Source organism: Papio anubis, chromosome 2 (assembly GCF_008728515.1).
Source record: "Papio anubis isolate 15944 chromosome 2, Panubis1.0, whole genome shotgun sequence".
Taxonomy (NCBI): Eukaryota; Metazoa; Chordata; class Mammalia; order Primates; family Cercopithecidae; genus Papio; species Papio anubis.
In genome coordinates this window covers 107,937,891-108,066,748 of record NC_044977.1, presented here as the reverse complement: position 1 = coordinate 108,066,748, position 128,858 = coordinate 107,937,891, and the positions used below count along the sequence as shown (strand labels likewise).

General features: G+C 36.6%; 1 protein-coding gene and 1 pseudogene across 3 annotated transcripts; both read left to right on the top strand.

The window, feature by feature from the left end:
* The first annotated feature begins 8,880 nt into the window (after positions 1 to 8,880).
* Positions 8,881 to 114,120, top strand: ATP11B (ATPase phospholipid transporting 11B (putative)). 3 transcript variants are annotated; one of them, XM_031663545.1, is made up of 28 exons: positions 10,450 to 10,530; positions 10,695 to 10,774; positions 15,223 to 15,330; positions 15,530 to 15,658; positions 16,251 to 16,354; positions 21,627 to 21,674; positions 24,991 to 25,055; positions 30,121 to 30,202; positions 39,541 to 39,691; positions 40,813 to 41,010; positions 53,788 to 54,030; positions 54,540 to 54,715; positions 55,645 to 55,713; positions 57,328 to 57,401; positions 57,488 to 57,591; positions 60,620 to 60,801; positions 62,063 to 62,266; positions 67,725 to 67,878; positions 69,105 to 69,207; positions 72,230 to 72,375; positions 73,434 to 73,493; positions 75,069 to 75,196; positions 76,873 to 77,011; positions 87,321 to 87,386; positions 87,925 to 88,028; positions 89,237 to 89,402; positions 104,993 to 105,126; positions 109,179 to 114,120. In XM_031663545.1, exons 6-28 carry the CDS (start codon positions 21,631 to 21,633, stop codon positions 109,258 to 109,260), a joined length of 2,874 nt encoding a protein of 957 aa, XP_031519405.1. In that variant the 5' UTR covers positions 10,450 to 10,530; positions 10,695 to 10,774; positions 15,223 to 15,330; positions 15,530 to 15,658; positions 16,251 to 16,354; positions 21,627 to 21,630; the 3' UTR covers positions 109,261 to 114,120. The 3 variants fall into 3 exon arrangements, with proteins under 3 accessions (XP_031519403.1, XP_031519405.1, XP_031519404.1); XM_031663543.1 differs by lacking the exon at positions 10,695 to 10,774 and adding an exon at positions 8,881 to 8,970 and having other exon boundaries at positions 104,993 to 114,120; XM_031663544.1 differs by lacking the exon at positions 10,450 to 10,530 and having other exon boundaries at positions 10,537 to 10,774.
* Positions 96,114 to 96,790, top strand: LOC103882155 (annotated as a pseudogene).
* Positions 114,121 to 128,858: the final 14,738 nt, after the last annotated feature.

Below are 128,858 nucleotides of genomic sequence, written 5' to 3'. Positions count from 1 at the left end.
CTCTGCCAGGCTTTGGTATCAGGATGATGTTGCCCTCGTAAAATGAGTTAGGGAGGATTCCCTCTTTTTCTATTGATTGGAATAGTTTCAGAAGGAATGGTACCAGCTCCTCCTTGTACCTCTGACAGAATTCGGCTGTGAATCCTTCTGGTCCTGGACTTTTTTTGGTTGGTAAGCTATTAATTATTGCCTCAATTTCAGAGCCTGCTATTGGTCTATTCAGGGATTCAACTTCTTCCTGGTTTAGTCTTGGGAGAGTGTAAGTGTCCAGGAAATTATCCATTTCTTCTAGGTTATCTAGTTTATTTGCATAGAGGTGTTTATAGTATTCTCTGATGGTAGTTTATATTTCTGTGGGGTCGGTGGTGATATCCCCTTTATCATTTTTTATTATGTCTATTTGATTCTTCTCTCTTTTCTTCTTTGTTAGTCTTGCTAGCGGTGTATCAATTTTGTTGATCTTTTCAGAAAACCAGCTCCTGGATTCATTGATTTTTTGGAGGGTTTTTTGTGTCTCTATCTCCTTCAGTTCTGCTCTGATCTTAGTTATTTCTTGCCTTCTGCTAGCTTTTGAATGTGTTTACTCTTGCTTCTCTAGTTCTTTTAATTGTGATGTTAGGGTGTCAATTTTAGATCTTTCCTGCTTTCTCTTGTGGGCATTTAGTGCTATAAATTTCCCTCTACACACTGCTTTAAATGTGTCCTAGAGATTCTGGTATGTTGTATCTTTGTTCTCATTGGTTTCAAAGAACATCTTTATTTCTGCCTTCATTTCGTTATGTACCCAGTAGTCATTCAGGAGCAGGTTATTCAGTTTCCATGTAGTTGAGCGGTTTTGATTGAGTTTCTTAGTCCTGAGTTCTAATTTGATTGCACTGTGGTCTGAGAGACAGTTTGTTATTTCTGTTCTTTTACATTTGCTGAGGAGTGCTTTACTTCCAACTATGTGGTCAATTTTGGAGTAAGTGTAATGTGGTGCTGAGAAGAATGTATATTCTGTTGATTTGGGGTGGAGAGTTCTGTAGATGTCCTTTAGGTCTGCTTGTTGCAGAGTTGAGTTCAATTCCTGGATATCCTTGTTAACTTTCTGTCTCGTTGATCTGTCTAATGTTGACAGTGGGGTGTTGAAGTCTCCTATTATTATTGTATGGGAGTCTAAGTCTTAAGTCTCTTTGTAAGTCTCTAAGGACATGCTTTAGGAATCTGGGTGCTTCTGTATTGGGTGCATATATATTTAGGATAGTTAGCTCTTCCTGATGAATTGATCCCTTTACCATTATGTAATGGCCTTCTTTGTCTCTTTTGATCTTTGATGGTTTAAAGTCTGTTTTATCAGAGACTAGGATTGCAACCCCTGCTTTTTTTTGTTCTCCATTTGCTTGGTAGATCTTCGTCCCTTTATTTTGAGCCTATGTGTGTCTCTGCATGTGAGATCGGTCTCCTAAATACGGCAAACTGATGGGTCTTGACTCTTTATCCAATTTGCCAGTCTGTGTCTTTTAATTGGACCATTTAATCCATTTACATTTAAGGTTAATATTATGTGTGAACTTGATCCTGTCATTATAATATTAGCTGGTTATTTTGCTCGTTAGTTGATGCAGTTTCTTCCTAGCATCGATGGACTTCACATTTTGGCATGTTTTTGCAATGGCTGGTACCTGTTGTTCCTTTCCATGTTTAGTGCTTCTTTCAGGATCTCTCATAGGGCAGGACTGGTGGTGACAAAATCTCTAAGCATTTTGCTTATCTGTAAAGGATTTTATTTATCCTTCACTTATGAAACTTAGTTTGGCTGGATATGAAATTCTGGGTTGAAAATTCTTTTCTTTAAGAATGTTGAATACTGGTCCCCACTCTCTTCTGGCCTGTAGAGTTTCTGCCCAGAGATGTGCTGTTAGTCTGATGGGCTTCTCTTTGTGGGTAACCCGACCTTTCTCTCTGGCTGCCCTTAAGATTTTTTCCTTCATTTCAATTTTGGTGAATCTGACAATTTTGTGTCTTGGAGTTGCTCTTCTCGAGGAGTATCTTTGTGGCGTTCTCTGTATTTCCTGAATTTGAATGTTGGCCTGCCTTACTAGGTTGGGGAAGTTCTCCTGGATAATATCCTGCAGAGTGTTTTCCAACTTGGTTCCATTTTCCCCGTCACTTTCAGGCACACCAATCAGATGTAGATTTTGTCTTTTCACATAATCCCATATTTCTTGGAGGCTTTGTTAATTTCTTTTTACTCTTTTTTCTCTACACTTCTCTTCTCGCTTCATTTCATTCATTTGATCTTCAGTCACTGATACTCTTTCTTCCAGTTGATCGAGTCGGTTACTGAAGCTTGTGCATTTGACACATAGTTCTCGTGTTACGGTTTTCATCTCTATCAGTTCTTTTAAGGACTTCTCTACATTGGTTATTCTAGTTAGCCATTCATCAAATCTTTTTTCAAGGTTTTTAGTTTCTTCACGCTGGTTATGTAGTTCCTCCTTTAGCTCTGAGAAGTCTGATCGACTGAAGCCTTCTTCTCTCAGCTCGTCAAAGTCATTCTCCATCCAGCTTTGTTCCGTTGCTGGCGGTGAGCTGCTTTCCTTTGGACAGGGAGATGCGCTCTGATTTTTTGAATTTCCAGCTTTTCTGCACTGCTTTTTCCCCATCTTTGTGGTTTTATCTGTCTTTGGTCTTTGATGATGGTGATGTACTGATGGGGTTTTGGTGTGGGTGTCCTTTCTGTTTGTTAGTTTTCCTTCTAACAGTCAGGACCCCCAGCTGCAGGTCTGTTGGAGTTTGCTTAAGGTCCACTCCAGACCCTGTTTGCCTGGGTATCAGCAGCGGAGGCTGCAGAAGGTAGAATATTGCTGAACAGCGAGTGTTGCTGTCTGATTTTTGCTCTGGAAGCTTCGTCTCAGGGGTGTACCCAGCCGTGTGAGGTGTGAGGTGTCAGTCTGCACCCAGTGGGGGATGTCTCCCAGTTAGGCTACTCAGGGGTCAGGAACCCATTTGAGCAGGCAGTCTGTCCATTCTCAGATCTCAACCTCCGTGCTGGGAGATCCACTGCTCTCTTCAAAACTGTCAGACAGGGACATTTATCTCAGATCTCAACCTCCATACTGGGAGATCCACTGCTCTCTTCAAAACTGTCAGGGACATTTATCTCAGATCTCAACCTCCATGCTGGGAGGATCCACTGCTCTCTTCAAAACTGTCAGACAGGGACATTTACCTCTGCTGAGGTTTCTGCTGCTTTTCGTTTAGCTATGCCCTGTCCCCAGAGGTGGAGTCTACACAGGCAGGCAGGCCTCCTTGAGCTGTGGTGGGCTCCACTCAATTCGAGCTTTCCGGTGGCTTTGTTTACCTACTTAAGCCTCAGCAATGGCGGGCACCCCTCCCCCAGCCTCGCTGCCGCCTTGCAGTTAGATCTCAGACTGCTGTGCTAGCAGTGAGGGAGGCTCCATGGGCGTGGGACCCTCCAGGCCAGGTGTGGGATATAATCTCCTGGTGTGCCGTTTGCTAAGACCCTTGGTAAAGTGCAGTATTAGGGTGGGAGTGACCCGATTTTCCAGGTGTTGTGTGTCTCAGTTTCCTTTGGCTAGGAAAAGGAATTCTCTTCCCCCTTGCACTTCCCAGGTGAGGCGATTCCTCGCCCTGCTTCAGCTCTCGCTGGTCGGGCTGCACCCACGGACCAGCACCAACTGTCCGACATGCCGCAGTGAGATGAACCCAGTACCTCAGTTGAAAATGCAGAATTCACCCATCTTCTTTGTTGCTCATGCTGGGAGTTGGAGGCTGGAGCTGTTCCTATTCGGCCCTCTTGGGTGCGTGCCCATCCCCCCCCTTTATTTTTGAGACAGAGTCTCACTGTGTCACCCAGACAGCAGTGCAGTGGTGCAATCTCAGCTCATTGCAACCTCCACCTCCCAGGTTCAAGCCATTCTCTGCCTCAGCCTCCCGAGTAGCTGGGATTACAGTTGCCCACCACCACATCTGGCTAATTTTTGTATTATTAGTAGAGACCAGATTTCACCACCTTGGCCAGGCTGGTCTTGAACTCCTGACCTCATGATCCACCTGCTTCAGCCTCCCAAAGTGCTGGGATTACAGGCGTGAGCCACCACACCCAGCCATAGATTGGAATTTAAACTCAGTTCTGTGTTGCTTTAAAGCCAGCTTCCTCCAATTTTATCACCCATTTGTACACATTTTATGGTACCAAAGTACAGCTTCACTCTTGTATATTCTTCCTTGTTTCATTTTTCCCTGTGGCGTTTTTAAGATGTCTTAGGTTATTCTGAAGCTAAAGATTGTAGAATAGTACTTTGCAGTAGACTTTTCTCTCATGATGCAATTGTCCAAGATGATGGCCAATAACTATACAAGGTTATCAAGGCCTTGAAATATGGCTAGTGCAACTCAGGAACTGAAGTTTAATTTTTATTTAAATGTCAGTGGCTACATGTGTATTTAAATGTATTTAAATGTCAGTGGCTACCTTATTGGATGGTACAGTTATAGAGGATATGAGTCAAAGAGACTGAGGGTAAAGTTTTCCTTATAACTATTGCCTGAAAGGGCACCTTAAGAAGCATCTTTGCATTGCTCCTTCCCTCTCTTCCAAAGCAACTAACATCTTTCCTCTAATCCTAACCTCGTCTTTCCCAAGGATGTTGTCTTAGGTCAGCAGTTCTTTGCCCTGTCCTGTGTTTCTGCCTTCACATTCTTTATGTGTGTAACATACCCTTAGTGCCATCTCTCATTTTGGATGATGATTCTAAAGCAGAAAGTAGAGAGAGGAAATGTCAGAATCCAGGATAATTGATGAGCATTAGATTAGTGACACAGTTTGGTGAGTTTTGACAAATCTGACCACCGCTTTAATCAAGATGTAGACTATATCCATTGCTCCAAAAAATTCTTTCATGGCTTTTGCAGCCGATCCCCCTCCTCCTCACCCCTAGCACTAGCAACCACTGACCTGCTTTCTGTAACTATAGTTTTGTCTTTTCCAGAATTTCATCTAAAGTCTTTTGTGCCTGACTGTTTTTTCCTAACATAGTGCTTTTGAGGTTCATTTTTATTGTTGCAAGTGTTAGTATCAGTAGTTCATTCCTTTCTAGTGCATAGTTTAGCTGTCGGCCTGAATTTGGATGGTTTATGTTTTGAATGTAAGCCATTTTCTTTGTGTGGTTCTCTCACAATCAGTATTTTCCCCCTTACATTTCCAGCTTCTTTTCCAGCCCTGAACTCTAATCTCTGTCACATTTTGTTGATGAGGCTGTAGTTTTTCCCCGGCTGTTTTGCAGCCATTGCCGTGTGTGGTAGTTGGATACTGTCTCCAAGCTAAGAAGCCAAAATTTCACAATTTATACTTCTTCCATTTGCAATTTTTTGAAATTAAACTCTCTTACTGTTTCCATCTATATTTTAGACACTTTCCAGGATTTGACAGTTTTTAAAATGTGATCTTTATAATTCTTATCTGCTGGGAGTTCACAGGACCACTTCTCTGCCGATAGTGGAAACTGAGCGTCCTCCTGGAAAGCTTTTGGGATTAAATAAGTATCTTTATATGACTATCTTTGTACACAGAAGTATTTGGTTTAATGTTTTTGACCATATTTTTTTAAATGTGGATGTTTAAAGAAATATTGCCTTTTTAAATTTTTACCATAAATGAGGACTGTCTCTCTCATTACTACCTATTGCTTCTTTTATTATGCCACTATTGCTTTCTTAAACTCCTTCCAAAGCAGATTACCTGTTATTCCACAAACTCATATTGAACTTTCCTATCACTGTGCCTTTGCTTTGATTTCATGTTGTTAGCCACAATTTTTAAAATGTAAATTTTATGTATTTGTGGACATTGTAGATTTTATGTTTTTGTAGAAAGGTAGAATTCATGTCTTTGACCATAATTTCAAGAATGTAAATATTTACACAGATACTGTCACTTTTTTTCCTAAGCATAAATGAAGCCTGCTTCTCATTACTCTCATTTTACTACCTTTTCACTCCCCTATTATTGGTCTCCTTCCAGACTGCATTGTTTTCTATCTCACAAAGCCATGATGAACTTTTCTCCTGTCCCTTTGCTCATGCTGTCCTAGCTTCCTGAAATGCTCTCCCTTATTTGCCCTGGATTTTCAGCCTGTTGAATGTTCTTTTTTTAAAGCACATGTCAAATATGACCGTCTTCATTATTTTTTTTTCATATACTTTACCTTTGAATACAGCTATTAATATTTTGTTTTTAATCTCCTCTACTTAATATGAAACATCTTATTTCTATAAGTGTTTTGCATGTTGTGGTTGCATGGTATGTCTTTAATTGGCCATAGTAACTACATTGTCTTAAATTTAAACTTTCTTTGGCCGTGCGCAGTGGCACACGCCTGTAATCCTAGTACTTTGGGAGGCCAAGGTGGGCGGATCACTTGAGGCCAGAAGTTTGAGAACAGCCTGGCCAACAAGGTGAAACCCCATCTCTACTAAAAATACAAAAAAATTAGCCAGGTATGGTGGTCCATACCAGTAGTCCCAGCTACTCAGGAGTCTGAGACATGAGAATCACTTAAACTCAGGAGGTGGAGGTTGGAGTGAGCCAAAATTGCACCACTGCACTCCAGCCTGGGCAGACAGAGTGAGACTGTCTCAAAAAAATAAAATAAAATAACCTTCTTGCAAAATATTTAATTTTATAGCCATGTTTTAGTTTTCTTAGGTGGAAAATAAGGTCAATTGTAAAGTCATATATGACAATAGAGAAGTTACACTTCTAATTCATTTATCTTAACCATTATTACATAACAAAGAGAACTTTAAAGCATAATGAATTCTTTTCTTAGCAGTATTTTCATAATGTTTGATATTATGCTACTAGAGTTCCCCCTCTCTATACAATAGGACAAGCACAGAATCTAGACTCATTCACAATCTATTAATATGTTTGTATTTTGGAAAAACTGGAAACAATTTCTACCATTTATGTGCTAGTCTTCATAAGAAATTTGTGTTTGTTCTGAGTTGTTCCTTGTATTATTGAGCTAGCCAAAGAAAACACCCTGAAACCAGTTACTTTACTGCTAATTTATATAGCTCTTCTCCTCAGGATTCTGGAATACAAAATATGTTGTTGCTGTTATGTTTCAAATAGATTGCTGTAAACTTAGGAGATTTCAAACCTTCCTTATAAAGTATTACACATTCGATTTGGTGACTGAAGAAGTTATAAGGAGATATTCTGACAACTGATTTTTAATTCCATTTATGATCACCTGGAGGTGACTTGACACAATTACCATCTCATGTGTATACGTTAAACATTCACTTCCTTTGGCTCCAGGAAGTGTCTACCTCTCTTCTCTCTAGAGCCCTAAACATACTTCCCATCCTCAGATTCTGGAACCCTTGGTGCTGCCACTGCTCAGAGAAAATATGTTTCACATATTCCAGATTCAAACTGAAAATATAATTTCACCAAAGAAAGTTTATTGGGTATTGGACTAGTCTTTCCATATCCCTGGGTCAGATAGGCTTTTGTGGGCTTTTCTGGGAACCTAACTCTATTTGTAAGGTTGTTCATGTGGGAAACAGTGATTTAGGTCTCAAACAGCTAATTAAGAAGTGAACTTTTGACAATGAAAATCCAAAAATTAGAGACATCTGACATGACACCAGAGAAAATTGGGTAAGGTAAAGTACCTCTTTGGAAATCTTGAATTGGTCAATAACCATTGAGGCTTCATTGCCTGAGATCAGGATATTATCTGAGAAAAAACCCATTGTCAACCATATTTATTTATTCATTAATCTATTCTGCAAAATATTTGATCTCCACCTATGTGCCAAGGAGTAGTATATGTGCTAGAGGTGGAGCAGTAAATAAAATGATATCCCTGGCCTCAGGGATCTTATATTCTTCTGGGAGAATGTACATAAAGTAAAAATTCTATAAATCATTTCCCTGTTTCATATATGAATTATGTTGTGAGTTGTAATACAAATAAAATTTGCAGCATATTATTCTGCCCTTGTAATACAGCATTATAGGTTTTTGGGCTGAGTAATAATAAGCACTTTGATAGCAATTAGTATGAGCCAGATTCTGTCCTAAGTGTTTCGTCAGTATGTTAGCTCATTTAATGTTTATAGGAACCCTATAAGATATGATTAATATTATCCTCATTTTATAGAGGAGCAAAGTGGGACACAGAGAGATTAAGTCCAGGGTCATTTAGTGAGTATTAAAGTTAAGATTTGGGCCACCACAGCTTAACCCCAAAGCATCTATGTTTTTAACCATTGTACTCTACTATCTTACCTTTATTGATGTTGTGACAGATTTTCATATCCTTCATGAAATTTTCTTGGTGGTTATTGCAGTGATCACTTATCTAAAGCATTTTTATTTCTTTAACATTCTAGGTTATTTTGTCATGTTTCATACTAAACAAACTACTTCCTCTGTTTCTGATGCTAAACTAAATAAAATACAAATTGTATCTAGTATCATCCTTTCTATCAATTCATATTTATCTTTAGCATTAGGTTTAGTTTTGTATACCAGAATCCAAAATAAGTTGTTAAAATGTTGTTTTAGATCTGCTTTCTCTAACTTCTAAAAAAGACAGAATTTAGTAGCAAAATTGTTGGGTTTCAGCTTATTTCATTTTTCAAAATAAAATTGCCAATAAATAGTAAAAGGAAGAAAAAAGGGAAGTAGAATAAAAGTCCTGAACTCTAAAAGCCAGATCGTTTCTGTAGCATATAGACTTGCAGAATTTTGTCTAAGGGGTTAGTAATAGTAAATCTGATTTTACTTTACTTATTATGTCTATATGCTTGATATTATTTTTAAATATTGATTTATTGATCTCTCCTCTTTCTTTTTAGTATACTGTGTGGAATTTTGTTCCAAAAAATTTATTTGAACAGTTCAGAAGAGTGGCAAACTTTTATTTTCTTATTATATTTTTGGTTCAGGTAAGCTTTATTACTCAATATTAAGTTTGTAAACATAGTTCCTAAAAATATGTCTTAGAACAAAGAAAAATTATGTTTTGTTAATCATTTGACCATGTGACCATTTTTTCTGCAGTGCTTCTGCATTGTATTCGGTGAATACAAGTCATATCTAGATTTCTAAAAGAAATAGCCTATAAACTTTAAGATCAGTTGTATATTGTTTCATCAATAATGTACTGTAGTACTTAGATTAACCATAATCTTAGCTAAGAATGTAGTCTAACGTCTTTCAGATATTCTGCCTTAGAACATAAATATTTAGGCTTTTAATATATAGTGCATGTTTTTGGTACGTTTCTGCCTATGGAATCATCTTTGTACAAAGTAAACTTTTCTTTGGCTTTTAATTTTTTAATTTAAATTTAACTTAAATGTAAGTTATTTAAAAGAATTGTAAGTTTTAAGTATCCCTGTGGGTATAGATTTTTTTTCCAGGAGACAATTTTCTTTGCTTAAATCTGTGTCTATTATAGGCTGTTAGACAGTTTCTTAATTTTCACCCTGTGCTTAAAAAATTATATATATATACACATACACACACACACACATATATAAAATCAAGAGAACAGCCCATGAAACATGAGTATAAATCATTTTAAAATAGTGATTGCCATTTTCCTTTAAAGAAGTTATTCTTTTCTGATAAAACTTTGCAATTCCAGTGTAGCATTGAATGTGTAGAACTCTGAACTCTTCTCTCAGTAGAACCTGGGATTTCAAATGAAAAATTGAAACTTGTCAAATATTCATGTTAATACTTTAGGAAACATTTGCTTTAAAAAAAAAAATTGCTCTCCTTCATGAACAGAGAAGGAACTTCTGATTTTCTGCCCATAGACTGTTAGCTTCGTTTTCTTGGAAAAGCAAGAAATATGTACTAACCATATCCACGTAACATCCATACGTTTGTGAAATCACTAGCTAAGATGAATTCAGCTTGTCTGGGGAATAGAACAAATTTAATTGGCCTATCTGGAGTAAAGGAACATCATTTTCCTAGTTATCTCCCTCTGGCTCTGTTGGATGTAACAAAATCACTTATAGAAAAAAATTCTTTCCATAGTCCCATTCCTAGTTTTCTTTCCCTAGTGTAGATATCATTCTGAATCCAAGGGTAAAAATTGCTGACAGACTTTTCAGCATTTATCAGGATGTACAAAGAAATGTGAAATGAGATCTGAGTAGCTGTAGTTCCACTCCTTGGCGAATATTGAAGAACTTAAGGACTCTTTGTGTTTAAGTTACCGAGTCCAGTCTAGCCATGTATGTGGAAAGGCAATAGATTTAAATAATCTTCCAACCCCACATAATAGCCAACAAAGTGAAGTTGTAAAATTGTCAACTAAAGTATACTCGCTGTGTAATGTGAAATTTTACATGTTAATAGTATGATGTGCACAATATAAAAATATTCTCTATTCTTTTTTATAAATCTAGCTTATGATTGATACACCTACCAGTCCAATTACCAGTGGACTTCCATTATTCTTTGTGATAACAGTAACAGCCATAAAGCAGGTATGAGATACTTTCTCTTTTTATTTTCCTCCAAGTCATTTAGAAATTGCTAAATATTTCCACTCCAAAGAACATTTATTGTTGTGAAAATAATTTCCATGAGAAAGCAGCAAATTTGGTATGTAGTAAAATTAAACTGAATTAGCCACTCTGTTATATTTCAGGTACCTGGTGACTCATGGGATGATTAACATCATTAAAATATGTTGTTCCCTTGACAGAGCTAGAAAGCATCCAAAAACAAGTATTGTATATGTAGAAATCAATTTATATATGAAATAGATTTCTTAATTATTATCTTTGTAGAGTTTGGTGATATTTAAAGGAAATACAATTCAAAAAAGATGTGTTTATAGAGAGCAGGGTATATACTTCTGGTGTGAACATTTGTGAGTAAAAATTATGTAGTTCAAAAATTAGGGTGTGGTGGCACAAACCTGTGGTCCCAGCTACTCGGTGGGCTGAGGCGGGAGAAACGCTTGAGCCCAGGAGGTGGAGGCTGCAGTGAGCCATGATTATGTCACTGCACTCCCACCTGGTTGACAGAGTAACACCCTGTCTCAAAAAAAAAAAAAAAAAAAAAAGAATCCAGAAGATGCTTTTGCTGTAAGCCAGAAGATGCTTTGCTGGTCATACAGTTTTCAAAGAGAAAATTTGATCCACAAAGATTTTCTCCTTAACTTAAAACAAAATTTTGAGACTCAGGGTTTTCTCTTTTGCAACATCTATTCCTAACTTTTTCTCATTTAATAAATACACAGAATACTTCCATACATTGTTCAGATTTATGTATCTATTTAATGCTATAGATCAATAGAACAAATTTTGGAAAAATTGTAAAAGTGAAAGTTACCATGTTCCAACCTTTCTTTCTTGTCTTCTCCCCTTTTAGTCTACCTTTTCCCTTTGTACTTCTATCAAAATAGGAAAAGGCTTCATTATCAATTACTTACACTATAATATGAATGAGGTTGTCAGTTGTTTGCTTGCTTTTAGGTTCTCCCAACTGTATTTACATATTAAGTCTTCTCTCCAGTTGTGTAATGCAAGATATAGTGCTCTAGGAAATAAGTCTTTGCCCTCCATGATTCTAAAACCCATGAAATAGGAAGGTAAGACCAAATATAAAAATAATAAACCTGCACGTTATGCACATGTACCCTAGAACTTAAAGTCTAATAATAATAAAAAATAAATTTAAAAAAAAAAATTATGGTTCCGTAGAGTAGTAGTAAAATCCAGGGAGCTGAGGCTAGCTATTTAGAGGAGGAAGGGAACACTTCATTTTCATCTGGATGATCAGAGATGATTTTGTGGAGGAAATTTTTTTTTACATAAATTTAAGAATTTATTCATGTTAAGGGTCATACTTCAAATCTGGGTAAAATATCAGACAATAAATTGTGATGTGATAATCATTTGAATATTTAGAAAAAATAGTTGGATTCATACTTCATACCCATATAGCAAAATAAAATACATTTGGATTATTAATGTAACTACAGAAGTAGTAGAAGTAAATACAGATGAAATGTTATCTCATTTTCAATTTGGGAATTAATCAGTTAATCTACTGTTGTAAGCAAGGAAAGAAATCATATGGGAAAAATAAAATGTGAGTGTTTAAAAAAAGTCTGAATAATATTAAAAGGAAACTGAAACATTTGTGTTATGTATAACAAAGGGCCTGTGCCCTTAATTTTATTTATTTATTTATTTTTTTGGAGACAGAGTCTCATTCTGTTGTCCAGGCTGGAGAACAGTAGTGCAATCACAGCTCATTGCAGCCTTGATCTCCCAGGCTCAGGTGATCCTTTCACCTCAGTCAGCTAATTTTTGTATTTTTTTGTAGAGACGAGGTTTCACCATGTTGCTTGGTCTGGCCTCCAACTTTTGGGCTCAGGCAGTTCTCTCGCTTCAGCTTCCCAAAGTGTTGTAATAATAGGCGTGAGTCACCATGCCTAGCTGATCTTAATTTTAAAAGATATTTTACCAAGAGCACATACCTTTCTCTTCAACATAAATAAGTGAAAAGGCATAGATCATCTCCAAGAAAATAAATGCAAATTGCTGACAAATAGATGAAAATATGAATTCTCATGGAGGAAATATTATTAAGATGAGTTTAGGAATATGGATAAAATGACAGTTGATGAAGAAGATGAGGTAGAAATGAACGACCTGGGCAAAGGCCCAAGTGCAAGAAGAGGCAAGACCTATTTTGGGGAATTGTAAGTCGAACTAATGTTTGATTGTATTTAGGAAAGTACTACAAGATAATAGAAGTGTAGTTTGGTTCTAAATTAAGGAAGCCAGAAGATGCTTTGCTGTAAGCATTGAGAATCACTGAAGGGGTTTTGAGCAGGATAGTGAATCAAGACAATGCTTTGGGAAGATTAATCTGGCAGTAATGTGTAGGATGGATTAGAATTTATGAGCTTGTATTAAAAAAAGATAATGTTTGAATTATTGCTCTGCTATTAATGTCATCTGACTGTAAAGGAAAGTGTGCTTTTGACAGTTTCAGAAAAAATATTTTGACTCTCAATTAAATTTCTCTAAAATGACATACTTGCAACTTAAATAAGGCCAACATAATTTAGGTGTCTTAAGAGTACTTTCCCACAAGGTTTCCACCTGAAAACAGTATACCTTCAAAATAGTCTTTCATATTTTGCTTTTTATTTTATAATTTCTTAATATTTTAAAAATAATAGATGCACATTTTTTTAAGGGAAACAGCACAAAATAGCATATAGTAAATCTTAGACTCCTAATCCCCAGTCTTCTAGTTCTCCTACCCAGGGAACAATTATTTGTAAGTTAGTCCAGATTACCTATACAAAGTGTTCACATAGGCAAGCATATCTTTTCACAAATGGTAACGGAGAACAAAACCTGTTCTGTACCTTATCTTTTTATTCACTTATTACTCTCTCTTAGATATCATTCCATTATCTATACTTGTCCTGTATCTCTTGAGTTCTTGAATTTTCGTAAAATGGCACAAGAAGTCTTTTCCATTTGAAAAACATCACCATTCCTTAATATTTAATCAAAGTGTTCTTTGTGAAATGCCTGTGTCTGTTTCCTTCCTAATGATGATCCATACAGGCTAACGTATTTTTGTTAAGCACAGTTGACCCTTGAACAGTGCAGGGGTTAGGGGAACCCCTTGTGCAATTGAAGATTCATGTATAACTTTTGACTCTCCCAAAACTTAACTACTGATAGTCTGTTGTTCGTCGGAAGCCTTACCAATATCATAACAGTAGTTTATCACATATTTTGTATGTTATATGTATTATATACTGTATTCTTAAAGTCAACTAGAGAAAAGAACATGTTATTAAGAGGATCATAAAAAAGACAATATATTTACTATTCATGAAGTGGAAATGGATCATCTTTGAGGTCTTCATCCTTGTCTTCACATTGAGTTGACTGAGGAGGAAGAGGAGAGGTGGGTCTTTCTGTCTCTGGGTGGCAGAGGCACAAGAGGTGGAGGAGGTGGATAGGGAGGAAGATAATTTAGGAACACTCAGTATAACTTTTAGTGAAAGCAGTCCATGTATGAGTGGACCTGTGCAGTTCAAACCTGTGTTATTCAAGGGTCAACTGTACTTATTATAATTCTGTCAGTCTACTGTTTAAGAAAGTAAAAGAACACAATCTTGGTTCCAAAAATCTGCTCATTTTTTTCTACTTATTGTCTGTAACGCTCTGTGAATTTATGCTTTATGATTAAAATGTCATTTATACATAGAAACAATAGAATTTAGTGATTGAGTAGATGTTAGGAAAAGGGTAGGAGTCAAGAATGACTCCCCAGATTTCTGGCAAGAACAGCTTGGTAGATGGTGATGTCATTTGTCAAGATGGGAAACACTGGACATGCAGCACATTTTCAGGACATCATCTGTTTGGTTCTGAATATGTTTAAGACATTTATGAGACAATAAAATTGAGATATATTAATAAAGCAATTAGATATTCAAGTTTGGAGTTCAGAAGAGATATATGGCTGGAGATACACATTTCAGAATTACCAGCATATTTATACTATTTGAAGACACAGGGATAGAAGAAATCTCTTAGTGCGAAAGAGAAATGTGAGAAAAGGATCCATAAAGGTGACATAGAAGGAGCCTTCATAAGGACATTTAGAAGAAATAGGCCAGGCGTGGTGGCTCACGCCTATAATCCCAGTACTTTGGGAGGCCGAGGCAGGCGGATCACGAGGTCAGGAGATCGAGACCATCCTGGCTAACACAGTGAAACCCCGTCTGTCCTAAAAATACAAAAAATTAGCTGGGCATGGTGGCCGGTTGTTGTAGTCCCAGCTACTCGGGAGGCTGAGGTAGGAGAATAGCATGAACCTGGGACGCGGAGCTTGCAGTGAGCTGAGATCGCACCACTCCACACTCCAGCCTGGGCAACAGAGCGAGACTCCGTCTCAAAAAAAAAATGAAGAAATAACTAGAGGTCCTTTGAAAGCCAGGAAAATGTATATAACAAAAAAGAACCAAGTGTTTCCAGTAGGAACAAATGTCAAATACCTATGAGCGTATGCAGCCAAATAGCCTAATATGATTCTGGAATGTAGTGTTTTAGGGAAGGTTTTTTCTTATTTGATAAAAGTATCTTCAAATTATACTGAAAAATTATTTTTTACCCTTTGGATATTTACAGGGATATGAAGATTGGTTACGGCATAACTCAGATAATGAAGTAAATGGAGCTCCTGTTTATGTTGTTCGAAGTGGTGGCCTTGTAAAAACTAGATCCAAAAACATTCGGGTATGCATCTGGTAAATAATGGAAATCAGTTTTATCTTGATATCACAGGACATAATTCTAATCTTGATATTACATTTTAATTAAAAGCCTACTTTCCTATGCTAAAATACTGTGATAGGCTGCTTATTTAGAGCCCAATAAAAGTAAGTCCTTGCCTTTTAAAATTTATAAATTCACTCTTCCCCAAAATTCTTTATAGGTGGGTGATATTGTTCGAATAGCCAAAGATGAAATTTTTCCTGCAGACTTGGTGCTTCTGTCCTCAGATCGACTTGATGGTTCCTGTCACGTTACAACTGCTAGTTTGGATGGAGAAACTAACCTGAAGGTTTGCTTGCATATGTTTGAGTATTGCTCTTGGTGAACATAATGTCTTTGAATTATAATTATACTTTCCTTTGGTTAAAGTAGTAAAGTTTGACTAGATTAAGGGGAAGTTTTTAAAATTACTATTTCAAAAATTAAAAGGTTTTAAGAAAGAATTGATGTTATATCTTTATTTCAAGGGTAGCCTCACATGGGTTTAATCCAAGTTAAAAACAAAGTGTTTTTAGGAAAAATACAATCTTTTACTATTTGTGGTACTTTTAAAAAATAAGGGGCAAATTTTTATTTTCTGTTTTCAGAGTGTAATCAAAGGTGAAAATTCACAATTTTTCCTATTAAATTACTTATGATAAAGTAATAGTGACTATGCACACAGACTTAATTTCCTTATGTGCAGATGGCCTCTGTAGACAGAGAATGATAGCTGCCTTTGCCCCTTGTTTATTTTACATGTTTCTTTCTCTTCTGTTGTCTAGCTGAGTGATCTCAAGTACAGTGTGCCATTACTTTACCTACAAAAGAGATTTGAAATAACTGATATCAAAGGTCCCATTTGGATCTGAAAACTCTACAATTTTATTCATTTTTTTCAGACACATCTGGCAGTTCCAGAAACAGCATTATTACAAACAGTTGCTAATTTGGACACTCTAGTAGCTGTAATAGAATGCCAGCAACCAGAAGCAGACTTATACAGGTATGGTGTGATGTTCAGTATACTTATTTTAAGTCCTACTTACAGACCTCATTTTTAAATAACCATAAACATAAAATGAAATCTTTAGCTAATTGGAGACAATATTTGTGGGGTGGGTTGGTGGGGGTTGCAATTAATGGTGAAAAAAAACTAAGAGCAGAAATTGCTAGAATTCTAAGCAAAGGATAATAGTTCAAAGCCAGAGTTTTTATTCACAAGTTTCTTCACATTACCTTCTATTTTGCTTTGAACTGTCATGCTCACTTTGTAGCTATAACAGTAGTTATAGTAGACATGAGATTATTTTCTTAGAAGAAAATAATGATTTTTTTGGTAAGCTCCATGAAGCCAGGGACTATGTCTTTGTTTTTACTATTATAGAGGATACTACTTTTAAATTAGAGGACACTACTTTTAAATTAGAACCTTATAAAGTTTTCAATATTTTACTTATATGTAGCACATAATGAAGTAAAAAATAATTTTCTATAAATATTATATTTAACAGCTATGAGTTTCTCAAAGACAGAAGGTACTATTCGTCTTATCTATCATAATGAACACAAAATAAAAAATCTGTTTTTCTAGTTTGTTAGATTTTTAAAGATCTTGTTTCTGAAAGGAGAGAAAGGAACAGAGCAACTAACTTCTTTTAACATTACGGTTTGCTAAATACAGTGTTGTATACCTTCAGTGATCATCTTCAGTAATCCTGCCAGTTATATGTGGGCTGTGGAATGGAAACAACTTTTTATTACTAAAAAATTAAATAATAAACTAAGTTCATTTTTACTCAATAAATGGTGGTAGACTATAAATTACAACCACTTCGTAAAAATCACCCTCAGCTTCTTGTCATATTATATATCGCCCCCTGTTGGTTGAAATGTTTCAAAAGTCTTTAGCCGTTGGCTTTTCCAAACTTCTTAGGTATCTTTTTTTTGGATCCATCTTTATAATGGAGGTTTTCTCTATGTGATGTTATAAAAATTATATACTTTCATCAAAGTCAAATGCAGTGTAGAATTTGCCAATTAACTAAAAACTTTGGAATCATATGCTTAAAAAGCACTTGATAGACTGTAAGACATATTTAACTGTGAAGGATGAAGAATTTTAAAATTTCTATATTGCTGCTATATCCTGGTCTGAGGCAATGGCAAATTATTTATTTTTTTTTTTTTTGAGACGGAGTCTCGCGCTGTGTCACCCAGGCTGGAGTGCAGTGGCGCGATCTCGGCTCACTGCAAGCTCCGCCTCCCAGGTTCAGGCCATTCTCCTGCCTCAGCCTCCGAGTAGCTGGGACTACAGGCGCCCGCCACCACGCTCGGCTAGTTTTTTGTATTTTTAGTAGAGACGGGGTTTCACCATGTTAGCCAGGATGGTCTCGATCTCCTGACCTCGTGATCCGCCCGCCTCAGCCTCCCAAAGTGCTGGGATTACAGGCTTGAGCCACCGCGCCCGGCCTGAGCCACCGCGCCCGGCCTGAGCCACCGCGCCCGGCCGGCAATGGCAAATTATTTAAAAATTATTAAAAACCAGAAAATGGACAACTAAGAACTAAGCAAGCATAAGATCAATATGAGATTAAGTGTAACTAATGCTTTGGTATATGGTTTTTACATTATCTTGGAATATGGGGAGAAAGTTTGAAAAAAAATTTTTAAATAAACAGTTTCTCTTATTGGAAGTATATGTTTTGTTTTAAATATAAGTAAAATGTAATCATTGCAACAGGCTTTTATAATAGAAAACTCGTAATTATATCACTATTTAAAATCTTTGATTGCCATTTTTATTCATTCATTCATTTAACAAATTACTGTTTAGCTAAATCTGTGTGCTCATTGTGATAGGTGAATAAGATGAATAGGAATAGTTTCCCTCCTTGAGGAACTCATAGGAGTTAGAGACTATTTATATAAAATTATATCTTTCATTTTATTATGTACTTGTAACACATATATGTGCTATATGTTATATATATATTCATATATATTACATGTGAAATACTGCAAACATTTTAAATGTCCAAGTAGGAAAATGCTTAGATAGGTATATATATAGATATTTAAAATCTTTTTCAAGAATTGAATGATATAGGTACATACTGAAATATAATATTAAATGAAATAAGATACAAAGTTGGGCCTCTCATATGATCCCAGTTATGTAAAAATAATGTGTGTGCAATTGCAAAGACATGGAATCAACCTAAATGCCTGTCAGTGGCAGATTGGATAAGGAAAATGCGGTAAATATACACCACAGAATACTATGTAGGCACAAAAAAGAAAGAGATCACATCTTTTGCAGGAACATGGATAGAGCTGGAGGCCATTATCCTTAGCAAACTAACGCAGGAACAGAAAACCAAATACTGCATGTCCTCACTTATAAGTGGGAGCTAACCGATGAGAACACATGGACACAAGGGAACAACACATACTGGGGCCTACTGGAGGATGGAGGATATGAGGAGGGAGAAGAGCAGAAAAAATAACTGTTGGGTACTAGGCTTAGTACCTGAGTGACAAAATAATCTGTACAACAAACCTCTGTGACACAAGTTTACCTGTATAACAAACCTGCACATGTACCACTGAACCTAAATGTTTAAAAATAAATAAATGTGTGTGTATATATATACTAAATAGGTAATTAGGTGACAAGATAGAATAATTGATAGCTACAGAAAGAAAAACCTGGAGGAATTGTAGATGAAAATTTAGCAATATTCTCGTGGTAGGATTTCTGCTGATTTTTAATCATCTTTTTCTTTTCCATATTTTTAAATACTTCTTTATTTTATTTATTTTTGAAACAGAGTCTCGCTCTGTTGCCCAGGCTGAAGTACAGTGGCACGGTCTCAGCTCACTGCAACCCCCATCTCCCGGGCTCAAGCAATTCTCCTGCCTTAGCCTCCCAAGTAGCTGGGATTATAGGCGTGTGCCACCACACCCTGTTAATTTTTTTTGTATTTTTAGTAGAGATGGGTTTCACCATGTTGGCCAGGCTGTTATCAAACTCCTGACCTCAAATGATCCGCCCACTTCGGTCTCCCAAAGTGCTGGGATTACAGTTGTGAGCCACCCCACCCAGCCTAATATTTCCTTTAAGAATGTGGATTGGTTTTGTGATTTTAAAAAGTATTTTCCATTGTACTGAATGGTATTCTTGACTTTTTAAAAAATATTGCAGGAAGCTTAATTAATGATCATTTTAAATGGCTATGAATAGTCCAAGTGCATGTACTAGATAGAACCTAACCATTCCCCAACCTTTCCATACTTGACTCTTTTCATTGTTTTGCTATTACAAATACTGTATGGTACCTTATTACAAATAAAATTCACCAATTCAAAATCTAGTGGTTGAATAGTTCATTACTTTCTCTTCTTTGATGCAATTTGCTAACTTGTCTTCCAGGACACTCCCGTCTCTTGGTTTACCTCCTACCTCACTATTCCCTCTGTCTCAGTCTCCTTTGCTAGTTTTTCCTCTTGTCCCAGACTTCTTTCTTTTAGAGTGCCCCAGGACTTGCACTGTTTCCTTCCCTACCTATACCTTTCACTATCTACCCTCACTCCCTTGGTGATCTCACCCAACCTCCTGGCTTTAAAGACTAGCTACGTGCTGCTGACTGTCGGATTTATTTCTCTATCCCAGACTTCTTTCCCAAACTTCAGCTGCCTGTTCCACAGTTCCACCTGGATATTTAGTAGAAATCTCAAATTAATACGCTGAAAACGAAACTGCTAATCTTCCTGAAAGGAAGCTTTTCTACCAGTGGTCTTTCTCATCTCAGTTGATACAGTCCATCCTTCCAATAGCTCAGGCCAGAAACCTTGGAATCAGCCATGACTTCTCACATCTCCTCTCCCTTCACCTTTCTTCACCTCCTTACTCACATCTCACCCCAACCCATCAGAACATTCTGAAGGCTTACCTTCAAAATACATCCAAAATCTGACCATCTTTTCCTAGTTTTGTCTGAACCAGTACCATCTCCTGCCTGGATTACTGCTATTTTATAGTTCGTTCTCACAAAAGCAGTCATAGTGTTCCTTTTTTAATATAAGTCAGATCATGTGACTCTTCTGCTCAAACCCTGTACTGGCTCACTGTGTCACTTAGAGTCAAAGCCCATATCTCTATAACCATCTCTAAGATCTGCCCCCATCCCCCATCCTCGACCTTTCTTCTCTGCCCTGTTTGCTATCCTTCACCCTCTAGCTCATCCTCCACATACACTGACCTCCTTACTTTTCCTTGAACATACCATGTCTACTCCCACCTGGTCACTAGACCTAGCCCTTGTCTGATGCTTGAGTAACACCTTCAAGTCTGCTTAAATCACCTCCTCAGTGAGGCCTACCTTAACTACTTAGTACTGCTCCCTGATCCTTCTTACTCTGTTCTGCTTTTCTGTTTTCATAATACATAATATTTTCTAGTACACTATGTAATTTACTTTTTTATTATGTTCCTTGCTTACCATCTCTCCCACTAGAATGTAAACTGTAGAGCAGGCATCTTTGTGTATTTGTTCACTGATGGATCTCAAGCACCTAGAACAATATCTGTCATCTTGCAGGCCTTACTGTTTATTTGTTGACAGTTGATAGAGTAAACATTCTTGTATACCCTTTGATTGAATTACAGGTTGAATATCCCTAATCCACAAACTCAAAATCCAAAGTGCTCCAGATTCTTGCCATTTTGAAAACATTTTTTATTCATTACCTCATCATAGCTGGAGTAGAGATAGCAAGAATTCTAAATTTTTTAAAGCTTAAGGACCGATAAGTATTTTAAAATAATTTATAGCAAGAATATTGGACCATTAATATGTACAAATGGTTGATTTTTGTTTCATATATAAGAATGGTTCAGGCCGGGTGCAGTGGCTCATGCCTGTAATCCCACCACTTTGGGAGACCGAGGTGGGCAGATCACGAGGTCAGGAGATTGAGACCATCCTGGCTAACATGGTGAAACTCCGTTTCTACTAAAAATACAAAAAATTAGCCGGGCATGGTGGTGGGCGCCTGTAGTCCCAGCTACTCAGGAGACTGAGGCAGGAGAATGGCGTGAACCCGCAAGGCAGAGCTTGCAGTGAGCCGAGATCGCGCCACTGCACTCCAGCCTGGGCGACAGAGCGAGACTCCGTCTCAAAAAAAAAAAGAAAAAAAAGAATGGTGCAAAAAACCAGCCATTGATATCATAAGTGATATTATATAATTTTGTAATATGGTGAATTTTTTGGTAGATTCATGGGACGAATGATCATAACCCAACAAATGGAAGAAATTGTAAGGTAAGAATTTTTGTTATCTAATTACCTTTAAGTGGGAACTGTTTGGGGGAGGGACTAGAAGTTCCAAAGGGAGAGTATGTAAATAAGCAGCCCATCATGGGAAAGGGTTAATTTTGTTGTTTTTTGTTTGTTTTGTTTTGTTTACATTTAGTGGTTTATTATATCACTTCAGAATCATTCAGTGTAAGCTAGAGTGTTTAGTGGTCAACCCAGCACTGCTTACTTTTTCTTCTGATTGGTTTATCATATCCTTTATAATAAACCACTAAATGTAAACAAAGCATACAGATGAAGAGTTGCTCAGGGCCAGGTATTGGGGAAGGGTTGTGGAGCTTCCCTGCTCTTCCTGGGTATGCAACTCTCCAGAAACCTCTGGAAGCCCTCCCAACCCACTTCTCTTAGTTTTTTATGGAAGCTTCATGACATCAGCTTTCTTTACCCCAGTAGGACCCTCTCTGGGGAGGGCCTTAAGACTTACAATTAGAAAGGTGGGGGAAGAGTAGAGTCCTATCTTGGGGTGAAACGGGGACAGGAGAAGGTCAAAAACCTGCCCCTGAGGCCGAGCACACCCAACATTATAACAAAAGACTGTAACAAGGGCTGTGGGAGTTATGAGCCAGGGACCATGGATGAAAACTAATGTATATATCATAATGTCACAGGCCATCCCCTGGTTTTCAAACACAAATCCCTTACATCAAAAGAATAATATAATTCAGAAGATACTGCCACATTACTAGAATCCCATTCAGTTGTTAATAATTAGTCCAGTCCGTCATAGTGGATAAGTATCTCCCAGAGTAAGGTCACTCAGGTTTGCAGGCTTCTTATCAATCTTCTCAGATTCCAAAAGCAGCAATGGTCTCAGCAAATATACAGCTTCACTCTTTCAGGCATCTGGTATTATTGAGCTAAGAGACAATGTAATCTTTTGCTCTGAGCCTCCTTCAAGGTGTTAATGTAATGTGAGATTTCCCTCAACTTGTAACCCATTTATTCATTCATTTACCCTCATCTGTTATTTCTCCTTTTCTCCATTAATACCCAAACTTTTCCAGGAAAGAGTTAATTTAAAACACTTCGCATTTCATCTGCTAGTAATTTGTGGCAGTAGCAAGTGAGGATGAAACAAATCCCATGAAATGATATCAAAATAGTTTAGTAAAATTATTTGTGTTTTTGTATTTCTTTTTCTAATAATACTAAGTAGTAATATTAAAAGGAAACATAGCTGCTTTTATTCACTCCTCATGCATTTAAACCCACGATGCTTAGTAAGTCTAGAATATGAAAAATGTTTTATATAATGTTTAACAAGTATAAATGCTATGCTCTTCTTCACTTCAGAATCATTCAGTGCAAGCTGGAGTGTTTACTGGTCAATCCAGAACGGCTTACTTACTTTTCTGATTTTTTTTTTTCCCTTGGTTGGTTGTTTCAGATTGTTTTCCCTCAGTATTTGGGTTAATTTCTGGCTCCTAAATGAAAAGCTTTGTGTCAGTTCAAAGATATGCTGATGGGATATGATTACATTGTTACTTATGAGCATAAACCTAATTTGGAATCAGTCTTGGAATCAGCTCTTGAGTTTCTAATCATATTTGACATTCTACCTCTTTTCTGGGGACATGTTCAGTTTGTACTGACTGCATGAAATAAGTCACTAACAGAAAGAGATGAGCATTTTTAAATGAAATCCTCAAGACAAGTCAGCAAAAATACCATACATTCACATTGATTCATATTTTTAATAAGCATTAACATAGGAGCATGTTCAGTAAACTCTGCAGCAAGACCTTTGTATGTGTGGGATCCCTGCTGAATAACTATGACTAGGTTTATTTTGATTTTTTTAGGGAAATAGTGAGAAATGTTTGGATACATAGTCTGAATTGCATTAATATGTGAAGGAAAATAGCAGTTACATTACTTCAGCCCCTAGAATGGTTGAAAAAAATGAACGATGTTCTCTACTAAAACAACCTGACCGAACTGATGAGTTATATTTTAATCTGAAGTTGTCATTATATCCCAATTTTACATGCCAATGTGAGCTAAAAGTATTTCTGTTTATTGTTAGAGGCACCACTGAGTGAAAAAGAACTATTTTAATAGCCCCTAAAATAGTTTTCACATTGATTTTGGACTATCCATGGAGTATACTCCAAATATGACTGTATTGGTTCTCCTTGCTTCATTGCAGTTTTTTACAGTGTTTGGGTTTGCAGGTATCTTCATAAATGGTTCAGATTCTGTTTGGTTTGTATAGCTGTGTATGGATATTTCAGAAAAGTATAAGGAATAGCAACAAAATAATGGCTTTTTAACTTATCCATAGAAGATTCTTATTTTGCTATCACTAAGAAGATCAATTTCCTTTCTAGTTATTCCTTGTCGTTTTATATCTCCTTTATGGAGAGAAATTCAAACAGCAAGAAGACCTGGGCTTCAAGAAGTATGCAATGCAAGTAGTCAAGTTATACTGTGCAATCTTGCCTAGAAAAAGTACTAACATACCTTGTACATTGTGTTTTATAATTCAGTATAATTTCAATTGTGCAGAACTCATGCATTTATATGCAAATCATACTACAATTTATGTTTACATTGTGTTCTAATTATTTTCCCTTTCAAAGCTGTTTATTAACTTTGCTTTAAAATTTTAAAATTTCATCTTCTGCCACACATTTTTAAATCACTGCTTACTCTTTGATTTTGCTGAATTTTATGTTTAAAAATTTTGAAACTAGTGGCTTTGTGACTGTATTTACATGCATAATCATTTTTCTGAGCCACTAATCTTAAAGCAGGTTGTTACAGTAACTAACATCAGATTGGCCTAGGCAGCTTTTTTTCTTTTTCTTTTTCTTTTTTTTGTAGAGATGGAATCTCGCTCTCTCGCCAAGGCTGGAGTTCAGTGGCGCAATCTCGGCTCACTGCAACCTCTGTCTCCAGGGTTCAAAAAATTCCCCTGCCTTAGCCTCCTGAGTAACTGGGACTACAGGCGCACGCCGCCACGCCTGGCTAATTTCTTTTGTATTCTAGTAAAGACAGGGTTTCTCCATGTTGCCCAGGCTGGTTTCGAACTCCTGAGCTCAGGCAATCCGACCACCTCAGCCTCCCAAAGTGCTAGCATTACAGGCTTGAGCCACCATGCCCGGCCCCTAGGAAGCTTTATAGTAGCTGGGATTTCGTTTTTTTATGAAAGCAGTATTATAGCTATAGCTTAAGTACCTTCTGCTGAAGACACCATTTTAGAATCGAATTGAATTTTTAATATATTCAGTGCTTTATGGTTATTTTCTTTTTTTCCTAGACCTCTGGGTCCAGAGAGTCTCCTGCTTCGTGGAGCCAGATTAAAAAACACAAAAGAAATTTTTGGTTTGTACATATTTAAACATTTTAAATGATTGATTTGTGTTAATGCTTTATATGAAGTACTTCTAAAAGTACAACGTTTGTGGTCTTTTGGTTAGATAATTTATTAATTATCATTTATGACAATTTTCTTATAAAGTTTGTATTAAAGTAGTCGTGTATTATACTTTTGTTCTGTTGATGATCCCTGTTTTTTAATAGTATACTAGAACCATGCTCTTACGTTATCTTTATGGATACTTGTGAAACTGAGGGCAGATAATTTATATAACACTTCTAGTAATGGTGAGTGAGAACCAATATAATCTGGCATCATGGTACAGTAAACCACTTCTATAATTTCATTATGATTATTAGATTGGATTAATAACTGCAGATTTATTCATTCATATATTCATTCAAATTTCTTACTGATATCTGAATATATACTAGGTACTATTCGAACATACACTGACTGGATCAAAAGGATGAATAAGTACTGCTCTTGCCTTGGAGATCTAAATTAATATAGTACACTCTGAGTCAACTATAAGCAAATTGTGAAGTTGATGATAACCTTTAGCTGTTAGCTAACTCCTCACATTTCAGGAATGGCCCTTAGTATCTTGGCCTACTGTGTTACCCACTGACTGACTGCAGCTTGTGAGATCTTCTTTCTCATTTGCTCTTTTTCTGTTACCTGTACTATATCTTACCTCTCAGTGTTAGACTCTCTGATAAAGAAGTCCATATATCGAGAAAAAAAGACCAAGCAGAAAATAGCAAGTGTTGGTGAGGACGTGGAGAAATTGGAACCCTTGTACATTGCTGATGGGAATGTAAAACGTTGCAGCTGCCTTGAAAAATAGTTTTGGCAGTTCTTCAATAAGTTAAACATAGAATTATATGACTCAGTGATCCCACACTACATGTATACCCAAAGTAACTGAAAATGAGTGTTCAAACAAAAACTCGTACAAGAATGTTCATAGCAGCACTAATGATGATAGCCAAAGGTTGGAAACAGCCCAATGTTCATTAGATAATGAATGAATAAGCAAAATATAGTATATCCATATAATGGAATATTATTCAGCTATAAAAAGGAATGAAGTATTAATGCATGCTACAATATGGATGAACCTTGAAAATATTATGTTAAATGAAAGAAGCCAGACATAAAAGGCCACATGTTGTGTGATTCCATTTATTTGAAATACCCAGAATAGGCAAATTCATAGAGACTGAAAACAGATTAGTGGTTTCCAGGGGCTGGGGAGTGGAGGAGAATGGGGAATGTTTGCTTAATGGGTACAGGGTTTTCTTTGGGGGTGATGAAAATATTCTCAAAATTATAAATGTACTAAGTGCCACTGAATTATACACTTTAAACTGGTAAATATGTATATTTTTCCACAATTAAAAAGAAATCCATAAGAATGTTCTAATAGCAGAAACTAGAGTAAACCTTCAGGGCTTTTAGATCCTCTAATATAACACTGTACTTTAAAACTTTTTTTTTTTTTTTTTGAGACAAGGTCTTACTCTGTTGCCCAGGCTGGAGTATAGTTACATGGTGTCGGCTCATTGCAACCTCTGCCTCCCGGGTTCAAGCGTTCCTCCTGCCTCAGCCTCTCAAGTAGCTGAGATACAGGCGTGTGCCACCATGCCCGGCTGATTTTTGTATTTTTAGTAGACCATGTTGGCCAGGTTGGTCTTGAACTCCTGACCTCAAGTGATCCTCCCGCCGTGGCCTCCCAGAGTGGTGGGATTACAGGCATGAGCCACTGCACCCGGCCTGAACCATTCTTATATATGAAACAAAAATCAACCATTGTACATATTAATGGTCCAATATTCTTGCTATAAATTATTTTTAAAATACTTATCGGTCCTGTTTTAAAAATTTAGAATTCTTTGCTAATTTCAATTCAGCTACGATGAGGTAATGAATAAAAAAATGCTTTCAAAATGGCAAGAATCTGGAGCACTTTGGATTTGAGTTTGTGGATTAGGGATATCTAACCTGTATTCAATCAAAGGGCATACAAGAATGTTTACTCTATCAACTGTCAACAACAAACAGCAAGGCCCGCAAGATGACAAGATATTGTTCTAGGTGCTTGAGATCCATCAGTGAACAAATACAATAAAGATGCCTGTCCACAGTTACATTCTAGTGGGAGAGAGATGGTAAGCAAGGAACATAATAAAAGTAAATTAACATAGTGTACCAGAAAATCATTATGCAATATGAAAACAGAAAAAGCAGAACAGAGTAAGAAGGACTGGGGAGCAGTAACAAGTAGTAAGGTAGGCTCACTGAGGAGGAGATTAAGAGACTTGAAGGTGTTACCAAGAATGACACAAGGGCTAGGTCTAGTGACCAGGTGGGAGTAGTGACACAGGCTGCTCAAGGAAAAGTAAGGGAGGTCGGGGTGTATGTGGGATGGAGCTAGAGGGTGGAAGGGATAGCAAACAGGGCAGAGAAGAAAGGTCGAGGATGGGGGATGGGGTGATCTTAGAGATGAAGAGATATATGGACAAGCATCACTGTAGTGAGCCAGTACAGGGTTTGAGCAGAAGAGTCACACGATCTGACTTATAATAAAAGGAACACTATGATCAAGTTTTGTGAGAACTAACTATAAAATAAGCAGTAATCCAGGGCAGGAGATGGTACTGGTTCAGACAAAACTAGAAAAGATGGTCAGATTTTGATGTATTTTGAAGGCAAGCTTCCTCAGAATGTTCTGATGGGTTGGGGTGAGATGTGGAGTAAGGAGGTGAAGAAAGGTGAAGGGAGAGATGTGGAGAAGTCATGGCTGATTCCAAGGTTTCTGGCCCGAGCTCTCATTGGAAGGATGGACTGTATCAACTGAGATGAGAAAACACTACTGAGAAAAGCCCTTCAGGAAGACTAGTGCTCGCTTTCACACATTAATTTGGAGATTTCTACCAACATCCAGGTGGAACTGTGGAACAGGCAGCTGAAGTTTGGGAAAGAAGTCTGGGACAGAGAAATAAACTGACAGTCAGCAGCACGAAGGTCTCTAAAGTCAGGAGGTTGGGTGAGATCACCAAGGGAGTGAGGGTAGATAGTGAAAGTGTATAGGTAGGGAAGGAAACAGCAAGTCCTGGGCACTCTAAAGAAAGAAGTCTGGGACAAGAGGAAAACTAGCAAAGGAGACTGAGACAGAGGAATAGTGAGGTAGGAGGTAAACCAAGAGACGGAGATCCCAAGACAAGTTAGCAAATTGCATCAAGAAGAGAAAGTAATGAAACTATTCAACCACTAGATTTTGAATTGGTGACCTTATTTGTAATAAGGTACCATACAGTATTTGTAATATAAAACAATGAAAAGAGTCAAGTATGGGAAAGGTTGGGGAATGGTTAGGCTCCCATCTAGTACATGCACTTGGACTACTTCATAGCCATTTAAAATGATCATTAATTAAGCTTCCTACTTTTTAAAAAGTCAAGAATACCATTCAAAGTGCTTTTAAAATCACAAACCAAATCCACTACCTCAAAGCAGCCATTAAATGCAAGTGGGTGGCTCACAACTGTAATCCCAGTACTTGGGGAGACCCGGCATACATCTCGGAGGTCAGGAGTTTGATAACAGCTCAGCTGTAACATGGTGAAAGTCCACTTACTGCAAATATGCAAAAATAGCTTAGGGTAGGCACACGCCTTTATAATCCCAGCTACTTGGGAGGCTAAGGCAGGAGAATTGCTTTGAGCCCGGGAGTATTGGGGTTGCAGTGAGCTGAGACCGCTGTAATTCTCCAAGCCTCAGCAGCTGAGATTACAGGCGCAGCTACCATGCCCGCTGATTTTAGTATTTTGTAGACCATGTTGGCCAGGTTGGTGTTGAACTCCTGACCTCAAGTGATCCTCCCGCCGTGGCCTCCCAAAGTGGTGGGATTACAGGCATGAGCCACCGCACCTGGCCAACACATCTTTCTAGTAGTAACTTCGTCACTCCTGTTTACTTTAAAGTAAACCATAATGAATGGGGTCCAAATTTTGTACACTCTTAAAAGAAAATGTGGATTTGAATGCCTTTAGATGGGTCTGTCTTCTGTTGTTTTATCTCAGTACCACCTCTCCCTATTGGATCATTCTGGCTATTTTACCACATTTCTATAATCTATTTGAGTTGTAATAGCCTGCCTTTAAGGAATAAGTCAAGATAAAACTTCCAGGACAAGTATTTAGGAAGACGGCATGAAAGGTTCTATATTGCTTTTCAAATTGTACTATTTAGGGGTGGGAATGAACATTTATTGATCATCTCTCAGTTGTTAGGCATTTTGTTAATTTGTCATACAGACCTCACAATTCTATGAGGTATTTTTTCCCATTTAAAGATGGGAAGATTGAGACACAGAAATTACTTACCCGAGGATGTAGAACTAATAAGTGGCAGAGCTAGAATTCAAACCAAGGTCTAGCTGCAAAGTTTTTTTATCAGCTGGTCTCACCTAATTCTATTTGTTGTCCTGTTTTAGTCCCATTACTACCATCATCTTTGCTCATCTCAAAGTCATTCAGTAGGCACACATTTTTTAAATAGCACTTTCCGTGTGCTTACTTGATTTACTCTGATAGACCTCCATATTATCTTGCCGATGCTTATGGAATAATGTCTAGACCCCCGATTCCAGCTTTCAGGGCTTTTCACACTGTGGCCACAATCCATTGATCCAACCTAACAGGAAGTGAGGTTTTCCATATCTGTCTTTGTTAACACTGCTCCATTTGTAATGGCCTTCCCTGACACTTTTATCTTTCCAGATTCTTTTCCTCTATCAATTCCAATTCAAGTAATACATTTTTCATTCAGATGTCTGTTATAACTCAGGAACACGATCCATGCCCTCCCCCATTTAGCCAGTTGACTGGAGCTTCCCAAAATTGGTCTCAGAAAGCCTTTTAAAACTCTGAAAACACTTAAAGAAAAGCAAAATTATAACAACTGTCAGGCAGTACACTAAAAGCTTTCATGCTGGTAAATATATTTATTTCTTGTGAAACATGCTAGAGGATTATTTTGAGACAATTTTGTTTTATTTTACAGGTGTTGCTATATACACTGGAATGGAAACTAAGATGGCATTAAATTACAAGAGCAAATCACAGAAACGATCTGCAGTAGAAAAGTAAGAAAACTGTTTTCATTTATTTATATGTAATTATAACTATACATTTTTTATTCATTTGGTATAAAATATTTATATAAAAATATATATATTAAGTAAACAGGATGATAACCTTGGGGACAGTGATCGTTTCTTATATTTTTACATACAAGTAACATTTTGCACAGTATTGAGCATATAGTAGATGCTCTATAGTATGACTTTTAAAATAAATACTATTGAATAAATGGTGGAAACACTTAATCAGACTAACGCTTCTGCAGATTACAGTTCTAAAACTGAAAAAAAAAATTTTAAATAAACAACTATTTGAAAACATTGGAGACAAACCTGAATCAAATAGAAATGGGCAGGGAGTGTAATCCTGAAAGATGATAGCAGCAAGGGGGAAAATTTTAGAGTGTAGCTTTTTGCCTGAGGACACTCCCCAGTTTATGTGCTGCTTGGAACATCAAAAAGTCTGAACTTTACTGTATAGAAGTATCAGAGGACAAGGTTAATAGCTGGAAGAGCAGCTGGAAAGTTGGGGGAAAATAATGTAAGGGGATTAGCATTAATTCCCTTCTGTAAGCAGTGAGAGGTAAGCTACAGAAGGGAATTAACTCTAAAAACTGCACATAAATTCTGCCCAAGTCCTTGGCTGACTGCTAGAACTATGCATGTGCAAGGGAGACAAAGAACTCAACAGAGAATTTTACTGCTGCTCATTGCATTGGAGATACAGTTTGTTGAACCAGGTGAAATTAACTGCCTACTGGAATAAAAATTAGCACTCTTCTGAGGAACATAAAAGAATACAGACTGTCTAGAATGTATTATTTATAAAGTCCAGTCTGCAATAAAAAATAAGCAGAAGGTGAAGAAAATGTATTTCATCCATAAGAGAAAAAGCACTCAGTAGAAACTCTCCAAAATGATCCAGATCTTGCGTTTAGCAGACAAGAACTTTAAAGCAGATACTATAAACTTATTATAAATATGTTCAAGGGCCTAAAGGAAAATTTGAATGAACATATGGGAAAACTCAGCAGATAAATGAAAACTCTTGACTTGAAAAACATAATTACTAAAATGGAAACATCATTAGGTGGGCTCAACACCAGACTGAATCAGTCAGACCAGTGAACTTGAAGAAAACACAAATTATTCAGTCGAAAAATGGAGAGGAAAAAAGAGTACGAAAAATGAACAGAGCTTCAGAGCTATGTGGGATAATATTAAGCTGTTTGGCATATGTGTAATTGATTCCCAAATAAAGAGAAAAAAGGACAGAATAAAAATATTTGAAACAATAATGTCTGAAAATTTCTAAAATTTGAGGAAAAAGTTTCAGCCTACACTACAAAGATCAGTAAACTCTAAGCAGGAAAAATGCAAAGAAAACCACCCCAAAGCACATGATAGTCAAAATGCCAGAATCCAGAGAAAAAGAAAATGTTTCAAGGAGCCAAAGAGAAATGCCTCACATGTAAGTGAATAACAATATGAGTGATAACCGGTTCTTATCAGAAACAACAGAGGACACTGGGGAAAGGACATCCTCTTCAGTAAGTGGTGCTAGGAAAATTGGATAGCTACATGCAGAAGAATGAAACTGGATCCCTGTCTTTCACCAAAGAAATAATCAACTCAGGGCTCAGTGCAGTGGCTCATACCTGTAATCCCAGCACTTTGGGAAACCAAGACAGGAGGATCACTTGAGGTCAGGAGTTCAAGACCAGCCTGGCCAACATGGTGAAACTTTGTCTCTACTAAAAATACAAAAATCAGCCAGGTATGGTGGCGTGTGCCTGTAGTCCCAACTACTCAGGAGGCTGAGGCAGGAGAATTGCTTGAACCCAGGAGGCAGAGGTTGCAGTGAGCTGAGATCATGCCATGCACTCCAGCCTGGGCAACAGAGCGCGAGACTCCATCTCAAAAACAAAACAAAAAACAAAAGTGTATCAAAACCACGATGAGATGTCATCTTGCCAGCCAGAATGGCTATTATTAAAAAGACAAAAATAAAAAAATAAACAATAGATGCTGGCAAGGATATGGAGAAAAGGAAACTCTTATATGTGTTGGTGGGCATGTAAGTTAGGCTAGCCACTGTGGAAAACAGTCTGGAGATGTCTCCGAAAACTAAAAACATAATTACCATATGGTCCAACAATCCCACTACTGGGTTTTATCCACAGGAAGAGAAATCAGTATATCAAAGGAATATCTGCACTTGCATGTTTATTGCAGCACTATTCATAATAACAAAGGATTCAATCTAACAGTTCATCAGCAGATGGATGGATAAAAAAATGTATACATACCTACACAATGGAATACTGTTTGGCCATAAGAAGAATGAAATCGTGTCATTAGCAGCAACATGGATGTAACTGAAGATCATTATGTTAAGTGATGCAAGCAAGCACAGAAAGACACTTCATTCATGGCACACACCTGTAATCCCAGCACCTTGGGAGGCCGAGGTGGGCAGATCACTTGAGGTCAGGAGTTCAAGACCAACCTGGCCAACATGGCAAAACCCTGTCTCTACTAAATATGCAAAATTAGCTGGGTGTGGTGGTGTGCGCCTGTAGTTCCAGCTGCTTGGGAGGCTGAGGCAGGAGAATTGCTTGAACCCAGGAGGCTGAGGTTACAGTGAGGCGAGATCGCACCACTGAACTCCAGCCTGGGTGACAGAGCGAGACTCCATCTCAAAAAATAAAAAAAGACACTTTATTCATGTTTTCCAAAGAACCAACTTTTGGCTTTAATTTTGTGTATTTTTTTTCTCTTTTCCATTGGCTTCAGCTCACATCTTCTTAATTTCCTCTGTTTCTTCTCAGATTGGGTCTCATTGTTCCTCTTTAACTTCTTATGGTGCCAGATGAACTCAAATGATTAATTTTAAGCTTTCTTTTTCTCTTATATAAACAGAGCACAAAAGATGATGAGGGACTGTAAATGAACTGTTACAAAGGTCCTACATTTTACATGAAGTAATACAGTAGCATCTATAAATAAATTACAATAAGGTGAAGATGCATATTCTCATCTCTGGAGCTTCCATTAAAAACAATAAGGCAAGGATTTATAGGTAGTAAGTTAGAGCAACTGAATATTAAAATGTTTGATAAACACTGTAAACAGCTAGAAAGGAAGAACAGCGAAACAGAAAACCAAATGACACAAATAGAAAACAAATAGCAAAATGGTGGTCCTAAATTTGACCAAAAATTACATGAAATGTAAATGCATCAAACAGTCTAATGAAGTCAGAGATTGTCAGATTGGATAAAAGAGCCAGACCCAACTACATGCTGCCTAGAAGAAATATAGTTTACATATAAAGATATAAATAGGTTGACATCAAAAGATACACTGTGTATATTGTAAGCCTATGAAAACTGAAAACCAGAATAGTTCCATAATTATACGTGGAAAGTTCATCTAGAGAGATCATATGATGTGCCATAAAACAAATCCCAAAAGATTGAAATCATACAAAGTGTGTTCTTTGACAATGAGGGAATTGGATTAAAAATCAATAACAAAGTCTGCAAATATTTTGAAATTAAAAAACAACTCTCTTAACTGACTCATGGGTCAAAGGAGAAATCACAAAGGAAATTTAAATTTCTTCAAATAGAATGGTAATTTAAACCCAACATATCTACATTTGCAGACTCAAGGCAAAGCCCAGCAGCTTAGAGGGAAATTTCTAGCTATAAAGTTGATAAATTCCTGCTGAGATTAACTGATTAAGCAAAAGAGAAGTGGTATAAGAGAAGAAAAGTAAAAAATTACCAATGTCAGGGATGAAAGAGGGGATAGCTCCATAGAGCCTACACATATCCAAGGATAATAAGGAACTATTATGAACAACTTTATGTCACTGACTTTTACAACTTAGATGAAATGGGCAGATTCTTTGAAAACACAGGTAACTTACCAAATTGGCACAGGATGAAATAAAATCTAAATAACCATAAGTCTGTCAAATAGCTTTAAGTTATTATTTTAAAAAGTCTGCACACTAAAGCTCTGCCTTTTCAACACATGGTGCTAGAACAGCTGGATGTCTGTATGTCAAAAATTGAATCTTCACCCTTACCCGTCTCCCACATACGCAAAAACTAACCCAAAGTGTAAGGTCTAAGCATAATAACTAAATATGTAAAACATGGGAGAAAATCTTTGTGACCTTGGGTTAAGTAAAGATTTCTTAGATGGGAAATGTATGAAAAAGGAACCACGAAAATTGACAGCTTAAACTTCATCGAAATGCACTTAAAAAGGCACTGTTTATGTTATGAAGATGCCAGAAACTAAAATAAAAAATTTAAAAAGACAAGCCATAGATCAGAGAAAATGTCTGCAAAGCACCTATCTTGTAAAGGACTTGTACCTAGAGTATCCAGTCTCACTACTTTTTAACATTATTCTGGAAGCCTTATGCAGTGCAACAAGTTAAAGAATTTAAAAACCATAAGCACTAGAAAGCAAAAAGTAAAGTTTTCCTACTGGAAGACACATGATTTTTCATATAAACAGGCATAAGTATTCAACAAGAAAACTATAATAAGCAAGTTGGTCTCAGAATACAAGGTAAATAAAGAGAAATTTTTTTTTTTTTTTGAGACAGAGTCTCGGTCTGTCACTAGGCTGGAGTGCAGTGGCGTGATCTCGGCTCACTGCAACCTCCGCCTCCTGGGTTCAAGCAGTTCTCTTGCCTCAGCCTCCCGAGTAGCTGGAACTACAGGTGCGTGCCACAACACCCAGCTAATTTTTGTATTTTTTAGTAGAGATGGGGTTTCACCATGTTCGCCAGGATAGTCTTGATATCTTGACCTCGTGGTCTGCCTGCCTCGGCCTCCCAAAGTGCTGGGTTTACAGGCATGAGCCCGTGTGCCCGGCTGATAAATCATTTTTATATCTATATAATAGTAAGAAACAGAAAATGAAATTTTAAAAAGTTATTTTTATAGTAGTGTCAAAAAGCATAATATATTTAGGAATAAGTTTTTTTTTTTTAAACTTGTGCAAGATTTCTATAATGAAAATTACAAAATGTGGCAAGAGAAATTAAGACCTAAATAAATGGAGAAATCACATTAATAGATTGTCAAGCTCAGTATTGTTAAGCTATCAATTACTGTATAGATTCCCTTAGTCTCAAAATCACAGCAATCTTTTTGTAGTAATTGACAAGGTAATACTAAAGTGTATATTGAAATGCAATAGCCAAAATGCATATTCAGATGCACAGCAAAAACAGTCTTTTTAAGAAAGCGAAAAGATTTACCTTACCTGATTTAATACTTAATATAAAGCTACAGTAATTACAGTGTGGTATTAACATAGAATAAAATAGAGAGTTGAGAAGTAGACCATTCATGTGTGGGTTTGTTGATTTTCAACCAAGCAACAAGTCAATTCAATAAAAAAGTTAGTATTTTCTACAAATGATGCAGCAGTTGGATATTCAAATGAGAAAAACATGAAACTTAGCTTCTACCTTATGCTGTACTCCAAAAAGTTTTGAAAATGAGTCATAGACCTAAATATAAAAGCTAAAATTATAAAACTTTTAGAAGAGCCGGGCATGGTGGCTCAGGCCAGTAATCCCAGCACTTTGGGAGGCCGAGACAGGCAGATCACCTGAGGTCGGGAGTTCGAGACCATCCTGACCAACATGGAGAAACCCTGTCTGTACTAAAAATGCAAAAATTAGCTGGGCATGGTGGCGAATGCTTGTAATCCCAATACTTGGTAGGCTGAGGCAGGAGAATCACTTGAACCCTGGAGTCAGAGGTTATGGTGAGCCGAGATCATGCCATTGCACTCCAGCCTGGGCAACAAGAGCAAAACTCCGTCTAAAACAACAAAACAAAACAAAAAACACTTTTAGAAGAAAACTTAGAAAGATATCTTTATGACTTAGAGTAGGTAAAGATTTCTTAGGGTACAACAAATATAATAAAAAATTGATAAATTAGACTTTCTCAAAATTAAAAACTTCTGCTCATCAGGCTAAACATTTAAAGAAATGAACCTGCACATTACGAACTGGGAGACAATATTTGAAAACATATCTGACCAAAGACTTGTATCCTGAGTATATAATGATACATACGTCATTTGTGTACACACACACACAAACACACATACACAAAAAGCTGCCTACAAATCGACAATGAAAAGAGAAACAAGCCAATTTTAAAAATGGGGAAAAGGTGGAAGGTAGACACTTAAAGGGCCAATAAGCACATAAAGAAGTATACAGCATCATTGCTCATGAGAGAAGTGCAAATCAAAACTACAAGGAGATACAAATGCATGACTTACTAGAATGGTAAAAATTGAAAAGACTAAATGTTCCCAGTACTGGTAAAGATTTGAAACAACTGGAACTCTTCTAAATAATCCAAGGGTCAAAGAAGAAATCTTAAAGAAAATTTTAAAAAATACTTGGATATCAGTGAAAATACAGTATATCAAAATTTGTGGGATACAGCTGAAGCAGTATAGGCATTTCTAGCACTAAATACTTACATTAGAACAGAAACATCAGTGGCAAAGGGAAATTAACATTTAAACCACAATGCCATTTACAGTTGCTCCCCAAAGAAAGAACAACCTAGGTACACATCTAACAAAATACATACAAATCTTTATGCTGAAAATCACAAAACACTGAGGAAAGAAATCAAAGATCTAAATAAATGGAACAATATATCATGTTCATGGGTTGAAAGACTCAGTAAAGATGCCAGTTATCCCAAATTGATTAATAGGTATAATGCAATTTCTATAAAAATCTCAGCAAGTTTTTTTGTAGAAGTAGAAAATTTATTCAGAAATTTAGATAGAAAAGCAAAGGAACAGTTTTGAAAATGAAAAAGTGGGAAGAGTTGCTATTGATGTTAAGTCTTACTATATAAGCGACAGTAATCAAGACAATTTGGTGTTGGTGAAAGAATAGGTACATAGATCAGTGTTACACAATAGAGAACCCCAGAAACAGACCAACACAAATAGGCCCAGTTGATTTTTGGCAACAACACAAAAGCAATACAATAGAGGAAGGATAATCTTTTTCAACAAATGGTGCTAGAACAATTGGATATCCATAGCAAAACAAACCCAAACCCCCACTGTGTGTAAAAATTAATTCAACTGAAGCATAGATTTAATGTAAAACATTAAGCTATAAAACTTTTAGAAGAAAACAGAATCTTCAGGACCTAGTGTTAGACAAAGAGCTAGAAGACATGACACTGAAAGTGTAATTCCTCAGTCAAAAAAATTAATAAGTTGTAGTTAATCAAAGTTAAACACTTTGGTGCTGTGAAAAACCCTCTTAAAAGGATGAAAAGACAAGCTACAGACTGGGGAAAAATATTTGCAAACCACAAATCTTTCAGAGGCTTTATGTTTGGAAACATAAAGAGCTCTGAAACTCAACAGTAATTCAGTGATCCAATTAGAAAATGAGCAAAAGACATATTTCATATTTCACCAAATGCATAATACATATTTCACCAGAGAAAAGCTGCAGATGACAAGCACATGAAAAGATACTCAGCATCATTACCTATTTGAGAAAAGCAAATTAGAACCACATTGGGATATCACCACCCATTAGAATAGTTAAAATAAAAATAGTGATAATACTAAATGGCTAGGAGGTGGAGAGACTGAATCTCTTATATGTTGTTGGTGGGAATTAAAAATAGTAAACCCACTCTGGAAGATAGTTTGGAAGTTTCTTATAAAACTAAATGTGTTGACCATATGACCCAGCTGTTGCACTCTTGGGCATTTAACTCAGATAAATGAATTTTATGCTGTCACAAAAACTCAAGCAGAAATGTTCATAGCCACTTTATTTGTTACAGCAAAAAACTGGCAACAGCCCAATGTCCTAGAAATCTTTATTCAGCTTTTTTGCGTATCTGTTGCTGTAGTAGGTTTTCTGAGATATAATTCAATCTCTTTTTGGGGATTTCAATCAAGTTGAAAGTTTAATACACAGTAAAAAAATTAGGTAATAGGGTCTGTGGTACTAGTTTTAAATTTAAATAAGGGGAAGTTGAATGTAAACCAATGTAATTAGGATAGACTTTAGGAAGGAGATGGATTTTGAGTTAAATTTTGAAAAATAGGTTAATAATGTCAGGAAAAAGGAGAATATGTCTGATGAGGATAGACATGAGCAAAGAAAGATGGAAATAAACCAGGCATTTTGTTGCCACAAGGAGACATGACTAGTTTAGTGAAAAGAGGTCAAAATTTAGAGTCATACAGATGTAGATTTGAATGGCATATCCTTTCCTTACTAGCTCTGTGGGGCTTTGGACCAGTTTTTTTCTTCTCTTGATCCGAGTGTTCTCATGTATAAAAGTGCTAGCAGTACTGTAGGTGAAGTGCTGAATACTATGCCTGACACATAATAACCAAACAAAAGCCAGTTCCTTTCTTATGTTCCTTATTTACTGTCACTGCAGAATATATAGAGTTTACATTGGAACATGGTGGAATCGACTTATTCCATAGGTAAGATTAGGTTAAATTATGGAAGGCCTAGGGAGAAAAATCAGAATTCAGGCATTTTTCAATCTTTTAAGGGTTTTTACAAAGCTTGTGATTTGCATTTTCCCTCAATATCTGTTGGATGTGAGAGTTCATTATAACATCGCTTGTTGTGTATACACTTGCATTTACAATGATGAGTTCCTTTAATTGTATTAATAATATATGTTTTTAAACTTAAAATCAAAGACATGTGACATTAGGCTTACCTAGTAAAGAGAAGAGGGATTCTGAAGTCAATTCCTGACTTGTGTGATTTGGGGAAATTTACAGAATTATTTTTGGGCTTTGGTCTTTGTCAGTTAAAAGTGTGTAATAATTTCCCCTTTAAGGGTTTTCATGTAGATTAGGTAAGGTAGTAGATGTGACAAACATTTTATAAAATTTTAATGCTATACAAATGTTATTTTTAGCTATTACACTTAAGATGGGTGCTGAAAATGTGAAAAAAAAAAAAAACTTAGAATAATTACTTATGGCAAAAATAACTGACTTAAAACCGTCACTTACTATAAGCATTCTGAATGGTAACATGGCTATATTAAATAGGCTTGTAACCTGTGTGTATTGGTTCTTTTATTGCTAATAAATAAATTCTATTTAATGGTTATTTCTTGAAAATAAAAACTGTGTGTTTTAAAATAGCTACAGTAGTACCTTCTGTGTTTTAATATCCTCTCTAATACAAGTACTAATTTTCAAGCAAATGAATGTAGTAATAAATGATTTGTATGTTTTATATTCTCTTTTTCTTCCTTTAGGTCAATGAATACATTTTTGATAATTTATCTAGTAATTCTTATATCTGAAGCTGTCATCAGCACTATCTTGAAGTATACATGGCAAACTGAAGAAAAATGGGATGAACCTTGGTATAACCAAAAAACAGAACATCAAAGAAATAGCAGTAAGGTATTTTATGGTGTTATTGACTGTGTCATAAAGGAAACTATTATTTGGCACAGTTAGTGCTTTGGTAGCGACTTCTGATAGGAGAGACCACTATAATCCTAAAATCGCTGGTACTGAAGGGTGGCAAAAATGGCATTGCAGATGCAGAGAAGCCAGCGTGTTTGTACTGATAGCTTTTTGTAGTTTACGGCATAAAAAGTTGTATTCCCTATGGCTTGACTTGAATAGTTCAAAGAGGTCACAAAATTTTAAATCCGTCTATCTTTGCATTTCACATTAATAATACTACAAACTCAGTTTTCTCTTCCATTTACTATGTCTTATAAATGAATCAAAGAGTAAATGGATGTATTTTTCATTTTGTCTTAATAATTCAAGGATGCTTATTATCAGTCTTAATATGAACTAATATACAAATTATGTCGTATGTTTTAAATTGATTAAACATGGACTACCAAGAGAATTTAACCTATAATTTTGGTAAATAATTGTTCTCCAAATTTCACTTTAGATTAAAATCTATGTATTGGAAGACAAATTTGGATCTCAAGAGACTATAAAGCAAATAATCACAGGGTCATATTTTTAATATTCACAATTAGGTACATTTCCTTTCACAAATGCATGTTGAAATATGAAACCACTAAAGCCATTAAAATAGGCTATTCCTATGTAATCTGTACTTAAGAGTTTTAATTTCTAGCACTTTTAGCCTCACAATTATTTTATAACTTTGTAAAGTTACACTCAACTTTTAGTAGTTATCTGATTTTGAAGGGTAATAGTAGAATGGGATAAGTACACTCCAGATATTATAATTTTGCCAAAGGTAGTTTCAGTCATACCAGGCTTTTTGTTAGCTTCTGAAAGTAACAAATTAACTTATTTGAATTTAACCTTTTCATCATTTACTTCATCAAGATTCTAATGAGCAATACAATAACCAGAGGAAATGTAATGTTAGACAATTCAATAAATGGATTTCAATTCATGAGACTATTTACCTCAGAATATAGTTGATAGTCTATGTAGACATGAAACTTTCTGGTAATTTTCATCAATAATACTGAAGAAATTCTAGTGTATTTTTTCTTATCAAACAATTATTTCCTTTTTTCTAGATTCTGAGATTTATTTCAGACTTCCTTGCTTTTTTGGTTCTCTACAATTTCATCATTCCAATTTCATTATATGTGACAGTTGAAATGCAGAAATTTCTTGGATCATTTTTTATTGGCTGGGATCTTGATCTGTATCATGAAGAATCAGATCAGAAAGCTCAAGTCAATACTTCCGATCTGAACGAAGAGCTTGGACAGGTGAAAATGATCCTAATATTTTGTTTCTCTAATTTGTTATTGTTATCAAAGTAATACATGTGCAAAGATTAATTTAACAAGATATTATGACGCTTATACCTAAAACAACACTCCTTTGCTCCACTCCTAGCTGTTCCCAGTTTTTAAACCCTAAGTTGTTTCTTTTGTTATTTACCACTATATTTCTATTTGATATTCTTTCTTATTCTTGAGTTTTAGACATTATCTACTATGGAATATAAAGACATAGCTCTTACACTACTCTTCACACACACATACCCAGACACATAACCACTTTGCTTCTCCATAGCCCCCTAATATTATCATATCACAATTTGGGATTTAATAAATTTTTTTTTTTTTTTTGAGACGGAGTCTCGCTCTGCTGCCCAGGCTGGAGTGCAGTGGCCGGATCTCAGCTCACTGCAAGCTCTGCCTCCCGGGTCCACGCCATTCTCCTGCCTCAGCCTCCCGAGTAGCTGGGACTACAGGTGCCCGCCACCTCGCCCGGCTATTTTTTTGTATTTTTTAGTAGAGACGGGGTTTCACCGTGTTAGCCAGGATGGTCTCGATCTCCTGACCTCGTGATCCGCCCGTCTCGGCCTCCCAAAGTGCTGGGATTACAGGCTTGAGCCACCGCGCCCGGCCAATGAATATTTTTATTAACATTATTATGATTGTTTTAATGTTGTTCACTAATTCTCAGTTCTATAGGTGTGTTCTATAATACCATAATTACATTTCCCTTCTTATATATTTTGTTTTCCCAAGAGTTAATTGCTCTGTTTTTTCATTTCCTTAATTTCCATATGCTACAAACAAGTCTCTGATAATATGTGCAGCATCTGTCTACATATTCAAACATATCAGGTAATCTAGGAGTTCCTTTCTTCCTCCCTGCCTTCCTTTTTTTTCTTTTTTTTTTTTTTTTTTTTTTTTTTGGTGACCGTGTTTTTGGAGGCTTCCACCTTTCTGCTTCAATTGGATTATTCTTTTATTCTTTCTGGGCTTGCTTCTCAGCTGTCACTCTGGACTTCCCTTTACCATCACCCTGAAAATTCCTTTACCTCTCTCCTGTTTTGGATCTCCTCTTTCTTGCATCCCATGTGCTTCCTACCTGTGGCAATTGTCTTTTGGTGCTGTATATCTTCTAACAACTTCCTGAGAAAGGATGTATGAGAGGAAAATGTTTTTAAACTTGACATATCTGAAAATATCTTTATTCTCTTTTCACACTTGATTAATAATTTAGCTGGTATTGCATTCCAGATTGAAATCTTCAGAAATTGTAAGGGATTTTATTGTTTTCTAGCCTCCAGTATTGCTGTTAGAGAAATGCAGTTCCATTCTGATTCCCAATTATTTATGTATGATCTGTTGTTTTATCTCTGGAAGCTTTAGGATCTCCTTATGCAATAGTTGTGAAATTCATGATGGTGTACCTTGGTGTTGGTTTTTCCTTTTTTATGTTTTGTTTCATTGGCAGTTAACTCTGTGAGTCTTTTCAGCCTAGAAACACATGTCCTTCAATTCTAGGAAATTTTCTTTTTTTTTTTTTTTTTTTTTTTTTTTGATAACATGTCTTTCTGTGTTTCCCTTGTTTTGAAACTTAACTATTTGCATGTCATACCACTTATATTGACCCTTTAATTCTCTTCAATTTTCAGTTTTTATTTGTTTTTATAATTCTACTTTCTGGTAGAATGCCTCTGGTTTATCTTTTCAGTATCTTTAAATTTATTTCTGCTATAGTATTTTTAATTTCTAATATTTTGGTATTCTCTGGATAGTTTTTTAAAATTGCCTCTTATCCCATTCCTTGAACACAATCTATTCTTGTACCTCCCCTAGTATATTAATGACAGTCAATTGAAGTCTTCTTCTGCCCCCTGTATTATCTTTGCTTGTAGTGCATTTTCCAGAACAGTGAGTTCTGCTATAATGTGATATATGCATTCCTAAAATTCACTGCATAATGCAAAATTGATTAGTTAAAGCCACAGGGTTTATGAGAGAATGGGATTGGGGTAGAACACAAAAACATTAATAATACTTTTTTTTTTTTTTTTTTGAGATGGAGTTTCACTCTTGTGGCCCAGGCTGGAGTGCAGTGGCATAATCTCGGCTCACCACAACCTCCACCTCCCAGGTTCAAGCGATTCTCCTGCCTCAGCCTCCCGAGTAGCTAGGATTACTGGCATGCGCCACCACACCCGGCTAATTTTGTATTTTTAGTAGAGACGTGGTTTCTCCATATTGGTCAGGCTGGTCTCGAACTCCCAACCTCAGGTGATCCTCCCACCTCAGCCTCCCAAAGTGCTGGGATTACAGGCGTGAGCCACTGCACCCAGCCTAATAATACATTTTTTAAAAGATAGGAACCTAATAAAAGCAGCACTTGCCAAATTGTTCATGAATACGCAAATACTGCAATAAATATGGCACTTATCTGGAAAAGACCTGAAGTTTGCCTGTGGAAGATAGGCATCAGAAGGGTTGCAGCTTATGTGTTACTGTGAAGTGTTAGAAGGAAGGTTATCTGAAATCAGAGGGAAGGTTGTAATACCAGACGTGGATGAGTGTGACTCATAACACATGGTGAACTGACATAGCTAGTAACTGAGGTTTGGGCAAAATTTGAGCAAAGTTTTGATTACGCTTAAATTGTCCCTCATTTTATCAGTTGCATCGGGATAAATTTGTGTTTTTCAAGACAGTGTTACAGCAGAACTGATTATAATTTGTTTCAGATTCTACCTTTTATGTAAGGAGTGATCCTCAAATGGATGCTAATCTTTGGCTATCATTTCAAGTGTAAAAGTGCTCTGTCCAGGAGGCTGAGGTGAGAGGATGACTTGAGCCCAGGAAGTCGAGGCTGCAGTGAGCCGTGATCACACCACTGCACTCCAGCCTGGGCAACAGAATGAGACCCTGTCCGGGAGGCTGAGGTGAGAGGATGACTTGAGCCCAGGAAGTCGAGGCTGCAGTGAGCCGTGATCACACCACTGCATTCCAGCCTGGGCAACAGAATGAGACCCTGTCTCAAAAATAAATAAATAAACAAACAAACAAACAAAAACGAAAGGCTGGGATCCCAGCACTTTGGGAGGCCAAGGGGGGTGGATTAGTTGAGCCCAGGAGTTCAAGACCAGCTTGGAGAACATGGCAAAACCCCATCTCTACAAAAAATAAAAAATTAGCTGGAATACAAAAATTAGCCGGGTGCAGTGGTGTGTGCCTATGGTTCCAGCTACCTGGGAGGGTAAGGTAGGAGAATCACTTGAGCCCAGGAGATGGAGGTTGCAATGAGCCAAGATTGTGCCACTGCGCTCCAGCCTGGGCAACAAGAGTGAAACCCTGTCTATTAAAAAAAAAAAAACCACTAATATGCTTATCAGAAGCTATTGATTCAGTGGGCCACACCTTAAGGTAATGGGCTGACAGGCCCAGCAGGTAATATTTCTGCTGCTTATGACTGCTGGAATTGGCCATTGGAAATCTGTTTTTAGTGTGCTGCCTTACTTCTGTGTTCAGCTGTCTGCGGAGACCAGATTCTGTCTGGTTCAGCCTACTAGCCTTCCAACTGTTACTCCAATAAATGAGGGGCATTTTGAAGTTTGCAACTTTTAAAGAGATTTCAGAATTAAACTACTCATGATAGCCTGTATTTTCAGCCTCATCCTGTACTCCCACATTCAGGGTTAGCTGGTAGGTCTACTTCCTGAGAGTTTCTGAGAATGGGTTTCCTCATCGCTTGGGTTTCAGATTCTTAATTCTGGTAAATCAGTTACCACTCATTCATCTCCTTTTCCATCTTCCAGACTTGTGTCAATCTTCCCTCTCATGTTGACTTTTTTACCATTTTTTTGTTCTTTTTCTATTTTTTTATCCTCATGGTGAAGTTTTAAGAGAACCAGAGGTAATTAAATGTGCTCAACCTATCATATTTAACCACAAGTTGATGCATTTATTTTTAGTAACATTTAGGAGGCCTTAATAGTTTATGTTAAATATTAATTAATGTCACATTTCTTTAATTATGTATTATATATTTAAGGCCTAAAGGCCCATTTTTACTTTTCTGAATAAATTTTTTCCAATCTACCTTTGACCTTTCTTTCTCAACTCTCTTCACCTCCTTTTTCCTTCATGATAGAATTTTTGTTTTTCTGGAACTCCACATTGTGTAGGCATACTCATGTCTGCTTTGTCTTTTTTGTTTGTTTGTTTGTTTTTGTTTTTGTTTTTGAGACAGAGTCTTCCTCTGTCACCCAGAATCTCGGCTCACTGCAACCACGACCTTCCAGGTTCAAGCGATTCTCTCGCCTTAGCCTCCCAACTAGCTGGGATTATAGGCGCTTGCCACCATGCCTGGCTAATTTTTGTATTTTTAGTAGAGACAGGGTTTTGCCATTTGGCCAGGCTGGTCTCAAACTCCTGACCTCAGGTGATCCGCCTGCCTCGACCTCCCAAAGTGCTGGGATTACAGGTTTGAGCCACCGCACCCGGCCTGCTTTGTCTTTAAGAAGCTTCTGGTGATTATTTCTTTAATTACTGATTTTCTCAGCCTCTCTTTTTGCTTTTGAAACTACAAGTATTTCATGTATGTGTATTGCCTCTATTCGTATTTTGTCTTTATACCAATGAAATCTACTTTATTTCATACTCATCTATGCTCTTTCATTTCCATATTATCCAAAAAACAATGCTTAGGAAGGTTTACAGTGGTGACCTATTTATCACCAAAGTTAAAAGATTAAACTTCTTGATTTTTTTTATATATATATATATTTTTTTTTAAGGGTTATTTTTATTTTTATTTTTTATTTATTTATTTTTTAATTAATTTATTATTATTATACTTTAAGTTGTAGGGTACATGTGCATAACGTGCAGGTTTGTTACATATGTATACTTGTGCCATGTTGGTCTGCTGCACCCATCAACTCGTCATTTACATCAGGTATAACTCCCAATGCAATCCCTCCCCCCTCCCCCCTCCCCATGATAGGCCCCGGTGTGTGATGTTCCCCTTCCTGAGTCCAAGTGATCTCATTGTTCAGTTCCCACCTATGAGTGAGAACATGCGGTGTTTGGTTTTCTGTTCTTGTGATAGTTTGCTAAGAATGATGGTTTCCAGCTGCATCCATGTCCCTACAAAGGACGCAAACTCATCCTTTTTTATGGCTGCATAGTATTCCATGGTGTATATGTGCCACATTTTCTTAATCCAGTCTGTCACTGATGGACATTTGGGTTGATTCCAAGTCTTTGCTATGTGAATAGTGCTGCAATAAACATACGTGTGCATGTGTCTTTATAGCAGCATAATTTATAATCCTTTGGGTATATCCCCAGTAATGGGATGGCTGGGTCATATGGTACATCTAGTTCTAGATCCTTGAGGAATCGCCATACTGTTTTCCATAATGGTTGAACTAGTTTACAATCCCACCAACAGTGTAAAAGTGTTCCTATTTCTCCACATCCTCTCCAGCACCTGTTGTTTCCTGACTTTTTAATGATTGCCATTCTAACTGGTGTGAGATGGTATCTCATTGTGGTTTTGATTTGCATTTCTCTGATGGCCAGTGATGATGAGCATTTTTTCATGTGTCTGTTGGCTGTATGAATGTCTTCTTTTGAGAAATGTCTGTTCATATCCTTTGCCCACTTTTTGATGGGGTTGTTTGTTTTTTTCTTGTAAATTTGTTTGAGTTCTTTGTAGGTTCTGGATATTAGCCCTTTGTCAGATGAGTAGATTGCAAAAATATTCTCCCATTCTGTAGGTTGCCTGTTCACTCTGATGGTAGTTTCTTTTGCTGTGCAGAAGCTCTTTAGTTTAATTAAATCCCATTTGTCAATTTTAGCTTTTGCTGCCGTTGCTTTTGGTGTTTTAGACATGAAGTCTTTGCCCATGCCTATGTCCTGAATGGTACTACCTAGGTTTTCCTCTAGGATTTTTATGGTATTAGGTCTAACATTTAAGTCTCTAATCCATCTTGAATTAATTTTCGTATAAGGAGTAAGGAAAGGATCCAGTTTCAGCTTTCTACTTATGGCTAGCCAATTTTCCCAGCACCATTTATTAAATAGGGAATCCTTTCCCCATTTCTTGTTTTTCTCAGGTTTGTCAAAGATCAGATGGCTGTAGATGTGTGATATTATTTCTGAGGGCTCTGTTCTGTTTCATTGGTCTATAACTCTGTTTTGGTACCAGTACCATGCTGTTTTGGTTACTGTAGCCTTGTAGTATAGTTTGAAGTCAGGTAGCGTGATGCCTCCAGCTTTGTTCTTTTGACTTAGGATTGTCTTGGAGATGCGGGCTCTTTTTTGGTTCCATATGAACTTTAAAGCAGTTTTTTCCAATTCTGTGAAGAAACTCATTGGTAGCTTGATGGGGATGGCATTGAATCTATAAATTACCTTGGGCAGTATGGCCATTTTCACGATATTGATTCTTCCTATCCATGAGCATGGTATGTTCTTCCATTTGTTTGTGTCCTCTTTTATTTCACTGAGCAGTGGTTTGTAGTTCTCCTTGAAGAGGTCCTTTACATCCCTTGTAAGTTGGATTCCTAGGTATTTTATTCTCTTTGAAGCAATTGTGAATGGAAGTTCATTCATGATTTGGCTCTGTGTTTGTCTGTTATTGGTGTATAAGAATGTTTGTGATTTTTGTACATTAATTTTGTATCCTGAGACTTTGCTGAAGTTGCTTATCAGCTTAAGGAGATTTTGGGCTGAGACAATGGGGTTTTCTAAATATACAATCATGTCATCTGCAAACAGGGACAATTTGACTTCTTCTTTTCCTAACTGAATACCCCTGATTTCTTTCTCTTGCCTAATTGCCCTAGCCAGAACTTCCAACACTATGTTGAATAGGAGCGGTGAGAGAGGGCATCCCTGTCTTGTGCCAGTTTTCAAAGGGAATTTTTCCAGTTTTTGCCCATTCAGTATGATATTGGCTGTGGGTTTGTCATAAATAGCTCTTATTATTTTGAGGTACGTTCCATCAATACCGAATTTATTGAGCGTTTTTAGCATGAAGGGCTGTTGAATTTTGTCAAAAGCCTTTTCTGCATCTATTGTGATAATCATGTGGTTCTTGTCTTTGGTTCTGTTTATATGCTGGATTATGTTTATTGATTTGCGAATGTTGAACCAGCCTTGCATCGCAGGGATGAAGCCCACTTGATCATGGTGGATAAGCTTTTTGATGTGTTGTTGAATCCGGTTTGCCAGTATTTTATTGAGGATTTTTGCATCGATGTTCATCAGGGATATTGGTCTAAAATTCTCTTTTTTTGTTGTATCTCTGCCAGGCTTTGGTATCAGGATGATGTTGGCCTCATAAAATGAGTTAGGGAGGATTCCCTCTTTTTCTATTGATTGGAATAGTTTCAGAAGGAATGGTACCAACTCCTCCTTGTACCTCTGGTAGAATTCAGCTGTGAATCCATCTGGTCCTGGACTTTTTTTTGGTTGGTAGGCTATTAATTATTGCCTCAATTTCAGAGCCTACTATTGGTCTATTCAGGGATTCAACTTCTTCCTGGTTTAGTCTTGGAAGACTGTAAGTGTCCAGGAAATTATCCATTTCTTCTAGGTTTTCCAGTTTATTTGCATAGAGGTGTTTATAGTATTCTCTGATGGTAGTTTGTATTTCTGTGGGGTCGGTGGTGATATCCCCTTTATCATTTTTAATTGCGTCGATTTGATTCTTCTCTCTTTTCTTCTTTATTAGTCTTGCTAGTGGTCTGTCAATTTTGTTGATCTTTTCAAAAAACCAACTCCTGGATTCATTGATTTTTTGGAGGGTTTTTTGTGTCTCTATCTCCTTCAGTTCTGCTCTGATCTTAGTTATTTCTTGCCTTCTGCTAGCTTTCGAATGTGTTTGCTCTTGCTTCTCTAGTTCTTTTAATTGCGATGTTAGAGTGTCAATTTTAGATCTTTCCTGCTTTCTCTTGTGGGCATTTAGTGCTATAAATTTCCCTCTACACACTGCTTTAAATGTGTCCCAGAGATTCTGGTATGTTGTATCTTTGTTCTCATTGGTTTCAAAGAACATCTTTATTTCTGCCTTCATTTCGTTATGTACCCAGTAGTCATTCAGGAGCAGGTTGTTCAGTTTCCATGTAGTTGAGCGGTTTTGATTGAGTTTCTTAGTCCTGAGTTCTAGTTTGATTGCACTGTGGTCTGAGAGACAGTTTGTTATAATTTCTGTTCTTGTACATTTGCTGAGGAGTGCTTTACTTCCAATTACGTGGTCAATTTTGGAGTAAGTACGATGTGGTGCTGAGAAGAATGTATATTCTGTTGATTTGGGGTGGAGAGTTCTATAGATGTCTATTAGGTCTGCTTGCTGCAGAGATGAGTTCAATTCCTGGATATCCTTGTTAACTTTCTGTCTCGTTGATCTGTCTAATGTTGACAGTGGAGTGTTGAAGTCTCCCATTATTATTGTATGGGAGTCTAAGTCTCTTTGTAAGTCTCTAAGGACTTGCTTTATGAATCTGGGTGCTCCTGTATTGGGTGCATATATATTTAGGATAGTTAGCTCTTCCTGTTGAATTGATCCCTTTACCATTATGTAATGGCCTTCTTTGTCTCTTTTGATTTTTGATGGTTTAAAGTCTGTTTTATCAGAGACTAGTATTGCAACCCCCGCTTTTTTTTGTTCTCCATTTGCTTGGTAAATCTTCCTCCATCCCTTTATTTTGAGCCTATGTATGTCTCTGCGTGTGAGATGGGTCTCCTGAATACAGCAGACTGATGGGTCTTGACTCTTTATCCAGTTTGCCAGTCTGTGTCTTTTAATTGGAGCATTTAGTCCATTTACATTTAAGGTTAAGATTGTTATGTGTGAACTTGATCCTGCCATTATGATATTAACTGGTTATTTTGCTCGTTAGTTGATGCAGTTTCTTCCTAGCCTCGATGGTCTTTACATTTTGGCATGGTTTTGCAATGGCTGGTACCGGTTGTTCCTTTCCATGTTGAGTGCTTCCTTCAGGGTCTCTTGTAAGGCAGGCCTAGTGGTGACAAAATCTCTAAGCATTTGCTTATCTGTAAAGGATTTTATTTCTCCTTCACTTATGAAACTTAGTTTGGCTGGATATGAAATTCTTGGTTTAAAATTCTTTTCTTTAAGAATGTTGAATATTGGCCCCCACTCTCTTCTGGCTTGTAGAGTTTCTGCCGAGAGATCTACTGTGAGTCTGATGGGCTTCCCTTTGTGGGTAACCCGACCTTTCTCTCTGGCTGCCCTTAAGATTTTTTCCTTCATTTCAACTTTGGTGAATCTGGCAATTATGTGTCTTGGAGTTGCTCTTCTCGAGGAGTATCTTTGTGGCGTTCTCTGTATTTCCTGAATTTGAATGTTGGCCTGCCCTACTAGGTTGGGGAAGTTCTCCTGGATGATATCCTGAAGAGTGTTTTCCAACTTGGTTCCATTTTCCCCCTCACTTTCAGGCACCCCAATCAGACGTAGATTTGGTCTTTTTACATAATCCCATACTTCTTGCAGGCTTTGTTCATTTCTTTTTCTTCTTTTTTCTTTTGGTTTGTCTTCTCGCTTCATTTCATTCATTTGATCCTCAATCGCTGATACTCTTTCTTCCAGTTGATCGAGTCGGTTACTGAAGCTTGTGCATTTGTCACGTATTTCTCGTGTCATGGTTTTCATCTCTTTCATTTCGTTTATGACCTTCTCTGCATTAATTACTCTAGCCGTGAATTCTTCCACTTTTTTTTCAAGATTTTTAGTTTCTTTGCGCTGGGTACGTAATTCCTCCTTTAGCTCTGAGAAATTTGATGGACTGAAGCCTTCTTCTCTCATCTCGTCAAAGTCATTCTCCGTCCAGCTTTGATCCGTTGCTGGCGATGAGCTGCGCTCCTTTGCCAGGGGAGATGTGCTCTTATTTTTTGAATTTCCAGCTTTTCTGCCCTGCTTTTTCCCCATCTTTGTGGTTTTATCTGCCTCTGGTCTTTGATGATGGTGATGTACTGATGGGGTTTTGGTGTAGGTGTCCTTCCTGTTTGATAGTTTTCCTTCTAACAGTCAGGACCCTCAGCTGTAGGTCTGTTGGAGATTGCTTGAGGTCCACTCCAGACCCTGTTTGCCTGGGTATCAGCAGCAGAGGCTGCAGAAGATAGAATATTTCTGAACAGCGAGTGTACCTGTCTGATTCTTGCTTTGGAAGCTTCCTCTCAGGGGTGTACTCCACCCTGTGAGGTGTGGGGTGTCAGACTGCCCCTAGTGGGGGATGTCTCCCAGTTAGGCTACTCAGGGGTCAGGGACCCACTTGAGCAGGCAGTCTGTCCCTTCTCAGATCTCAACCTCCGTGTTGGGAGATCCACTGCTCTCTTCAAAGCTGTCAGACAGAGTCGTTTGCGTCTGCAGAGTTTTCTGCTGCTTTGTTGTTGTTGTTGTTGTTGTTGTGTAGCTGTGCCCTGTCCCCAGAGGTGGAGTCTACAGAGACAGGCAGGTTTCCTTGAGCTGCTGTGAGCTCCACCCAGTTGGAGCTTCCCAGCAGCTTTGTTTACCTACTTAAGCCTCAGCAATGGCGGGCGCCCCTCCCCCAGCCTCGCTGCTGCCTTGCCGGTAGATCACAGACTGCTGTGCTAGCAATGAGGGAGGCTCCGTGGGCGTGGGACCCTCCCGGCCAGGTGTGGGATATGATCTCCTGGTGTGCCTGTTTGCTTAAAGCGCAATATTGGGGTGGGAGTTACCTGATTTTCCAGGTGTTGTGTGTCTCAGTTCCCCTGGCTGGGAAAAGGGATTCCCTTCCCCCTTGCGCTTCCCAGGTGAGGCGATGCCTCGCCCTGCTTCAGCTCTCGCTGGTCGGGCTGCAGCAGCTGACCAGCACCGATCGTCCGGCACTCCCCAGTGAGATGAACCCAGTACCTCAGTTGAAAATGCAGAAATCACCGGTCTTCTGTGTCGCTCGCGCTGGGAGTTGGAGACTGGAGCTGTTCCTATTCGGCCATCTTGCTCCGCCCGCTATATATATATATATATTTTTTTTAATCAAAATTAATTTATTTTATCCATCCCTACCATCTAATCTTTTTTCTAAGGAATCTTCCATGACTGATAGGTCAGTCTGTATTCTAGTATCTAGTAACCTGTGGAGTATTATTTCTGTTTGCTAATGTATCTTATATATTTTCTTTATAACTCATCCCTCATTCTTTCTAATCTACACTTGTGGGTGTTTTTTAATTAATTTGCATGGGGTCTTTATATCTACCTTTAACTTCCAACTCAACATTGCTATAGATACTGGGCAACATTTAATATCAAATAGTAAAGATAAGGTATTCTAGCTCTTATTTCCAGTTTCACCATTTATTTGCTTTTTGACTTTAGGTAAGTTATTTAACTTACCTAAAGTAATTTTCTGCCAAATTTATCTCTGCCTTTCTTTTTGGATATCGATCTTTTTATCCTGAAATTTTGCTGAACTTATGTATTCTATTTTTTTTAGTGGATATTTTAGAATTTTCTATATACAAATTCATATGTGCAAATGGAGATAGTTTTCCAATCATGTTAACTTTTATTTCCCTTTTCTTGCCTAATTGTCATGGCTAAAACCTTAAGTACAATGTTGAGTAAAAGTGACAAAAGCAGTCTTATTCCTGATCTTAGGAAGACAGCATGCAGTCTCTCTCCATAAAGTATGATGTTAGCTGTGAGTTTTTTATAGATACCCTTTATCAGGCTGAGGAAGTTCCTTTTTATTCCAGTTTGTTGAATGCCTTTATCATGAAGGGTATTGGATTTTTATCAAATGCTTTTTTCTGCACCTATTTTGGTGGTTATTTTATTAATAAAATGAAGGCCAGGTACCATTTTATTAATATGATGGATTACGTTAATTTTTTAAAATGTTGAATCAATCTTGCAATTCTGGGATAAATCCCACATATTTGTAGTATATAACCCTTTTTATATGTTTCTGGATTTGATTTGCATCTCTTTATAAGGGATGTTGGTCTGTAGCTTGTTTCTTTTCTTGTGATTTCTACATCCCTTTTTAAAGGACTTCTTTCTCAAGTCATTATTGCAATAATCAAATTTTCATGATGATCCTAGTTGGATCAAGACTTGACTATTACATCCTTCTTTTGTCATGGACGTACCTTCTTTTAAAGTAATTTTTCTGGAATTAGCCTCCAAAAGTAATGAAATAATTTGTCTTACTTGCTTTTAAAAATATTTTTTTCTTTTACACATTCATTTTTTTCACTAAATTTGTTTTCTGTCCTCAGTTTCAACTTCTCTCTGTTTTAGACAATTCACACCTCTACCTTCTTGTATTGCAGTCACTATCATTGTGTATTCCTATTCCCAGCCCTGCACTATTTCTCCTCACCCAGATACCCTTTCACATTCTTTGTTATTAAGCATCCTTTCTGCCTTGCTTTAGAGATAATTCTTGAGTCCTACTACTTAAAATACCTTAGCCAAGAAACAGAAAAGAAGCATTAATACCAAATTCTCATCAATTCTAGAGATAAACATGTACATAAAAATGCCACAAACTTCAAAATCTATGTAGCTTTAAACTATTTTGTGTTACCCTGTTTTCTTTCCTTGTCATCTTTTTTTTTAAATTGTGCTTGGATTATAAGAATCTCAGCATCCATATATCAATATTAATAGATAAACTTGACTTCAGGAGAGCAAGGACAGAGATTTTTTTCTTGCTTAACATAGGTCCGTGAACACAAAGGTTTATTTTCTTTTGTTTGCTGTCTCTATAGGTAGAGTACGTGTTTACAGATAAAACTGGTACACTGACAGAAAATGAGATGCAGTTTCGGGAATGTTCAATTAATGGCATGAAATACCAAGAAATCAATGGTAGACTTGTACCCGAAGGACCAACCCCAGACTCTTCAGAAGGAAACTTATCTTATCTTAGTAGTTTATCCCATCTTAACAACTTATCCCATCTTACAACCAGTTCCTCTTTCAGAACCAGTCCTGAAAATGAAACTGAACTGGTAAGTAATTTTTAAATTAATAAATAAGGGTTTCATATGAAATAATTCTCTGCAGTAGTTGATGAGTTGCAGGGAAAAAAGTTTGTGTCAGTAAAGCAAAGAATATATATTTGAAATTCATATCAGACAGTTTAACTTGTCTGCCTTAGCTCTTTGAGTATTTAAATGGAACATAGTTAAGAAAAGTCCTTACTGCCTTGAAGTGAAGAAGACTTTCTTTGAAAAATAGAGCTTAAACTTATTTAATACTTTTTGAGACCTCACTTCTTCTATAAAAAAGTGTTCCCCTCTACTTGCAATTTGGTTGTACCTCCTAAAAAGATGCTCACATGTCGAAGGGTCCTAAGCAAATGTGACATTTTACTTTTTGAAGGCAGAAACAACCAACTATTATTCAGGCAATCAAGGTTGTAGCACTCTTGTTCTAGATCTTAGAATTTTGCCTCTGGTTTCCTAAATGGTATGTGGAAATGATATTTTTATCATGAATATGAATTACATTTTTACAGATTAAAGAACATGATCTCTTCTTTAAAGCAGTCAGTCTCTGTCACACTGTACAGATTAGCAGTGTTCAGACTGACTGTATTGGTGATGGTCCCTGGCAATCCAACCTGGCACCCTCGCAGTTGGAGTACTATGCATCTTCACCAGATGAAAAGGCACTAGTAGAAGCTGCTGCAAGGTAATTTAGTCTGATTTCCAGATCTTCGGAAAAACACCATTCAAATAAATGCAACAATATTAGAATCATAATTTAAATTTTTCAAACATAAATTCATTTTAAGTTGTCAGAATTCATATAAATACATAAAAATAGAAGTACAATTTAAATTTTAAATGACAATTTGAAGTCATTTTATTATCAAGCTTGCATTCTTTTTTTTAAGATCTCTTTGAAAGTCTGATTACTATAAAAATCTGTGTAATAGAATTTACGAAAAATGCTTGTGTATATGTTGTACTACATCTACTCTGATCCTTCTAATCCTTCTAGTCCTTAAAAGTATATATGTGTGTATGTGTATATATATTCTTTTATATATATAAAAGAATATAAGAATATATAATACATATAAATGTGAATATATAATATATAAATGTGAATATATATAATATATAAATGTATATATAATATATATAAATGTGTGTGTGTCTGTGTGTGTGTGTATATATATATATTTTTTTTTTGAGATGGAATCTCACTCTGTCACCCAGGCTGGAGTGCAGTGGCGTGATCTCAGCTCAGTGCAGCCTCTGGGATTCAAGCCATTCTCCTGACTCAGACTCCTGAGTAGCTGGGACTACAGTCACAGGGCACCACACCTGGCTAATTTTTGTATTTTTAGTAGAGATTGGGTTTCACCATGTTAGCCAGACTGGTCTTGAATTCCTAAACTCAGGTGATCAACCCGCTTTGGCCTCCCAAAGTACTGGGATAACAGGCATGAGCCACCACTCCTGGCACCAAAGTAGTGATATTAAAAGGAAATATTTTTAAATGCATTTTAAACTTTGATTTTAAACGTTTTTATTCAAGTTAAGCTATAGTGACATTGTGAAATGTGCAGTATTATTTCTTAAGTCTCACTTTTTTATCCTTATAATGTCCAGGATTGGTATTGTGTTTATCGGCAATTCTGAAGAAACTATGGAAGTTAAAACACTTGGAAAACTGGAACGGTAATTTTTTTAATATATTAGAATGTTCTCTGTGTTAAGTGTATATAGTATAGAATAGGGATCAGTAAACTGTGGCTCACAGGGCAAATCTGGCCTATTTTCTGTTTTTCTACAGCCCACAAATCACATTGCTTTGTTTGTTTGTTTGTTTGTTTGTTTTTGTGACAGAATCTTGCTCTGTCACCCAGGCTGGAGTGCAGTGGCACGATCTTGGCTCACTGCAGCCTCCATCTCCCAGGTTCAAGTGTTGCTTGTGCCTCAGCCTTCCAAGTAGCTGGGATTACAGGCATGCACCACTATGCCTGGCTAATTTTTGTATTTTTAGTGGAAATGTTGACCAGTATGGTCTGGAACTCCTAGCCTCAAGAGATCCACCTACCTTGGCCACCGAAAGTGCTGCGATTACAGGCATGATCCACCGCGCCTGGCCCACATTACATTTTTAAAGGGTTGTTTTAAAAAGAGGTAAAATATGCAACAGAGACCATATATGGCCGCAAAGCCTGAAATATTTACTCTCTGGCCCTTTACAGAAAAAGTTACTGAACTCTGCTCTAGAATGATGTTAACATTATATTGTATCTCATCATAGTTATAACAATAGTCTGCTTTGAATATTTCATCTATATTTTAGCTTAATGATTCTTGAATTTACTTGTATGTTTATTTTTAGATGCTCCTGGGTAATGAGTTTTGTAGGTTTCTACTCAGTGAATAAAGAAAACTTTCCTGTGATTTTTATCTTTCAAACATGAAGGAACAGCTGTCTATATCTAGTTTTTCCATTCTTTGATAAATTAGTTCATGCTTAATATACTTACTCCTTTCATGGTTTTAGCAATTCTGATCATATGTCAATTCCAGCTGTGCTTTTCCAAACTATGCTTTTCCATACTAAATAGGGCCAATTCTTTGGCTTCTTTTATGTGAGAGTCTGTCTAGCTTATTTCATCAACTTATAAACCATATTCAATCATTGTTTTTCTTCGAGATGTGTGAAGATATCATATGTAAATCACTGTGTAAGATTCATCTGGAATACTTTAAGCCACACCTCATGTAGCCACACAAATTCTTTTACAGCTCCCTAGAGAGGCACGAGGGAATGGACCCCTGCACACACACACCCAGGTTCACAGTCACTGCTATAATGAGCCTTTGATATTAATGTGTGTTGTGTTCGTCAGGTGTATTAGGACAGAAAAAAGCACTGAGAATCAGTTACCTTTTTCAGTCAGAAAAACATGGAGCTGGGCAGATGTGGATTCCAGTCTTTGCTCTGCCACTCACAAGCTTACGTGACTTTAGGCAAATTACTTAATCTTTCTGAGGTTAATAGTCTTCATCTATAAAAATGAAAGACCTACTTTCTTGGCTTCTCTTGGTTGTTAAACGACATAAGGTATGTAAAATACATGGCATTTGGTAATTACTCAGTGTCAGTCTCTTCTATTTCTTCCCTGTTTTGTTATTAATGTCATGTAACCTATCATGAAAATGTGATTAATTCTTGTTCTAAATTAGCCATTTTATCTTATATATGGATTATTTCCATATAGTCACTTCATATTATTTTTAAAAAGTAAAGTTTTTGTCTTTCTTACTTTTCTTTAGGTACAAACTGCTTCATATTCTGGAATTTGATTCAGATCGTAGGAGAATGAGTGTAATTGTTCAGGCACCTTCAGGTAACCAATCTAAACTTTCATGAATTTTTATTTATGTAATATTAAGAGTTTGATAACTCTTTTTTTTTTTTTTTTTTTGTCTGTAGGTGAGAAGTTATTATTTGCTAAAGGAGCTGAGTCATCAATTCTCCCTAAATGTATAGGCGGAGAAATAGAAAAAACCAGAATTCATGTAGATGAATTTGCTTTGGTGAGTGCAAATTTCTATGATTTAAAAAACTCTAAAAGATATATTTATGAAAGATTTCAGACTTTATTTCTTATAACTTATCAAAAATTATGGAAATTCTGCAGTTGTGTTACACTGTATGTTGGCTCCACATTCCTTTTATGAAAACTGACTTTTAATGCTTTTAACGCAAGCTAAAATATATCTTCTCTTCAAACCTATTCTACAGTCAGGGCATTTCTGGTTGCAAAGTCTACTCAAACTACACTATTTTAAAAGAGTGTTTATTAAACAAACATAGGGGAATCCTAATGATGTGGAGAAACTGGAACCCTTATACACATATTGCTGGTAGAATTATAAATGGTACAGCCACGTTGAAAAATAATTTGGCTAAGTTCCTCAAAAGGTAAACATCGAGTTACTATGTGACACAGCAGTTCTACTCCTGGGTGTACACCCAAGACAGCTGAAAACATGTCCACAAAAAAACTTATACACGAATGTTCATAAGCAGCATTATTTCCAATAGCCACAAAAATGGAAAACCCAAATGTCCAACTAATGAGTGGATAGGCAAAATGTGGTATATCCATATAATGGAATATCGGTTGGCTGTTAAGAGGAATGAAGTACCGATGTATGCTACAACATGGATGAATCTTGAAAAGATTATGCTGAGTGAAAGAGGCCATAAAAAAGGCTATATATTAATAATACATTTATATGAAATATCCAGAATAGGCAAATTCACAGAGAAAGCTGATTACTGATTGCCAGGGGCTGGAGGAAGGAGAAAAAGGAGAGTACTCGTGGGAGCAATGAGATATTGTGGATTTAGATAGTGGTGATAATTGCACAACTCTGTGAATATGCGATAAAACACTGATTTGTACTATTTGAGAGGTGAATTTTATGGTATGTGAATTATATCTCTCTTATTTACAAAATTTAAAAATATAGGGGAATCTTATTAAAACAAAGAGCCATCATTCATGTAAATAACAAAATTATTTTGCAGTTCTCTCTCAGTCTTAGAAGTTCATGGTCTCTCATTTTTGCATTTCTGTAAATGTATACTCCACACTCACCTCTGCTCATCTGCCTTCTTTAACAGTTTATGATTTTTTTCCCATTATTTGTTTCCTAATTGTTTATGTTCCAGTTTATCCACCACATTGTAACATCTGTGAGAACAAAGACATGGTTCTGCCTTATCACCATTTTAATATTTAAAATAATGATGGCACATAGTTCGTGCTTAGTATTTGTTATAGAATGAATTCGTGTATTAATAACAGATGGTTCTTTATCACCTAAAAGAAGCACATTTATAGGTATGGGTCATTTATAAGTCAGGGAATGACAATGTTTAGAAATCTGCTAAATAGGGCTGGGCGCAGTGGCTCACGCCTATAATCCCAGCACTTTGGGAGGCCAAGGCCGGCAGATCACGAGGTCAGGAGATTGAGACCATCCTGGCTAACAGAGTGAAACCCCACCTGTAGTCCCAGCTACTTGGGAGGCTGAGGCAGGAGAATCGCTTGAACACAGGAGGCAGAAGTTGCAGTGAGCCAAGATCGCACCACTGCACTCCAGCCTGGGCAACAGAGCAAGACTCCGTCTCAAAAAAAAAAAGGGGAAATCTGCTAAATAGTGTCATATAGTATTTTTAAGTCTATGCTTTCCAGGTTGTTGTTAGAATATTTATTATGGGGCTCAGCACAGTGGCTCACGCCTGTAATCCCAGCACTTTGGGATGCTGAGGCAGTATCACTTGTGGCCAGGAGTTTGAGACCAGCCTGGGCAATGTAGCGAGACCCCATCTCTACAAAAAAATAAAACATAGCCAGGCATGGTGGCACGTGTCTATAGACCTAGCTACTCAGGAGGCTGAGGCAGCAGGATCACTTGAGCCCAAGAGTTCAAGGCTATAGTAAGCCAAGATCATACCACTGCACCCCAGCCTAAGCAGCAGAGCAAGACCCTGTCTCTAAAAATAAAAAAGAATATTTATTATTGGTTTTCTTGAGGAAAATGCATGTAACAAGAAAAGGAACTTTTATAAGTCTTTAGATTTAGATATCAATTTTCAGAGATGAATACTATAAGAAAACTTTGAGCCTGGTAGAACCAGATAATCAATTCTGATTCCAATTCACTGGTAAAGATATATTCCTTAAAATCATTTATTTGATAAATCTAAAAAGTATTTTTTATAATGGCCATTTTATTGACTTGTTTATTTGAAAGGCAAATTTTGTCATACAGTGAACCTTTAGGAGATTATGGTCTCCTTTGCTTTAGAAATTTTATGAAGTAGGTAAAAATGGAATTGTAAGTTAAAACAGGAAGGTAGAACCTGCAGCTGTCTCTCTCTCAACAGCCTTGAAGATATTAAGAACTTTCTGGCTTTCCATGTAACACAGTTTAAAAACCACTAATAGGATAGTCTTTATGATCTATTCTAGGCTCTAATATTCTACAATTCAGTGACCTTAATTATTTTCAGCAACTTTTTATTTTTTATTTTTTATTTTTTTGAGACAGAGTCTCACTCTTTCGCCCAGGCTGGAGTGCAGTGGTGCTCTCTCGGCTCACCTCCTGGGTTCGCGCCATTCTCCTGCCTCAGCCTCCTGAGTAGCTGGGACTACAGGCACCCACCACCATGCCCGGCTAATTTTTTGTATTTTTAGTAGAGATGGGGTTTCACCATGTTAGCCAGGATGGTCTCGATCTCCTGACCTCGTGATCCACCCACCTTGGCCTCCCAAAGTGCTGGCATTATAGGCGTGAGCCACTGTGCCTGGTCTATTTTGAGCAACTTTTTACAAAAACATCAGAAGTTGAAAGATGTATATGTGTCCCATGACTCAGATCAGTAGGGCTTTGTGACACTATTTATTTCCTGTCACTAGGTGATGGTACTTTTTAAATGATTTGTGGTTGACTTTTGGTACTTGGTCCTCAGTGTATTTTGATAGTGACTTCTTGATTTTCTGTTAGTTGTTTGTGTTCAATTTTTGTCTTTAATTTTTGTTTGTTTCAGAAAGGGCTAAGAACTCTGTGTATAGCATATAGAAAATTTACATCAAAAGAGTATGAGGAAATAGATAAACGCATATTTGAAGCCAGGACTGCCTTGCAGCAGCGGGAAGAGAAATTAGCAGATGTTTTTCAGTTCATAGAGAAAGACCTGATATTACTTGGAGCCACAGCAGTAGAAGACAGGTAAGTATCAGATAAGTAAACAATATTATTTTTCTCTCGTAAGAATTTTTGTAACCAAGTGTTCTAATATGTGGCATAAATTCTCTTTACTAACATCCTATGATAAATTAATATATTTAAGATCAAAATAGAGAACTAAATTCTTAATTTTTCCCAGTCAGTATGTACAATTTTTGTTCTAGCCAGATATCTGAAATAGATGAAAGAAACCAGCTCTCTATAGTTTTTTCTTATAGGCTTGAATCTTTAGAATACTCCTCAGTGTGTCATGCAAACACTTGAACCACCTGCTTAATTCTCCAGCCTTCCTTCCTACCACTGTCTCCTTCTGCTTTATGTTTCAACAATACCAAACTGTCTCTGCATGCCATCTGTAGCTAAAACTATTCTGTTTTGTGCCTGTGTTGGCCTTCTGCCTGGGTGATTCTTCCCTTCACCATCCCTCTGTGACTACCTATTCATAAAGTATAGCTTAGATATTAGGTCCACTCCAGTAAGACCTTTCCTGACACCTAAGAGGATTAAAAATTCTCTTCTTTGTGAAGTCTCATTGTAGGTAGTTCTGTTGTTGTCTTTGTGGCACTATATTTTAATTATTTGTTTAAAGACTTCTCCTCTGTTAACCTGTGAAATCCTTGAAGTCCATTTATTCTTTGTCATTGTTCCCAGCACCTATCTCAATGTCTGTTTCACAGTTTCTTAAATTTAGCTGAATTCTGAGATTGAATCCTGCAGATTAAGACTGTTGTTATGTTTACCTCCACCACCTAGACCTAAGGGTGTTTGCATATTTTTAAAATCTAGGTTTTCATTTACTTTTTGGTTGTCCTTACGAGATTTCTGAGACTCACCTAAAGTTAGCTAGACCTTTATTTTCTACAGTCTGATTTTTGAACTATATGAGTGGTTTGAGTTTTTTTTAATCAAAATAAAAAGAGAAAAATCTTCTTTTTTGAAATGTAAGACTTCCTAATAAAACAGGAGTTTATGAAGAGCACATAGTTTCATCCTATAAATAGCAACTTTGAAGATACATTCTTAATATATGAAATTGTAGATTTGAATTGGTTGATTTTGTGTTAACCAATCACCAATCTGTTTATTCATGTTTCTTAATGAGAGGAAATTCCAGTTATATTGCTATGTTATGTAATAACATGCATAGGTCAAGGAGTTTAGAATTATCCTTAAATATACTATGTAGTTTAACTTAAAATACAGTCATAAAAGTATTCTCTACTACTAATTTGTTTCTTTTCAGACTACAAGATAAAGTTCGAGAAACTATTGAAGCATTGAGAATGGCTGGTATCAAAGTATGGGTACTTACTGGAGATAAACATGAAACAGCTGTTAGTGTGAGTTTATCATGTGGCCATTTTCATAGAACCATGAACATCCTTGAACTTATAAACCAGAAATCAGACAGCGAATGTGCTGAACAGTTGAGGCAGCTTGCCAGAAGGTAAGAATATAGGTAACTGTATCGTACCTTTCAGGGGTTAGCAAACTGTGGTTCCCTGGGCCCGATGATATAGCCCACTGTCTCTGCCTGTTTTTTACAGCCTGTCAGCTAAAAGTAGTTTTTACATTTTTTGATAGTTGAATAGAAATCCAAAGAATAATAATATTTCATGAAGTGAAAAGTATATGAAATTCAAATTCCAGTGTCTATAAAGTTTGATTGGAACACACTTTCATTTGTTTACATATTATCAACGAGTGCTTTTACATTACAGCACCAGAACTGAGTAGTTGCAGCAGAGACTTTACAAAATACTTTTCTTCAACTTCACACTGCTGTTTGATACGCTGCAAATCACAGTGAGATACATATAATGTGATAGTGTTTGGAGTACCATGCATAGCACCATATCGTGACATTTTACCATTTTTTATTGTCAGTATATGGCCATCATGTCAAAACAAGAAAAGAAAAGTGGACTTTTAACATTACACTTTTTTAAAAAATCACTGTGGATAGGGGATTATTTTATTTTTGAATTAGATGGCAAAGCATTATTTATTATGCATTGATATGTTAGCTGTGCTACCTGTTTGAAAAGACATTTTCAAAGATGAATTATAAATCTCATTACATGCAGTTCTATCGTATTGAAATGCAAAAATCTCGTTACAGATAGGCATTAACAGATGAACATTTGCAATGTTAACTTTGAACCCCAGTTAAACAAAATATTATCCCTTGCCCAAAAGAAATATTTTCATTCTTCTCATTAGTAAACCTCTCTTATTTAAAAAATTATACTCAATGATCGCTACATCCTTAACTTAGTGAAAATTTTGTTGAGATTTTTTTCCTCTCATTTGATAACTACCTATATCCTCAATTTTGCCTCTTGGCCCACAAAACCTAAAATTGAGATATTTACTCTCTGGCCCATAACAGGAAACATTTGCCAACCCCTGATCTAGTTTACATGACCAAACTGGGAAATTAAGCTACATTTTACTGTTCAAGATTATTTCATAAGAATTTATACTCTAAATTCTGTCTTTTTTGTAAATCCATGCTTTATGGGCATATCAAAGTTTTGCCGCATATGGGGGCAAATGATGCCCCATTGAACACAGTCTAATTTTTCACAGTAAACTAGGGAGGGCTTCATTCGAGTCTCAGGGCTGCTTGCATGTAAGCGTGTTAGGTCTCCTGCGGGTTTCTGTTGTTTGCTGTCTTGTGATACTAATCCAGAAAAATAAACACAGACAATACCGTAGTTGTTAATATACATTCAGTGTTTTATATTTCTATTTTTTATGCAGGCATTTATGTGATACCAAAGTCTGGATTTCATCTTTTTAAAACCTATTTAAGAGACATTTTTAAAAGACCATACAGGGTTATTTTGTTGTTGTTGTTTGTTTGTTTGTTCGTTTGTTTTCTGAGACAGAGTTTCACTCTTGTTGCCCAAGCTGGAGTGCAGTGGCGCACTGGGTTCACCACAACCTCCGCCTTCAGGGTTCAAGTGATTCTCCTGCCTCAGCCTCCTGAGTAGCTGGGATTACAGGCATGCATCACCATGCCTGGCTAATTTTCTATTTTTAGTAGAGACGGAGTTTCTCCGTGTTGGTCAGGCTGGTCTCGAACACCCGACCTCAGGTGATCTGCCTGCCTCAGTCTCCCAGAGTGCTAGAATTATAGGTTATATTATATACAGGCCGCACCCGGCCTGTATAGGGCCTATTTAAAATATCTCTTAAATAGGGTCACACTGGATCTTTGAGTGCAAAAAGACAATTGATTTAGCTAATTATACTACAATTGGGGGACAATGTCAACAACATTGTGGCTCTTTAAACATTTAAATACTGCAATATCATGAACTCCCTAAAACACAGAAATTAATTGCTTAGAATCATTTACTTTATATATGCCTTTTTAAATACTTTTTCTGGCTGAGCACGGTGGCTCGTGCCTGTAATCCTAATACCCTGGGAGGCTGAGGTGGATCGCTTGAGCCCAGGAGTTTGAGATCAGCCTGGTCAATATAACAAGACCCTGTCCCCACAAAAAATTTAAAAATTATCCAGGTGTGTGGCGTGTACCTGTAGTCCCAGTTACTCTGGAAGCTGAGGCAAGAGGATCACTTGAGTCTAGAAGTTCAAGGCTACAGTGAACCGTGCTCTCACCTAAAAAATAAAAATTATTTTTAAAAAATTTTTCTGATTATAAAAATAATAAATATCTACTTTAAAAATGCTGAAAATTGTAAAGCTTATGCAGTGGTTAGTAACATAATAAAGTCATCAGAAGATTATTATTTGTAATTTAGGCTATTTAAGTCTTCTGTGTATAGGTGGTTTTAACGAATATGCTAATCATTAGTATTTGTTTTCTTTTTTGTACAAAAGCTGTATTATAAAATGAAGACTATACTCTTAAAGTGAATTTTAGGCTTGCCATCTTAGTCTGTTTGTGCTGCTGTAACAAAATACCTGAGACTAGGTAATTTATAAAGAACAGAAATTTATTTCTCACAATTCTGGAGGCTGGGAAGTTGAAGATCAAGGCACCAGCAAGTTGTATAGTGAGGGCTGCTCCCTGTTCCAAAATAGCGCCTTATTGCTGCATCCTTCTGAAGGGAGGATTGCTGTGTCCCCACATGGTGGAAGGGATGAAGGGCAAGAGAGGGCAAATCTCTGAAACCTCTTTTATCAGGGCATTAATCCCTTCATGAAGGCAAAGCCACTATGAGTTAATCACTTCCCGAAAGGCCCCGCTTCATAACAATGGGGGTTAACTCTCCGCGTTAATTTTGGAAGGGATACGACATTCAAACCATAGCACTTGCTATCTGAAGTTTATGTTATATTTTAAAGATACCTTTTGATGGAATACATTTTATGAGATAACCATAAAAGTCAATAGACCTATTCATTCAGACTTTCAGGAAGTATGTATTCTAAAAATCTTGATAAAAATCTTCTGTCGCACAAAGAATTTCGTACCTTTGAAAACTTTAGTATATATTTCCATTCTTTCACAAAGATATATTGTCACCTGTCTAGGCATTTGGAACAGAGACATAAGGTGTGTTGTTTACGCCCTGGATACTTACAGTGTGTGGGGAAAACAGAAAAGTAAATACACTGTCATAGTCCTATCCCTACAGAACTGTATCTGAGGCAAGAACAGAAGCTCTGGGAGGACAGAGGAGAGAAGCCTAGCCTAGACTAGGGGTACCAGGGAGAGCTCTGAACAACCGATGACTGTGTTGCCTCCTGTGGGGCCAAATGTTCACTGGACAGAGAGTGACACAAAGAAGCAAAGGGGAGGCTGGACACAGTGGCTCATAATCCTGATTTACAGGCACAGTGGCCAATAATCCCAGCACTTTGGGAGGCCAAGCCAGGCAGATCACTTGAGTCTAGAAGTTCAAGACCAGCCTGGGCAACATAGTGAAACCCCATCTCTACAAACAGTACAGAAATTAGACGTGTGTGGTGACACATACTTGTAGTCCCAGCTTCTTGGGAGGCTGAGGTGGGAGAATGGATTGAATCAGGGAGGTTAAGGCTATAGTGAGTTTTGATCACACCACTGCGCTCCGACCTGGGTGACTGAGTTGCTGTGTCAGAAAAAGAAAGGCAGCAAAGGGGGCAGTGCATGCAGATTCCCAGAGCTGAGAGAGAGGAGGGCATACTCAAGGAAATAATTAGAAAGTATGGCCAGGGAGTGGTATAGATGGGACAGGGTATGAAGAGTAGTGATGCATGAGGGCTACAGAGATGAGTAAATGCTACCTATGTGCCAGAGATGTAGGTGCTTTTCCATATTTCTTAAATATTACTCCATGGATTGTAAGATCATAATGTGATTCATGAAGCCTGTCCAGAGGAAAACCTAATTGCATGTGCCTTGGGAACTTTTCCTAGGAAAACTAATCTCTGTCCCACTCTTGACTGCTAGCATTTCTGAGGACTGTTGCTCAGGTAGTGCTTTGGACAGGCTGAAGACATTGGAGGCAGCACAAGTTGCCAAATAAAGTTTGGCCAATAGGGAAGAAAAGTAGTCTATATAGGTGTTGATTTCAGATATTGGAGAATTAGTAATAATGAGAAAAATACATTTTATAAAACTTTATGGTGTAAAGTGAATTGCTTTATAGCTATAGTACAACACAACAGTGATTAGGCATACTATGAAAGACATTGCTTTAACTTATGAAAGTTTCTTATTATAAGACAAATCTATCAATGTATGTTTAGCTTTTATACCTTGTGCTCATTTAATAGTCTTCTCACTTCTTATTTTTAATTGGAGGGATAGTTCTCAGCAGAGTCTGCTATTCTGTGAACCTTTGGTGCTTTTCTGTGGTGTATATAGCACAGTGCTGCACTGAGTACTGGTTTTCAACAACATAAAGGAGCTTACATCAAAATGTAAATCTGCGTATACTTCCTTCATCAAGAAAGTGTTATTACCAAAGAATTGCAGGGGGAAGCAGTTTAATAAAATAGTGTGCTTAGTGATTTTGTTGATTTACATTCTGGTGTAGGCTCCTTATCTCTTCCTGGCAACAAATAGTTTGCCCACCTTCCAGCAGTGAGACTGTACTTGAAGTAGCATATGCCCACATGTGAGGTGTTATCCTCTTCTACCACAGTAATATCTGGCATTACAATCCATCATCGGTTTCCTATTGCAAGACAGTACTCTTCCTTCATTCTTTTCTTTGCTTGTTATGCGTGTGGTGAATCTTGCTCATGGGTTTTCCTGAACATCCTTGATTTCATATAGTTTTTTAAATTTTAATTAGGATTTGCTGAATGTTAAAACAATGTTTTGATTTTTGTAAGACTTTTCATACAATTTGGGAGAATATCCTCAGATTATGTATTACAATTCACATTTTAGAAAATATAATTACTGTACCTATATCAGTTCGTTGTAAAATTGAATATTAGGCAGGGCACAGTGGCTCACACGTGTAATCCCAGCACTTTGAGAGGCTGAGACAGGCGGATCGCTTGAGGTCAGGAGTTTGAGACCAGCCTGGGCAACATGGTGAAACCTCATCTCTACTAAAATAACAAAATTTAGCCAATCATGGTGGTTCATGCATATAGTCCCAGATAGGAAGCTGAAGTGAGAGAATCACTTAAGCCCAGGAGCTCAGGGCTGCGGTTAGCTGCTATACTCCAGCCTGGGTGACAGAGCAAGACCCTGTTTCAAAAAAAAAGAAAAATTGAATATTATCTGTTTTACTCATTAGTGACTCAATTCTGCTTAATTTTAAACTTAAGATAATAAAACAGTTTGTTTCCTGACATAACAGTCTTATAACAGTAAAGGCTGTGGGTAAAAGATCCATCTTTCAGTAAGAATGTGTTGTTCTATATGAGTGTAAATAATACGGCTTCAAAGTATCTTACAGAGAATATAATTTTTTCTCTTTTAGAATTACAGAGGATCATGTGATTCAGCATGGGCTGGTAGTGGATGGGACCAGCCTATCTCTTGCACTCAGGGAGCATGAAAAATTATTTATGGAAGTTTGCAGAAATTGTTCAGCTGTATTATGCTGTCGTATGGCTCCACTGCAGAAAGCAAAAGTATGTATATGTGTTATAAAAAGTCCCTTAAAGCTATTTAGATATAAACATATTATTTAAAGTTAATGCCTTACATAGTTCCGTTTGGTGGTGTGCAATATATAAATTTTGCCAAGAGTCAGTCACATATTGTAAATTTCAACCATGCACATCAGACTTCTAGAATTCTTAGAGTGAGTTTCAACTATTCATAGTGACCCAGAAAACCTGTGATGAGTAGCAGTTTGTGATCTTGCAGAAATTAAACTGTGATAACTAATGTTTCCCAAGTTAGCTACTTAGCAAGTGAAGGAGGCTAGGAGACATCAGTTACTTGCACCTTTAGATGGTTCTGTTGATCTCCGTTTATTCTTGCATTCTCATGAAGTGATAATTCTCTGTTACTTTTGGCCGTAAAGTGATAAATAGAGCTTTAGTGTAAAAAGTTGAAAAGCCAATTAACTTGTAATATAAAGCTTATATATAGGAAATATTTAAATTTTAACTACCTATGTGATTCAAGTGAAAGCCTATATAAACATTTTTTATAATTCTAAATTTGGAATTTGTGGTCTTACACTATTTTTCACAAATATCCTTTGCAATGCACATCTGAATACTGATTATTTCCCATATAGGTCTAATAAATTAGACATCCAATTTTTTGGGCTTCACAGAATTTTGTTACAGTACCGATATTATGACAATTCATGTACCCCAGTCTGTGGAGACTAAAACTGGAGACCAAACAGAGCAAATACCCAGGTTCTTTATAAAAGTACATTTAAGAATGCCAAAGAAACATTTCTTTTGAGTTCATTGAATTTAATCTTGATTGATTTTTTAAAATTCTTAAAATTGTATTGCAAGAGGAAACAATTGTCCTTTCATATCAAATGAAAAAATAATTTCTTAAAAACATTTGCCTAACAGTTCAATTAAGTGCAGTCTTTTTTTACACTATTATTAAGCCTTCTAAATATTTAAGCTATATTTAAAAGATTCTTGTTTCTCATCATAAAATCCAAAGATAATTCTGTTTTTGTTATAACATTTCTGAAAGACATTTCTAAAATCTTAGTGGAGACGCCCTCAAAAAAATGAACCTCAGTGCATATTATTGTCTAATAGAAAATTAAATATTTATTTCATTAGTGTTCTTACTAGAGTCATTTCAGATAAATGATTATATAAATGCAAGAAAATTGAAATTGTGTCATAAATAACTAATTCATTATGTCTTTCAGGTAATAAGACTAATAAAAATATCACCTGAGAAACCTATAACATTGGCTGTTGGTGATGGTGCTAATGACGTAAGCATGATACAAGAAGCCCATGTTGGCATAGGTGATTGATTTTTCCTGAAAAGTTTTTCCTGAATTTTTAAAGTTGGTGGTATTACTTGGTGGTTTTGAATTTTCTTTTTGTAGATTAAAGTGCGGTATCAAATTTGTGAATGAAAACTAAATGCAACATGGTAATAATATAGCACAGTGTGCCCCATCAGAAACTTACTATAATTAAGCCCACTGGTTAGTATATTTTCATTCCAAATTTTAGTTTCAGATTTTAAAGGAAATAAATACCACATTAGTGAATTTTATCTTTGCCAATTCTTTTTCATAATAAAAGTAGCTTTATTTTTACATGCCATTTTGTACCTTTTAAAGTACTTTCACATGTTATTTTATCCTTTTTAAATTCTAAATTTGTGATTTACATAGTTGCACTTATAGTTCTTGTTTTAGAATCTTACTGTTAACTCCGTTTATTTGTGAATCTAAAGATCCTACAGTCCTTTTTAAAGATAATTATAAAGACAGGAAATTGCACCAAACTGCAATAAAAATATAAAATCTCAAGTAGTTTTCTCATTTTAATAACCTTTATCCTTATTCTTTTCTATTTTTGCCTAAAACTTTTATTAGATTCAGACTGCTAGTATCATTTCATTATATTTAATGTATTAATCCTTTCCTTTTTAGCCATAGAATCTTATTGTAGAAATACAGAGCAAAATGAAAAGTATGGGCATGGTATTTTTTATGAAAGGATAAAATTTGAGAGTTAAGCTAATTCCTGTTCTGGAATAGTCTCTATAATGTGCTGAATGGGTAGTTATCAGGTCTGATATTTTCTGTGTGCCTCTCAAATCAACTCCTTCCTCTTTCAGATAATTAACTCTTCATTTTGAAAACTTAATTGTCCTTCTAGTTTGTATACCGTTATTTTCTGTAAAGGTTCATAGCAATTTGATGATAACTTCCTATACCATACATTTAAAGCCATAAAAAAACTACAGTATTTATAACAGTTTGATTCTGTAATGATAACAGGCACACCAGTGACTAGAATACATTCAAGCATCTGGAAGTTTAGAATATAACAAAGGAGATATTTCATATAAGTAGGAAACCAAATTATTTAGTAAAAAAATAAATGGATAAAACTGATTAGTGATTGGAAAAAAAAGAAAAGTTGAGTCTCTTTCTATTACTTATAACAAAACAAATTCAAGATGGATTAGGATTTAAATCACTTACAAAGACCCTAAAAAGTAATAGAAGAAAATTTAATGAATAATTCTGTTATTTGAGGTGTGGAAGAATCTTTTGAGGACAGCACCAAAGCAAGGAACTATAGTTAACTATAGGGAAAAGATCATGCAGAGGTAAAAGCTCCCAAAACAAATTTTAAAAACAAAGGACAAACTAGTAAAGAATATTTGTAAAATAGATGACAAAGTTTTAATAATCCTGGTCTACAAAGTATTAACAAATTAATGAGAATAAGAAAAACATTCCAGTAGAAATAATGCGGAAGGATGTGAGCAATCAATTGTCACAAAAGGAGAAATCTAAAAAGAATACTAAATGTATGAAAAAAAAGTTTAGTCTCTCTAACATTCCGAGGAATGGAAGTTAAAATTTCCTATCAGATTGACATCCATTATAAACATTGATAAACCTGAAGTTGGTAAAGGTATAGATTAACAAACGGTCTTATACAATGTTAGTGGGAACATAAATTGGTAAGCCCTGAATTATTATTCAAAACAAAATTTTAAATGTATGCCTATTGACATTGCAATTATGCATGCAGGAATTTCTTGTAGGAAAAAAAATTGAGCATGTTCATAAAGATATACATTACAAGTATACATTTTAAGCAGTGTCCGTAGTCTGTTAAGCAACAAAAACAAGTTGTAAAACAATCCTTTTTTTTTTTTTTTTTTTTTTTTGGTATAGAGCTTCGCTCTTATTTCCCAAGCTGGAGTGCAATAGCCCTATCTTGGCTCATGGCACCTCCATCTCCTGGATTCAAGCGATTCTCTGGCCTCAGCCTCCTAAGTAGCTGGGATTACAGGTGCCCACCACCATGCCCAACTAATTTTTGTATTTTTGTAGAGATGGGGTTTCACCATTTTGGCCAGTCTTGTCTTGAACTCCTGACCTCAGGTGATCCACCTGCCTTGGCCTCCCAAAGTGCTGGGATCCTACAGACTTGAGCCACCGCACCCAGCCTGAGCCACATTTTATTGTATGTATGAAATACATACACACACAGACATGAAATAAGCAGAAAGAAAATTTCTAAAAGAATGCAGACTAAAAACGGGTTTTCTCTAGGGATTATGAATACAGTTTTGTTTTTTTTTTCGTTGCTTATACATTTTGGAACACTTTCATCCTTTTGTGACAAAAGTTTTAGTTTTGAAAAATAGTTTTTAAAAGTTGCTTCTAGATTGAAAAATACAAACTTGGCAATGACTCTTCTTCTCTTTTGAAACCTTAAGGAATATTGTAACCATTAAAAAAGTATTCATATTTGTCAGATGAAATGATGCACTGATTTCAGATGATACTGTACCTTTTAAAAAATTTATTTTAAATTCACATTTTCCTTTTAAAAAGCACACTTTGACTTATTCATGAAAGTGTTAAGCATGCTTATTTTGCTAATCTCAAATGACTCAATTTGAATATTTTTTATATTCATTGAAAATAGTGAAGTATTTAAGTATTTTACAGCATTCTGTCCGTCAGAAGTCTGTTACCCAGTACTTGTGCTAATTAGTGTAATATTGATGTTCCTGCTAAATCCTTAACTTTCACTAATACTTTTTATGTTGTATTTTATCTTTTTATATTCTAATTCTTTGGAAATTGGTGTTATGTGTCTGATAAATATCGTAGCTTTATATTAATTACATATTCAAGTAGAACAACCTTTTGGACATCTGTTGTATATAGAATTTAAAGTTCCTAAGTGCATGTTCAACTAATATAAATAAGATATTTGCAGATTTATCATGAAAATTACACTTACCAGTTACCAGTGAACACATCTTTTGTCCCTTTTATTATAGGAATCATGGGTAAAGAAGGAAGACAGGCTGCAAGAAACAGTGACTATGCAATAGCCAGATTTAAATTCCTCTCCAAATTGCTTTTTGTTCATGGTCATTTCTATTATATTAGAATAGCTACCCTTGTACAGTATTTTTTTTATAAGGTGAGTTTCATGTATTTAGAACCAATTATTGATACAGTAATATGAAGTTTCAATTTAAGGAATGTTGTAACTGTATACATTTTTCTTTAAAATAGTTTCAATAAGTAAAAATAACAGTATTTTGTCATGAATCTATTCTATACTGACGGAAAGCAAATCAGTGGTTGCCTGTGGCCCACGGGTTCCGTGCAAATTGGAACACAGTACATTTGGTATCTTTAAAGTTATTTTGTCCTGAACCAGCAATAAGTTTTAACACCAATATAATGGTTTCAAGTAGAGGTTTTTAGCCTTTTTTATGCCATGAATGACCCTTTAGTAGTCTAGTGAAATGTGTGAGCTCCTCAATATAGAGATTTTATGTGCATAAGGTAAAATACATAGGGTTACAAAGAAACAAATTATGTTGAAATACTGTCCTATCTTTGGGTCCTTTTGTATAAGGTGGGAGTCTGTAGAACCCACATTAAGAGTCCCTGTTACCGATATATTTAATAACACCAGAGTGTACTATGTTGCATATATTTCTATAATTGATAGCTACAATCCAGTGATAGAACATATGTAGATTGCATATTGCTCTAAGATGATGATGGCAGTTTTTTTCTAACTTATTTTTCTAGCTTTTACTTGTAATATGAGTATATTGAGATGGGAAGAAGTTTTGATAGTTTGATTTATTGTGTGTTTTAAACATTTTTGTGTTGTAAAGATATCATAGCCCTAAAGTTTAAGTAAGTCTTACTTATTGTACTATTATGAAAAGTATTGAGTAATAGTTTGAAGGTTGTAAATTCAAAATTATAGTATTGCTTGGCAATGAGAGGAGTCAAGGGTTTTTTCATTCTGATATCTGCACTGTTGCTTAGAATGTTTTTAGACATTTTTTGATAAAATGGGAATCCTGCATTCGTGTTATATATAGACAAGTCCTTATCCTTTACTTACCATACCAACTGAGATTGTTTTTGGATACTTTAAAGCCATTATTTTTATTTTTTATTTTGTCTTTTAGACCTAAATATTTTAATTATTTTCCATTTAATCTTATTTTTCAGAATGTGTGCTTTATCACACCCCAGTTTTTGTATCAGTTCTACTGTTTGTTTTCTCAACAAGTAAGTAAATAGAAACTTGTGTTTTGTGTTTTGTCCTTTTAGAGTAAGGTATTTATGTTCAGACTTTGATAGATGTTTGAAGGGACTTTTTTCATTTTTCTTAGTCCTGCAGGGAACCAGACAAAACTGTTTAGTATATTTAACCAGCATAATATTCATAATATTTATTTATTCTGGTTTTCAGTTTGAGGTGAGTGTTAATACCAAAATATAATTCTGGATGCTTTTAAAAATAGATAATAACCCTTAACAGCTTATGAGAGAATTTTGATAACTTATTTGTGATATTCCTGTAAAATCCAAATCAAGCCAGGCCAGATAACTTGGAGGTTCACCTCATTTTTATTTTGGTTTGAAATGTCTTGGATTTGGAAGGAGCAATAGTGATTTAGTCCAGGGATGACATACAGGTTTTATCTCAGAAACTCCCTTTAAATAATTGATGGGGCACCTAGAGTATATTGAAAAGGCTTCTAAAGCCGCAGGCTCAGAGGGAAAATGTAATTCGTTAGCAGTAGTTGTAATGGGCACAGGGTAGGTCTTTGTTTGCATGCATGTCACATACTTACCAGTCCTGATCTACTTTGTTTTAATTTCTAGAAAAGAAAAATGAAATCCACAGAAATTAAGTAACTTGCCTTGCTAACTTAATGACTAAACTATGACTTTGACCTACTGCTTCTGACTAATGTGGCAGGCACCCTTTTCACATACCATACTATACATCTCAAATTGATCAAGACATTAGTTCTAATTTATTGAAAAAAAAAAAGAGCTTTATTATCTTAGGTTTTTCATGAGTTTTTCCTATTCTTAATTGCTGTTTTATCCTGTTTACAACCTGTAACTCTAAATTCCAAATATTTGCTTGGGCATTGATTACCAGTAAAAGTTTGTTTACCTGAATGAACTAAAGAATGTGTTAAGACAATATGACAGGGAAAACTGACCTGTTTTGATTAGGTTTTCTGGAGAGTTTATAGTGTAATTTGGGAGGCAGTATTAATAACAATAAAAACAATATGTAAAGCATAGGCAGAGTGCTAAGTGATTAGTACCAACAGTGGTACCTGTGACTGTTTAGAGGAGCAGGATATTGTTAAGGACTTAAGCCATCGTGCAGAGTTTCATGGAAGAAGATAGTCTTGTTCAGTGCCTTAAAGGAAGGGTAGGATGTAGAAAGGGAGACAAAGCCATGAAAGGTAAACTATATGTGTTGCATGTGGAACAAGTAGTAAGATGCCTGGAATACATGGAGAAGAATTATATAAAATTACTTCACAGTGATCAAATTGTGGAGAATCTTGAAATGTTTATCTAACTCACTGTAATTCCAGAAGCACCTGACATAGCAAAATATTCCAGTTCGCACAAAGAGTATCAACCTGGGAACATTATATGTTTATGTCAATATTAAAAACAAATTAGAATTATTTAATTGGAGTTACTAAAATGGATTTTAGTATAAATTTTTAAAACTGTTTAATTTTGTTTTTAATATGCATAGTTGTGATATATGCATAATAGTAATGCATAATTCAGAATCTCAACATTCCTACCAATTTCTCTTTCTAGACGTTGTATGATAGCGTGTACCTGACTTTATACAATATTTGTTTTACTTCCCTACCTATTCTGATATATAGTCTTTTGGAACAGCATGTAGACCCTCATGTGTTACAAAATAAGCCTACTCTCTATCGGTAAGTATTTTCTGGTATTAAATGGCCTTCTCAGTTTTTTTAAGTAAAAAATAAGCAGATTTATTTATGTCTTGGTGATTAATGCTTTCCTAAGGAAAGTTCTTCAGTTGTGGTATGATTTACAGTTGTTGAATATCAGAGAAAAAAGGTTTCTTTCAAAGACAAAATTTGAATTAATTTTTCCAGTGTTTTTTAAGAATGAGCACTTTCATCCTGGGAAAGCACTGGGCAGTTGTGTAATTTGCACTTACTGTTGCAACCAGTAACATTCTATTTCATGTGCACAAAAGAAGTTATTCATAATTGATAATCTCTAGAATTCCTAAAAGTTAGTGTTTTTTCTACTGTTAGCAAAATTTATGTAATAATTAGTGCAAAATCCAGAGGTGAGGACATTAATTCCCACCCCAGATTCTCTGCTTTATTCCTGCTTCCCCAGAACCAAGTAATCACAGAGATGTGACTGGGACCTGTTCCTCAGTACCAGCTATGGTATTCGCCATAAGCTATTACAGAGGTAGCTATTGAAGTATCACTTATAGAGGCATCTCATTATCTAGATTTGGATTCATTGACTTTGATTCCTCAGGTTATCTAGGACAGGGCTTGACCTAAGATTGGCATAGATTGTTCTTCCCATAATAGCTATTATTAGAAGGGAAGTTAGGAGCTTCAGTGCTGAACCTAACTCAGATAACCTCACTAAAAAGAGACCGTTATGGCAGAATGACTGAATGTTAACAGAAGAATATAATAACAGATAAATCAACTTTTCAAAATTAAAGTGAAGTGTTATGCCTATATCATAATTCTTTTTTTCTTTTTTGAGACAGGATCTTGCTATGTCACCCAGGCTGGAGTGCAGTAGCAAGATCGTAGCTAACTGCAGCCTCAGTCTCCCAGGCTCAGGCAATCCTCCTGTCTTAACCTCTGGAGTAACTGGGATTACAGGCACACATCACCATGCCTGGCTAATTTTTAAAAATTTTTATTTATTAATTTTAGTAGAGACAAGGTTTTGCTGTGTTGCCCAGGCTGGTCTCAAACTCCTAGTCTCAGGTGACCCTCCTGCCTTGGCCTCCCAAAGTGTTGGGATTACAGGCATGAGCCACCGTGCCCAGCCTATCATATTTCTTTTTCTTTTTTTCCTTTTGAGACAGAGTCTCGCTCTGTCGCTAGGCTGAGTGCAGTGGCGTGATCTGGGCTCACTGCAACCTCTGCCTCCCGGGTTGAAGCGAGTCTCCTGCCTCAGCCTCCCAAGTAGTTGAGACTACAGGTGTGTGCCGCCCAACTAATTTTTGTATTTTTAGTAAAGATGGGATTTCACCATGTTGGCCAGGATGGTCTTGATCTCTTAACCTCGTGGTCCACCTGCCTTAACCTCCCAAAGTGCTGGGATTACAGGCATGAGCCATTGTGCCAAGTCTTCATATCTCTTTATCAAATGAAGAAATGTATTTGAATATATTATGTGAACTATAAGCTATTAAACAGATTTATGGTATTATAAGTAGTGGTTTGTAAATTTGGATTTACTTATTCTTTGTGCTAATATTTTCAAACAATTTTAAATTTAAAATACCTTGTTTTTTAATTATCAAATTATAGTAATTGTTTAGTAGGCAAATAATAAATGATCCCTAATGTGTTTCTTTTTCTCTTCTTCTTTTTAACAGAGACATTAGTAAAAACCGCCTCTTAAGTATTAAAACATTTCTTTATTGGACCATCCTGGGTTTCAGTCATGCCTTTATTTTCTTTTTTGGCTCCTATTTACTAATAAGGAAAGATACATCTCTGCTTGGAAATGGCCAGGTAAAGTATATAGTTTTTTTAAAGAATGGTTGTTAATATTTCATGGTTTTTTATAACTTTTGTCATAAAGTAAAATTTAAATTATAGAACTTCAAGTATTAAAATGCAAATATAAAAAGATTTAAATTTTTGGGGTTAAATAATAAAGTTTCATACAAATGAAAATTGACAGGCAATACAGTGTAATCTCAAAATGAAACTGAAGTTACTAGACAATTTTACTATTCAAAAATTAGCTCACACGGGGTATGTTATTGCCCCTGCATGCTGTTCACCTTAGTATTGTGTTTTATTGATAGCTGCCATTTATTTGGTACTTACTTTTGTGCTAAATACTTTATATGCTCTATCTCCATTAGTCCTCCCAATATTCTTATTAGACTGGTATTATTACTCCCATTTTTCAGATGAGAAATGAAGACTTAGTGTTTGTTTGCTTTTAATTGCATTGTTTTTTGCCTAGGAAATGCTACCATACTCTTCATTGCACACTCACAATTCTCAATAGATGTCATAACTTACTGTTTAATTTGGCCACTTTTCTGAAGTATGAAATTAGGGAAGAGTGCATTTTCGACAGTACACTGTTACACTGTGTTCTCATTGGAGTGCTCATGTTGGGAGACTCTTGGCAGAGCTAGACCTCTCTTCCAAGGCTTAGCTAAATGGATTAGGAAGAAAAGAAATGACAGCAGTTGTAGGGACTCTGGTGGACTGGAAATGGTTGTCACTTTTAGTTTCCCTTTTCCATTCCCACCACTTAAGTGTTGCAAAATACGTTTGGAGATACAGACATACAGAATTTGAAATTGGAACACTATAAAGTTTTACCTGCTCAACAGATCTTTATTGAAGACAAGCCTTTCCCAAGTACTATACTAGGCTCTGGTAAGTAACTTGGTCATGGAGCTTAGAATCTTGAAAAGGATACAGAAAATGAGCAAGTAAACTAATAACAAAATACACCGGTGTAATAAAGGAAATGGATTTCAAATGTAGAGGCCTTAACTCTGCAAAATCCCTTTATATTGTAGAATAGGGACATAAATATAATTGCCAGTTCACTTTTGAGGACATATTTAGACTGATGTGGATGAAAATATGAATCTTGTAGCATAAAGGTTACAGCACTTCCCAAATAATAACTACTTTTTGTTGAGTTTTTTTCTCTGTGCCTGGTACATTATGTGCATTTGCTCTTTAAACCATAACTCTGTATGAGAAAAATATCATTATTAATTTTGCATGTTAGAAAATTAACCTTAGAGAGGTTAAGAAACTTGCCTAAGTTCACACAGTAAGCAAATTACAGTAATAGAATTCAGACTCAGATCTATGTGACTTTAAAACCTACATGCTTAGTCATGATTCTCAATTCTTTTGAGAAACAACTGTTAACCTGGTGCCCTTCTGCACAGTCTTACCATCAGTGCAATTGCCATCAAATATATAGACATATGAATAAGTATGCACACTTCCACCTTAAATAGTGGAGTGAAAACCAGAGAAAATTAAGACGGGAGGAGAGTTAAGGAGGAGGAAATTTGGGTCTTCATCATTGGATGAAAAGGACATTAAAGATATCTTGTATTGCTAGTCACTACTTTTTTTAATTTTTAAAAGTAATAGGTACCCATTGTGATAAGTTTGAAGTTTGTAGGAAAAAGTATAAAGAAAATAAATCACCTGGTGGCCCTCTACCCAGATATTATTACTTTGTTATTTTTACATATTTGTTTCAATTCTTCCTTTTTGCTATTTTCATTAACCTCATAATTTGTATCCCTTCTTAACATTGTAGCCTAAGTGATTTTGTATGTTATTAAAAATGCTTCAAGAACATTTTTCATGATTACATAATACTCTATTACATTGTCATAATTTAAGTATTCCCTTAATTTGAGAATTTGTTTCTAATTTTTAGTAACTTTTTAAAATAAAATCTTGAACATTCTTTGTACAAAAGATAAAACCTTAGTGAAGGATAAATTGTTATTGGCCATTAGTATGAAAGCTTTTTTCTCTTTACTGTCTATTGAAATTAATCTGCCACTCCCTACCCCCAATACTAGGTACAGTAATAAAGAAGCACACGTTAGAATCAGAATTGGATTCATATCCTGGCATCTGTAGCTATCGTTTGAGTGATTTGGGATGAGTTAACCTCTCTCAGACTCAGTTTTCTCACCTGTAAAAAGGCACATAATCCTCACCTTATAGATTTGCTGTGAGGATTAAATGACATATTATTTGTAGAGCATTAAGCATAGTGGCTAGCATATAGAAGTATTCACTACATCTTAGCAGTGTTCATTGTTATTTTTACTATTAAATCATTATATTGAAAGATCCTGTCCTACTCAATACCACCCGGTCTAATTCTCCCAGAAACTCTCTCTTAACTGTGAAAATCACCTTGCTGGCTCTCAGAATGCGCCATGCTACTCTCTAATTCTAAGACATTGCTTATGTTCCCTCTCTAGAATGTTCATGCTTCCTTTTCCCCAAGACTCTCTCACCACCACCTGTTCTTCACAGTTGAGCCCACAGACCCCTTTCCTTTTGGTCCAGCTCCCTCTTATGTGTCCCTGTGCTAAAAATCCTTTTAGACATCTATCTAGACCGCATCTCATTGCTCAGCAGTATGTTGAATGCTTCCTGTTTTCTAAATATTGTTGTAGCATGAGATATCAGTAAACAATTGAGGGCCTAGAACAGACAAAGTTACTAGAGGGAAGTGCTGAGAGGAGTGACTAGAGGCAAAGATGAAGTCATTGCAAACAGGTGATCCTGGGAGAGGAGCAGGAGGAAGAGTTGCAATAGTTTGGGTTTAAGGGCAGAACGATTCAGAGAAAGTTAAGACTTTATCCCATTTTTTTTTTTTTTTTTTGTATTAGGGTGTAGCAATTTTATATTAATTTTCAACAAATACTTTTGAAGTATTCACTAGTTCTTAATTTCAGTTTAGCTTAGGAAAGAACTAGTCATTCTTCATGTATTTATCTCACATCTTTTTAACAGGCCTTTCTTTCCCTTAGTAAAGTATAAGTCTTGATCAGTTTTCTCTAAGAAGGCTCTTTACCTTCAGATCACTATAAAAAAGATACTCCTTTACTATCACTCCTTAATGAGTTGTCAGAGAACAAAAATATGTTAATAAGAAGGCTGAACTAGTGACTAATTTTTAGCTTTGTTTTTCTTCCTAAATAGTAGACGAGTTAAACTCTCACGGCTGGGCGTGGTGGCTCATGCCTGTAATCTCAGCACTTTGGGAGGCCGAGGCGGGCAGATCACCTGAGGTCAGGAGTTCAAGACCAACCTGACCAACATGGAGAAACCCCATCTCTCCTAAAAATACAAAATTAGCCGGGAGTGGTGACACATGCCTGTAATCCCAGCTACCAGGGAGGCTGAGGCAGAAGAATCACTTGAACCTGGGAGACGGAGGTTGCTGTGAGCCGAGATCGGGCCACTGCACTCCAGCCTGGGCAAAAAGAGCGAAACTCCATCTCAAAAGAAAAAAAACAAACTCTCACATAAAATTTGCCTAGCCCTTATCCAAGCTTAAAGTAGTCACAGTATTTAAATATAAGTATTAGTTAAAAAGTGGGACTTGTCTTAACAATACAGTAGTATCATCTTACCATGGACATTTGTCAAGAAGTCATAGATTAGTAATTTATTGACTATATTGAGTAATCTTTTTATTTTTTAAAGTTAAAAATAAGCTTAAGATTTCTTGTTTTAGTTTTTTATTTATTTATTTATTTACATGATTAAGTTCTTTAGTGGTGATTTCTGAGATTTTGGTGCACCCATCACCCAAGCAGTGTACATTGTACCCAGTGTGTAATATTTTATTCCTTATCCCCTCCCACCCTTTTCCCCGAGCCCCGAAAGTTCATTGTCTCATTCATATGCCTTTGCGTCCCCATAGCTTAGCTTCCACTTAACGAGTGAGAACACAAGATGTTTGGTCTTCTATTCCTGAGTTACTTCACTTAGAATAATGGTCTCCAATTCCATCCAGATTCCTGCGAATGCCATGATTTCATTCCTTTTTATGACTGAGTAGTATTCCATGGTATATACATATACCATATTTTCTTTATCCACTCCTTAACCAATGGCCAGTTGGGCTGGTTCCCTATTTTTGCAGTTGCAAATTGTGCTGCTATAAACATGGGGATGCAAATATCTTTTTTGTATAATGACTTCTTTTCCTCTGGGTAGATAGAGGGCGTGGGATTGCTGGATGAAATAGTAGTTCTACTTTCAGTTCTTTAAGGAATCTCCACACTTTTTTCCATAGTGGTTATACTAGTTTATATTCCCACCAACAGTGTAAAAGTGTTCCCTTTTCACCACGTCCACACCAACATCTATTATTTTTCTATTTTTTTATTATGACCATTCTTGCAGGAGTAAGGTGGTATCACATTGTGGTTTTGATTTGGATTTCCCAGATAGTGATGTTGAGCATTTTCTCATGTTCCTTGGTCATTCGTATATCTTCTTTTGAGAATTGTCCATTCATGTCCTTAGGCCCCTTTTTGATGAGATTGTCTTTTTCTTGCTGATCCTTTTGAGTTGCCTGTAGATTCTGGATATCAGTCCTTTGTCAGAAGTATAGATTGCGAAGATTTTCTCCCACTCTGCTTGTCTGTTTACTCTGCTGATTATTTCTTTAGCAGTGCAGAAGCTTTTTAGGTTAATTAAGTCCCATCTATTTATCTTTGTTTTTGTGAGCCCAAGACTTTAAATTCTGTCTGTAATCTGGGTCAACTTTTTTGTAATTGTTTTTAAACAGGGCTTCTATAGAATACTATAGGTTTATGTTTGATAGTGGTAGATTTTTACTGCCCTGCTACCTTAAATTTTTAAGTAAATTTACTATTAAAGAAATGTACAATCATCATTTCTTACAATTTTGAAAAAGGTAAAATTATGTTATAAAATACTTATAAGAGATTTTGATGTAACTTTAAAAATTTTAAGTCCCTCCAAAATATACCATTTAGAAAAACTTAAATCATTTTTAAAACAGCTTTATTAAGGTATAATTGACATATAATAAACTACACATATTTAAAATGTACAATTTGATAGTTCTTTTTACCATCTTCACCATTTTTAAATGTACAGTTCAGTAGTGTTAAGAATATTCACAGTGTTGTGCAGCAGCTCTCCAGAACTGTTTCATCTTGCAAAACTTAAACTCTATACTCATTAAATAACTTCTCAATTTTTTTCTCCCCCAACCAACCCCTGGCAACCACCATTCTATTTATCTGTTTCTATGAACTTTGACTACCTATGAAATCATTTTTTAAAACTAAATAATTGTTACAGCTCTTTTAGAACTCTTTTAGGTTTTTACCAGAAAACCTCACATGCTATTAAAAAAATAAAGCTAAATAATTTGGAGGTTAATACCAATGAAACGTGTTTATTAAATATACTGTAAATGAGAGGGGTAACTAAGGACTGTTTCTTTTTTTTCTTTTTTTTTCTTTTTTTTTTGAAGAATTTATCTTTTATTTTGTTGACCCCTACAGAATAAGTCATCTTAGTATATAACTTACTTACTCTAACAATGTTGCTGTTGTACAAAATATTTTTGGAAGTAGCTTAAGTTGTCTTTCTGTGATCTTAGCAAGGAAACTTCCTCAGGAAAGAAGCTATTTAGAATTATAAAAAAGATACTAATTAAGATATTATAGATAAGAAAGTGATGGGGAAAGGTGAGAAAAACAATTCAGATTAAGAGAGTTCACCACCAGTTAGAAGAGACTTCTACAGAATGCAATGGAAAAAGCCTCATGGCTGCCTTAAGAGTATATTAAATGAGTAAGAATATTACAATTAAGAAACAAGAAGGAGGGAATTGTCATATGGTGAGAGCGGAAAACTAGGTTGATACAGGAAAGAAAATACCAGAATAGTTCAGAGGTAGCTGAGTTCCCATCGTAGTATTTCATGTCATTGTTTCCCTGGCTTCAGGAGAAAAAGACAGTAAAGACAAAAAGAATTCTTTTTTAACTTAGGGACCCAAACACTAAATCTATTCCATTTCTTCTCAACTACGAACTGCTCTTTAAAATGAAATCCTGCCCAAATAAGAGGTTTCTTTTGTCTGTTTTACTAAAGTGTACAGGAATTCAAAGGAAAGCATCTATTAATGATTTTTCTTCTCTTTATGGAAGTGTACCCAGTTTGAGAAATTAAAAGAATTAAAATTCAAAAAATATAGGATTTTAAGAAAAAGTAGAAAACTATCAAAGTATGTAAATTCCACTTTGGGCTGGGCATGGTAGCTCATGCCTGTAATCCCAGCACTTTGGGAAGCTGAGGTAAAACGATCACTTGATCCCAGCCTGGGCAACATAGCAAGATCCCATCTCTGATTTTAAAAAAAAATCCAATTTGACTTCTCCAGTAGAGATTTTGATTGTCAGACCATCAGCACAATTCCAAAAAAAATCATATACTATATCACATTAAAAATTAAATGGAAAACAATGATTAAGGAAGAGAATGTAATTCTTCACCCCTTCATTACCTTCTAGACCATTAAGCATTTAAACCAGATTAGCTGGGGGTAAATAATTAGCAATACAAAGTAGACTGAGGACATGAAATTTCAGGTTGTAATTTTGAAAGAAAAATAAACCTTTGTTTAGTATTTACTACTATTTTCTCTTGAATTTTTAATGATTTCTCTCCTTATTTCCTATCTTTAATTAATTTTTTTTCATACTGTACATTATCATCAACTGTTGAAACCTGATCAAATGGTAAGAGCTCTGTTAAGACAAGAAATACATACTATCTTGTATCTGTATTCCACAGAGAATGCTATATCCTTTATTTCAATTCAAATGATTTACTGTGATTACCAGTCAGGTCACTCAAGAATGCATATAACTTAATTCCTAGAGGTAGATACAGATTTTTTAATAAAAGGTTATATGGTAAAAAAGATCTTTGTCTAGTTCTTTATAGAATTCCCCTATATGTTCATCTATTCATGAGACCAAAATTTAAGCACCAACAGTATTCCAGGCACTTTATTAAGTATTAGATATAGCTATACCTTAGAAGAGAACAGAAAACGTTATCTTGCTTCTTACGATGTCATCCAAATGTCCCTACAGAGGCAAAATCACCCACACTTGAGACCCACCGCTCTAAATGGAGCAGTGGCCTAGGACATAGTTCTAGGCCATCAGATCTTCATCAGTGCACTGGGTACACTCATTCTTCTCATCTAAGAAGTGATCTAGAAACCAAGCAGAGTGGGAAAGAAAGTATTTTGAGCATCTGTCTCTTCTGAGCAGGGACAGATCCAGGTTTAGTAGAATCTAAACATTTTCACAGGCCCTCTTTAAGAAAAAAATTTAAAAAAACATACAACTATGAACTTAAGTATATATGCAGATGACTATGAGTGACAAATATGTCTCATTTATCCCAAACCAAATGTAAGCTCTTTTTTTTTTCTTGAGACAGAGTTTTGCTCTGTTGCCCAGGCTGGAGTGCAATGGCGCTATCTCAGCTCACCGCAACTTGTGCCTCCCAGGTTCAAGTGATTCTCCTGCCTCAGCCTCTCCCCAGTAGCTGGGATTGCAGGCATGGGCCACCATGCCTTGCTAATTTTGTGTTTTTAGTAGAGACAGGGTTTCTCCATGTTGGTAAGGCTGGTCACAAACTCGTAACCTCAAGTGATCCGCCCTCCTCGGCCTCCAAGTGCTGGGATTCCAGGTGTGAGCCACTGCGTCCGGCCTATAAGCTCATCTTTAGCCAAATCTCCAAAATGCCCTTTGCCACTCACATTATCACCTACCAGCTCAAGGGCAAATCAGAATGGAAAGAGACAGCAGTCGTAACCAGTTGATTACAATTGAAATACATTACTTTGTATAATTTTACCCACAAAAAACTATGGGAATGTTTTCGTGTAGCTTCTTCTAGGGCCTTGAATGGGGCCTATGCAAGAGGAAGCCCTAAATTCTCCTCTAAGGAAAATACCATGTAACATGCCCCAGTCTAGGACCAGTAAAACCAGATACTGAAGGATAGACGTTCCTTACCACTTCCAGGCCCAGGTTCCCTGGTTGCATCAAAGTATCTCTCCCAGCTGGGCACAGTGGCTGATACTTATAGTCCTAGCATGTTGGGAGGCCAAAGCAGGTGGATCTCTTGAGCCCAGGAGTCCAAGATCAGCCTGGGCAACATGGTGAAAGCCTGTCTCTATAAAAAATACAAAAAAAAATTAGCTAAGTGTGATGGTGTGCACCTCTAGTCCCAGCCACTTGGGAGGCTGAGGTGGGAGGATTGCTTGAGTCCAGGAGGTGGAGGTTGCAATGAGCCAAGATCATGTCACTGCACTCCAGCCTGGGTGACAGATCAAGACTCTGACTCAAAAAAAAAAAAGTATCTGTGTCCATACCTGTGAAAGAGGAGAATAACACTCCTCCTCAGAGAGCTAAGTTGAGACCCACTGATCAGTATTTCTGGGTCATTTCTAGAGATGATAAAAGCAGACAGATGACCACAGGTTCAATATGACTTTTGATTCTCCTCTTGGCAAATACATTCCTCAAAAGCTGTCAAAGGAATATTAATTGATGTTTCATTGTTGATAATCATAACTATTATTTACCGACTGCCTTTTGTATACCAGGTACTCCATTCTTTTTGTATACCCCGATTGAAAACTTACAGAAAACTGAGATTTATCCTTACTTTACAAATGAAGAAAGTGAGATATAGAGAGGTTAAGTAATTTGTTAAGTAAATGATAATTGTTAGAAATCTATAATAAAAAGCCTTTTTAATAATTTTTTTGAACCAGTGTTAAGATAATGATTGTTAGGTTTTGAAGGGAAGGTGAGAGTTAAAGAAAGACACAGAAAGAGGGCAGCTCAAGAGCAAATGCAAGCTTTTTGTCCAGCATAAAACCTACAGAAGTGGGGGACCAGCCTAATGCCAGAGCCCATCAGCTGCTTACAGGCTGTGGGTACTTACAGGTATGGGCGGGAGGGGTCTGGGCAGTATGGCCCACTGTCCGGCAGGATATTGATAAGATGTTCCCATGATGAGGTGGTTCTGGCCCTTGTTCTGGTGGGATGTCTTCGTGGTGTTCCTTGGACCTTTATCCAGCAAGATATGATAAGGATCTTTCTTTCTTTTTTTTTTTTTTTTTAAGTTGGAGTCGCTCTCATTGCCCAGGCTGGAGTGCAACGGTAAAATCTCAGCTCACTGCAACCTCCACCTCCCGGGTTCAAGCAATTCTCTTGCCTCATCCTCCAGAGTAGCTGGGATTACAGGCACCCGCCACTGTGCCCAGCTAATTTTTTGTATTTTTAGTAGAGATGGGGTTTCACAGTGTTGGCCAGGCTGGTCTCAAACTCTTGACCTCAGGCGATCCACCCGCCTCAGCCTCCCAAAGTGCTGGGATTACAGACGTGAGCCACCGCACCTGGCGTGATAACGATCTTTCTATAGTGGTCAGGTGGTGGTAGGCAGGATGTTTCCCAGGTCCCGAACCCCTGTGAAATGTTGACTTTGACCACGGTCTGCAAAATAGCAGGGAGCTTACAAAACGGTGCAGTTTGGACTAACAACGATTACTTTGTAAACTAAATTATTAAACTTCTGGTTGTATTCTTATTTGTAGAGATAAAATCCTGAAGCTGTTTTTGGGTTCTGCATGTTTAATACCTTAATAAGTTTTGGCTTAAAGCCTGGGGGAATACTTTCTGACTGGCAATAACAGAATTTTTACATGGAATCCTTTGAGGAATAATTCCATGATCCATTATCCTTCCTTTCAGATACAGGTTGTAAGTGTAAATTTCTTTCCTCCTGCTGTACTGTACTGTATCCAAAAATACTGTGGCAGGTGCTCTGCTGTGACATCTGGTTGGAAAGGTTTCTGAAAATACTTGTGATTGAAAAGGATTTTGTTACCATTTTTAGTGTGCGACAGCAATAAAGCAGACCCTAATGACTACATTATTCTAACTAAAAATAGTCTGGGCCACACCATTCTAAACCTGTCTTTGGGTTTCCAGTCTGATAATGATATCTAAAAGATCATTGTGTGTAATAATAACACATGTAAATAATGCTTTATGCTGTTTCTTCTCATACTCTTAACTTTATGAGTATAGTCACCAGTTTCAAATGTACGTGACTTAAAAAATTCAAGGGATTTTTAGTAGAGAATTAGACGACTTTTTACCTGACATTTTATTTAACATTATGTTAACACATAATGTAATAGTGTATTCTTTCTGTTTAGATGTTTGGAAACTGGACATTTGGCACTTTGGTCTTCACAGTCATGGTTATTACAGTCACAGTAAAGGTATGGTACTGAAATTAGAAATGTGGACACATTTTGCAACTGTTTACATAATTAGTTAATTTTCTTCATTTCTTTAGCCATAGATACTTTTCCTTTTTCCATTTTCAAAATCGATTAATTTCACTGATTACTATTTTAATAATTCACTTAAATTTTTGTCAAAAGTTATTTTTAAAGTTTATCTTAGGAAGCCTCAACTGATTTTTATGATCACATTTTAAAAAATCTCTAAAATTTTGCTTCTCTGTGTATAGTGCCAGACAGCGTAATTTGTTTTAGGCCATGGAGTTGAAAATAGAGTAATCACGTGAAATTTGAATGCTGCTTCCTCAAAGAAGAAAAATATTATAAACTTGAAATTATTTCATTTTATACTAGGACCTTTTCATTCATATTTATCTCTGAGGGATTTTGAGGGATTATATCTGTCTTCTGAGGGACTTTTAGATATTTATGTTTATTCTTGAGTTTTATCTGAAAAGTTAAGGTAAAGCTTTATTTGTTTATATTTCTAAGGATATAAAAACTTTTTTTTTAGATGGCTCTGGAAACCCATTTTTGGACTTGGATCAACCATCTCGTTACCTGGGGATCTATTATATTTTATTTTGTGTTTTCCTTGTTTTATGGAGGGATTCTCTGGTGAGTGAATATGTTGTATTTTAAATGGATTGCTTTGACATAATAAACCTTTATTGTGATAGGTTACATTATGAACATATTCTGCTCATAACAGATTTGAGACTCCTGGTAAGTTTACTTCTTTCAGTTGATCTTACTGATATGGAGAGGAAAAAACTAACATTTATTGAATATCTACAATTTTTCTAGATTTTCTATGTAAGATATTATATTGATTCATCACAATCATTATCCCTGTTTTTTTCTGTGTAGAAACTAGCCTCAGGGTCACAAAGACAAAAAAGTAGCAAAGCTACGATTTAAACCCCAGTTGTCTTATTTCACAATTAATTTTCTTTACACTAGTTATATTATGTATTAATGTATTATGTATTAATATATACAATAAAGTAAGTCACACAGAACAATTAAATATTAATCATTCACTTTTCTCACAAAAGTAAGTAGTATGCATCATCTTCATTGATAGAATCAGATACTCAACTGGCTACCCTGAGAGATTAAAAATTAATGTTTCTCCTAAGATTCTTTGGTAAGTGATGGATAACTGAAGGCTCTCTTTTGGAGAATTTATATTACATTTGCCTGCTATGTCTTTGATTCATCTATCAGACAAAAAAACTTCTGAAGGTAGGTAGGCCAAAAAAATTTGGATTAGCTAAACATTAGCTTCTAGTTAGGATCATAAAAGGATATTATGAATGTTTCTATATTTCACCATATTCTTTTGAGGTAGTATATACAAAAACCCAAAAAGAATATCTTTATAACACCTACTACTATGTAAAACTAGTATTTGTGAGTACATTAATTTTAAAATATGTTTTTGAAGAAGAGCTTCTGAATAAAGCTTTCATTCTAAGATTTGGATAATCAGTCTTCTCAGATATTTTGTTACACCCTTTTTCTTGCTTTGCTTGGTCCCTTAAGTCTGTATTAGTACATTATTCTTCTGATACGCTACCACTAAGATAGGGTTATCTGGTCAACTGCTTGCCATTTTCCTAATAAAAACTATAGTTGTTTTATTTTTAACAATTAAAGCTTATCTTGTTTTGTTAGTAGTTCAGTTAATTAAGTTACACCGATTTCAGTTTTGAACATTTTCTTGGAGTACTTGTTACGTTCAACTGTAGTGTCTTTATATGATGTCCTGATTTAGGTCTTTCAGTTTCCACTTTTATTAAGCACATTGTCTTTCTTTGCAGGCCATTTTTGGGCTCCCAGAATATGTACTTTGTGTTTATTCAGCTCCTATCAAGTGGTTCTGCTTGGTTTGCCATAATCCTCATGGTTGTTACATGTCTATTTCTTGATATCATAAAGAAGGTATTTGACCGACACCTCTACCCTACAAGTACTGAAAAGGCACAGGTAACCACTTTTTGTAATAAATTCATTATCTTTTTAGTTAGGGATCTTTAATGATGAATAGCTGTCATAATTTGCTTATGTCAGAAAATAGGAAATTAGCCATTCCTGTTTCAAGTATTTTGTAACATAAACATTGTTCAATGTGATATTTTTAAAGTTATTTCTTACTATTTCTATTAATTTTATGACTACTGATAAATTATTTTTTAATTACATTGTGTTAATAAAACTTGATGTTTTTAGATATGAAACTATCAAGTTATATCCAGATAATAGTAAATATTTTTAAAGTAATATCACAACATTCTATCATATATATATATAATGAAGATCTATAGCCATGTCTTTAGAAACATAATAATTTGAGGAATTTTTCTTTTTTTTTTTTCCGAGATGGAGTCTTGCCCTCACCCAGCCTGGAGTGTAGTGGCACGATCTTGGATCACTGCAACCTCTGCCTCCTGGGTTCAAGCAGTTCTCCTGCCTCAGCCTCACGAGTAGCTGGGATTACAGGCACTTGCCTCCACACCTGGCTATTTTTTGTATTTTTAGTAGAGACGGGGTTTCACCATTTTGGCTAGACTGGTCTCGATCTCCTGACCTCGTGATCCTCCTGCCTCGGCCTCCCAAAGCACTGGGATTACAGGTGTGAGCTACTGCACCTGGCTGAGTAATATTTTTTCTGATCATATTATTTTCACCAAAAAAGTATGAAATGAGGTCTTTAACCTCAATAATTTGTACAGAATAGAATTTTTAAAAACATATTATCTCACTAAACATTTATTAATAAATATTAAACTACAGCAAATATTAGCAGTATGTTACATAGTGCTTAAGAATCTTAGGGGCCGGATAGATCTCAGTTCAAATCCCAGGTCTTCCATTTGGTATCTCTGTGACTTTAAATCTCAGTTTCCTCATTGGTAAAATTATGATAGAAATATCTTTTGTATTACCTTTCTAGTGAAGATTAAATGAAAAAATTTCCAAATACATAGTAGATGCTCAAAAATTGTAGCTATGTAGTTGAATGTGCCTCTTTTATATATTTAACTAGTACCTGAGCTAGAAATCTCTCAATTTGTCCTTTTAACTATATTGTAGTATTAGATAAATACTCTCAAAATATATTCTAGCCAACTCTTATGCCCTGAGTTTATTAATCATTTAGTTCTTCCCAGGTTGAGATTTTTTAAACACGCTTGTAACATGCCAGATGAATTTTGGAAATTTAGTTGTATATTCATCCTACAAATAGAAAAACTACTTCCTAAACATTTAGTGATGTAAGTTAGGCTTCCTGACCAGTGCATTAGTTTTAATTTCAGTTGGTCATGTCCACAACATTTCTTTAGCATTTGTTTGCTTCAATAACCAAATCCTAGCCAGTATACACATTCACACCATTGAGACAGCATAGGCTTGTGAAGCCTGACAAACTTGAATTCAGATACTGTTTCAACAGTTCATATGTATGTCCTTGATCAAGCACTTCATAAGCCTCAGTTTCCTCCTCTATAAAATCAGATAAATAATTACTACTTTACATGGTTGTTAGAGATAATGAGTATGAAGTGCCTCACACTGAGCCTGTATATAGTTGATCCTCAGTAAAACAGTTATCATTGTAAGTAAAATGAGGATGAGAATGTTACCCTGTTATACTGATCTCCAACTGGGGCTAAAAAAATTTGCATAATCTGATTCCTCTATCTGTCCATGCATATATATTTATATCAGTGTGGACAGACTTTTCCACTCTGCAACATATTACTTAAACATATATCAGAAAGTTTGCCTAGCTTACTATTCCTAATCTTCTGGAAAAAAAAATTTACAATAAAAGAGTACTATTTTTAAGGCTTTGTTCATTATACTTACTCTAGATCTTTATGGAGAATACTTTGTCTCCCTGTTTTGACCTAAATATAGTTATATTTCACCAAAATATATGGATGGCATTGTTTTAAAGACTTAATTCTTGAGGCTGGGTGCAGTGGCTTACACCTGTAATTCCAGCACTTTGGGAGGCCGAGGCAGGTGGATGGCTTGAGCTCAGGAATTTGAGACCAGCCTGGCCAACATGGCGAAAGCCTAGGTCTCTACTAAAAATTAAAAAAATAGGCCGGGCACGGTGGCTTACACTTGTAATCCCAGCACTTTGGGAGGCTGAGGCAGGTGGATCACGAGGTCAGGAGATGGAGACCATCCTGGCCAACATGGTGAAACACAGTCTCTACTAAAAATACATAAAAATTAGCCGGATGTGGTGGCGGGCACCTGTAGTCCCAGCTACTTGGGAGGAGAATTGTTTGAACCTGGGAGGTGGAGGTTGCAGTGAGCTGAGATGGCGCCACTGCACTCCAGCCTGGGCAACAGAGTGAGACTCCGTCTCAAAAAATAATAATAAATAAAAATTAAAAAACATAAATTAGCCAGGCATGGTAGCACACTCCTGTAGTCCCAGCTACTCAGGAGGCTAAGGCACAAGAATCTCTTGAATCTGGGAGGCAGAGGTTGCAGTGAGCCAAGATTGCGCCACTGCACTCCACCTTAGGCAACAAAGTGAGACTCCGTCTCACAAAAAAATATATACTTAATTCTTTATAAGAGTAAATATAGGTTCAGTATCCTTTATCCAAACTGCTTGTTTCAGATTTCAGATTGTTTAAAGAGTACTTGCATTATACTTATTGATTCAGCATCCTTAATACAAAATCTGAAATGCTTCAATTAGCATTTTCTTTGAGCATCATGTCTACACTCAGAAAGTTTCAGATTTTGGATTTTGAGATTGGAGATACTCAACCAGATTTAATTTGATGTTGCCCATTTTTTTATCTTGCCTTAATTTGTATTGTAAATACATCAGATTTATTTATATGTATCCTTAGAAATTCTACTTTAGGCAGAGCATTTGCAAACTTACACGTGTTCATAGAGGTTTCTTAATAATATAAAAGGTGATAATATTAGTTCTTGTTACCTTTCCAGTAGCCTCTTTTTAAAGTAATACGTAGGAAATATTTGGACTACCTTAAGGTAGGCCGTTAGACAAGATGAAAGTTAAAAGTGCTTATACATATTTTGGTTCTTTCACTATAAAGCTAAAATTGGTTTAGTCTATTTGATTAAAAATGGAATGTACAGTGGATCAATCATTTTATCTATGTATAAAAGCTAGTATGGTCTTCCTTCTTGGCTCACTAAATTTACTTCTAAATGACTTAACTGGATGTTCTAGGTGGTCTAATCCAAGAAGGAAATCTCTGCTTCTACTCAGGGATCTTCTAGCCTGCTGGGGTTGGTGTATTTTTTCCTTTCCTTTTTTTTTTTTTTTTTTTTTGCTGAAACAGTATATGGTCATTGAAATCCTGTATGTAACATTATTCCTTTGTTATGGTCAGTAATCATTATTTTAGCTTTATATCATTCCTGATTTCAAATGATGGAGAAATGGCTAGAAAACTGTCAGCTACTTCATTGTTTACCAAAAGTAGCAAGAAAAATCGTATCAAAGGAAGAGCTGTCAGCATGTTTTCTGAGCCTTGTTTTTCTCCAGAATAACAATGTGGTGTTAAGAGTGAATAATAAATTCTTTTGATGGCACAGCCAACAACCCTACAAATGTTAGTCATGTATGTGTATCACGTATGATATTTATTCCTCCTGTAGGAACAGATGTATTTACAAAGCGTGTCCTGTGTCTGTCTCTTAGGTGATGAATACAGCTCACTGACTTGTTGTGTGTCCATCCCTTTTCTGTCCACTTATAGATGTACTCCAACACAGTTGCTTTAAGTGACGAGTTCATCGCACTGCAGCCATTGTCGAGGGCAAGGAATCAGCTGAGCAAACTTAGGTAGAGTAGGAGGAGTAGAACCTCATTAACTCTTCTGCATGCTAAAGGTCAATTAAACAATATCAAAAGATGGGCAGAGGCATGAATAAAGAGTGGGGCATTTTTGTTAGCATGGCCCTGTCTCTGGCTAATTTGACCTTTATTAACATATACGTTAAAACCTAAAAAAAAAAAAAAAAAATCCATTTCTTCTTTGAGAAGAAAATTCAGATAAAAATTCAACATGATCACAGAACAGAGCTCTATACCTTGTTAATATATATTTACACCTTAACTATCTTTTCTAGTACAACTCTAATGCTTCTGCTTGTCATGTTATTCATATTTATGAATGCTCCTGCATGTTGAGTAATTAAAGCTACATATTTGGAAGTGAGAGTTGCCCATTTTTTTATCTTGCCTTAATTTGTATTGTAAATACATGTGCATATTTATGTTTGTATACTGTAATGGCTGCTGAAGCATTTCATATCCTGGCTACTATTTAGTGCATCTATAAATTGAACAATGTGTGTGTATGTCTTATCTTTATCTCCACAGACAGATGCATTCTGTCAGTTTGTACAAAAAATAATAATATAGAGATGTCTTTTGATAGAAAGGGATGAAAGCTTAAATTCTAGGATTTTTTATATTAAGATACTAAAACTATGTATTAAGTATGGTTTGAAGGGGAAAAGTAATATAACTTATTATTTTTCTTTTTAGAAATTGGCACTTTTCCATTTCTTGCTCTATTGGTTTCTTACAGATTCTTAATCGTGTATTTTTTAAAATTCTTTTTTATTCTCAAGGTTTCTAATCTTTATGTTCATTTGAATTTTAAATTCTTTTTTATTCTCAAGGTTTCTAATCTTTCTGTGTTTTTCTGATCAAATGAATGGCTTTTACAAAGCACCACTTAAATCACCTTTTATAAAACTCCGTAAGTTCATAATATTGAGCCATTTAAAGATTTATTAAACCTTTCAGGTTATTATTAACTTCAACTTTAAAAAATATTCTATTTCAAATTACAAATGGTGTAATAATTACAGATGAGTACACAAATGGGTGTTTAAGTGATAGTCAACTAAATTTTATATTTAAAATGACAACTAAATTAAAACAAAGATTTACCTTCACTTTTGGCTCAGCCAAATAGGTGTATCACAATTTTATCAGTAGGTGACTTTAAAAACAGTGGCTTTCTATCACATATTTAGCATCTAATTATTTAACTCTAAAGCAGAAGGAGAGCTCATTATTTAAAAGCACACTCTGGCCAACTGTTTTTTGTCATATAAAGATAACTTTTATATTGTGAATAATCATATTTTTATGAAATCATATTTTCACATATCATACTGGCTTAAATCAAACCACATTTTTTTAGCAAAGCTAGATTTAAGAATAATGGAGAAAGGAAATCATAAATCAAAGAAATCACTGATTCTGTAATACTCTGATAAAACAGTAAGCTGAACATTCGTCTGTGAAAGGTCACAATGAGAACAGGATGTGGATGAGATGGTCTTTCTGCAAGCCACTCTCCAATCAGGTGGTGTAACAGGTGGGAAAGAACACTGTTCAGAGAGCGGCAGGCCTGAATGCTGATGCTGCAGCTGGTGCTACTCCCAGTGGGTCCTGACCAAGTCACTTAACCTCTGGGCCTCCAGGTTCTTCACCTGTCACATGATCATTTTACATACTGTGGTCTGCTTATTTACCATCAGCATCATAGAAAAACAAAAAGAAGAAATACTGTGCTCAACTAAAAGCCAGGCAAAGAAACAGTTACTCAGATTGAGCAGTAAGTGACCACTAGGTGGGCATTTGTTCATAGCTGCATGGAGAATAAGTGCCCATATACATCTTTCTGCTGATGCAGCCTCTGAATTTTGAATGCATCAGTTTTTTAAACTGCATTGAGCAGTATTCCATGGGTGTGATCCATAGTAGCGTAACTGTTTACTCCTGTGACAGAGAGGAAAACTGTATGGATATCAGGTATCTTTAAGAGCTTTTTAATCTTTAATCAAGTTAGTACTTCTTAAGGACAATTAAGGCCAGGCGGTGGCTCACGCCTGTAATCCCAGCACTTTGGGAGGCCAAGGCGGGTGGATCCCTTAAGGTCAAGAGTTCGAGGCCATCCTGGCCAACATGGTGAAACCCCATCTCTATTAAAAATACAAAAATTAGCTGGTCGTGGTGGCAGACACCTGTAATCCCAGCTACTCGAGAGGCTGAGACAAGAGAATCGCTTGAAGCCAGGAGTTGGAGGTTGCAGTGAGCCAAGATCATGCCACTTCACTCCAGCCTGGACAACAGAGTGGGACTTTTTCTTTTAAAAAAAAGAAAAAAATACAAAACTATTAACAATTTTCTTTTGAATAAACAAAACTCATTTTGAGTATTTTCCCTTCCCCTCTTCCCCTGTATTTTAGGCAAAGCTATTAAGATATCTTCACATAAACTTACTATACTCTTGAAACCAAAAAATTCTGCTAATTTTTTGTTTATATCAGAAATTCAGCATTACATCTTTCATAGAAATAATTATTGGTCAGTCTTAATCCTGGGAAAATACATAGAGATGAGGCAAAATTGTTTTTTATTCATTAAGGACATTTTCTTGTAATTTAGTAAGATTTAAAATAAGGATGGCTATGGACACACTTTAAACTTCCTTAGAAGGTCTCTAATACAAATACAGAAAAAGAACTGAAATGTGTATAAATTATTGACCCTCATTAAAAATCTGTTTCAAATTGAGGATTAAATTTATTTTGTTAACAAATAGATCAGGTGAAGCGCTTTGCACACATGCTCAACATTTCTAAGGCCATGAAGTCCAGAAGGGAAGCAGGAAAGGTGAGAAATTGGACATACCTTTGCAATAAGAACCCTAAATCTTGGTGGCAAGTGAATTTAATAGAAGAAACTGAATTTTATTGAAAGAAATTTTGTTTTAACTTAGCTGTAATATATGTTTAGTTAGAGCTTTGTGCACTGGAAAATCATGGCTTTATTTTGTGTGCTTATGTTCCCCTTAAGAAGTTCCCATTAGGGAAACTGCCCCTTCTCGAGGGTCATGATGGGCAGCAAGATGGCGTCTGCCAGTAGGGCCGTTCAGGTAGTCAAACCACACACTGCATTAATAAGGTTTCCTGACAGAAGAGACAATCCTAAACCCAATGTATCAGAAGCATTGAGATCAGCAGGGTTACCATCTCACTCTTCTGTAATTTCACAACATTCTAAGGGAAGTAAATCACCAGATTTGCTGATGTATCAGGGTCCACCAGATACTGCAGAAATAATAAAAACATTACCTTAGAAATACAGAAGGAAACTTGTGTCTCAAGAAGAAATTGAATTTATCCAACATGGAGGTCCTGAATAACCATGGTGGCTGCTGTGTCATCAGACAATAGAATTGTCTTTACAATAAAGGACTTCCAAAATGACAGATGAGAAACTGTATATTAAACACCTTTAATAAATACTATGAAAAAAATGAAATATAGAAAATTTAGATGGACATTTGTATTTCCTAATTTATGTATCTTGGTCAGCTTCTCCACAAGCTTACCTAATTGTTTATACACTTTATAGTTATTAAAATATACATTTGAAAAAAAAATTCCCGTTAGCCCTCTTTTGTGACAGTAAATGTGCTGTTCTTTGAACATTTCTTTTGTGCCTCAGATTGTGGACGCCAACTTGTTGCTTTGATTTTAAACCTCTATATGGTGAAGAGTATCGTTCTGTAATATGAGACTTGTTGCTTTTCTGTCCTTCCAGATGGAAGAAGATAAGGGTTCAGTCAGCTCAGCATATGAATTTGCTGAAAGCCAGCACAGAGGGGAGGACAGTAGGCACCTGCTAGCTGAGACTTGCAGCCAGCAGGACAGTTGTTGCGTGCACTAGGTAGTACTGCGCTGGACCTTCCCGGGGACTCATCCGCTAAGTTCTCATGCTTGGGGGGCACGTCATGGGACACCTGACCTGATATTGCCATTTCGTTACTAATTCCTTCACTGTTCCTCATATGTTGTTTTGGTTTCGTTGTTTTCCTTTTTTGTGATCTTTACATTTTTCATATGTCCATCCCTGAAAATTTTGTCAGTCTCTCTTTAGAGTTCCAGAGATAAATCAGACTTCACCTCACATTCTAAGCTGTAAAGATATTCTCACAACCTATTGTCTTACATTCAAGAAAATACTCCTTTTCGCTTCTCCTTTTGAAAATGTCTTGCTATTTCTGCTTTCTCTGAAATCATTTTCCCCCTTGAAGTTGTAGTTGTGTATCATTTACCCGTCTTAATGTAGTAAGATACTGAATTACTTATCTAAGTCACCTTTTAAGTTGATTGATCAAAGAGTAGGGTGCTTAGACTTAGTACTGAGAAATTTTCTGCTGACTGATATTCAACAAACTTTCCATTCTTTTCATAAATCTTTTGAGACAGGGTCTCATTTCATCGCCCAGGCTAGAGTGCAGTGGCACGATCATGGCTCACTGCAGCTTCAACCTCCCGGGCTCAAGTGGTCCTCCCACCCCAGACCCTGCTCCTGTAGCTGGGACTACAGGTGCATCCCACCATGCCCAGCTAGTTTTTTGTATTGGGTCTCGCCATGTTGCCCACACTGGTCTCAAACCCCTGGGCTCACGCGATCTACCTGCCTCAGCCTCCCAAAGTGCTGGGATATAGGTGTGAACCACCACACCTGGCTCATAAATTTTCATAGTTGTATCTTTTTAATAAAAATTGTTCTAAAAAGGCCGGGCGTGGTGGCTCATGCCTGTAATCCCAGCACTTTGGGGGCTGAGGTAGGTGGATCACGAGGTCAGGAGATCGAGACCATCCTGGCGGACACGTGAAACCCCATCTCTACTAAAAACACAAATCATTAGCTGGATGTGGTGGTGGATGCCTGTAGTCCCAGCTACTTGGGAGGCTGAGGCAGGAGAATGGCGTGAACCTGGGAGGCGGAGCTTGCAGTGAGCTGAGATTGCGCCACTGCATTCCAGCATGGGTGACAGAGCGAGATTCCGTCTCAAAAAAAAAAAGAAATAAGAACTGATGAGAGCTTGATTTTCTCTTCTCTTGAGGAATAACCCTGACAACATTTCTAGACCTAATTGGGATATGCAGAATATTTTGATTGGTAGTGATTATGGAGGATAAAATTTCCTGCCACTAATAATTGTATTATTTGGACTAATTGCTATTTTATTTATTGTCATTACTAGTCAAGAAAGTGTTGTTGTCTCATATGGGATAAGCAGTGATGAAATTTTGTAAAAAGCGACTTGAAAATTGTAAATCTTTTAACAACACTATAAATCAGACCTTGGAACAGGTAGAATAATTTAAAGAATCTGAACTATTCTATAAGATACAGTTTTTAAATTAGATTAGTGGATTGCCCTACATGAAAAATTAATCAACTCTGTTATTAAATATTAGTTGAAAAGATATTCAAAAGAATTCGGAATTTTTATTTGTTTTGGTATGCTTCATATGATATTTACAGTATATTTCTCTTGCATTGTGCCTTGCTGTAGAAAGATGTTTAGTTTTTTTTAATATGCTCTGATTGAGCTCCAAAGAAAGTTCATGTGAAGAGCTTGCTGCTGCCTAGGATTTATGTTATGCCCTGGACAGTCTACAAAGCAGATTATCTACTTGAGACCTGATAATACCAAAACTATAAGATTGTGTCCTCTGTGATAAAAGTTCCCCACACATTCGAATTCTAGTGGATATTTCATACGATGTGGATCTGGTACTGCTTTGCTTTAATATGTCCATTAAATGTACAATACAGTTGAGAATTGGGTTCTTAGAATGTTCCCATTAAATAACGGAAGCCTTATTATGGTGACTTTTGCAAAGGAATGATAAATGAATTCTCTCTTACACCCTGTGATGTTAATTTACCCTCTGCATTAAGTTTGGGGATTTTATCATTTTTCACAGGTATTAATTTCTTCCTCACCTAAACTACAAATTCCTGGTCATATGTTGTTATTTATGTAACCAGTAGAGTAAGTACATCATTAAAACAGAAGGCCCTTAGTCCTCTTTCAAACTAGGAATAAGCCAGATTATCAAAATAAATTTACCGAATCAGTATAATTCTCATCATATTTTTCTTTTCTTTTTTGAGATAGAGATAGAGTCTCACTCTGTTGCCCAGGCTGGAGTGCAGAGGCACCATCTCAGCTCACTGCAACCTCCACCTCCTAGGTTCAAGCAGTTCTCCTGCCTCAGCTGACAGACTAGCTGGGATTACACATGCAGCTAATTTTTGTATATTTAGTAGAGACAGGGTTTCGCCTTGTTGGCCAGGCTGGTCTCGAACTCCTGGCCTCAAGTGATTCACCTTCCTTGCCTCCCATAGTTCTGGGATTACAGATGTGAGCCACTGTGCCCAGCCCATATTCTTATTTTCATACTTAAATTTAGGTAATACATACAGAAATCTCCTTCTCTTAAGAAATTCCTAAAAGACTTTATGGAAGTATTTTATAACCATCTTTCTAAGTTGTTTATTTTACTTAGAGGGAAGGAGAGAGGAAAGGGAGTTTAGAAGAGTGAATATGAGCTTGAAGAATGTTTTGGAGAAACAGGCCTTGAGTAAGATATACTAGTTACCCAGATTTCATCACTACATGGCTATCTCCATCACAATTCTGAATTATGAGATGAAGCTTGTTACTTGTTTTAGAAATTTTATGAGTCTTAATCAGATTTGAAAATGTAATATTTGATGACTTGATTTTACATTAAAAAGAAAAACATTTCCTTAAACACAAACCTCCTCTTTTTTCATTTTGTTTTTATAATTAGAGAGGAAAGCTTCTTTCCAAATAACTCCTTTAAGGCCATGCAAGGTGCTCACTTTGATTATATAGTATATAAAACACCTTTCAGGGCAAAAGCCCTAGCATGGTTAATTGTTTAACAGTTATTATCTAAACTTCAAATAACAAAAACCTTTATTTGATTTGATAGAATGTCATAAGTGTGACTAAAAAATGTTAGAAATGTAAGATATTTTTCTAAAATTTGTAAGATTTAAGGAAGGTTGTAAGGTTTCAGGAAAATATTTTGTATAAGCAATAAGAAATATCTGTTTATTGTCATTGACATGAAAATAATGGAAATAAAAGCAGTGAACCAGAGTTTATTTCAAAGGGCAGTTTCTGTGAAGATGAGCATTTTTATTATCTGTGCATAGTCATGTTGAATAGGCGTAGTTGTTTTTCGTGACAGCCTTTCTAGCACTAAATTATGTGGTCATTCCTGGGAGCAAGTGTGATGGAAAGTGAGGCTCACCAATCACAACTTCTAGTAAATTAAAAGTTACCTGTTGATACCACCAGGTAGGGTCTCACTCCCATTACTATGCTTTTTTTTCTTTTCTATTATTTATAAGTGGTCTCCCAAAAAATGTAATGATTTCCTCTCCTTACTTTGAATGAAATGAGCCCTAAATGGTCAACTCCATTCTCCCTCGCCCAATTATACTGGCAACTATGGCTATATAAGTACTCTGGCCGAGCTCTCAGTTCCTGAATATTGAGATCAAAGATATATATATGGGAAAGTAGTAGAGCTTAGAGGTTTGCTAGAGAACAGTATAGCATTTTCTATAGATAGCTTTACAGAAACACAGCCAACATTCAGCATTTTAACAGCAGCTGAGGCTGGCCACAGTGGCTCATGCTCGTAATCCTAGCACTTTGGGAGGCTGAGGTGGGCGGATTGTCTGAGCTCAGAAGATTGAGACCAGCCTGGACAACATGGTGAAACCTCATCTCTACTAAAATACAAAAAATTAGCTTGGCATGGTGGTGCGTGTCTGTAGTCCCAGCTACTGAGGAGGTTGAGGCATGAGAATTGCTTGAACCCAGGAGGCGGAGGTTGCAGTGAGCCGAGATCGCACCACTGTACTCCAGCCTGGACAACAGAGTGAGACTCGGTCTCAGAAAAAACAAGCAGCTGAGTTCTTTTTTTTTTTCTTTAGAGAAAAAAGGAAACATACATACAAACTATATATACACATATATAAGTTCAAAAAGTGATCTGAAGAAGTCATTTCTTAAAATTTTTGACATTTCAAGATGTTTACCTTCTCTGTTGGGATGTCTATATTTTAATAACTGTCCTTCAGTTTTAAAGCGAAGGATGGCCAGGCTCAGTAGCTCACCCCTGTAATGCCAGCACTTTGAGGGGCTGAAGTGGGAGGACCACTGGAGGCCAGGAGTTTGAGACCAGCCTGGGCAGTATAGTAAGACCCTGTCTCTACTAAAATTAAAAATTAGCCTGACATGATGACGCACACCTGTAGTAGCCACCCAGGAGGCTGAGGTGGAAGGATTGCTTGAGCCCAGGAGGTTGAGACTGCAGTGAGCTATGATCGGTTGTGCTACTGCACTCCAGCCTGGATGACAGAGCAAGACCCTGTCTCTAAAAATAATAAAAATAAAGTGAAAGGTGATGAATGCAAAGCAAGATGATTATGTAAGGTCAGATCCAGACCAAGGCAGTGTCTTGCATATATATGGATACTCAAGCGCTGGCTACCTTCAGGGTGTCATCTCGATGAATTTCTCCTCAGTTTGGTTGAGCACCAGCTTTGAGCACAGCACATGTTGTTAAACTAAAAAGTGTCAGACAAGATCCTTGCTCTTTTGAGTTTCTGGTTTAGTTCTCCCCAAGTAAATGTGGTAAAGGACCAGTTTGTTATTTTCTTGTTTTGTTTTAATTTCCAGTTTATCTTGAGCCAATGCTTTTACAAATACAATAAAAATGAATTACAGGAAAATGAAATCTAAAAGATATATAAAATAAGCCCAAATTTTTAAATGATTGAATTTAACAGTTATAAACATAGTTTGTCCAACTGCTGTAAAAATTTCTAAGCTCTCATTCTTACAGATTACAAATGCTTATTTCTTCATGGACCGGTAATAGTGTTTATGGATCAGCATTGATCCATGGACCACACTTTGAGTCACAACTTGTCTTTTTGCAGGGGGACAGTACCACTCCCTTACACTTAGGCTAAGCTTGTGCTGAATACATACCACACTGCTGCCCACACACAGCCACTCTTTCTCCTCCCTCAGCCTAGAATATCTCTTCTCCGCCATCTCCTGCTGTATTGAAATGCCCCCCGAGTCCTTTAAGATGTATTTTAAATGCCACCTTTTTCATCAAATCTTCATGCTCTCCCACCAGTACCACTAACAGCAACTGGGTTTGAGCTTTCCCTCCTATTTTCTGAGTAGTCTGCCTCTTACAATCATAAGGCAGAATAGTGACGTGGTAAAGGGGTTTGGGCTCTGCAAGCAAAGAAACCAAGATTCAAGCCCCAGATTAAGTGGGTGACGTTGAACAAATTCTTAACTGTTTCCTCCTCTTTAAACTGGGGATGATCATGATGCCTATTCCTAAGGGCTATTTAAGTTTTCAGTGAGACAATCCGTGAGAAGCATCTTATATAGTCACTGGGGCATACGTGGTGAGCACTCCACTAATGTAACTGCTGTTGGTATGTCTTCCTGACTTGTCGTCTCTCCCACCTTCTTCCTTACTTTTAGCTCACCTGATTGAGCACAGGGTTACTATCCCCTGTGGAAACTGGCACAGTACCTTGCTCAATCAATAGAAGTTTAAGTGCTTGTGCCAATTAAGTGATACAAATAAGCAGTGAAATAGAATCAGAAAAAGAGATGACTCATAGTTGGAGAGGTGAGGGAAGTTCGATGGAGACGGTGGGGTTTAAGCTGAACCCTGGTGTAGGGGTCAGCATTTGGACCCTGATTGATAGCAGGCCCTGACACATGCCCACGGGCAGGGAACACGTCCTGGTTGGCTGGAGTGGATACTGCACCAGAGCATTGGGAAGCAGAGCAGGAAAGGCAGCCTTGGGTCAGGCTGTAAAAGGCCTTCAAGGCTTCATGGGGTGTGGGGCTTTATCCTTTGAGCATGTAAGAGCCCTGGAGTGTGGGTTGCTACAAGGGGTAAATTTGAGATTGGGGAAACTGGAGTCCAGTGACCCAAAGAGGACACTGGAAAACTCATGAAATCCTGTTACCTAAACCAGCATTTCCTAAACTATTCCTCTGAATATGAATGATCCTCCTGGTGTTGCTTAATGTTTCCTGGTTGGTGGGGTGGAAGTGTATGGTTTCTCCCACTAAGAAAATGAGTGGGAGAATTACGATATCTCAGGCTTCCCCCATGGAGATGACCATGTATCCTGACTTGACAGTCCTCTACTTTAAAAGTCTGTTTAGAACTTTGTTAAATTAGTGTTTCCCAAATTTAATTGAACACAGCCCTTTTTTTCATGAAATGTATGTAAATAGCTCACAAAACAGTTTAAGAAACAGTGCCCTACACAATTCTAAACCAAGAGTATTGTAATGAAAGAACAAGTAAAGTTTAGCTCTTTCTCAGTGCTTAGCTGATCCTAGGACACTGTCATCAGGTAGTTGCCAGATAAGAACCATGTTGTTTCACACTGGGTGGTGTCGAATCTTCTGAGCATGCATCTTGCAGGACGTCAGCAGTTGCTTACGTTCAGAATGCCAGGTTTCTGTTCCACCATGTCCGTCTCTTCTGTTCATTGTGAGCATCTCCACAAACATCCTCTATTGCCAATGCCTGCACCCAGCACGTGGTGACTCCCAACCTTCGTGGAAGTGCAACCCTGTATTCATTCTCCTCTATCCTCAAAAGATGCGTTATGCAGGATGTTATATATGTAAAAGACAGTGAATTGAAATAAGGTGTTTTTTTTTTAAAACAACAGCCCTTGAAAAATTTCGGAGCATCCTTAACAAACAAAACCAGGGTTGGGATTCATCGATTTACGTGGTCATACCATCTTTCTCCCTCATTTTTGCTCAGTTAAAATTGTTAGTAGTGTGGAATAAAATTATCTTGCTGGGCTATTTATACCTGAATCAACATAAATCTTGCATACTTTCAGAAAGTAATTCAGTTTCAAATCTTGATAGTACTACTTATTCACTTGTTTAATAAATTGTAATCTGTGTGATGTCAGCTAACTGTTAAAAAGCAGGATGAGCTGATGATGGGATGATTGCCACTTCAAAGTTTTTAGCAATTTATGATAAATGATGCTTTTTTCAAAGATAAGTATGGAGTGGCTATCTGTAGAGTGCTTAGAACCTGGCACATAGTAAAGCATACGTAAAGTGTTTGCTGCCATTGTTGTTGTTATTGAAGATTGGGGCGAGGCCCTGCCTGGTTGTTATTTCCCAGTCTTCAAGATAGTTCATACTCCACTTTTCTCAATTGTTAGACATTTTTCATTGAAATTGCAGGAGCATTTTACCTAAAGAAAAACTCCATGCAGAATTGGAATTCATTACATTCCTGAGTGGTTGATGGAAATCATTTTGACCATAATAAATGATTAAAATAAAACATTAAAAGTAGATTTAAATAATATCCAGCTTCTTAATTTATGTAATTATTTTACTAGACCTCTAATTTAGGATACAAGGCTTTAAAATAATTTTGGATGGTTATACTCTAGTAAATTAAAGCCTTTCATATGTTTCCCATATTATAGAAAAACATGTAAGTTTATATATATTACCTTTGATTTGAAAGTGCTTGTTGTAATTTTCTAATGCTTTTTAGAAGTCCAGATCTTTAAATAACTAATGTTTTCTGCTTCGCCTCTGCAGCTTACTGAAACAAATGCAGGTATCAAGTGCTTGGACTCCATGTGCTGTTTCCCGGAAGGAGAAGCAGCGTGCACATCTGTTGGAAGAATGCTGGAACGAGTTATAGGAAGATGTAGTCCGACCCACATCAGCAGGTGTGAAATATCTCTAAGTAGCCTTTGCTGCAAATGAGTATCCTATCTGGAACAGGATGAACCTGCAGCTCTAGATACCTAATAAATCAGCAGCTGGTTTTACCAACTGAAGCAGGAAGTCTGCTATTTATTAGCATTCCTTGGTGGTAGATTTCACTTTGTGGCTTTGGGGTAAGGGGCTTTTTCACTCACAAAGGAAGAGAGAAAGCACCTTTGAAGAGACTTCATCTAATGAACAAAACATTTTGTCTCATAGTCTTTCTAAAATGTGCTGAGTAGGAGTGTGTATATGGTACTCTTTCATGGTTTGTATAACTTTCTTTTTTAAATTATACATATACTATTTCCTTTTCATTATTTTTTAAATTTTTTTTGCTTTTTGTCTTTACAAAATAATCTCAACATAACAGTGAAGTCAAAGGCTTTCCTTTTCTTACTCTGTATGTATATTTTCCAGTTGCTTATTTGAGGCTTTGAGGTATTTATAAACACAAAAGGCTGTATTTCTGCTCCCCTACATCTTCTTATGTCTGTAATGAAGTTTTGAAATGAGTCATGATTTTTAAAGTTTCTTTTGCTTGGTATTTATTGTCTAATTAAAAGTGTATGAGTTAGAACAGGCTCTTTAAATTATGGAGTAAAAGAATCTTAGCATTTTTGTCCCCTTCTAAATCTATTTCTTGATTGAGGTTTATCACCATGCCTGCTGTTGTGCACCATAACAACAACAACAAAAACCACCTTTTGGTAAATACCATTTAAAATTCATTGAAACGTGCAATGAATTTATTTATTCATACATGTCCCCAAGAGTTATATCACTATTTAGAGGATGTTAGGGGGTAGAAAGCGCTTTTTCCACCCTTGGTGTTCTTTAGGTGAATGATACCATATTCTCAAAATCAGTGCAGCAGTACACGGTATGCATGGAGGGTACAAATGGGCAGGGAGAGATGTTGGTTCCCATTGTCCCAAATGTGCTACATGAATATTAGCAGTTTCTACATGTGCCAGGGCTTGGAAAAGGTTGGAAATTACCCCAGGAACGGGTTATAAAGAGTGAAGAAGGCACTACTCCTATCTACTGGAAAAAGGATTTTTATTATTTGGTTAGCTTTATGTTTTAAAAAAAAATGAGTATGATATCATTCATCTATTATAAAATTCAGGTAACTTTTACTGGTGAACTTATTAGTTCCTCACTTTAGCTTTAGCTTAGCCATGCCTTTATGTTACAATTGAATTTATAAATAGCATTCTTATGTTAACATATGTCTGTGGTTTCAATCCCCATTTATTCTGACTTGATTATAACATGTGATCTGAAATATTTCCATAATGCTGTGATATCATTTTGTAGTAATTTCATTTCATGTAGAAGGATGAGCACTTAAACTCTGGGACTTTGTTATGATTCACATAATTGTATTATAAAATGTGGCTCTGTCATGTACCTAGGCCAGCAAGTTTCCCAAAGGAAGTTCTAAAAGAGCTTGATTTATAATATTATTTTACCTAATAACACAGCTTCATTGCACAGAATGAAGATAGGAGTTAGACCAAGATACAATAGAACCTCTACAGAATTTTTTCAACTTCTGTTTCAATGAAAATTTCTCTTTAATGACAATATATGTTTTTGTTAATGATTTTTTTAAACTAGAATTAATTTTAAATGAGCCCCAAATTTTTTCTGCTCTCTCTCTCTATATATATCCATTTTCTTGATATCAATTATGTAGGTAATATACCCCCTTTATTCTTTACATAGCCATTTTGATGCGGCATTACCTCTTTGGAACCTGCCCCAGGAGTTATTGAATTTACTTTGACATGTAGCTATTATCATCTATACTTCTTTTCACTTAAAATTGTGCCACATTCTTTTTTCTGAATTTTTTTATTCTCCTAATAAAATGTTCAACTTAGTAATTAATATCATATTTGACAGACTATAAATGCCCTTCCAGTTTTCTCCAACATCACAGGTTATATTGTTGGTTACTATTATTTTCTTAGCTTTTTTCTGAATAATCTAGAAAGTCTTTTCAGACCTGTTCATTCTTTTCTAGGGGATAAAGTCATATAATAACACCAAGCTACCTGGTGCTTTTCAAGGGCTATGTGAAAATTGCCATAGATGCATTAAGATTATATTTAAACTTTCAAAGTCATTTTGATACGTAGAGTTCTGGTTTTGTTTTTTACATATAATTGTATTTGTGAAATGTGTTGGGCATTTCCATTGTGACTTTAGAGCAGCATCTATTCTACATTTCTATTTCATGTCTAGGAGGTAGGCAAGGCTGAGACTGCCATTACGAGATGTGGAAGCCCTTGGCTGTGTGTTCCATTAACATATTAAACTCAAAGAGTAATGGGCATCACTTGAGAAATGCCACCAGTATTTTTTATATGACAGATTTCTTTGGTGATTACATTTTTACCGTGCAGGCACAAAAATTGACTTACATTTTATTAATTGGTGTTGTCAGTGAAGTATCCCATATTGCAAGCTTAGTTTCAAAGGGAGCATCATGGTGCTATATAAAGGATATGCCATGTTGCACCCTAAAGAGCTGGATTTTAGCAATAAACGATTTTCTGTTCCTATTATTACTAATAGTTAAGTTACTTTATCCTAATCAAAACTATATTCTAAATAGTAAGTAATACATAGTTCAAGTGTTTAATGTTCTATCAAAAATTATATTTAACATATGAATGCACAATGTGTGCTTTGAAAAAAAAATTAAAAAGGAGACATTACCTAATAAGATTCTTGGGTGTAAGCAATGTGGAAAGAAGAAAAACTAATAAAAAGTATGGCAGTTTGGAATTGGACATCTGACTCCAGATAACTGGGATATTGATAGCTGTTATAGTTAAAAGTTATAGTTAAAAGCATACTTTTCCCCTGTAAATATTTACTGTTAAAGAAAAAATTTTCATCTTCTCGTTTTATTCATTTATTCTACAAACACTGGGTGCCTAATATATGTCAGACACAGTTCTAGATGCTAGGCAGACAGTAGTGAACTAGTCCTTCCCTAACCTAAAGTAGATACTGTTCCAGCTTTTCTAGAAACTAGTCGAATTAAAGTTGAGCTACATACAAACTTAGCATCTCTGGGAAAAAGAAAATATTTGACAAAGGTGAATTGGGGCCATTTTTAATGCTCGTCTCTTCCTGTAACGTCTCTGTTTAGGGAAGGTGGGAACCCTGGAAAAAGTTACATAAAATGTATTTATTGTTAAATGTGTTTAGTCTCGTAAGAAAAGCAACCTTTCACTTGGCAGTCCTAACATTGTCCTTGAACTAGGTTAGTCTATTTTAAGCATGGCAGGCTACTTTTGGTCTTGAGTTATTTTAGCTTAAATTAACTCAAGCTAATTTAAGTTTACAGCTGCACATAAAGTATTATGTAATGAATTGCTTTAGGGCCTTATCATTCAGACACCAGTTAACTTTTCCAGACCAGTAGAGGATTGTTTGTTCTTAGTTAAGTGAAAACACTAGTGACCTACAGGTGTCTTTGATGTCTTTTGAATACATCATTCACTACATTCAAGCTAATTATGCTGAAGTCTTTAGAATAGGATTTATAGCTGAAATGAAATGATCAATAATAGGAACATACTACTGTTTCATTCCAAAGCCTTTGGTAAGTGGGATTTGGGTTTGTTTTTGTAAACTGAACTTTTCAGTAAAACTGAATGTGCATAACTCTTAATAACATACTTCTTATTGAATTGTTAAGACTTTAAAAAGCATCCCATGCTTTACTACATATAGAAACTGTTTTAATGCTAATGAATGTTTGAATTTTGGCTAATATTTTTATATGATGACTAGAGCATTATTTTTCCCAAGTTTTTATATAATATAAATAGAAAGTTTGGGCATTCAATACTAGTATGAAGAACCTCTCTTTAGCATTTAATTGAATCAATCAGTGATTGCATTTGGGTCCTAAGTTTTAGAGTAAATTTTTTTCTCAATTAAAACATAGGTCCTGGTGAGCCAAACTTTTCTCTTATTGTTACTTTAGATCATGGAGTGCATCGGATCCTTTCTATACCAACGACAGGAGCATCTTGACTCTCTCCACAATGGACTCATCTACTTGTTAAAGGGGCTGTAGTACTTTGTGGGAGCCATTTCACCTCCTTTCCTAAAATTCAGTGTGATCACCCTGTTAATGGCCACACTAGCTCTGAAATTAATTTCCGAAATCTTTGTAACAGTTCACACCCACTCCGAGTTATGATGGCAGACAAACAGAAAGCATTAATACAAGCCCCTCCTAACACCCTTAATTTGAATCTGAACATGTTAAAATTGGAGAATAAAGAGACATTTTTCATCTCTTTGTCTGGTTTGTCCCTTGTGCTTATGGGACTCCTAATGGCATTTCAGTCTGTTGCTGAGGCCATTATATTTTAATATAAATGTAGAAAAAAGAGATAAATCTTAGTAACGTGTATTTTTTAGTATTAGCTTGATTATTGACTCTTCTATTTAAATCTGCTTCTGTAAATTATGCTGAAAGTTTGCCTTGAGAACTCTATTTTTTTATTAGAGTTATATTGAAACTTTTCATGGGAAAAGTTAATGTGAATACTGAGGAATTTTGGTCCCTCAGTGACCTGTGTTGTTAATTCATTAGTGCATTCTGAGTTCACAGAGCAAATTAGGAGAATCATTTCCAACCATTATTTACTGCAGTATGGATACCAATTCCTCTAACTGTACTGTAACACAGCCTGTAAAGTTAGCCATATAAATGCAAGGGTGTATCAAATATACAAATCAGGAATCAGGTCTGTTCACCGAACTTCAAATTGATGTTTACTAATATTTTTGTGACAGAGTATGAAGACCCTATAGTGGGTAAATTAGATACCGTTAACATATTATTAATTTAATGTCTTTATCATTGGATCTTTTGCATGCTGTAATCTGGTTAACACATTTAAATTTGCTTTTTTTCCTCTTTACCCGAAGGCTCTGTGTATAGTATTTCATGGCATTGTTGTAAAGTTTAACTATATCAATAAAAAGTTTGGACAGTATTTAAATATTGCAAATATGTTTAATTATACAAATCAGAATAGTATGGGTAATTAAATCAATAAAAAGAGAAGAGCCTCTTTCTGCGGCCAACTTACAATTGCTCTTCCCCTTGTAAGCTAGATTTTAGAATAAAGGGTTTCAGTTAATAATCTTATTTTCAGGTTATGTTATCTAAGTTATAGCACACTACCACAATACAGTGGGTTCTGCCAGTGTCCCAGTGCAAGGCATATTTTCAGGTGTGGCTATGGAATGTAAATTGTTAAAGTTTAAAATGCTAAACTTGTATCAGGTAACATTAGCAATAAATTACAATGCTAAGAATGATTAATCGGATAGATGTTACTGTAATTAACTCATTGCACTTCAAAACCTAACTTCCATCCTGAATTTATCAAGTAGTTCTGTATTGTCATTTGTTTTTGTTTTGTTGAAATGTTGTCTTAAGATTTAGAAGTGATTATTAGCTTAAGAATTATTTATTACCCAGCTCTAAGCAAATAATGATTGTATACATATTAAGAAAATGGTTAAATGCGGTTTTACCAAGTTTTCCCTTGAAAATGTCATTCTTTTATGGAGATTATTGTGCAACCCTAAGCTTCCTTGCCATTTCATGAATATAAGGCTTCTAGAATTGGGCTGGCAGGGAAAAGAATGGTTGAGACAAAAATTAAGACTTTATCTTTGTTTGCTTGTAAACTATTTTCTTGCTAATATAACATTTGTCTGTTCCAGTGATGTAAGGATATTAAGTTATTAAGCTAAATATTAATTTTCAAAAACAGTCCTCCTTTAACTTAAGATATTCCATAGTTGGATTTAGGAAGATCTGTTATTCTGGAAATACTTTAAAAGAATAATACACTGTACAGTGTCTGCATTCACTAATTCATGTTCCAGAAAAGGAATACTGCAGATATACTCAGTAGAGTACTTTAGTGGAGGATATGGAAATTTGCTTATAAAGTCTCTTATAAAACATACTATAACAAAATGACATTCAATAGGCCTGCATTACATTTACATGACAGTGTTTATTTGCCATCAAATAAACTGAGTACTGACACTAGACAAAGACTCCAAAGTCATAAAGTAGCCTATGACCAACTGCAGCAAGACAGGTCAGCTCGCCTAGAATGGTGCTTAAAGTGTGATTGATGTAATTTTCTGTACTCACCATTTGAAGTTAGTTAAGGAGAACTTTATTTTTTTTAAAAAAAAAAGTAAATGGCATCCACTAGTGTGCTCATCCTGAACTGTTACCCCAAATCCACTCCGTTTTTAAAGCAAACTTATCTTGATTTTAAGAAGAGTTTTCTATTTAAGAAAGTAACAATGCAGTCTACAAGCTTTCAGTAGTTTTCTAGTGCTATATTCATCTTGTAAAACTCTTACTACGTAACCAGTAATCACAAGGAAAGTGTCCCCTTTGCGTATTTCTTTAAAATTCTTTGGAAAGTATGATGTTGATAATTAACCCTTATCTGCCAAAAGCAGAGCAAAATGCTGAATATGTTATTGCTAGTTAATCAGTGGTCTCAAATCGATTTGCCTCCTTTTGCCTTCCTTTGCCTCGTCTGAGGGCTGTAAGCCTGAAGATAGTGGCAAGCACCAAGTCAGTTTCCAAAATTGCCCCTCAGCTAAGGCTTTAAGTGACTCAGCACCCTGCCTCAGCTTTAGCAGGCATAGGCTCACCCTGGGCGGAGCAAAGTATGGGCCAGGGAGAACTACAGCTACAAAGACCTGCTGTTGAGTTGAGAAAAGGGGAGAATCTATGGTCTGAATTTTCTAACCGTCCTCTTTCTTGGATCTAAAGCTCATGATATACAAAGGCTTCCAGAGCTGAGCCCCGCCCAGGCAGTGTCCTGAACAGGAGACTACACAGAGGCAAATCAGCCTTAGGGAACACTTGCATTCTGCCCTACGGTTAGTGCCAGGACTGAGGCCGTTTCTACTGCAGAAGGTTGTGAGATTGAACTTACCTGAGAGCTGGAGACTCCTGAGAAGCAGGAGTCAAGGCCACTAGAAAATTGACAGTTAAGAGCCAAAAGTTTTTAAAATATGCTACTCTGAAAATCGCTGTAGGAAAAGGGAGAATCTTCCATGTTGGTGTTTTTCCTGTAAAGATCGGTTTGGGGTATGATATTGGGCAGGTATTAATAAAAATAGCACACCAAAGAGTTCTGTAAAACATGTTTTATTGATTTTGGTCCCCACTTACATTCTATTTCTAGGAGTTACCTATTTTCATATAAGTAAAACATTATTAAAGTGCTGTTTTATGTGAAATAACTTGAATGTTGTTCCTATGAAAAATAGATCATAACTAATACATTTGTAATAATGGTAATTGTTAGATTTTTATGAGGAATGAGTATCTGGAAATACTGTAGCAATACTTTTAGTTTAAAATTTTGGACCTGAGACACTGTGGCTGTCTAATGTAATCCTTTAAAAATTCTCTGCATTGTCAGTAAATATAGCATATTATTGTACAGCTCTTAGTAATTTTTTAAAGTTTATGAAGTTATATTTATCAAATAAAAATTTTCCTATATAATTAAAAGTGTTCCTTTATTTAAGCATTTTAAGCCTCTCTCTGTTTATCACAACCTTCACTGCCAAACTTGTTTGAAGTTAAATTTTACTGTATTTACCCTTCATTATAGGACAGGGATATCATTTATGCCTTTCACTGACTGCAGTTTTTTAAAATGTAGTTCTTACCCAGCTTTTATAGATCATCAGTACAACTCCTGGAAAAGACTCTGATAAGAATGTGCCAGCTGTAAAGACCAGCATACCTCAACTAGACTAGAAATTGCATCATTCCTGAAAAGCCAGCCAAGAGCACTTGGGAATTTGGAAATGCCCTGGTTCATAGAAAATATGTGCTTTTTAAAAAAATATAACTGATGATAGAATGTATACTTCCCTATAAAATATTCCCGTTTCCTGACACCGAGTTATTTTCACTGCTTCCTCGGTTGCCAGTTAGAACAGACGTAATTGTCTAATCTACATCTGCGTAAAAAGTTAAGCTGTTGTCTTTGCCCAGCTGTTAGTATTTGCAAAGGATGACAATGCATGATTTATATAATGTAATGTATTTTTGAGATGTAATAAGAATATGATCCTAGACAAATCAGTTTAGGCATCTGTTTTTATATTTAAAAGGAGTATTTGGACTATTTTTAGGACGACTACTGTCTTTAACTTCTAATATACAAGTAGAACATGATGAATAATGAACAAGAAATTTAGGACAAAAAAATTGGAAGCATTTCACTGGAAAATTAGTGAATTCAAAAATTCAAGTTTTATATTGAAGAGCTAACTGACTCAAAGGAAAGGCTATTGTAAATGGAGATAAGTCACCACACCTCTCTGTGAACAGCCCGAGAACCCTGTGATAAATCAGATTTTTAAATACTAATTTAAGGTAAAATGGTTTGTATTCAGATATAATTTGTACACAGTAAAATGTATAGATTTTAGGATTATAGTTACTCGCTTTTGATAAATCTCTACACCCATGTAACCCTTACCCCAAACCAGGTTAAAAATCCTTCAGTCATTCCTCAAGGTTCCCTTGTGCCTTTTGCAGTGAATTTATTCCCCTCTTGGTCCTGTCCTAGCAACCATTTTCTGATTCCTGTTGTCATAGATTAGTTTTGCCTAATCTTGAATTTTATGTAAATGACAGTACACAGTGTGTCACTTTTGTGTCCAGCGTTGTTGCTCAGCGTGTCTGAGAGACTCATCTATGTTGTGCCAGGACCCATGGTTTTCTTTCTGCTACTCAGTAGTGTTTCATTGCATGAATGTACCACAATTGGTCCTTTCTCCTCTTTATGGACATGTGTTTTTTTACAGTTCGGGGCTATTGTTTAATAAAGTTATTATGAACATTCTTTGTGGACTTATGTTTTCACTTCTTTTGTGAAATAACTAGGAGTAGAATTGCAGGGTCACAGGGTAGGTTTATAAGAAACTATCAAAAAGTTTTCCACAGTGGCTATATGTACTATTTTACACTCCCACCAGCAACTATGAGAGTTCCAGTTGCCAACATTTGGTGGTGTCTTTTTAATTTTAGCCATTCTAATAAAGTATCTCACTGTGGTTATTTGCATGATGATGTTTAATCCTCTTCATATGCTCACTGGTGATTTATGATTTTTTCAAAATGTTCAAGTCTGGCCATTTTTTCATTAGGCTACTTTTCTTGTTACTGAATGGTAGGAATCTTTAAGGTAAGGATATAAGTCCTTTGTCTTATGTATGTATTGCTAGCATTTTCCCCCAGTTTGTGGCTTGCCTATTTATTTTCTTACTTGTCACTCTGGGGAGCAGATGCGTTTTATTTTGATGAAGTCCAATTTTTTTTTTCCTTTTATAGTTAGGTGCTTTTCATGACTTCAAACTCTGTCAGCCCCAAGGTCATGAAGAAATTTTCCCGTGTTTTCTTCTGAAAGCATTAGTCTTAACTTCTTTTATGTTTAGGTCAAAGATATCTCAAATTGATTTGAGTGTGATGCAAGGCGGCAAGGAATGAGGATCGTCCTTCCCCGCAACTCCCCCCACCCCTGACAAGGTTATCTGGTTTAACCCCATTTCTTTAAAATATTCTCCTTCTCCATTGAATTGGTATGGTGCCTCTGTTTAAAATGAATTGACTTTTCTAAAAAAAAAAAAAAAAAACACCTGATGTGGTTTTCATTTGTATTTTTCTGAATCTATGTATCAATTTGGAAAGAACAGACATCTTGAGTCCTCCAATCCATGAACATGGTATATCCATTTATTTAGGTCTTCTTTAATTTCTCTCAGCGATGTCTGGTAGTCTTTAGTGTAGATATTTGGCAAATACTCTTGTTAAAGTCCTAATTTTTTATGATTTTTTATGCTATGTTAAGGGGACTCATTTTCAAATTTATTTTCCTATTAGCCTTACTAGAACACAGAAATAAAATATGAAATAAGGGGCAGGGCGCGGTGGCTCACACCTGTTAATCCCAGTGCTTTGGGAGGGTGAGGTGGGCAGATCACAAGGTCAAGAGATCAAGACCAGCCTGGCCAACATGGTGAAACCCCGTCTCTACTAAAAACACAAAATTAGCTGGGCATGTTGATGCACGCCTGTAATCCCAGCTACTCGGGAGGCTGAGGCAGGAGAATCACTTGAACCCAGGAGGCAAAGATTGCAGTGAGCCAAGATCACACTACTGCACTCCAACCTGGGTGACAGAGCGAGACTCTGTCTCACAAAAAAAAAATTTTTTAAAATAAGGATATGATCCTGGACAAATTAATTTTAACTTTGTTAACCTACAACCTTGCCATATTCACTTCATATTCACATTCAAAGGATTCTTTTGTATAGAATCCTTTGGATTTTCCCATATACAGTCACGTCATTTGAGAACTAAAAGGTTAATTTTTTTCTTTCCAATCTTTATGCCTGTAATTACTTGTTGCTGCCCTGCACACTAGCTAGTACAGTGTGCTATAACACTGGTACAGTGTTTTATAGGCATGGTTAAAACCATGAATAGGTGCTGAATTTTGAAAAATGCTTTTTTTCCATTTACTGAGATGATGTGTTTTAATTTTTTTAGTTTGATAATACAGTGAATTACCTTGGCTGATTATGGTTTTTTGTTTAAGAGACAGAGTCACCCCCTGTTGCCTAGGCTGGAGTGCAGTGGCACACTTGTGGCTCCACTGCAGCCTGGAACTCTTGGCCTCAAGCAGTCCTCCCACTTCAGCCTCCCAAGTAGCTAGGATTACAGGAACACACCACCACACCCAGTCAATTTTTAAATTTTTTGTAGAGACAAGAGTATCACTATGTTGCCCAGGCTGATCTACAACTTCTGAGCTTAAGGAATCCTCCCACCTCAGCCTCCCAGAGTGCTGGGATTACAGGCATGAGCCACCACACCCAGTCTTCCTTGGTTGATTTTCGAATGTTAAACCAACTTTGCATCCCTAAAATAAATCCCACTTGGTTGTGATGTTTCTTACTACACTATGACCACCACCACCACGCCCCCCCCTCCCCCATTTATATCTACTTCCTCAGAAAATAGTTAGACCTACCTTTAAAATATATCCAGAGTTCAAATACATTAATATTTAGAGTTTTTGTCAACCTGGTTATCACCCTGGTCTAAGTCACCATCATCTCAGGATAACTGCATTAACTCTTTAACTGACGTATTAGTTCTGTATTGCTGCATAAAAAAATTCCCCAAAATTTCACATCATAAAACAATAGACTTTATTCCGATTTCTGTGGATCCAGGATATGGGTGCAGATTATCTGGGTAGCAAAGCCTCAAGGTCTTTCACAAGGCAGCAGTCAAACTGTCAGAGCCGCAGTATCACCTATCACCTGAAGGCTCAACTGAGATTAAACCTGCAGCCAAGCTCATTAATGTGATTGTTTGTATGATTTAGTTCTTTATGGGTTGCTGTACTAAGGACTTTCAGTTTCTTACTGGCTGTTGGCCAGAGACTGCTCTCAGTTCCTTCTCTCACGGACCTCTCAAAAAGGCAGCTTACAAAATGGCAGCTGGCTTCCAACCAAGTGAGCAAGAGAGGGCATGCAAGATGGAAGCTATTTATAACCTAATCTCAGAAGTGATGTCTCATCACTTTGCCATATTCTACTCATTAGAAGCAAGTCACTAAGTCCAGACCATACTCAAGGGGAAGAGATTATACAAGAGTGTGAATCCCAGAAGGCAGGGACCACTGGGGGCATTTTAGAGGCTGCCTACCACAACTGACCGACTTTCATCTTACCTCCACTCTACCCCCAACACAACAGGATTTTTGTCAACACATCAGCTAAAGTAATTTTATTAAAACTAGTCAGGACTTGTTACCCCTCCAATGACTTCCCACCTCACTGTAAAAGCCACAGCACTAATAATAGCCTACAAGGCCATATACAATTTGCTACCTGTTATCTCTGACCTCATTATCTTGTTCTCCTTACCCCCTCCCCTGCCGCGGCCTGACAGCCTCCTTGATATTCCTTAAACACGCCAGGCTTGTTGCCAACTCAGAGCCCTTACAGTTTCTATTTTCTCTGCCTACAAAGCCTTCCCAGATATATGCATGACCTACTACCTCATTTTTTTTAGGTACTTATTCAGATGTCTCCGTGAGGTCCTACCTGATCACCCTCTTTAAAATTGCATCATCTCCTTACCCCTTCCCTGCTTCATTTTCCCTCTGCAGCACTACATATCACACTGTATACTTGACTGATTTTGTTTATTACATCCCCAACACTAGAATGTAAGCTCCATACTGCTGTATTCCCAGAATAATGCCTGGCACATTAAGGACTTAAGAGACATTTATTTGAATAAGTTAGTGAATCAATTCTGAAAGCCATGGGGAGTTACCAGAGGATCTTAAGCCTTTTAGCTAAATCATCCTGACAAGAGTGAGAACAAGTGGTTGGAAGAGAAGCAGACAAAAGCCATAGAGAACATATAAAAGGCCACTGCAAACATCAAGGAATTCAAATGAAGGCGATGGCACTAGAAATCAAGAACATTATATGGACACATGACATAGGCAAAATGTATGAGTGGTTCCAAAACTGATCTACAATTTCAACACAAACCCTATCAAAAACCAGCTGGCTTCTTTTGCAAAAATTGACATGCAGATCTTATTATTTATATGGGAGTGCAAGAGACTCAGAGAGAAACCAAAACAATCTTGAAAAAGAACAAAGTTGGAAGACACACTTCTTGATTCTAAAATTTTACTACAAAGTTATAGTAATCAAGACTGTGTGGTTCTGACATAAGGAAGGACATAGACAATAAAATTGAGAATCCAAAAATCCATACATTTATAGGCAACTGATTTTTAGCAAGGGTGCCAAGACATTCAATGGGGAAAGAACCGTCTTGTCAACAAATGGTGCAGGGACAACTGGATATCCACAGGTAAAAGAATTAATTTGGACCCCCACCTCAGGCATTATACAGAAATTAACCTAAACAAATCAAATACCAAATGATAATCTGAAACTATAAAACTCTTAGACACATAAGTAAAAATCTTCTGACATTGGATTAGGCAATGGTGTGATACCTGAAGTGCAAGCAACAAGAGAAAAAAATAGATAAAATTGAACTTAATAAAAATTAAACGTGGCTGGGCACAGTGGCTCACGCCTGTAATCCCAGCACTTTGGGAAGCCAAGGTGGGCGGATCATGAGGTCAGGAGATTGAGATCATCCTGGCTAACACGGTGAAACCCCATCTCTACTAAAAATACAAAAAAAAAACATTAGCCGGGTGTGGTGATACGTGCCTGTAGTCCCAGCTACTTGGGAGGCTGAGGCAGGAGAATCACTTGAACCCGGGAGGCAGAGGTTGCAGTGGGATGAGATCACGCCACTGTACTCCAGCCTGGGCAACAGAGCAAGACTCTGTCTCAAAAAAAAAAAAGAAAAGAAAAAAATTAAACTTTTGTGCCATAAGACACTATTAAGAAAGTAAAAAGACAATCCATAGGCTAGTAGAAAATATTTGTAAGTCACATACCTGATAAAGGTCTAATATCTAGAATATATAAAGAACTCTTACAAGTCAACAATACAAGATAACCAAATTAGGCTGGGCATGGTGGCTCACACCTGTAATCCCAGCAATTTGGGAGGCTGAGGTGGGAGGATCACTTGAGCCGAGGAGTTTGAGATCAGCCTTGGCAACATAGTGAGACCCTGTCTCTACGAAAAAATGAGGCAAGAGGACTGCTTGAGTCTAGGAGGTCAAGGCTGCAATGAGCCGTATCACGCCACTGCATTCTTGCCTGGGTGATGGGCGTCAGACTGTCTCAAAAAAAAAAAAAAAAAAAAAAAATTTAAAATGGGCATAAAACCTCCCAACAAAGAAAAGCCCAGGAACAAGATGACTTCCCTGGAGAATTCTACCAAACATTTAAAAATTAACACCAATCATCTTCAAACTCTCAAAAAAATTGAAGAAAAAGCAACACTTCCAAACTCATTCTGTGATGACAGCAATACTCTAATACCAAACAAAGCCAAAGAGGCTATAAGACAAGAAAAATACAGGCCAATATCCCTGATGAATATTGGTGCAAACATTCTCAACAAAATAGTAGCAAATTATACATCACGACCAAGTTATTCCTGGAATGAAAGAATGGTTCAATACAGAAAACTCAATCATCAAAATATACCACATTAACAGAATGACAATTTGCTACCTGTTATCTCTGACCTCGTATCTTGTTCTCCTTACCCCCTCCCCCTCCCCAGCCTGACAGCCTCCTTGATATTCCTTAAACACCCCAGGCTTGTTGCCAACTCAGAGCCCTTACAGTTTCTATTTTCTCTGCCTACAAAGCCTTCCCAGATATATGCATGGCTTACTACCTCATTTTTTTAGGTACTTATTCAGATGTCTCGGTGAGGCCCTACCTGATCACCTGGGCACATGATCACCTCAACTGATGCAGAAAAAAACATTTGACACGATTCAACACCCTTTCATGATTAAAACACTCAACAAGCTAAGAATAGACAGAAAGTACATCAAGATAACAAAGGTGCTATATGACAAACCCACCACATCATACACATTCGTCAAAGACAGAAAGCTTTTCCTCTAAGATCAGAAACAAGACAAGGATACCAGTTTTCACCACTTCTATTCAACACAGTACTGAAGTCCTAATCAGAGGAATTAGGCAAGAAAACCAATTCAAATTGGAAAGGAATAAAATTATCTCTACTCGCAGATGACATGATCTTATGTTAGAAAACCCTAAATAGTCCACACACACACACAGTTTGAACTGTTAAGTTCAACAAAGTTACAAGATACAAAATCCACACACCAAAATTGTTTGCATTTGTATACATTAACAATGAACAATCCAAAAAGAAAATGAAGAAAGCAATTTACAATAGCCTCAATAAACAACAACAAAAACCCTAGGAATAAACCTAACCAATGAAAAGACATTGCTAAAAGGAATTTAAGAAAACAAATGTATGGAAAGATACTCTGTGTTCAAGACTGGAAGACTTCGTATTGTTAAGATGTCAATACTATCCAAAGTAATCTATAGACTCAATGCAATCTCTATGAAAATGCCAATAGCATTTATTGTAAGAATAGAAAAATCCATCCTAAAATTCATATGGAATATCAAGGGATCCTGTATAGCCAAAATAACTAAAAATAAAAAGAAAAAAAGAACAGGTTGGGCACAGTGGCTCACACCTGTAATCCCAGCACTTTGGGAGGCCGAGGTTGGTGGATCACTTGAGGTTAGGAGTACTAGACCAGCCTGGAACGTGGTGAAACCCTGTCTCTACTAAAAATACAAAAAAAATTAGCCAGGTGTGGTGGCACACACCTGTAATCCCAGCGACTCAGGAGGCTGAGGCAGGAGAATCACTTGAACCCAGGAGGCAGAGGTTGCAGTGAGCTGAGATCGCACCACTGCACTCTGGCCTGGGCAACAGAGTGAGACTCTGTCTCAAAAAAACAAAACGTGGAAGACTCACAATTTATGACTTCAAAACATACTACAACAAAGTTATATTAATCAAAACAGTGTGGTAGTGACATGAAGACAAACACATAGACCGATGGACTAAAAAAAGACCAGAAAAAAGCTCTCATGTATCTGTTCAAATGGTCTTTGACAAGGGTGCCAAAACCACTGAGTAGGGAAAGGACAGGTTTTTCAACAAATCAGTGTCAGGAAAAATGAAAATCTAGAAGAAAAGATAAAGTTAGTTCCTTACTTTATACCATATACAAAAATTAACTCAAAATGGATCAAAGACCTAAAAATAAGACTAAAAACTATAAAACTCCTATAAGAAAACATAAGAGATGAGGCAGGCAGATCATCTGAGGCCAGGAGTTCGAGACCAGCCTGGTCAATGTGATGAAACCCTGTCTCTACTAAAAATACAAAAATTAGCTGGGAGTGGTGGCATACACCTGTAGCCTATAATCCCAGCTGCTCGGGAGGCTGAGGCAGGAGAATCGCCTGAACCTGGAAGGTGGAGGTTGCAGTGAGCTGAGATCACACCACTGCATTCCAGCCTGGGCAACAGAGCAACACTCTTCTCAAAAAAAAAAAAAAAGAAAGAAAAAGAAAACAAAACAAAACATAAGAGGAAAGCTTTATGACATTGGACTTGGCAGTAATTTGTTGGATATGATACCATAAGCACGGGCAACAAAAGCAAAGATAAACAAATGGGTCTATATCAAACTCAAAAACTTTTGTGCATCAATGAACACAATCAACAGATTGAAAGGCAATCTATGGAATAGGAAAATGTATTTATAAATCACATATAAGGGGTTAATATCCAGAATATGTAAAGAATGCCTACAACTCAACAACGATAAAAATATCAAATAACCTAAATTTTTTTAAGAGGCAAAGGACTTGACATTTCTCCAAAAATGATATGCAAATGGCCAAGTATATGAAAAATGCTCAACATCACTAATAATCAGAGAAATGAAAATCAAAGTTACAATGAGATATCACCTCATACCCATTAGGATGGCTACCATCAAAATAAGCAAACAAAACAGAAAATAACAAGTGTTCAAAAGGATGTGGAGAAATTGAAACCCTTGCGCACTACTGGCAGGACTAAAATGGTGAAGCCACTATGAAAAACAGTATAGCAGTTCCTTAACAAATGAAACACAGAAATACCATATGATCCAGCAATCCCACTTCTGCATATATCCCAGAAGAGTTAAAAACAGGGTGTCAAAGTGATATTTGCACACTCATGTTCATAGAAGCATTATTCGTAATAGGCAAGAGATGAAAGCAACTCAACGTCCATCAAAGGATAAATGAATACACACAATGTGGTACATACCTATAATGGAATATTATTCAATCATAAAAGTGAACGAAATCCTATCACATGCATCGACATGAATGAATTTTGAGGACATTACGCTAAGTGAAGTCAGCCAGTCACAAAAAGACAAGTACTATATGATTCTACTTAGGTGAGGCATCTAAAGTAGTCAAATTTATAGAAAAATAATACAGATTTGTGGTTACCTGGAGTCAGGGGCAGGGAAAAATAAGGAATTGTTTAATGGGAATAGAGTTTCAGTTTTGGAGGATGAAATAGTTCTGGATATCTGTTGTATAACAATGTGAATATACTCAACACTACTGACTGTACACTTAAAAATGGTTAAGATGGTAAATGTTATGCTTTTTACCACAGTCAAAAAAATATTTAGGCTGGGCGCGGTGGCTCACACCTGTAATCCCAGCACTTTGGGAGGCCAAGGTGGACGGATAACCTGAGGTTGGGAGTTCGAGATCAACCTGACCAACATGGAGAAACCCCATCTCTACTAAAAACACAAAAAATTAGCGGAGCATGGTGGTGCATGCCTGTAATCCCAGCTACTTGGGAGGCTGAGGCAGGAGAACCGCTTGAACCCAGAAGGCGGAGGTTGCAGTGAGCCAAGATCACACCATTGCACTCCAGCCTGGGCAACAAGAGCAAACCTTCATCTCAAAAAAGAAAAAAAAAATATTTAATGGACAAAGATTTGAATAGGACATTTCTCCAGAGAAGATATACAAATGGCCAATCAGGACATGAAAAGATGCTCAGCAGGGCGCAGTGGCTCACGCCTGTAATCCCAGCACTTTGGGAGGCCGAGGTGAGTGGATCATGAGGTCAGGAGATAGAGACCATCCTGGCTAACAGGGTGAAACCCCGTCTCTACTAAACATACAAAAAAATTAGCTGGGTGTGGTGGTAGGCGCCTGTAGTCCCAGCTACTTGGGAGGCTGAGGCAGAAGAATCACTTGAACCTGGGAGGCGGAGGTTGCAGTGAGCTGAGAGCGCACCACTGTACTCCGGCCTGGGTGACAGAGCAAGACTCAAAAAAAAAGGAAAGAAAAAAGCTGCTCAACATTTGGGAAATGCTTATCAAATCCACAATGAGATATCACTTCATACCCACTAAGATTGCTTTAATCAAAAAGAGGCAGTAACAAGTGTTGCTGAGGATGTGGAGAAATTTGAACCCTCATACTCTACATAGGCAGGAATGTAAACTGGTACAACTGCTTTGGAAAATCGTTTGGCCGTCCCTCATTTAAAAGTTAAACACAGAATTACGATATGACTCAGCACTTCCAATCCTAGGCATATACCTAAAAGAAGTGAAAACAGATACTCAAGCAAATACTTACTTGTACATGAATGTGCATAGCACCATTACTCAATATAACAGTAAAAAAAAATGCAAACCTGGCCAGGCGCAGTAGTTCCTGTAATCCCAGCACTTTGGGAAGCCGAGTCGGGTGGATCATCTGAGGTCAGGAGTTTGAGACCAGACTAGCCAACATGGTAAAACCCTGTCTCTATTAAAAATACAAAAATTAGCCTGGCATGGTGGTGGGTGCCTGTAATCCCAGTTACTCAGGGGGCTGAGGCAGGGGAATCACTTGAACGCAGGAGGTGGAGGTTGCAGTAAGCAGAGATGGTGCCACTGCACTCCAGCCTGAGCAACAGAGAGAAACTCTGTCTCAAAAAACAAAAAGGAAACCCAAGTGTCCATCAACTGATGAATATATAAACAAAACATATATCCATACAATAACATTATTCAGTCACAAAAAGGAATAAATACTGATATATCCTACAATACCCATAAACCTTGAAAACATCATGCTAAGTGAAAGAAGCCAATTACAAGAGGCCACATATTGAATGATTCCTTTTATGTGAAATATCCAAGATAGGCAAATCTATAGAGACAGAAAGTATTTTAGTGGCTGTCAGGGACTAAAGGGAGGGCATAATGAGGAGTGACAGCTAATGGGTACAGAGTTTCTTTGTGGGGTGATAAAAATGTTCTGGAATTAGATACTACTGACCATTGTACAATCTTGTGAAAATACTAAGAATCATTGAATTGTATACTATAAAGGGGTGAATTTTATGTTATGTGAATTATACCTCAATGAAAAATATTAGCAAACCCAATTCAGCAGCATATAAAAAGGATTATATATCATGATCAAGTGCTGTTTGCCCCAGGAATGCAGGGTTGGTTTAACATCCAAAAATCAAAGTGATATAACATATTAATAAAGAACAAAAAACCACGTGATGATCTCAATACACAAATAGCATGTGATAAAAAAATAGCATGTGACAAAAATTCAACACCCATTCATGATAAAAATCCTTAACAAAGGCTTAAAAGAGAATGTACAACTAATATTATACTTAATAATGGAAAAACTTAATGTTTTCCCCCAACAATGGAAAAAAAGGCAAAAGTGACATCTTCACCACTTCTATTCAACATTGTACTAGCCAATGCAATAAGACAATAAAAAATAACTAAAGGCACGTTGTTTACAAATGAATTAAACTGTCTATTTACAGATGATATAATCTTGTACATAGTAAATCTTAAGAAATCAAACAACTATTAGAACTAATAAAAGTGTTTAGCACAGTCCCAGGATCCAAGATCAATATATGAAAATCTACTTTAGTTATGTATACTAGAAACAAAACACAAAACTAAAAAAAACAAATTTGCAACAGCATCAAAAAGAATACTTAAGGCCAGGTGCGGTGGCTCACACTCATAATTTCAGCACTCTGGGAGGCTGAGGCAGGCAGATCATGACGTCAGAAGATCGAGACCATCCTGGCCAACATGGAGAAACCCCATCTCTACTAAAAATACAAAACTTAGCTGGGCATGGTGGCGCATGCCTGTAATCCCAGCTACTCGGGAGGCTGAGTCAGGAGAATCGCTTGAACCAGGGGAGCTGGAGGTTGCAGTAAGCTGAGATCACGCCACTGCACTCCAGCCTGGGTGACAGAGCGAGACTCAATCTCAAAAAAAAAAAAAAAAAAAAAAAAAGAACACTTAAAAAAATAAATTAAACCAAAGTACGATACCTGCAAACAGAAAATCATAAAACTGCTTAGAAAAATTAAACATTTAAATAAATGACATCCTATGTTTCTGGATTGGAGGACTCAATATTCTTAAAATGGCAATTCCCCTCAAAGTAATCTACAGATTTAATGTAAGGTTTCTAAACCTTGGCATTATTGGCACTTAGGACAACTCTTTGTTATATGGAGCCATCCTGTGCATTATAAAATGTTTAGCATGGCTGGGCGCGGTGGCTCACACCTGTAATCCCAGCATTTTGGGAGGCCGAGGCGGGCAGATCACAAGGTCAGGAGATCGAGACCATCCTGGCTAACACGGTGAAACCCCGTCTCTACTAAAAATACAAAAAAATTAGCCAGCCGTGGTGGCGGGTGCCTGTAGTCCCAGCTACTCGGGGGGCTGAGGCAGGAGAATGGCGTGAACCCAAGAGGCGGAGCTTGCAGTGAGCCAAGATCACACCACTGCACTCCAGCCTGGGAGACAGAGTGAGACTCCATCTCAAACAAACAAACAAAAAAAATGTTTAGCAACATCCTCGGCCCCACTAGATGCCAGTAGCACCACCTTACTCTAGTTGTAATAAAAAATGTCTCCAGACATTGCCAAATGTCCCTTTGGGGCACATTTGCCCTTGGTTGAGAACCATTCAACAGTGGTTACAATCTCCATCAAATTCCCAGCAGGACTTTTTAAAAAAGTTTTTGGGTTTTTGTTGTTGTTGTTGTTTTCTAGGAAAAAGTGATACTAGAATTTGTACGTAGAGGCCTGGTGTGGTGACTCACACCTGTAATCCCAGCACTTTGGGAGGCTGAGGCGGACAGATCACTTGAGACCAGCAGTTCAACACCAGCCTGACCAACATGAAAAAAACACATTTCTACTAAAAGCACAAAAACTAGCTGGGTGTGGTGGTGGGTATCTGTAGTCCCAGCTACTCAGGAGGCTGAGGTGGGAGAATGACTTGAACCCAGGAAGCAGAGGTTGCAGGGAGCCAAGATCACGCTATTGCACTCCAGCCTGGGTGACAGAGTAAGACTGTCTCAAAAAAATAATAATAATGATAATCAAATGCAAATATCAAGGACCTAAAGTGATCAAAAATTTCATAAAACCACAAAGTTGGAGAACTGAAAGCACTGATGTGAAAACAGAAAGCTCCAGTAGCCAAGGCAGTTGCCACAGGTTTAAGACTTGACCTAGAAATCCATGGAAAAGAAGGGAGCCCAGAAATAAACCCACACACACGGGCAATTGATGCTGACAAAGGTACCAAGATAATTAAGGGGGGAAAGGAGAGTCTTTTTAATGGATGGTATTGGAAAAATTGGGTATCTTTTTGTAAAGAAATAAAAAAGGAAGAACCTAGACCCTTACTTCACATACCACATGTATAAATTCACTCGAATCAAACAAGAAACCTAAATTGAAGACCCACAAATATACACTCAAAGAGAAAATCAGGACAGGCTCAGTGGCTTGCACCTGGACTCCCAGCACCTTGGGGGACGAAGGCAAGAGGATGGCTACAGCCTAGCAATTCGAAACCAGTATGGCCAACATAGTGAGACCCCATCTCTATGAACTTACAAATTATCTATGTGTGGTGGCATAAGCCTGTAGTCCCACCTACTAGGAGGCTGAGACAGGAAAATCACTTAAGCCTAGGAGGTCAAGGCTGCAGTGAGCCATGACTTCACCACTGCACTCCTGCCTGAGAGACGAGCAAGAGCCTGTCTCAAAAAAAACACCATGAATAAAATGAAAAGAGAAGTCACCAACCAGGAAAAAGTAAATACAAAATAAATATCTAAGATTTGATCCAGAATATATTTTTCAATTTTTTTATAATCCAATAAAAAGAAGACATATTCTAAGATAACACTTGAATTAATATCCTCAAGGATCTCTCAATATCAAGATTGGTGTTTTTTATTAACAGACCAATTGAAGCAAACAGACCAGGTCCTCTGCTATCTCAAAATACTTTGAATAAAGTTATCGATAAAGCACTGATATATCCTACCTCCCCGTCAGGAGGAAGGCTGGCAGGTAACAGAAACATGGGATCCTGCTAACCACAGCTAATAGGCACAGAAGCCAGCCTGTTCTAGTCACAGGCTAACAGTTTCAAAAGGGACCCATCTTTTTGGTGGATTGTCATTTTACAGATGACTTCTTCAAACTGAACACAATCAAAGTGCTCATCAAGATGGGGATATCATGCTGAACCAATTACTACTTAAACATGCAATTGGCAATGGGAAATAGGTTGCGATCTCTGAAGAGATAAGCCTCTACCAGAAAAGATTAAACAGTCATCAGAGAAGATCCTGCATATCGGAGCTTTAATAGCTAAACTGATTATCTGGATTTAGAACTTGAATTCCTTCCCATGCACTTTGGGAACTTGCCTTCAAAGGCACATGCTGGCACCGGTGTCTTTAGACCAATGGACAGACTCTTCCTAGGTCTGGTTAAAGAGGAAGACATTCTCCAAAGCAGTTACACAAATTTACTGGGATCGCTCACTCTGAAGTAAATGTACAAATCAAACAGACTCTCTGAGAGGAGATGGCAATGATGCATAAATTAGCTTTTAGGAAACATTTTAAAGTAACCACTTCCTCAATCACTCTCTGTCTAGAGATAAATAGAAAATCTTTCCTGAAATGAAAGTCAACATTAACTTTCACTTATAGAATGGAACACACTTCAAGTTCTATAACCGTTAAATGAAACCTACAGGAGGCCATGGATTTGGACTGAGCTCCTGCACCATCAACAGACCAAACCAAAACTAAGTCACTCGTGCTAAAGTTCCAGGCCACCAAACCAAAACTAAGTTGTTTATCTGAGCTTCTGATAAATCAAGAGAAAGAGAGAATAGCCAAATCTCTAAACAGGCCAGTTTTAGCCTGCATGATGAGAAAGTCTCCTCTATTTCACCCTTACAAGGAAAGTAACCTGAAGTAACCTAATGTTAACCAACTGCATTTTGTATTACGCTGTTTCCTTGTTCCTGCTCAAGATACCTTATAAAAACTGACTGTTCTTCCACGCCCAGTGTAGATTTTTAGATAATGATGCCCAATTCATAAATTGCAAATAAAAGCCAATTCGATCATTTAACAACATCTCAAATTTATTTTTTTTTTCACAGATATAAATATCAAGGGTTACTTCCCTCTAGAAAAACCCACAGCTCATCAGCTCAAGCAAGTTAATGAACAAGGAGCTGGCTACAGCTAGGAAACCTGATCCAGCTACTTAAATCCAGGGAAAGAGAGTTATGTAGATTTATTCCAGCTATGATAGGGTTGGTCTAAAGAACACATCCTCCCTTGAGTAAAGTCATAGCACTATTAAAAGTTAAGGGAAGAAAGTAGGCTAGGGAGTATTCAAAGCGAAAAATCAAAGGAAACAATTCTATTCCACCTGAATTCAGACTTCCCAAATTCTTCTGTCAACTAGGTACGGTATCAATACTTCATGTCATTATTTCCGCCTGATAAGGATAGTCCACAGAAACTACCAACCTATTCTCCCTTGCGGCTTAGTAGAGGTACAAGGAGGCCCAAAAACTGCCTGTATCCAGCTGAGCATGGGCTGGGCAGTAAATCTCTCAGACATGAATGCT

Bases quoted from the DNA above. Each gene is read 5' to 3' on its own strand.
- ATP11B (XM_031663543.1), top strand. From the start codon at position 10,453: ATGATTGATACACCTACCAGTCCAATTACCAGTGGACTTCCATTATTC. The intron at 16,355-21,626 runs GTATGGTGTGAT...ATTTTTTGGTAG, and splicing joins CCAGAAGCAGACTTATACAG to ATTCATGGGACGAATGATCA. The intron at 75,197-76,872 runs GTAAGTATTTTC...TCTTTTTAACAG, and splicing joins AATAAGCCTACTCTCTATCG to AGACATTAGTAAAAACCGCC.